General features: G+C 34.9%; 5 protein-coding genes, 2 non-coding genes and 2 pseudogenes across 9 annotated transcripts; 4 read left to right on the forward strand and 5 right to left on the reverse strand.

Moving 5' to 3' along the window:
* Positions 1–1,763: 1,763 nt before the first annotated feature.
* LOC107605348 (DEAD-box ATP-dependent RNA helicase 15) lies at positions 1,764–8,201 on the reverse strand. 3 transcript variants are annotated; one of them, XM_016307205.3, is made up of 13 exons: positions 8,115–8,201; positions 7,925–7,994; positions 7,683–7,798; positions 7,244–7,344; positions 6,504–6,676; positions 6,172–6,403; positions 5,955–6,073; positions 5,265–5,321; positions 5,003–5,187; positions 4,143–4,287; positions 3,964–4,047; positions 2,966–3,029; positions 1,764–2,144 (listed from the first exon to the last, which is right to left on the reverse strand). In XM_016307205.3, the coding sequence occupies exons 3-13, from the start codon at positions 7,793–7,795 to the stop codon at positions 2,134–2,136; spliced, it is 1,284 nt and encodes a 427-aa protein (XP_016162691.1). In that variant the 5' UTR covers positions 7,796–7,798; positions 7,925–7,994; positions 8,115–8,201; the 3' UTR covers positions 1,764–2,133. The 3 variants fall into 3 exon arrangements, with proteins under 3 accessions (XP_016162691.1, XP_016162693.1, XP_016162690.1); XM_016307207.3 differs by having other exon boundaries at positions 6,504–6,796; positions 7,925–8,147; XM_016307204.3 differs by having other exon boundaries at positions 7,925–8,146.
* Positions 8,202–19,267: 11,066 nt separating this feature from the next.
* Positions 19,268–21,718, forward strand: LOC107647630 (uncharacterized; annotated as a pseudogene).
* A 32,524-nt stretch (positions 21,719–54,242) lies between these two features.
* On the forward strand, positions 54,243–55,883 carry LOC148563062 (uncharacterized; annotated as a pseudogene).
* A 4,770-nt stretch (positions 55,884–60,653) lies between these two features.
* LOC107647631 (putative carboxylesterase 6) lies at positions 60,654–61,924 on the reverse strand. Its single transcript, XM_016351696.3, has 2 exons — positions 61,520–61,924; positions 60,654–61,187 (listed from the first exon to the last, which is right to left on the reverse strand). The coding sequence occupies exons 1-2, from the start codon at positions 61,922–61,924 to the stop codon at positions 60,654–60,656; spliced, it is 939 nt and encodes a 312-aa protein (XP_016207182.1).
* Positions 61,925–62,227: 303 nt separating this feature from the next.
* On the reverse strand, positions 62,228–62,300 carry TRNAR-CCU (transfer RNA arginine (anticodon CCU)). Its single transcript has one exon. It is a non-coding gene; the product is annotated as a tRNA-Arg (tRNA).
* Positions 62,301–63,097: 797 nt separating this feature from the next.
* Positions 63,098–63,403, forward strand: LOC148563063 (signal recognition particle RNA). The gene has a single exon (XR_015886277.1).
* A 1,758-nt stretch (positions 63,404–65,161) lies between these two features.
* Positions 65,162–68,811, reverse strand: LOC107605351 (SPX domain-containing protein 2). The gene is made up of 3 exons (XM_016307209.3): positions 68,128–68,811; positions 66,880–67,006; positions 65,162–66,064 (listed from the first exon to the last, which is right to left on the reverse strand). Exons 1-3 carry the CDS (start codon positions 68,425–68,427, stop codon positions 65,637–65,639), a joined length of 855 nt encoding a protein of 284 aa, XP_016162695.1. The 5' UTR covers positions 68,428–68,811; the 3' UTR covers positions 65,162–65,636.
* Positions 68,812–77,605: 8,794 nt separating this feature from the next.
* LOC148563064 (uncharacterized) lies at positions 77,606–79,506 on the forward strand. Its single transcript, XM_088491138.1, has 3 exons — positions 77,606–77,976; positions 78,352–78,999; positions 79,323–79,506. The coding sequence occupies exons 1-3, from the start codon at positions 77,606–77,608 to the stop codon at positions 79,504–79,506; spliced, it is 1,203 nt and encodes a 400-aa protein (XP_088347264.1).
* Positions 79,507–93,274: 13,768 nt separating this feature from the next.
* LOC107647632 (uncharacterized) lies at positions 93,275–93,880 on the reverse strand. The gene has a single exon (XM_016351697.1). The coding sequence runs from the start codon at positions 93,878–93,880 to the stop codon at positions 93,275–93,277; it is 606 nt and encodes a 201-aa protein (XP_016207183.1).
* Between the last annotated feature and the right edge of the window lie 22,155 nt (positions 93,881–116,035).

The raw sequence follows: 116,035 nt of genomic DNA on the forward strand, positions 1-116,035 counted from the left end.
GGTTTCTGTCTCAGAAACAGTATCTAAATATAGCCATAGAGATAGAGAAAATACAATAGTTTTCTCTCCTTGAAGTACCAAAATTTATATCTCTATTTCTGTCTCTATAGATAAACGAGTCTTTATGTTTAAATCTCTGTATTTTTATCTTAGAAATAATATCCAAATAAGTATTTGGGACACTAATTTTCTAAATTGGATGAATGAGCATGAGGTGTATGATTCTCTATTCTCTAATTTGATGTCTTTTGTAGCTTGAAACAAGAAGAATCAAACTAGCATCAAGCATTTATAATCAAATGCATCCAAAAAAGAGAAAAAGAAAATCAGAAATAAAACACTGCACAAAATACTTAACGAATTTTACGTAGTCATAATTTCCATTTATTCAATAATGTAAATTTTCATAGTCAATTTTAATACTTCACTTACAGAAGACGTTTTAAATGAAAAGTTAGCTGAATTTAAATATGAATTATGTTATAATTTATTATATATTGATAAATCGATTACAAATTGAAAGTGATTATAATCGTAACTAATTGAATAAAAAAACAATAAAACCTAATCCAAAGTTCCAAACTAAATAAAACAACTCAAATTTAAAATAATAACAAATTTATTATATACCTCTAACAAATTAATTAAATGTGCATGTATTGACTCAAACATGTTATAGGAGGAGAAACAATATTAGTGGATGTCCCTTGAGCATGATTGCTGTTGCATTAGCTGGACGGCTGGGATCACTTTAATCACAAACCATATATTACTATTAATAGTAATTGTTATACTTTGAAAATAAATAAAAAGTTGTTAAGGGAAGGTTGAAGTCTCAAATGTTCTTCATAGTATGGACTTCATACAGAACATCTTGCAATATGAAGGGGATTAGTGTTCCTTTGGGTATGTGAAATTAAGGAGGTTATTTGAGAAACAGATTGTACATAAAGGTTCTCACTAGAGAAATTGGTAAGTGCAGCTTCCTTTGATTCGAGAGACAACCAACAGTGCTGCTAATTGGATGACAACAAATGCAGCAAAGTAATAGAGATATTATATGGAATGGCTAGAATTAGGATACGAGATGCAACATATTTTGCATCAAGACATATTTAGCTAACTTTTTCCTGTTTTCTTTCTTTCTTTCTTTACCTTGTACACCCAATAAATGAATAAATAAATGCCTTCCCAATAAATAAAAAAAGTACAAAAAAAACTTGTAGTTTTTTAAATTCTGAAGGAATTCAATGTTAATCGGGTGAACCGTGAAATGGTAGTTTGGGGGAAAGAAGGAATTTTTTTAGTATAGCTCACTCGCTTGATGAACAATACATTGAGGAGCGGTGTTTCTTGTCCGTTTGGGGCCCATCTATCGCTGTTCCTGGTGCCTGTTCATTGTTGAATCTTATCCTCCATTGTATCATTTTGAGCAACGATTTGGTGATTGAAAATTGAAATGGGTGTGTATGACGGATGAGACGCCATTACTAGAACACCTACGTTCTCCTCGCATAAAATTAGGAGTAAATTTCGAAAAACAAAAGTACTACCACCAAGAAAATAAAACGGGGCATTTTAAAATCTTAATGTAAAACTAGCAGTTCCTATGAAAGAAAGAATGAGTAAAGGGTGATAGCGCCACCATTTGTCGAAAACTCGAAATAAATAAGATGCAAGAGAGATTGGGAGTATGACGCAAGAGGCGTGCCATATTTCTCAATTCTCATCTAGTTTATCACCAGTGTCCAAAACAAAATTGCAAATAAACAGCTCATTATGATAACACCAGCAAAATCTGTATAAACACAAGCAGCGACATAAACAAATAAAAGACCACTTCGTTCACTACAATAATAATTCAAAACAGAAGTTCTTGAAGGAACAGTCGAGGCCCTAAAGTGCAAACATCTACAGAATACAGAGTACAGAATTTGAATCCCACAAATTCATAGCCAGGATACCGCAAAATCCTAATAGCAACAAAAACCCCTAATAATAAAACGGTCATCATAGAACATAAAACTACACAAGGCTCAAAATGGGCTCAGTGGTTTAGGAGCCTTGGGCCGCTGAATGCCGAAAAGATAAATTCGTTGCATCCATGAGATAGACTCTTCACCAGCGTGGTATTCAAGATGGCACTGCAAAATATTGAGAGAGAAAAAAAGGGTCAAGGGAAGCAGCCAACAGCACAAACCCCAGAAAGCAAATGTGTCAGTTAAGAAAGGACAATTCTCAGTAGGAGATAGTGTAGGGAACTTGTTAATAGAACTAATAAAACCAACTTTTATTGTTACTGATGTATTTAACGCTTTGAAAGTGTATATTGAAAACAAAAAAATTGGTTTCTCAATATTCCACCAAAGAAGCCTCATCAACTCGGGGTACAAAAATGTACAAATATTTATAATGCTATAGTTAACATTTCAGCATTACTTTTGTTATGAGCCGAGCAGTAAGTACTAATACAATATATACAAAGGACAATCAAGAGCAATCCAATATCAACAAAATCATAAATTTGGGGTGTCGATGCAAGCAAAAGTATCTAGTAGCAAGCACATTTGAATTATCAACTAGAATGGTTAATAGAAAAATAATCCTTAATCATCACCTAACTAATGGAAGGACCAATATAATCCATTGTCGTATCTTCAAGGGACTAATTTAAAACATCCTCAATAGAGGTAGTTAAGGAGTTTAAATATTGACCATTAACCCTATAGTTTGGCAAAGGATAACAAAAGGTATAAATCCAATTCTAAAATTGCATCCTGTAAGGCTGTAAGAAACTGAGACACCAAAATATTTAAACAAGCTACCAATAGATGAAAGATAAGCAAATTAACAGCACTAGAAAGAAAATGATTGATTGATTCTGGCATGCTAAGTGGTGTATCTAACCAAAACATAGTGCTGGACAAATATAGAAAATTAAAGCATTGGACAAGAAAGAACATACTGTAGGTAGAGGTATCAATCTGCTCAGGAAGTTGCTTAATATCAACCTCAAACCTGGACTGAACCTGAAATAGAAAAGAAAGGAAATTAGTAACCTGGACTGTGATAAGGATGGCAGATCACAGCTTGGTAAAAATCCAAACGCCCACTAAAGTTATAGTGAAGATTGCATTTCTGCAAACAGCAGCACTCACAGAAATAAACTGTACTAAACACCAATGTATTCAAAAATAAATCTATCCAACTTGGACTCTTTAAAGAATCTAAATTTTATAATTCGAAATTTTTTCATAAAATTGAAAAAGCTGAATGAAAATTTTTTATTCAACAAGGTGATATTTTTGGTAAAGCCACACTAAAACCATGCAAGACAGAAACAACAGGGTAGGGGGAGAGGTGACTTAGCATAAATAAAATAACAGGCTGAAAAATGGACATGCAAGGACTTCAGGGACTTTGTTTGACTTTGGTTGTTATGTTACGGCTGGACATGAAATCCCCCAAAACAGAATTTCTGGGTGATCCATGGTGTGGGTATTCGGAGCAACATCTATGTTGATTCAGTCAGATTTTCCAGTTTGTGAAGATCTGCTATGGAGTATTGTCAGTTCATGGTTTGATGACATTGCTGATAGTTTAAGCAGGTCATTTACGATGAGCAATCAAGTCTGCAAACATGTGAAATCAGAAATTTCGAAACATAGGCCAGGGACAGAATGCCAGAAAAGAGGGAGACTACTGAGATACCATAAATGACAAGCTAAAGAATATGGAAGGAGGACTACATCAAACTCAACAAAATGAACATAAGTGTCTTTGAACAGAATCACAAACCAAGCACCCAACCAAACAAGAGAGAGAATCAAAAACCATGGCACCAATGTATCAACCCTCAATACCATTAACTCACGAGGATTCTGGACTATTTTCACAAGCCTTGCCACATTTTCATAAACAATGTCAATCATCAAAAAAGACAGCATAAGTCATCATACATACATTGTTAAGGACATCAACGTCATTAGCACATGAAACAAATGTAATTGCTAGGCCTTTCGTGCCAAACCTTCCAGCTCGACCTACCTGCTCAGAGTTTCAGCCAGAAAGAAATTAGACTGCAGATAAGATATAACTAAGTGAAAAATGAAACTTAGAAATAGAAGATTTTCTAGCCATACTCTGTGCAAGTAAGTGTCTGCAGAATCGGGCATGTCATAGTTTATAACTATATTCACGCGTTCGATGTCAATTCCCCTACCAACCAAATCTGTAGCCACAAGAATCCTAGTGTGGCCCTCCTTAAAACCTTTGTATCGCTTTAACCTACAAAACCATTAACCACAATCAGACAAGATTTAATAGTGCACACAACCAAGCCTTCCCTGTTTTAGAAAAACAAGAAACATACAAAATGGGAAATCCATTAAATGGCCCACTTAAATGACACAACCAAAAATCCAAGTGCAAGCAGACAACAGCAATGAGCAACACAAACAGGAAGAGTCAATATAATTGCCCGCAGAACCAACAATTCAAACAGTACAGCTCAATATACCTTCTAAAAATTCAAAACATTAGCACTAAGTAGCAGATGGCTCTCAGTCATATCAAAACAATGACATTTACACAGACTAGTGCATACATGACATGAACACAGTACTTAAATGTTCTCAGAACCCCACTTTCAGGTAAAACCATTATATCATACAACACAAGCCTACAGATCAATTCCAATTAAGAGAAATATCCAAGTTGCTCGTCAAGGGTACACTAAATTATTAAAAGAAAAAAATGAATGATAGAAATTGTGAAACTTCCAGTGCCACACATTGTACTGTGAAAATGCACTTCAAAATTTTAGACCAAGTGTTTAACTTAAGTATAATAAAATAATATACTGCTCCTGCGATTCTGATTTATTACATTTTCTTGCTACATATTCTCCATTAAAAAATGAAATCATAGCAAACTCTAACATCAGATTCACACACATATCAACCCATAATTTAATGGTCCATTAATATCACACAATACAAACCTTTCTTCCTGGGACATTCCAGAATGAATACATATTGATGGAAAGTTGCACTCCACAAGTAGTTTGTCAAGCTCAGCTGCTCTGCTAACACTTTTAACAAAGATCACAACTTGATTAAAGTCCAATGCATCAAGAAGGTCATTCAGCTTCCTGTTCTTTTCCTCCTCTTTCAATTTAATATAGTGCTGCAATTTCAATCCCCCAATGTAAGCCATTCAGCTAACATATTATCTATCAAAAAATTAATTTGCAAAAAACGCACCTGCACAAGTCCATGAAGGGTCAACTTGGCTTCGTCGTCAACATAAATTTCCATTGGCTGAAAGCAACAATGTCACAGTAAATCATATTAGGAGCCTTCCTCAAGCTAACAGAATCCAGAACGAAATGAATGATGGATGCAGATCCCTTGAATCACAGTTCTGGTCCATCAGTTTTGTCTCCTTGTAGATACATTTTTTTCAGTCACACCATGCAAAATTCCACTGACACTCTGACACACTAAGAACAATGTAGGCAAAACCCCAAAATGCACTAGGAACTTACCCCCACAACAACCAAAACTCAAGGATATCCTAAGTTGTGAAAAGTCACATCTGATAGACATACTATTAGAGACAAAAACTAACTTCCAAAGTGAAACATGGAGGAAAAGTACATAAGAAGGACTACAGCCACAAGAAGGACAACAGTCACAGATAGGAGTTCCTAAAACAACCCAGCTAAGGTCTTCTAGCCCAAGCTATGGTCACACAACCACTCTTCACCCCACCAGTTGTTTGTACCATGAAAGTGGATTTGAAAACAGAAGAAACTATCCCGACAGAAACTCCTATCAAGAGTAAAATTTTCAGGAAGCAGAGCGTTGTAAACATTTAATGATCTCTCAGGGAATGCGAGTATTATGCAAAAGAGACTTCAAATACAAGTAGAGCTGGCCATGGGACATTACATCTTGCATAAATTTCTTGCAGACAGGACGAATTTCCTTGCTAAGTGTTGCAGAAAACATCATCACTTGCTTATCATGGGGAGTCATCTTGAAAATGTCTTGCACGTCTTTTCTCATGTCTGCATAAAGCGTAATAGGAATATTTAAAACCATATCCAAATTAAAGAGCACTCAAATATAAGATTGAACACAATTACAGCACAGCAATTAGACATACCCAGTGATTCCAGCATCTTATCACATTCATCTAAAATGAAATGCCTAACATTCTTCAATGAAAGGTCCTTGTCCCTAGCCAGTGCTAGTATTCTTCCAGGTGTACCAACAACAATATGAGGGCATTCATTTTTCAGTAGATCCTTATGAACTTTAATGTTGACACCTCCATAGAAGACAGCAACCTTGAGATCAGGTAAGTAAGTGCTGAACCTCTGAAACTCATGGCAGATCTACATGGAAGAAACCGAAAAGATATCTAAAATAAGATTGAGAAGATACTAGAATAGTAAATTACATCACCATTCATATAATAAACTTCAAATAAAATACCTGGTATGCCAATTCCCTAGTGTGGCACAGAACAAGTGCAGAAACTTGTCCTGCAACAGGGTCAATCTGCTGCAAAGTTGAAAGAACAAACACTGCAGTTTTTCCCATTCCCGATTTAGCTTGACAAATCACATCCATTCCAAGGATTGCCTGAGGTATGCATTCGTGTTGCACTGGTGATGAACCAAAGACGGTCGAAGGAACCGGTGGTAAGTAAAACAAACCTTTCTGACCCTTTGCAGGGCTACCAAAGCATATTAGTTGCCCAAAATAAGATTATATAGAAGTATTACCTGCGAAAAGAAAATTTGACAAATAAGTACGGTCAGAGATACGTCAATTTTTCAGTCTCTCAATCAGCGTGTGCATCAAACAAATATTACTGGCAGAACGATAACTTGTCAGGGATGCCAATGTGTGCAATATTGCAACAAAAATTGACAAGCTGTCTGGTAACCTCAATCCCAAATCTTAGCATAAAATTGGCCGGAAGATAAGCATAAACACAAGTGTCAAAAACTACATTAGAAACTAAAGCTTATCAAAACAATTATTCAAACAAAAATTAGAAATCTCAATGACTTGGGTAAACAATCAACAAAGAATTTTATTTCATCCCAGAAAATCAACAAAGGTAAAGGCATCCAAAATCCAATTAGATCTTTGGAGCTTGTAAGTCATTAGGACAGGTGCAACCGAAATGAGCCAATCACTATAAATGAGGATGAGTGATAACTTGCCTTCGGAAGGATGCTCAAATCCAGAGTCCACAATAGCCCGGAGAAGCTCTGGCTTCAGAAGGAAGTCTCTGAATCCTGAACTGTGGATACCAACATAGCCCCTGCGGACAAAACAATAACAACAACATAAAACATCAGACAAAAAGCAAAACAAAAACAAACCAAAATAAATACCAAACACAGTATTCACAAAACACTATTTTACAGGGATTTATATAAGCTCAACATTTATACTCCAAAACTCAACAAAAGGAGAAACAATTACAAGCCCAAGTAAAGGGAGAATGCATACGATAAAAACAGATCAGATATAACGGAAACCAAATAAAAAATTGACATGTTTCAACCAGCAAATCCTATTCCAAACAATCATTTCTATTTCTAACATGCGGGTTTTCTATTCGAATCAGATAAAACCATAAGCAAGAGACAAACTCACTTCTTGGCAGCTTCACCGTTGACTTTGGTTCCAACGGAGTCAGGTGCCTTCTCGTCCTCCTCTTCGTAGTCAAGAAGCTCCTCCTCGTATCCTTCGTCCTTGGTTTCTCCCATATTCTGCGAACCATTAAGTGTTCAATTATTCAAAAAATTGAAATGAAAGGAAAATAAAAAAAAAATTAGGGTTTAAACATAAGAACTCAAGTGTTTGTAGTTCTAGGGTTTTGGAAAAGAGGATAATACCTGCGAGAAGAGGAAATCGAAGGAATATTAGAGAGAGTGAGGGGTGTGAGGGTTAGGGTTTGCGAAGAGGCTGCAAAGAAATTTTGTTAGCAGAAAAAACAATATTTTCGGGGAAGAGAAATTGCGAGGCGTTTAAACCTCGTAGATTGACGAAAGAGTAAGAGAGAGAAATCGAGATAACACACTCAACCTAGCTAGGTTAGAATGCAAATCAATGCATATGGAATCCTGGAGGAGCTATCTACTATTTATAGGCCACACGATGATCTTTTTCGTATTGCCAAACGTGTCCCACTTGTTTTTTTTTTTTTTTTTCTTTTTTGTCTATTTTTTTATATGTTTTTTTGGTGTCTATAATTTTTGAGAAAAAGACAAATAGGTCCCTTCCCTTAAACAATTTTATCCCTGACTATTTGAAAATACTTTTAAGTCTTTTATCTCCTTAAAAGTTTGACAGATTAGTCCCTCCATACAAACGTCTTTGTCAGACTCAACTTTTAAGGAATGACTAATCTATCCAATTTTTAAGGAGGTGAAAGACTTAAAAGTATTTTCAAATGGTTAAAAACGAAAATATTTGCAGGACAAAAAATTAAAGATCTATTTATCACTTTCTCATAATTTTTTGTAGTTTGGGTATGTTAAGAAAATAGAAGAGGACATATTTATTAAAAATTCAAATTTTTTATATTTTTAACACACTTTTTTTAAATTGTTACATTTAGAATCGTTAACGAGTAATCTAAAAGCACAATTTTGTTAAATTTTTTATTTATAAATTTAAGAATTTAATTTCATGTATTATCAGTATAAATTTTATATGGATAACTAATTGTCTTGGAAAAGTGATTAATTTTTAAATATATTAAAAATTATTTAAACACATAAATTCGATTCAATAAGTATGTAAAATGGTTTAAATTAATAGTGCATTAAAATTAAATATTTAGTTTAATAATTATTAAAAATTTAAATTGTGAGAGAAATTAGCCTCCAAATTTATCAAAAGAACAATTTTTTAATTCTTTTTTCAAACTACCAAAAACTTATACCGTTATACAACGGAAAATAATCAATGTATTTCGCAATTTAAAAGCTTAGAGATTAACTACCAATAATAAACCACAAAAAATGTACCAAAATATTTTGGTATTGGCAAAATATTTTTAAATTTGTTATTAACTGTTAGTCGAAAAATATTTTGATTGGAATGAATCAGATCGAAATATTTAAAAAGGCACGTGCAGGTATAGGTTGAGAGTTACTCGACACAAGCTCGATTTCGGATACATTATTAAAATCAAGTGGGCCTAGTCGAATAGATATTCGAAGGAGAAATTAAATAGGCGCTTAAAGTAAGTGGATCGAAGGGTTACATAAGTAGAGAAGTTGAGGGCTTTTACCACATGAAGAATTAATGAGTAAACGTTAATTAGCCAAAAAGCGGGAACGGTTACTAAGGAGTGCGTATGCAAAACTGCACTATGTAATTAATTATCCGTTACAGAAGTAGACTATAAATACTAGAAAGTCTTAAGGAATAAGGGTTGGAACTTCGTTTCAGAAATTACTCACGCACTCTCACATCCCAACGACTTTCTGAATTTGCCTCAAGTCAATTATCTGTACTCTGTAGAGTTCCTTCCATTTGTTTTTATTTTCCGTTTAAAATTTCAGTAAACTTTATCTTTTAAGCAAGTTTATTTTTCAAGTTAATTTATCTTTCAAGTATTCTTTAATTTCTATATCCAATTTACATTACAATACTTTTAAATTTCATGTCAAAATCCTTTGACCCAATCGAAGGCACTTTACTACTTTCTTTAAATTTCAACGCAACTTTTTCGATTTCAGTATTGTTTCTTTTCGAAAACTTTATTTTTTCAGTTCTTTTATTATTTTACAATTTTCAATTTATCTTTCATCTCGATACCCATCTAATCGAAGACACTTTGATGCATCTATAGAAAACTGGTACCTACAAAAAAAGAATAAGTTTCGCTCACAAACCATTAGAATCGAACAACCATCGATTTGTTAAAAATCGACAAAACATTAACAAAAGCGTCTTTAAATCATTTTAAAATGTGTTAAAAATATCTAATTGTAATCAGAGACTTATTTTGTTAATAAAAAAACATCACATAATTTATTTGTCAATATCAGAATCTCAATTACCACATAAAAAATTTTATTTGTCACATTATTATTTTTCATTAACATAAAATATTTTAGTTCATGAGTGTATATTTTAAAATAAAATAATTTAAAAGTATTTTTATTGACAATAAAATTTAAAAGTATTTTTATTAATAATTTAGATATATTTTTAGTCTCTAACTACTTAATAAACAAAAAATGGTCACTCACACAATAAGAGGAAGAGGAAGAGAGCAAATTTTATCGAGTTGGATATACATTGTGGAGGAGTAGTAACAGGAAGGAGAAGAGGAAAGTCATGGCAGTAAGAGGTAATAATAATAGTGTTAATGGTTGTGATGGTCACAAGGTTCTAAAGGAGTAAGAATAAAGATCGAAAGTCATGGAAGTGTTAATATAGAGTCTATCACGGTCAAATCAAATTAACATTTGATCAATTTTGTCGAAAGAATATTCTTTCGTCAGCATTCATCTAATACTAAACTATTAATAGAGGATTGTTAGATAGTGGAAATCCAACGTGTCATGTTAGAAAGAGTTTGAGAGTTAGACATTTTATAGTATTATCTAAACAGTTAATTCATGTGTAGTCTCTCATTCAATCATTTATTTTTTTTTTTTCAAGTAAATTTTGCTTCTTAAAACAACTTCTTCCTTCAATTAATTTTCCTTCATCTTCTACTTTAATATTTATTTTCTCTTCCCTTAACATGTATCAAAAACCTAAAATTTTAAATTTGAATGGCAAAAAAAGGGTAACCCAGCATTCATTGTTCAGTTTGTATAGTTGCTTCAATGTCTTTAATATTTTCTGACAACTCCTCTTATTCTCTTTCACTCTCAATAGCGTTATTCACTCTTTCATTTCAATTAATTTTCTCCTTTTTTTTACCTGTTTTTCTAATTTTTTAGTGAATTTCAAATTTTGAATTTAACTGCCATACATCATACGAATCACTCTTATTTATAACCCCTTAATTTTATTATTCACTGCAGTTTTGTGGTTGTTCCTGCATTTTCTTATTTTTCAATTCGTTATCGTGGTGGTGATGGAGGGCGTTGTAAACAGATAACATATTTGGAACATTTAGAAGATTCTCCAGTAAGCTTCTTGGTACATTTTTCTCTCTTAAATTCATGGTTTCTTTTCCGTTTTTGTAATTGGGTTTACATCAAATCTTGAACTTTTTTGTTTTTGTTTTATTTTTCTTTTTGCCTCCTATTATACTGCAGTGTGGTTGTAGTTGTTACGCTCGGTGAAGAGCATGGTGGTGGATACAGAAGAGGAGACAATGGTGGTGGTGCTTGCTACAACTGTGGTGGGATGGGTTACATGGCCACGGAGGAGAAGGCAGTTCATCTTTTTCTCTGCTGCTAACTGCTTTTTCCTCATAGAGACTAACATTTTGTCTTCCTCGTATGATATCCCATTACACCTTCTTTCCATCTAATTAAATTGTATTGAGATTAGATTTTGGAAAAGTGGTAGTTGAGTTTGTAGCAATTTCTGACCTAAAAGTTTTTATTTTCCAACTCTTCTATTTTTTCTCTGATTCCTAGTGCAGTGTTCAGAAAACTCACGGCCAAGTCTAAAAACAAGCTTTGATTACTTTCGATTCCATAAATTTTCAATTTTGAGGTTTTTCGTTTGAGGTTTTTCAATTTTTTGTTCCATATTCTGAAATTTTGTGATTTTAATTCGATCTTATTTTTTCGCTTTAGTTGCATTTCGACTGCAATGTGAGGAATCCAACATGGGCGTCGGTTATGTATAGGAATCCAACATGAGCATCGGTTATGTATAGGATCTTCATATGTATCGTTTGCTCCGCTGTTTGTAGCATCTTCGAAGTGCATATTAGCTTCCTCAGAAAAGTTTTTTTGCTAATTGTTTAAATCGTGATGATTTCATGATAAGTTTTTTCGTGGATGTTGGCATTAGAAATCTAGTAAGACAAGTTAAACAGCTTGCTCTTCTTACTTGACACACTGGTAAGTAAGTGGAATGCATTTCAACTGTCTTGAAGAGGAGGGAATGAGGGTTGTGTTCTTTAAGGTGTTATATATGCAATGTTTGTTCATCTGAGCTCTGCCTCTACTATTCAGTCATCATTTATTTATGGTATTATAAATTTTGCCCTTTGGCTTTAATGACTCTGACAATTCCTTCCTTTAATTTCTCTTTCAATACTAACTATTTCTTATTCATTCTCACCTACATTTATTTTCCACCTCTTCAAACAAGTAAAAAGAATATGAAATTTCAAATTTCAATTTTGAATTGAAAAAACAAGTATATTTATAATCTCCTCTTTTCATTGTTTACTGTATTCAGTCGTTCTTCTGGCGCTTGCTACAGCTGTGGTGGGAATGAGCCATATGGCCAGGGATTGCAACCAAGAAGGACGCAGATGTGGAGGCATGCACGACGATGGTGGTGGCAGCGGATCCGCTACAACTATGGGGATTCTGGGCATTTTACAAGGGACTTCTAAATAAGTTCTTTGAAAACAAGGTTTGATCACTTCTTATGTCCAAATTTTCAATTTTAAGATTTTGGTTTGATGTTTTTCAAGTTTTTTTTTTCTGATCTACTATATTTTTACTTTTTGTGATTTTAAATTCGTTTTTTATTTTTTCGCTTTAGATGTGTTTCGATTGCAATGTGAAGAATCCAACATGAGCGTCCGTTACGTATGGCTTCTTCATATGCATCGATTGCTCCGCTGTTCATCGCAGTCTAAGAGTGCATATCAGCTTTTGGGTACATTCCTCTCTCTTAAATTCACAGTTTTCTTTCCATTTTTTGTAACTGGTTTATTTCAAATCTGGACCTTTTTTGTTTTTGTCTTGTTTTACTTTTTGCCTCATGTTATATGAATTCATATTCATAATACTGAGAAAATTCGAGTTTTTAGCTTCTCAAATTTGTTGTTAAAGTGTTTTTCGGAAAGAAAATGAATGGGTGGATGAGAGTGTCATTCTGAAGCATAGCAACATGGAACATTTTTCTGGCTTTATCACTCTGCAGGCTTCCTTCTTCACGAACACCTTTTTAATTTATTTTATTTTTAAATAACTTTGGCTAAAATTGATCAGAGCAGTGAACTATTTGTGTTTGAACATTAGCTCCTGAGGCATTGATATGAACAGAAAGCTTTCAGCTTATTTTGTCTTGGTTAGGTATTTTTTTCAACTGCTGATGTGTGCATGTGCCTTTGAAGTATATGCATACTTCTAGAATTTTCATGTTTAAATCTTAGTAGAAATTATTGTCATAAAGGATGCATTTATTTGTGATTTTGGGGGTGCAGAAAGTACATTTCTTTTTTTCACAATTTTAGTATTGTTTAATATGTGATTGTGGTATAGATGTTGTGGATGCATACAACTTTGGATGTGAACATTTGAAAATGTTACTGTATCTTAAATACTATGCAATATGCATTCTTTGACTGAACCAGTGAAATTTAAATTTCATATGGACTTTTCTCTTATATGGTACAAATGGGGATGGATTTGCAATTAGTAAAGCAACAGATAAAATTGAAGGCATTCATGGTAAGTCGCTAAATGAAGGTGAAGTGGCAGCAGCTATTGAAGAGAAAGAAACTCATGCTTTTGAAATTAATCCTTCTCAGGTAACTTAGTTGTGAGCTTTACAAAGATATTATTTTGTTCTTTTACTGTTATACCAATTCTTTTTTTTTTTTAGTTTTTCATCATTATTATTATGATTTGTTGATACTGTAAAATAATTTTCATTACATGTAACAATTATTTGAATCATTTGTGCACTTTCAATCGTGGTTGAAGCTTGAGTTTACATCAGATGGTGAGAAAGACATCTTTGATAAATAAGGTATTCTTTAGTATTTGATTGTCTTCAAAATTATTTATCTTTGTTGATTCTTATTATATTTTTTTTTTGTGATTTGTTTTTGTATAGTTTAACGGTATACCAAGGAGCTACATATTCTTATATTTTCCTAATAAATATAATTTAGAAATGTGAATAATAAGTTTAGCAATTAGTATAAAGAAACTATTGGGGCAGATTTTTTATCAAAAGAGGTGCAATAAGAATATAGGATTTTCACCTTACAACTTTGTGATTGGTAATTAGTTGTACTCTTATTTCTTTTTCCCCTTTCTTGGTGCTTCTGTGTGTGTGTTTGAGCATATTTATATGCATCAGTTGGATAACTAGAAAATGTTATGAATTTTGGAAATTTAGTTGACCATTGATAGAAAAATATTATGTGTTGAATTATTATATGACCATTTGTATTTAGCTCCTCTTTATTAGGCTTTGTGCATTGTGCATCCAATTTTTTTAAAAAAATAACCATTTATGTTTTTAAAATGATTTAGGACTAAGAAATTCTTGAAAGACTTGCTCATGTGATTGATAAATTTAATATCATTCGGTACTTGAGCAATTAAGTGGAAAAGAAGATTCTATATATATACGTGTTCTTTTTTATTTGTTTTTGAAAGAGTTATGTGCTAATTTTGATTTGCCTATATATTATATTTTCATTTTTTTTATTTGAGAGATATAATTTTGGCTTTAAAGATTTTTTATTATCATATTAAATTAGTTTATAACAATCTATAGAAATCAAAATTGTACACCATCTGTTTTTCTGGATAACAGGTTTGGTTTCGTAGCACAACTTTTTTTTTTTTTTTTGCAGTTTTGGTTTAGTAGCACTTGCCTTTTTCAGACTTCGTTGGAGAAAATAAGTAATCTTCAATGCTTTTGAATGATTTGCTATACAAGTGATACAATTGGTATCTCGAAAGAGTACTTTGAAAGGCTTCTCAACTTCAATCCATTAAGAAGTAGTCTATATATACAAATTAAAATTTGTTGTATCATTCGTTTTCATTGTAAATCTAACGAGAGACCAATATTATTTCTAAAGTTTATAGAATATATAAGTACATTGTTGACATATAAATAATTATTGACACGAATATTGATGGTTTAGTTTGAATCTAATCACTAATAAAATGGAATACCATGCCTTGGCATTTATTTTTAGTATGGTCAGAGATATTTTACAATTTTTCTTGCGAGATTGAAATAAACGGAACAAGTTGAATACATATTTTAGTATTGTAATAATTATGGTTGCAATTTTTAACAAATTGTCTAAAACTTTAATAGAAATACAATATGATTTTTAATATTTTATAATTTATCTTTTTAGTATATAAAAAATTAATGCATGTTTAACATTTAATTCTTTTAACTATTATAAAGATAATTAAATTTATAATTTAATATGCATTATGTGTTTTATAATGCATATTTTCAATATTACATCGAAGTAATGTTTTTTTTATTAGAGGCTAATATTAGAGTATAATTAATAAATCATGGTTTTCATGAAATCCTAAATATTTCTATATAATTATTAGAGTACTAACGTTCTATGTTTTTTTATTATGTACTTCTAAATAAAATAATCTTTCATTCATTTTATGTTTAATTTCATTTGCTTTCTTATCAACTTTTGTTTGTCTTTTTTTTTCATGCTTTTTAGATCCTTTTGTTTCTTAATGCATTTATGGCCTTTGTGTATAAAGAGATTTTTCATAATCTATGACTCCGGGCATTATATTTTTTATATATAGAGAAATCTCTATTTGTATCATTCAGTATTATTGATTAGTAAATTGTGGATGATATTTTTAAGTTGAAGTCTTGATATTTTTTATTAGGTAGTTCAATGTTTAATAGGAGGTTATTAGGTAACTCTATCTAATGTTGAACCAGCAAATATATGAAATTGTGTTTTTGTTATGTAACATGACATGAAGAAACTTTTTTACATTAGTAACGAATATGTAAGAAATGATTTTCAGTTTCTCATTTATGCTGAAAAATTTGTATATGTTAATTTAATTCGATTAAGGGCAGACATTAGGATTTTTAAGTATAAATTTGTTTGATTATGATACACACTATATTATGCATAAATGATGTATTTTGTTAATTCCAATACTAAATATTTTTCGTGCATCACACAGCTCATTCACTAGTTTACACTATGTTTGGTTTGATGGAAAATAAATAAAAAAATAGATAAAAAATGATATTTTTTTTTGTTTGGTTATCAAAAAAATAAGAATGAAAAATTTTTTTTGTGTGAGTTTAAAAAATTTTTCTTTTCATCACAAACAAGAAAACAAAAAAAAAAGTGTTATAATTTTGTATTTTTAATACTACCCTTAATTATATTATTATTGACAAATATTAATATAAATTTAGTTTTAATATATTATTATAATAGAAATTTATATTTAAACATTATATGTATTAGATAAATAATTTAAATCAAATATATAAAATTATAATATTTTATAATATTTATAAAATATAATAAAACATGAATAAATAAAAATATTTATACTTTATTTTATGATAAGGGTATTAATGTAATTTTATACTATTATGATTTTTTTTCCTTCTCACTTTTCTTTCTATTCAAACAAAAAAAAATTTTCTCTTTATTTTCTTTCCATCTATTTTTTATTCATCCAAACAACATACAAATAACTCAACTTTTCTTTCTATTTTCTTTTTTTTTTCTTTTTTTTTCTTTTTTTTTCCAACATCCAAACAAAGTGTAAAAAAAATACACTATTTATTTTGTGGTTATTTATTTAAAGATGCCAAATTAGGCTACTTTATAATTTTTTTTTGGTGACTGAAATAAATTAAATAAAGAAAAACAAAAGAAACAAAACAAGGAACTGCTTAAATAGAGGGACAGTCCCGTTTAAGACTACTCTTAAACTCCTCCCAAGGTGAAAGAAGCTTCACATGCGAAAGTTGTAACTTCATCGCCATCTTTGCCATAGTATCTGCCACCGTGTTTGCATCTCTCATAATCAAACGAAAGTCAACACGCCAATTCCAATGCATGATATCTCTTATTTTGAGTACCAGTGGATCAATAAACCCAAAACCATCTTGAGTAACAAGATTAAATGCTTCCACACAATCTGTCTCACAAATAACATCTCGTTGACCCACATCCCAAGCTAAGAGATATCCTCTCCAAATAGCAAACAATTCTTCTTGAAGAATACTATTACTCTCAATCATTCCCAAACACCCCCTTTGCCAGCTCCCATTACAATCTCTAATAACACAAGCAAAACCAACACTATCACCCGAACCAAAATAACTAGCATCACAATTAATCTTAAAAGTACCAATGGATGGGGGATTCCAAAAACCATTTAGAGTAGAGGGAAGGGACATACGTTGTAATTCAAAAATATTTCTAAGCTCATTTTCTGAAGTTAATGCCAGACAAATGACTTTTTCCGGAGGCCAAGTTTCGTGGGGATTAAAGATGTCGTTATTCCTTGCTCGCCATATCCACCAAAGTCCCGAAAAGAACTTGAACGGGTGCTCTCTGCTATGATACAAGAACCAGTTCTTCAAATCCAAAGGATGACAAGGAATATCCAACCTTTGCCAGACAAGCTGAGCTTTTGGACAATCCCGAATACAATGTATAACCGATTCCTGGCTAGAAAGACATCTTGAACACCTATCCGATGACGACATCCCTCTTCTAAAGCGAAAACTATTATAATTTGAAAATATTATTAGTGTTTTTAATGGAAATAAGTGTATTTGGTGTATTTATATATTAGTGGACGTATTAGTTGCTGAGTGCTGACTTAGCACGTGTCACGTCGAGGGCGTGTTACCAATACGGGGAAGGTGTGCTAACTCAACATAGGGGGCGAGATGTTCTGATTTGTTAGTGATGCAACACGTGGTCTAAGTATTGAGAGTTCTCTTTTAATGTTGCAAGTGTGAGGAGTGCATAAAATTAGTCTCACATTAAAAAAAAAATGAGAAGTTTATAAAATGAGAGACTGATTAACTTGACACTTATATATTAATTTCATACATGTACTGTATATAATTTATATTTTTTTTTCTCCTTTTCTTTTTCTCTTTTTTATTTCTGTTAAACGCCTTTTAAGAAGTATTTTTTTTATTAGCCGTTCCGTTCAATTATAACCTTTTTTTGTTATTTTAAATAATTTAAAAGGAAGTATATGATTTGAAGTAAAATTAAACCTATAATAATATATATAACATAACAAACTTTATTTTTCACGGTTAACAACATTGTATGTTAAAAAATATCAACAAAATTCTTATTTGCCTGTGCAGCTCAATAAGGGCTTATTTGTTTCATTTTTGTGAACTTAGTTGTCCATTTGATTATATGATAAAATAAAGCTTTTCTGTTAAATAAAGAGGTTCATATGCGCTAATGAGTAATAACTCAAATGGCATAGACTTCTCATATTCAGTTAAGAGGTCGCGGGTTTAAGTCACATATCTTTTCAAACTTAGACATAGATTAACTTAATCTCAATTGTTAAGGTGATAATATATAGTACTTGATTTGATTGATTGACCTTTCTTAAGATAGTATATTTTTATTCTTAATATAGAACTAACAATAATGTGTTTTTGAATTGTGATTTAGTGTAATATTTTTTTTAAAATGTGAGATGATTTAATTTAAGAAGTACCCCCCAAATTTTTTATAAAAAAATTAGTAGTACTTCATCAAAAATGAAAAATAGTTCAATTGGTTTAAATGCTTTATTATAACTTGAAATATCCAAGTTCAATTCCCATCTCATACATTTATTGTATAATAATTTTTAGTGAGTGGGCCTTTGTTAACTTCACAACACATTAAAATTAAAAGATAAAATCAAATCAAATCAAAAAAATTATCTAACAAAAAAAAATAAGAATAACAAAAATCATCTAATAATCAAATCAAATAAAAAAAATCATCTAATAAAATAAAAGATATCTAATAATCAAATCAAATGAAAAAAGATAACTATAAAAACACAAGATTTCCTTTGCTTTGCTTCTCAAAAAATTAGGTATTTTTTATTTATTTAATTTAATATTATTTTATATTTTATTATTTATTTAATTTAATTTTTTATATAATAAAAATATTATAATATTTAATAAGTATTGATATTATTGTATTTTGATAAATTCATAAAAAAAAATTCAATAAATATTATAAATTTTAATATTTATCCTTCTAACTTTTTTTTTTTGCATATTTTACAGAATATATATTCAAATTTTTATACAAAATAATGATGAAAAATCAAAGAATTGATACATTTTTTAAGAGGAAGGCTAATATTCAAGAAGGGGAACATATAACTTCTACAATATCAACACTTGTAGATAGTTCTTCTACTATAATGAATCACGAAGAAAGTGAGATACAACCTCCAAAAGTTCAAAGAGTTGCATCTGATGAGTTTGATCTTAATTCTTTGGAACGAGACCCTGGAAAACGGCTTCAAATTTGGCAATATCACCCAAACCAGAGAGATGAGGTTAGACGAGCTTATCTTAAATGGGTCCATATCAAAAGCATCTTGACAATTATCCTTTATCTGGTACGAAGCATCCAAGACGATTTCAATATGCTTGGTTTGGTATTTTTCCTTCATGGTTAGAGTATTCACCTTCTGAAGATGCTGCATATTGTTTATTTTGTTATTTGGTTAGCAAAAAACCCAGTGGACGTAATGGGTCAGATATTTTTATTAGTAAAGGGTTTAGAAATTGGAAAAAAGTTAATGATGGAAAGAATTGTGCTTTTCTTAAACATATTGGAGATCCTTGCTCACCACACAATAATGCAGTTGGAGCATGTCTAGATTTATTGAATCAGGCAAGTCACATCCAAAATGTAATTGAGGATCATACTTCTGAGGAAATTCAAAAGAATCGATTTCGTCTAAAATCCTCCATTGATGCAACTCATTGGCTTACATTTCAAGCTTGTGCTTTCAGAGGCCATGATGAGACTCCAGAATCAAAAAATCGAGGTAATTTTCTTGAAATGATAAAACTCATAGCATCTTACAATGATGAAGTTGCAAGAACTGTGTTAGAAAATGCTCCATATAATGCTAAATATACTTCACATCAAATTCAAAAAGAAATCTTGCATATACTCTCAAACAAGGTGAGAAAGCATATTTGTGAAGAAATTGGAGATTCCAAGTTTTGCATTGTAGTAGATGTAGCTCGTGATGAATCTAAAAGAGAACAAATGGCACTTGTTTTGAGATTTGTTGATATACATGGCTTTATTCAAGAGCGTTTTCTTGATCTTGTACATGTCAAAGATACTACATCATTAACTCTAAAACAAGAATTGTGTGGCATTCTTTCTCGACATGGTCTTGATGTCTCTAATATTCGTGGTCAAGGATATGATGGCGCCAGCAACATGAGAGGAGAATGGAATGGGTTACAAGCATTATTCTTAAAAGATTGTCCTTATGCTTACTATATCCACTGTTTTACTCCCTGATTACAACTTGCATTAGTTGCTGCATCAAGAGAAGTTATTCCTGTGCATAAGTTTTTTTCAAAATTGACTTTCATCGTCAATATCATTTATTCTTCTAGTAAGCGACATGATGAGTTACATGCTGCCAAGACAGATGAAATTGTCCATTTATTAGAGATTGATGAACTTGAAACTGGTAAAGGGGCAAATCAAATTGGTACTTTGAAACGAGCAGGTGATACTCGATGGAGTTCTCATTTCTCTTCTGTTTGCAGTTTGATAAATATGTATGGTGCAACGTTGACTGTTTTACAAAAGATTATTGTTGATGGATCAACTTATTCTCAGCGTGGTGATGCAGATAGTGCTTACAATACCCTGACCTCATTTGAGTTTGTATTGATCTTGCATTTGATGAAAGATATGATGGGAATAACTGATATTCTTTGTCAAGTTTTACAAAAGCAGTCTCAAGACATAATTAATGCTGTGCAACTAGTTCATTCTACAAAAACACTTATCCAAAGCATGAGAGATGACAGATGGGAGGAATTATTAAAAAATGTGAAATCATTTTGTGAGCAACATGATATTCTAATTCCTGATTTAACTGCTTCTTATGTTGCAAGGCAAGGACGCTCGCGTCACCAAAAAGATCATATTACAGTTGAGCATTATTTTAGAGTGGAGATATTTTTAGTCACAATTGATAAGCAATTACAAGAGTTAAATAGCAGATTTAATGATCAAGCAATGGATCTACTAAGTCTGAGCTCTACTCTCATGCCTAAGGATGCTTACAAAAATTTTGACATTGCTAAGATTTCTACTCTTGTTGATATACTATCCCGAAGACTTTACTGAACAAGAGAAAATTAATTTGCCTTTTCAGCTTCAGCATTTTATTCTTGATGTTCGTCAGCATCCAGAAATGAAGAATTTGTCAACTATTCATGAACTGTGTAGATGTTTATCAGAAACAAAAAAGTCAAAAGTGTATTACTTGATTGATAGATTGATTCGTCTGATATTAACTCTTCCAGTTTCTACAGCTACTACAGAGCGATCATTTTCAACAATGAAAATAATAAAGACAAGGTTAAGAAACAAGATGGAGGACGACTTTCTTACGGATAGTTTGGTTATTTACATTAAGAAAGAAATTGCTGAAAAGTTTAGTTCTGACTCAATTATTGAAGATTTTAAGTCATTAAAAACTCGAAGAGTACCATTATAAACTATTTTATATTTTTTATCTGTAGAATTATTTATTTATTATCTTAGTAACAAACTTAAAGAATAATTATATTTATAAATTTTATTTTGATATAAATATTATTATTAAATTTTTATGTTAAGTTTCTGGCCCCCCAAAATTTTGGTTCAAGCTCCGCCACTGGCTGGAAGTGAGTCGAGCTGAGTCGAGCTAGACCAAGCTCAAGCTCGGCTCACGAAAATTGAGCTTGGCTCACGACTCGACTCATTAACAATCGAGCTTATTTCTTAAGCTCAAGCTTGGCTCACAAAAAACTCACGAGTTGGCTCGAGCTCACGAGCTAGCTCAAATAAGAGAAACATAAATACATAATCTATAATTCTATATCAATAAATTATAACTTATATATTTTAAAAAATATTTGAAAAGATCAATTTTATATATTGTTTATCTATCAATAAATTATAAATTTTTTATTTATGTCCTATATTAAAATTATATGTAAAAAATAAATATAAATATTAAATAATTAAGATTGTTATAATATATATATAATCGAGCCAGCTCACGAGCTAATGAGCCAAGCTTATCCAAACTCAAGCTCGACTCATTTAATTTATTAGCTCAATTTCAGGCTCAAGCTTGACTCACCAGCTTACGAATTTAGTTTATCGAGCTGTTAATGAGTCGAGCTCGAGCTGGCTCATGAGCTGGCTTGACTCACTTTCAGCCCTATTTTCATATATATAGAAATGTAAACGGATCTAGTAGCAACGATTTAAAAAAATTTTGGGTGTGACGAGTGACTAAGTAAAGTACGTTGATTATTCGTCAGAAAGTTAGCTTCCAACAATGCAACAATTGAATGTAATGTAGGATTCAGTGGAAGAATCTTTAATTATTAAGATATGATAATATCGAAAATAGTTAATAAAAAAACCAAAAATAGTCATTTTATTTAATATTTATTAATTATTATTTTCTATAAACTGAGTTTATTTTGTTTAATATTTATTAATTATTATCTCATGTATTCAACCAAACTGAAGATAATTAAACTAAGGTGAGCATAAGATAGAGTCCTAGCCATATCTAAAAAAAATAATTAACAAGGTTAAGTATGCTCTATTTTGTGATCATGAGATGATTATTGCATAAATTCGAAAACAAGGACGTAATATACATCTTGGACTAGAGAACTAACATTTTTTCGGTTAATCTTTTTAAAATTATTTTTATTTTAAATTTTAAATTTTAATTCTAAATCTTAAATTTTTTAAAAAATAAAAATTAAAAAATTTACAACAAAAAATAATAATTAATATTAACTAATTAAAAGTTAATTTTTTATACTTATTTATCAAATATATAATTCTCTAATCCAATTGAATACCAACAAATAAATTACTCCCTTTATTCCACCTTAAATCATTATTAAAAATATAAGTAATAAAAAAATTCTTATAAGTACTTTTTTTATATATTAATTTTTTGGTTTTTTTATTTAAATAAAATAATAGAAGATTAAATTTACATGAATTTCCTCGATAAAATTTTAAAACGTAAATCTCCTAAATTATATAATATATAAATCATCCCAGGTGATGTGAGTTAGATAATGCATGAAATATATGATTCTACGACGATTTATGCATGAAATTTATTGGACAAATGCACATAAATCGTCCCAGGTCAATGTTTTTTTCAAGTTGTATGTAAATTATCCCACCTTAGCATGAGTTACATTTTTTCACCTAAAACCCACAACTCCAGCACGATTTACATGTAAATACACAACCTCAGCATCCAAACACGATTTACGTACAAATCAGATATATGTAGACATAATTTTAATTTGTACTTAAATGTTTTTAGGTTGAATATTAATTTTTTAATAAATTTAGGAAGTGAAAATTTTAATTATTTAAAAAAATGAATATAAAAATGATTTTGTTACAACAAAGATTTATCTTCTAAAATAATTAAAAAAACTTCATTGAAAAGATTAATTATTGTGTATGAATAATTCTATTTTTATTTCAAAGACAATATCTAAAAAAATTAAAGAATTTAAATGTTTTAAAATAAAAAATTATTAAAATGATCAAATAAAATTTTTTAGAAAATATATATTTTATTATTTTATTTTTAAAAATTAATTTTTTATTTTATTATTTTATCAGTTTATTCAATTTAAAAGATTTTAATCTAGGATTAAATATTAGAATAATTCTAAAATCGAACAATGAATTCTTTATCTAAATGATAGAGAATTGGATAACATATTTTATGTAGAGAGAATAGTACTGATTTGGATAAATAGCAATCAATAATTGAATATTCAGAGGATACAAGTAACACTAGCATAAAAATGAAGTAAAAAAATCAAAATACATAGCAAATGTAGAATTTAAGAGAAAAAAAAAACAATTAAGTTGAGTACTTGACGTACTAAAATTAATTTTGTAAAACATTTATTGTGTGAATACTTGTAGATATAGATTAAATCCATTTCAATATCCTATTAAAACTAAAATTGAGTTTACCTCAATTTTAAAACCTAATTCAAGAAATAAAAATATTTTTATATTCATAAATTATTTAGACATATAACAAAAAAAATATAACTATCTGAATATAATATAAACAAATTTTGGACTTATAACAAATTTTGAATATAAGTATCTAATACTTGATTAAAATTTTTAAATCGAATAAATTGATAAAATAATAAAATAAAAATTTAATTTTTAAAAATAAAATAATAAAAAATATATTTTATAAAATTACAAATTTAATAATGTCAAATTTTATTTTATCATTTTAATTATTTTCTTATTTTAAAACATTTAAATTCTTTAATTTTTTAAATATTATCTTTGAAATAAAAATAGAGTTATTCATATACAATAATTTAGTCCTTTAAAGAAAGTTTTTTTTATTTATTTTAGAAGATAAATCTTTGTTGTAACAAAATCATCTTTTATATATATTTTTTAACTAATTAAAATGTTCACTTCCGAAATTTATTGAAAAATTAATATTTAACCTAGAAATATTTAAGTACAAATTAAAATTATGTTTAAATATATCTATTAGTTTTGGATTCGCACGTAAATCGTGCTTGGGTGCTGAGCTTGTGTATTTGCACGTAAATCGTGCTGGGTTGTGGGCTTCAAGTGAAAGAACATAACTCATACTAAGGTGGGATGAGTACAACTTGAAAAACACATTGACGTGGGACGATTTATGTGCATTTATCCAATAAATTTCATGTATAACTCATACTAAGGTGGGATGAGTACAACTTGAAAAACACATTGACGTGGGACGATTTATGTGCATTTATCCAATAAATTTCATGTATAAATCGTCCTAGGGTAACATGTTTCATGCATTATCTAACTGAGATTACACTGAAATGATTTATATATTATATAGTTTAGGAGATTCACGTTTTAAAATTTTATTTGGGGGATTCACGTAAATTTGATCTTTTATTATTTTATTTAAATAAAAAGTCTAATTTTTTAGTCTTCTATCTTTTTTGTATTTAATAATAATAAAAAACAAAATAATTAACAATTAATTGATGATTTCGTTCTTGAAATTAAAAGAAAATTTATTAGTATAAAATATAAAATTTAAAATTAATGAAAATTTATATATAATAAATATTTTTATATGAAATTAATAAATCAAAATTATTAAATAATTTAATAAAATTAACTAAATTATTATTTAACAATTATTTGCATATGAATTTTCAAGTTCAAAAATCAATTTCATGGCTTCTAGATTTGTTGTGTTCATCAGTTTTTTTCCTAGTAGAATATAGGAGTGGTAGGGACTAGCAACTTTTGTGATTTGTAGCCATCAAGTAACCATTAATGATATTTTTAATGGTGTGAGATTTCATACAATAGTATGGAATTACTCATTTTTGTTTTGCTGGTTACATGCTGGACAGAATTTAATAAAGTTGCTGGCTCCCTGGACTTTTCCAGTAGGATAAACGTTATTGTAATGTTAAGATGAAATTATACATCAATAAGAAAGAGGAATTGAAAACCCTAGAAAACTACTTTGCAGTGAACCCAAGCAGGAAGAAATTAAGAAGCAGAGGATTCTAGAATAGAGAAGATTTCTTGAGAAAAATAAAAACAATGAATTCTATTGAAAATGTAAAATCAAAAGCACACTAAAATCACAAATCTGTATTCCTTACACCTATTTATACTTCTTTAACTATCCACTAAACAGTTCTCTCAATACTCCCCCTCAAACTGAGGCACGATTTGTCTCGAAGTCGTAGTTTGAACCTGTATTTATGAAGCGAACTCAGGGACAATGGTTTAGTTAAAGAATCGGCTACCTGATCTTGAGAGCGTATATTAACAACATAGAGAGATTTTTGATTTACTAAATCCCTTAGAAAATGTAAATCCAGCTCAAGGTGTTTACATCTACTATGCAAAATCAGATTTGCAGCCAATAGACAGGCACTCTGATTGTCACAAAAGATGGTTGGTGACATAGGTTGTGGGATTCGAAGCTCTTCCAAAAGCTGCTGTATGGACATTAGCTCAGTTTGTGCAGCACACATTTTTCTATATTCTGCTTTAGTACTGCTCCTGCTCACCTTTGTCTGCTTGTTACTCTTCCATGAGATCAGATTGCATCCAAGATAAACACAAAATTCAGTGATTGATTTTCTATCATCTAGATCTCCACCCCAATCAGCATCTGAAAAAGCCAACAACCTAAAATCAGTAGATTTAGAAAATAATAATCCATGATCCACTGTACCTTTCACATATCTCAGAATTCTTTTTACACTCTTCCAATGCAGTAATGTTGGTTGATGCATAAACTGAGATACTCTGTTAACAGCAAAGGCAATATCTGATCTTGTCATTGTGAGATATTGAAGTGCACCAACTATTGATCTGTACAGTTTGGAATCATGAAAAGGTTCCGAGTAATGAGCTAAAAGCTTTGTGTTGGACATCATTGGGGTAGGCATCGAATTCCCAGTCTCCATTCCAGCTCTCTTAAGTAATTCAGATGCATATTTGGTTTGTGAAATGTGAACACTACCTGTAGACAAATATGAAGCTTCCAAACCTAAAAAATAACTAAACTTCCCCATATCCTTTAACGGAAAAATATTGTTCAATTGATAAATTAATTTATCTAATTTTGCAGTATTATTATCGGTAACAATTATATCATCTACATAAACTAACAAGTAAATCACATTAGAATAAAAAAATCTAACAACCAAAGACACATCAGATCTGATTTCTTTAAATCCAAACTGTTGAAGAGTAGTAGATAATGTTTTATACCAGGCCCTCGGTGCTTGTTTTAGACCATAAATGGCCTTGTTTAGCTTGCACACTAGTTGTTCACCCTTTGTAGAGTATCCCGGAGGTTGCATCATGTATACAGTCTCATTTAAGGTGCCATTGAAAAAGGCATTATCAAAATCAAACTGTCTCAATGGCCAATTTAATGAAACAACAATAGTTAAGGTGGAAGGCCTTCCCACTGGACTATAAATTTGATCATAGTCTATACCTTCCACTTGATGGAAACCCTGTCCAACAAGTCTTGCCTTATACCTCAGAATATCACCTTTAGCATTTTTCTTTATAGCAAACACCCACTTACTTCCAATAATTGTGGTATTAGCTGGTGGTTCTGTTAATTCCCATGTCTTGCACTTCTGAAGAGCAGCAAACTCTTTATCTATTGCCTCTCTCCAGTGAGAATATTGTAACGCTTCAGCCACAGTCCTTGGAGTATTGTGTAGTAGATCAGTTTGTTGAACAGTCAAGACTTTTGGTTTGAACACTCCAGATTTCGATCTTGTTGTCATCGAATGAGCATTTGTTGAAGAGATAGAAGGAAGGCTAGTTTCAATACGACTAATAGGAACCATGTCCGGAGAAGAATTGGTATGAGATGCTGAAGGTGGGTGACATTCTGAAATTCTGATCTCATTCTCATGACTAGAAGTAGTGTCATGAGTGTCCAAGCCTGAGTGAGAAGGAGATGCTGTATCGTGCAATGGTTCACTTGTAATTTGTAATACAGTATCTGAATGTATACTCAAAGACTTCGTAGCTTGATTCGATGAAGACATTGATGGTGGAGTTGAATCAATGATGGTAAATGCAGGGGCCTTAAGCTGGCTGCCACTCTCTGGATTATTCTTGGAAGAATCATCTCTGCCCAAGGTGTTAGAAAACAATTTTTGATATGGAAAAGTATGCTCATGAAACAACACATGTCGAGCCATATAACTTTTACCATTTTGTGCCATGCACTTATAGCCTTTAAAATTTGAATCATATCCTAAAAATAAACATGGTTCAGATTTGTAATTAAATTTAGTTTTACTATAAGGCCTTAAGAAAGGAAAACACATACATCCAAAAATTTTAAAGAAAGTATAATCTGGTTGATGCTTAAAAAGAACCTCAAAAGAACTTTTGTTATCAAGAACTGGGGTAGGAAGTCGATTAATGATATAAACAGAACTCAAAAAGGCATCTTCCCAAAATTGCATAGGCAAAGAAGCTGTAGCTAAGAGGGAGAGACCCACTTCTGTAATATGCCTATGCTTCCTTTCAACACTTCCTTGTTGATGATGAGTATAGGGGCATGATTTTCTATGATGTATACCTTCATTTGCAAGAAAATCAGTGAAAGCACGTGACATAAATTCCATTTCCAAATCTGTTTGTAAAGCCTTTATTTTCTGTCCAGTTTGATTTTCTATAAATGTTTTATAATTCTGAAAAGCTACTAAAGACTGAGATTTATTTGTGAGTAAGAAAATGCATGTGTATTTAGAATATGCATCAACAAAGAAAATATAATATCTAAATCCACTTCTTGATATTACAGGAGTAGCCCCAAATATCCACAAAAACAAGTTCTAAAGGTGTCATGTACATAGTATCATTTAAAGAAAAATGTAATCTATGCATCTTAGCTAAAGGATAGATTTCACATACATGATTGGCAGCAGAATGAAAACTAAAATGCAAAGAAATTTTATTCATAACATCCATTACAGTTTTAAGAGAACTATGGCCCAATCGTTTATGCCATAAATTCACAGTGTTATTCTGATTATATTTGGAAACAGGATATGCACTAGAATCTAAAGATTGATTAGCTAGCTATGTAGTAGTAGTATAAGCACTATAATACTGAGATCTAGAACTAGACAGGTTATCAGAGATCTGTACTGAGGTATTAGACAAAATTTTTGGTACTCGAAGGTTATCAAAAGAGTAAGTGCCATTTCTAGACATGCCTTGTAGGAGAAGTTCTCTGGTATCCTGATCATGAATAGCACAATAATCAGGCCAAAATTCAAAGTAGACATGGTTATCAGCTGCGAATTTAGAAACACTCAATAGATTTTGAGTAATTTGTGGTACAAGAAGTAAGTTCTTTAAACGAAAAGCAATATTTGAGGAGGAATAAAAAAGAACGGAAGAACCAGAATGAGTAATTGGAATACCTAACCCATTACCTACAAAGAGTTATCATCATCTGAAGGATTTGGTGATGCTGTGAGGAGATTTCCTGGATCTGAAGTGACATGATGACTCGCTCCTGTGTCCGACAGCCAAGAAGCTTCACTTACTGAAGAGGAATGGGTAAGATATGCCCTAGGTTGATGAAAATTGGAGGATGGAGGGGTGGTTGTGTATTACTATATGGAATTTGCATTAAGGTAGAATTGGTTGTGGAATTAGGTTGAAAAGCAGGATCAAAACAATGGAAACAGTTCCACACAACATGTTCTTGCCTTCCACATAATTGGCATTGAGGGCGATTTTGGGTGTATCCAAAATGTCCTCCACGATTACTGCGGCCACCACGGCCTCTTTGAAAGCCTCCACCTCTTTGATATTCAAATGATGAGGAGGATTGAGCATAATGAGCTACAAGCATATCTACATCAGGTTTCTTGAACCTGTCCAGCATATCGTCAAACGCAAGCAGATAAGATTCAACCTCTGCAACCTTTAAGGTTCCAAGGCTTGACATTACCGAACCAATGTATACAGTGTAATCTTCATTAAGACCATCGATTATTGCTTGTATGTGATCTGAGTCAGGTACCTCATAGCCAAGAGCAAAAAGGGCGTCGACCACATTTCGAATCTTGTTCAGAAAGTTAGAAACAGTTCCATTTTTCTTACATGATTTGAGTTGGGATTTCAAACTCTGAATTCGTGAAGCAGAAGCATCTTCAAAGTATTTTTCAATTCTTTCCCAAATTTCATAAAATTGTGAGAGATGAATTACCTTGTTCTTGATGCTGGTAGTCATCGTTCTACAAGCCAAGTAGTGAGAGTTAAATATTGTAATTTCCATGTCTTGTACTTCGCCGATTCAGAAATTGTTTTGGTCGCTTCATCACTCACGAACTGTGGTGGAATCTTGGAGCTGTATAGATGATCTTTCATCGAGAGGCTCTGAATTATTAACATTGCCGTGTGTCTCCATGTGCTATAATTGTCTTGAGTGAGTTTGTCTGAGATAGGTGAGAAGGTCTTCTTGGAAGAGTCAGAGAGGATAATCTTCATGACAAAGATGAGCAAGATTATAGGCTCTGGATACCATAAAAGAGGAATTGAAAACCCTAAAAAACTACTTTGCAGTGTATCCAAGCAGGAAGAAATTAAGAAGCAGATGATTCTAGAATAGAGAAGATTTCTTGAGAAAAATGAAAACAATGAATTCTATTGAAAATGTAAAATCAAAAGCACACTAAAATCACAAATCTGTATTCCTCATACCTATTTATAATTTTTTAACTATCCACTAAATAGTTCTCTCAATTAGGGTTGTTCATGGTTTGGTTAATCCAAAAACTAAACCAGTTTTTTGGTTAACTAAAAATATAGTCTTGGTTATTAACCAATTTGGTTTTACATTATAAAATTGGTTATTAACCAGTTAGTAAAATTTAAAACCGGTTATTAAAATAAAAATCGATTTTTTACTAAAAAACCCTAAACCGATTTTTCACTAAACCAAAAACTAGTTTTTATACCAAAAAATTGTTTTTTACAATTAAAAACCATTTTTTACACAAAAATTAATTTTTTTTACATACAAAAATCCAAATTTTTAATCTTTTTTTTAAATTGAATTTTTTTATTCTAAAAATTACTTTTTTTTTCTTTTTAAATGATATGAGTAACATTTGTAAATAATGAAATCCCTTTCATTGCTTCGTTCCTTTTTCTTTCTTATTTTTTTAGCATTTTCTATAAATAATTTTTTTCTAATGGAAATAATTTTCTTTCTAAATAATACGAGTAACTTTTTTTATCTCCTTCTCTCCATCTCTCCCTTTCTTCTCCTCTATTCCTTCTCTCTCTCTCTCCCCTTACACTCTTTCTCCCCCTCCTTTCTCTTTGTCTTCCTCTCTCTCCCATTTCTCTCTCTTCCCCCTCCTCTCTCTCTTATCCTCTCTTCCTTTTCTCTCTCTTTCTCTCTCTCTCTCTCTCTCCCATTTTTCTCTCTCCCCATCCTCTTTCTCCTCCCCTCTTCCTTTTCTCGCTCTCCCCCTCCTCTCTATCTATCTATCTCTCTCTCCCTTCCCTTTCTTTCTCTCTATCCTTCTCTCCATCTCTCTCCCCATGCTCTCTCTCTCTCTCCTCTCCCCTCTTCTCCCTCCCTCCTTCCCTCTCCTCTCCCCTCCTCTCTTTCTCTTTCTCTCTTTCTCTCTCTATGTATCTCTCTCCTCTCTCTTCCTCTCTCTCTCCTTGCCTTCTTTCCCCCCTTTTTTCTATATCATCTCTCTCTCTCTTTTACTTCTTCTCTCTTCTCATCTCTCTTCTTTTTCTCTCTCTCCTCCTTCTCCTCTCTTTCTATTCTCTCTCGTCTCTCTCGCTTTGGAGAGAAGAGAAAAAAAGAGAGAGGAGAGAGATAGAGTGAGAAAAGGCTGAGAGAGAAAGAGAAAAGAGAGAAGAGAGAGTAGGGGAAGAAAGAGGAGAAGGAGAGAGAAAGAAGAGAGGAAGAGGAGGAGAGAGAGGGAAGGAGAGAGAGAGAAAGAAGGAAAGGAAAGAGAGAGGATTGAGAGAGAGAGATAGAAAGAGAGGGGAGGGGAGAGAGAGAGAGAGAAAGAGAGAGAGAGAAGAAAGGAGAGAGAGGGAAGGAGAGGAGAGAGAGAGAGGAGGAGGAGGAGGAGGAGATAGAGGAGGGAAAAGAGGGAAAGGGAGAGATGAGTAGAGAGGAAGGGGATGAGAGAGAGAAAGAGAGAGAAGGGAGAGGGAGAAAGAGGGCAATGAGAGAGAGAGACAAAGGGGAGAGAAGGAGAGAGAGAGAGAGAAGGAGAGAAAGAGAGAGGGGAGAGAGCAAAGGAGAGAGAAAGAGGGAAACGGGAGAGAGAGAGCATGGGGAGAGAGAGGAAAAAAAGGATAGAGCAAAAAGGAGAGAGAAAGAAAGGGGAGGTGGAAAAAGAGGGGGGAGAGAGAGAGAGAGAGAGAGAAAAGGTGAGTAGAGAGAGAGGAAAGAGAGGGGAGTGAGAGAGAAAAAGAAGGAAAAGGGAAAAGAGACATATAAGGGAGAAAGGTGAGGAGAGAAAGAGGGGAAAGGAAGAGAGGAGAGAGAGAGAGAGGGGAAGCAAAGGAGAGAGAGAGGGAGAGGGGAGAGAAATAGAGAGAGGGAAAGGAGAGAGATAGAGAGGAAAGAGAGAGAGAGGGGAAGCAAGGGGGAGAGAGAGTGAGAGGGGAGAGAAAGAGGGGGAAAAGAAGAGAGAGAATGGGAGAGAGAGAAAGAGGGGGAAAAGAAGAGAGAGAATGGGAGAGAGAGAAAAGGAGAATTTAATTTAGTTTTGGTTTTGGTTAACCGGTTAAAAACTGTTTTTTTTTAATTTGGTTTTGGTTAACCAATTTTAAAAAATATGGATATAGTTTTTAAAATTGTTTTATTAAACTGGTTAACCAAAATGTAGTTATGATTTTTTAACCGGTTAACCACATTTTAGTTTTTTTATGAACACCCCTACTCTCCGTTCCAAGAAATACTATGGAACCTTTCTTGTAAAATGTGCCACTGTCAGTATTTTCATATTTTGCTCCTCTTGTATTCTGGAGTTTTGATATTTTGGAGAGTCGTGTAAAGTTGGTAATATTATAGGTATTGTTTGATGTAATTATTTTTTTAGATATTAAATATATTTTTTAATAATTTAAAAAGTTAATTTTTTAATATTTTTGTTGGATATTTATTAAAAAATAATTTAAAATTGATATTTGTATTCTAAATAATTTTAAAATTTTTTCGTTTTTGAGTTCTATTCTGTGTTTCCTTTAAATATTCCAACAAAATTTTTGAAAACTAATAAAAAGTAAGTAAAATTATTTAATTTTATGTTTTTAATTATTATTTTTCTTATTTTATATTCTGTAGTTACTGTTAGAATAAATAAATAATATTAAATATTACATTAAATAAAATTACTTTGTTATTGTCTTGCATTATCATATTTAAATATTATCCCAATATAACATTTTTTTGTTTGGTATCCTTTTATATAGCTTTTATGGATTTCATTTATTAAAATACAATTTTTATATATTTCATATTAGATAGAACTCTTTTATAGTTTATGAAAATCAAATATAATTGTGAATATATAGGAAAAACAAAAGTAATACGGTAAGTATACTTTTGAAAAAAATATATAAAAAACTTATAAAATTTAGATAAAAAATAAAAATAAGTTTATGAAATTTTTTTAAATAAACTATTAAATTTCTAAAGGAAAATTAAGCTTCTCGAAAATTGTAATGTTTATATTTTTATTTTTCTATTAGTCTATTCTCTTGGACAAATGCTCATATAAAAAATAGAAATTTGGATCCTCTCAATTTTGAATTTTAGAAAATAAAGTTGTGTGATTTTTTACAAGTTATTTCATAGGTAGAATCAAGAGAAAATATGATAGAAAAATTAGTCAAGAGTAAAAAAATCACACTTTACTCTCTAAAATAAAAGTTCAAAATTTAAAAAATTCAAATTCAAAAAGTAGAGTACAATACTCATTAAAACATGATCTACTAATAAAAATAATAAATAAAATACATTTTAATTTTTTTGTTATTTATACATAAAAAAAATAAAATTAACTAGTATGTAATTTGTATAAATAATTATATTATTTTGTATATTTTTAATTAAATAATCAAATTTCAGAATAATTAAATCTGCCATAACAAAATAATTAAATCTATAATAACTGAATAATAAAATTTATTTATAATAATTTTTTATAAAAGATCAACTACATATTTCAATATGCAATTTAATGATTGATTTTTGTGAATGTACAAATGTGAGAGATCACACTTATAAAATAAATGGGGAGAGATCACACTTTACTCTCTAAAGTGAAATTCAAACTTTAGAGAATCCAAATCCAAAAATATAAGTCTAACATTATAAGATTTTAAATACTTATTCGATTTCCAAAAACTTAAGTTGTAATTTTTTTATATTTTTAGAATCTATTAAAACAAAATTAAAGACCCTACAATGAAACATGTAAAAATGAAAAAAACTTGAATAACAAAACTGTTACAGTAACACTCTGATCCCTTTGTAACACAGCTCTCACTCGAATTCACGCGTCACTCTTATTACAATTGACAACACAGCTCTCACTGAAATTTACGCTTCACTCTTATTACAATTCACAATTCACAACTAAAATAAAAGGCTTGTTTCTCTTTTCTCTCTTCATTCTTTTTTTTTTTTGTCTTTCTGATTTCACCTTCTCCAACCACCATGTGTTTAATTTCACTGTTCAATTTCTCTGTTTTTCGCTTCAATGGCCGATGCAGATGCCAAACGAATAATCACCAAAAAGGGGCCGAGTCAAGATTAGAATATTCAAGAGCATAGTGACATCCTGCTCCGGCCGCCACAAGGAGCAGAAAGACGGTGGAAAAGGCAGCTATACTACTATACGATTTTTCTGCTCCTGATCGTCCTCTTAGCTCCACATCCACAACCCCGTCGTCTACCCTTCTGACAAGTAACACCGAAAATTGACGACAACCACGATGACAATAATGATTTTCAAGATGCTCTGTTCTTTTTTTTGTATAGAATAGTGTTGTTTGTATATTATTACCTTTTTCTATTTTAATTAATATTTGCATGTATGTATATACATTTATGGTCGTAGACTTGTAGCTGTTGATTATGTATATAAGATTTTACAGTTGATTTTACTCGTACAATTATTACTCATTCTTTGTGATTAAAATGTGTTGTTATCACCTTTAATATATTGTTATCACCTTTTTTAGTTATATTGTTATGAATTTTGAGAACTGACAGTGTTAGAAATCTTAAAATGATTGATTGTTCTTTTAGGGCTTAGACCCTATAGGCTACGGAATTGCCGAATTGGGTCATGCGATTATGCATTAGGCTTATATAGAATCATTTTTATTCATAAAAATTTAGTCTTAATAAATTTATTTACGCCAATGAGTAATAGCTCAAATGGCATAGACTTCCCATACTCAATTAAGAGGTTGTGGATTCGAGTCTCCTATCTTTCCAAATTTTAGCCAATGAGTTGCAAGTAAATATAAAATTCGAGTCATATCTTTAGTAAAAAAAAAAATTTATTCACCAATAAAAATATAAAATTAATGTTGAACTATTTTATCACATATAGACCAATTTTTTGCAAGTAAAAACGTTAATTTCATTTGTTGCATTTTTTTCTCCGTTCCACTTTTTTATATGTTGTCAGGCAGCCATATAAAAATTGGGTGAATCGCTTTCAGAAAAATTAGAGTTGGGTGAATCGCTTTCAGAAAAATTAGAGTTTAGCAAGTTATAACAATAAATATAATAGTTAGTTCCTACCGCAAAGGAATAATTCGATGTTTCAATAGTCAAAACTGATGTCTGATAGTTTTGTTAAGGATAATTAATAAAAAATTTAAAAAATACATAAAGAGTACACAAAAATAAAAAAATGTTTCGTTATGTATTTTTTTAATTTTTTTATTATGCTATCAAAGTTCTTCTTGAACTCTGCTGATATTTTTGGATAAACCAACCAATTTAGATCTTAAAATTTCTCTAACTTTCTTCAATTTTTTATTAATAATATTGTAGAAAATAAAACACCAAATTATTAATTTATCTTATAGAAAAGGCCAGAAAAAATGGGTCGTACGAATCAATCGCATGAAATATTTTATGATATTAGCATTCACATCCACTTTTAATTAGTAAGTATCTAATAACGTAGATATGTGTTATATAATATGAGTATGTGACAGAAAGAATTTGATGATTAAATTTACCATTAGAAGGTTGTTTAGTTAAATTGTTAAAATTGGCCTCTTTCTCTTTACAATGTGATGTACTTTAAAGGTTTTTTTCTTTTTTTTTTTTACCATTAAAAAACATTTTAATATATAGACATAAAAGATTAAATTTTCCTAAAGTTATATTGTCACTTCAGAAAAAAAGTATATCATTAATTATCTTTGGATAAAGATGGTGAAACTCACAAATAATAAATATTATAAATTTAAAAATAATTAAAGCATTACTTTATCATTTTATTAGTATTATCACTTTAGAAGATCTTTTCCAAAAATAAAAATACATGTATATATTTATATTTGTGTGAAATTAATAACTAAAAACTATTAAATAATAATTTATTTAAATATATTAAATTATTTAATAATTTTTAATTATCAATTTTATAAAATATGCAAATCTCCACCTTTAATAAAAATTGCAAGAAACATTTAAGGTAGCAGATTATTTATTAAAAAAATTTAGGTAAACGAAGCAACTCTCTAATCCCTTTGTAACACAGCTCTCACTCAAATTCACACTTCACTCTTATTACAATTCACAATTCACAATCCAAAACAAAAGGCTTGTTTCTCTTTTGGCTCTTCGTTCTTATTCTTGTTGTCTTTCTGAATTTCACTTTCTCCAATCACCATTTGTTTACTTTTTCTGTTCAATTCTTCTGTTTTTCACTTCAATGGCGGAAGCAGATGCCAAACGAATAACTACCACCGTCAAAGACATATAGATGTTGCCGCCGAGAAGGGGCCGAGTCAAGATTAGAATATTCAAGAGCATAGTGGCAGCGGAGAAGGCAGCTACTACTACTACTACGATTTTTCTGCTCCTGATCGTCCTCTTAGCTCCACATCCACAACCCCGCTGGTTTCGAGTGGCTACCCTTTCGACAAGTAACACCGGAAATTGACGACAACCGCGATGACAATGATGATTTTCAAGATGCTCTGTTCTTGTTTTTTTTTCTTTTTGGTATAGAATAGTGTTGTTTGTATATTATTACCTTTTTCTGTTTTAATTAGAGTAAAGTACCAACCCAGTCCCTGTCCATTTTTAAGAATGACAACGCGACCCCTCAAAATAAAATCGATCCAGTTCGGTCCCTGTCCCCGATTTCCGTCACACAAGGTGGTCTCCATGCGTTTTTCTTCGGCGAGACATGACGGAAAATGCTGAGCTGGCTCGTTCAGTGCGTGACCTGTCATAAGAGGTGGGTGACGTGTTCAGTCAGTGCTGAACTGGAGAAATTGAGATGGACAGGGGCTAATTTGTCCTACCTAGTCACCATATAAACGACGTCATTTCAGTGGGAAGCAATGTTTCAGTTGCTTTTGAAGAGGTTGGTCTCCATAAAATCCCTTCCCCCAGCCTTGACATTTACAAGAAAACCCTAACAGAGCCATGAGCAGCAGCAACGAACCACCGTCGAGTTCCATTGATGGGAGTGGAAGAGAAATTTTTAAAGATGAAGGCAGAAGTCCTCTAAGTGTATCTGCAGGAAGTGTTGCTGCGCCAAAGAAGAAGAAGTTCATTACTCCACGATGCCGGTGTGGGGCACATGCTATTTTGTTTCTCTCTTCAACAGAACTGAACCCTAACCAGTTATTTTTTGGATGTCCACAGTTCAAAGTAATCTAAAATTTAATTTAAGTTTCGTTGATTTTAACTCAGATGTGACATCTTTTGAGCTGTGGGTATATTCTACAGAGCACAAAACCGCATTGTAAATTTTTTGCATGGTTGGATGATTATGTTGCATCGTTTGAAGAGTTTCTCATAAATTCTCCTGATATAGAGGGTTGGATGCGAGATCAAAGTCAGATTCCTGATGCTGCTGGTGTTGATACTGAAAAACTGAGGGAACTAGATGCTAGAGTTAGTGGGTTAGAATTGGAAGCTAAAAATTGTAATGCCAATAGTGGCTCTAGCGGCATTAGTGTTAAAGCTTTGGTTATTGCTTTTGTATTTGGAATTGTAATCTCCAAATTTTTTTAAGGCATATGAGTAGCAGGAACTTTCTATGATACTAAGTTCAAAGTGTGTCTTATTTTTTACCAGTGTATGTTGTTTACATTGTAAGTTGTATTACTTTAGAAGTATGTTTGTTGTTTCAGATGAGATTATGATTTGATCCAAGAAAAAGGGTCTGTTACTACTTGGATGAATTCTGGCAGCATGTAGTCATACGGACTTACTGGAAAATGTTGGATAAACAAACCCAAAAGATGTCTTATATAAAACATGTACACAAAACAACCAATCATGTCCTTGTTCAGCATGAGAAAGGGACAACTTATAACCCTCTAACAACAAAAAGAAGGCCAACATGTAGCCTTGAACCAAAATATTTCCTAAATTTGTCAAGTTTCAAACTGACTTAAATGTCTTCCACATTAGTCTAGTAGAGTTTCAAAATGACTTAAACATGCATAGAAACACTTAAAAGCTTCCAAAATATTTCCTAGATTTGTAAACACTGACACTTAAACTAATAACAAAAGGAGTCATTCTTATCATCTATGTCAACAGCAACATATCAGATATCAAGTCTTCCTCAGAGATATAAACCCAGGAGTAGGAATGAACTTGAAAAGCCTTACTGCAGTCCCGGAACTTGCTGCAGTCATGGTCTCAGCAGAAGGAGCACTTTGTTGAAAGGGAACATTAGCACTTGTTGTCCTCGGGTTCATAGCCTGACCGGTTGGAACACATGGTCTAAGACCTGATGCTGCTTGAACTGATGGTGGAGTAGGTTGTCCAAATGAAGGTGGAGTCGAGATAGGAGCAGTTGGGGCCTAACAATAGGGTGCTTTCTTCTCTGGGCATAACTGATGTTGGGGGTGGAGCAAGGTTGTGGGGGTGGTTGATTCAGGTTCATAGCCTCTCTTGCAACCTGTAACAAAAATGGAATGAGAATAAAATAAACAAACAACTTAAAACAACATTGACCAATCACTATACCTCATCTGCCTGGGGTGCATTTTGTGAAAGGGGAATTTCTTCTCTCTGTTCCTGTCGGTCAGAATTACCCTTCTTATGCATTGTCTTTGGAAGCTTCTTCTTGTTCTTCTTTGCCTTTGTCTATCACAGGAGTATAACCATGTTAGTGCAAGGAGAGTGTAATATGTCATCTAACAACAATAGGTGTGCTCATCTATCAGAGTTTTCACCTGGAAACACCTACTAGCACTATTCCAGGATGTGAAAATCAGCCATGGACAATCCTCAGTAGCACATGCTGCCCTCAGCCTATGCTTTTCATTTTTAATATATAACACATCCTTTCCCTCAAATACAAAGTAGTCTTTTAAAGCCTTCTTGAACGTTTTCATTGTAGGGAACATCTGACCAACCTTAAATACTATCTCTCCATACTCAGTATCCTCACTAAAGGAATCATATGCTGTCCTTCCCTCATCCTCAGAAGAAATTGGGCTCTTAAAGGCCTCACTCTCATACTCATATGGTTTCTCATAATCACTATCCATCTCCACCTCAGTTGGGACTGAGCTTCGGTTACTAGGCCTATCACCCATACTTGGACCCTCACCTGATCCACCTACAGGCCCATCTCTCTGGTCTGTTTGTCCAGGCCCAACACTTGGTCCAGCTTCTCTACTTTGGCCCTCCATTCCCTTCTTGCCTAGTCCATCTCTTAAGATATGCCTCCTTCTAACACCAGAATATTTTTTAGATGTTCTCTTCTTAGCAGTTCTTGGTGATTGTCTTGGGGTATTACTACTTAAACCACCCTTCTTACCCTCATTCTTTTGAGGTGACACTATTTTTTTAGGCACACTATTCTTCTTCTTAGTTCTTTTTTCCTCATCTGTACTTTTATCCTCAGTTACATACCCAGCAGCCTCATTACTCGTCTTTTTCTTTGCTGAAACTCCCTTTTTTGGAACCTTTTTCTTCCTATTGTTTTTCTCTTCACTACCACTGTCATATGTCTCAAATCCAGGGGGAGGAGGCTTGTAAGGCTCATCCTCTGTTGTCTCATATCCATCATCAGTTGATGACGACGATGATGATGAATCCAACACAACAGTCTCCTCAGCCACATCTTCTTTAACTACATCAGGCATGTCACATCGTGTTCAAAATAGATGTATAGCTCATCAGTTTCCCTGTACCTCAACTTACCCTCCCTCATCTGATTAATTTCTATATTTCCTTTAATTACATGGAGTCTAGCTTCCATATTCGGTTCTCCCATATCAAACCAGAACATCTGCTTATACTCCCGGTAACCCAATTCTTTAAATAATTCAACCAAGTCAAAAAAATTTACGTAATCCAAGTCTAAGGGGGGGGGGATCTCTTCACTTTATCATCCAAGTAGTAGAGATCACCTTCAGAGTTTCTGATAAATCTCCCCCATGGTAAAACACAGAAATAACCATATATTCAGACATCTGCAATCAGTTTATTCAAGCTTTAATAAAATCTCCCTAACAATAAACATGTTTAAACAAGAATGACCACCACTATATTATTTAATTTTTTCCAAAATGCACATAGTTCAGGGTTATTTGAATTTTTTCATGATTAGGACCACAAAGGGTTGCAAATAACAATGGTTCCTTGTCAGAAGCAAAATCAATTTGGGGGGACCACACAACGCACAAGGGACAAATGCTTCATATAAAATCACTAACATGAACTGTCTGCAGCGTCCTGACACGATTCCGTCCAGCTCCGTCAACAGCACCACCAAACCGCCGTGAACTATGACGTCGTCAACACTGTAAGCAGCAACGTCAGCGCTTTCCTCTACCAACACAGCGTCCACAATGGTCTCGAGAAGTGAAGAAGCTTTTGACCTAGGGTTTTCTTGTAAATGTCAAGGCTGGGGGAAGGGGTTTTATGGAAACCCACCTCTTCAAAAGCAACTGAAACGACGTCGTTTATATGGTGACTGGGTAGGACAAATTAGCCCCTGTCCATCTCAATTTCTCCAGCTCAGCACTGACTGAACACGCTATCCACCTCTTATGACAGGTCACGCACCGAATGAGCCAGCTCAGCGTTTTTCGTCATGTCTTGCCGAAAAAAAACGCATGGAGACTGCCTTGTGTGACGGAAATCGGGGACAGGGACCGAACTTGATCGATTTTATTTTGAGGGGTCGCGTTGTCATTCTTGAAAATGGATAGGGGTTGGGTTGGTACATCACTCGTTTTAATTAATTAATGTATGTATGTATATACATATATGGTTGTAGACTTGTAGTTGTTGATTATGTATATAAGATTTCACAGTTGATTTTACTTGTACAATTATTACTCCTTCTTTTGTGATTAAAATGTGTTGTTATCACCTTTTTTAGTTACATTATTCTGAATTTCGAGAACGACAGTGTTAGAAATCTTAGAATGATTGGTTGTTCTTTTCGGGCTTGGACCCTATGGGCTACGGAGTCGCCGAATTGGGTCCTGCGATTATGCATTAGGCTTATATAGAATCATTTTTATTCATAAAAATTTAGTCTTAATAAATTTATTCACGAATAAAAGTATAAAATTAATGTTGAACTATTTTATTATATATAGACTATTTTTTTGCAAGTGAAAATGTTAATTCTATTTGTTGCATTTTTTTTTCTTTGTTCCACTTTTTTATATGTTGTCAGGCAGCCATAGAAAAATTAGGTGAATCGCTTTCAGAAAAATTAGAGTTGGGTGAATCGCTTTCAGAAAAATTAGAGTTTAGTAAGTTATAGTAATAAATATAATAATTAGTTCCTACCGCAAAGGAATAATTCGATGTTTCAATAGTCAGAACTGATGTCTGATGGTTTTGTTAAGGATAATTAATAAAAAATTTAAAGAATACGTAAAGAGTACACAAAAATTAAAAAATATTTTATGTATTTTTTTATTTTTTTATTATGGTATCAGAATTCTTCTTGAACTCTGCTAATATTTATGGATAAACCAACCGATTTAGATCTTAAAATTTTTTTAACTTTTTTCAATTTTTTATTAATAATATTGTAAAAAATAAAATACCAAATGATTAATTTACCTTATAGAAAATGCCAGGAAAAATGGGTCGTACGAATCAATCGCATAAAACATTTCATGATATATAATATGAGTATGTAACAGAAAGAATTTGATGATTAAATTTACCATTAGAAGGTTGTTTAGTTAAATTGTTAAAATCGGCCTCTTTCTCTTTACAATGTGATGTACTTTAAAGATTTTTTTTACCATTAAAAAACATTTTAATATATAGAAATAAAAGATTTAATTTTCTTAAAGTTGTATTGTTACTTTAGAAAAAAAGTATATCATTAATTATCTTTGGATTAAGATAGTGAAACTCACAAATAATAAATATTATAAATTCAAAAATAATTAAAGTATTACTTTACTATTTTACTAGTATTATCACTTTAGAAGATCTTTTTTCAAAAATAAAAACACATGTATATATTTATATTTGTGTAAAATTAATAACTAAAAACTATCAAATAATAATTTATTTAAATATATTAAATTATTTAATAATTTTTAATTATTAATTTTATAAAATATGCAAATTTTCACCTTTAATAAAAATTGCAAGAAACATTTAAGGCAGCAGATTATTTATTAAAAAAATTTAGGTAAACGAAGCATTAATATGGAAAAGGAAAATTAAGGTCGCAGAATCATAATTTGTGTCATTGTTTCAAGACTTCTATAATCCGAATCAATCAGTGACTATATATAGCGTGAATTTGAATTTTCTAAATTTTAGATTTTATTTTAGAAGGTAAAGTGTAATTTTTTATTATTTATTTTACAAATGAAACAAAAAAATATAAAAAATATTTAAAAATAAAAATTACACTTAACTTTTTTAAATAAAAAATTAAAATTGAGAATATCTAAATTTATATCGTGTTAATCTATTAATATATAATAAACAACTAGTTATTATGTGTTAGAGTATAATTAGAATCAATTAGATTAATTTGCATTATTTAACATATCTAAATATTTATTATAGGATATTACGTCTTTATTATTTCGATTCTCTTAGTACCTATAAATTTTATTTTATATTGTATCATTTTATACAATTTGAATACTCGCAAACTTTTTACTATTACTCCCTCTCTCTTTTCTAACATGGTATCAGAGCCATGGTATCCTCCTTTGAGGAGGATAAGTTAATTTTCTTCTCGTAAAATCACCATGCTCTTCATAATTTTTTTTCGTGTCATTTTTTTTCCTTCTCTTTTGTCAATGCTTTGATGCTTTTCTAACCTCATTGATTAGCTCATCCACTACTTATTCTCATGAAGAAACCATATGTTTTTTATCACCTTCCGATAGTTTGTCATCTTTTTGCACTTTGTCACTTTTCAACAGTTTTTCGGCAATTTGTCATCTTTTCAGTAGTTTTTCAGCAGTTGGCCACTATTGAGGCAGTTCCGTCTGCGTTCTCTTCCGGCAGTTCCGTTTGCGTTTCCTTGTGACAGTTCAATCTGCGTTTCCTTGTGGCAGTTCCATCTGCGCTTTTTTGTGGCAGTTCTGTCTGCACTTCCTTCCTGCAGTTTCGTCTGTGAGGCAGTTCCATCTGCACCCATTCTATCAGTTCATGCATTTTTTATTTAGTTGTTTCAAATAAGTTTCAAACTCAAGTTGTCACTTGAGTTTGAGGAGGGATGTTAGAGTATAATTAGGATCAATTAGATCAATTAGCATTATTTACCATATCTGAATATTTATTATAAGATATTACGTCTTTATTATTTCGATTCTCTTAGCACATATAAATTTCCTTTTATATTGTATCATTCTATATAATTTAAATACTCACAAACCTTTTTTCCTATTACTCCCTCTCTCCTTTCTAACATTATGTACAACCATTTCAAGTTTTCAACAGTCTTGTGTCTCACGTGGGAAGGATTTGAAGTAGAGATTATGTATGTAGTGTATGTTGACTATGTTCTAGAATCTAGATTACATTCATCGCAGATAATAAATACATATTATTATTTTCTTGTTTTAATCTTTAATGGTAACTTTTATGGTGACATTCTCCTTTGCTACGACTTCCACGAGAAGACAATCGAACGCCGCGCCAGAGGATGGAGGGCAACGCCATTGAAGAGTGTGGAGGTTATCTTAGAAACAACGAAAGTTACAAATTCAATATATTTATTAATTTAATCAACTTTATTATTTTACTAATTTTTTCATTCTAAAATATTTTTTCTAAGGAAATTGTTCCTGTCCGAAATTGCTATCCAAAGTATAGCTTAGTCAGTAAAGTCTTCAACTCCAATATCTTAGGTTGCATTTGTTTACAGAGACAGGACACTGAGACAGGGACACTGAGATACAAAATCGTGTTTGGCAGAGGAGACATGGACAGAGACAATGTGTCCAAAGATACTGAATTAGTGTATTTTGTGTCTATCTTGACAGGAAGGACACGTAGACACTAACAAGGGACACAACTTATTTTTTATTTTTTCTTTCATTATTCTTGTTAATTTTTCATAGTTATATTTTTTATTGTTATATTTTTCATCTCAAATTTTTTGAATGAAAAAAATGAGAATAAATTGAATTTTCATAATTTGTTCTAGTTTATCACCAAATAGAATACAAGAACACAAAATTTTGTGTCTCTGTCCATCAGTGTCTTGTCCTGTCCTGTTCTCAGTGTCTTGTCCTGTCCTGTTCTTAGAAACAAATGCAGCCTTAGTGTCAATTACAAGTTCTTCAAAGGTTTAACCCCTGCACCATACTTGTTGAAAAGACTTCAATGTTCAAGTCAATTATTAATATCAGAGAGTTATTCATAAAACTATCACTTAAAAGTAGTATAATTCGATGCCTTCTATAGCTACAACTGCCATTTATTTATCGTTGCATAGCGATAACCAACTTGTGTATACCATGACTAAAATGTGTTCAAGCAGCTTAATGGTAACCAACCTGCGTATGAAGTAGCCTAGATGTGCGTGAGTGCTATAAAGGTGCCAGAAACGGTTATTTGATTAGGTGAAGTTTTGAATATTTAAAAGTTAACTCTGAGGTATGACGTACGTCATGTATCCGAGTTATTCGGGTACGGATCACAACCCCCAAACTTGACTTGTTTTTGTATAAGCAAGTTGAACTTTGTCACGACGCTTATATCTCAGAATCTTGTAAGCTCGTCCTAATAGCCCCTAAGCTCAATACGCGATCGTTTTAATGCATGACAAGCTTGGTTTTTTTTAGGGAATGACAAAGGTTTGTGCTTTCTTTAATTCACTTAATGTAATAATTACAGCCGTTCGGTTATCCCAAGTGAATCAAGACCATTCATTTTTAACAGTAGATGAACAATTTTTTTGCATCCGACGGCTAATAGTGGTAAATGGTGCAGATCATGTGATGGTGGGTTTATTAATTTTTGTATTACCCTTTCTCTATTCACACATTGGTTATAGGTCCTGGGTAACTGGCTCGAAACTTTACCAAGTGAAGAAAACATGACTTCAAAAGGTTAGTGTTGTTGTCTTTGTGCTCCCTTGTCTATTCCTTCCTTCTTTCTTATCATGGCCAAAGACAAAATAGTAGAAGTAAAAGTTGACATTTATGTGTGGGTGCATGCATATGTTAAATGTCGTGCTTTCCTTTATCACAACATGAAAAATTTTTTGAACTTGCTACTTTTAACTATGTTAGGGTTGGTATGGTAGTGGGTGTAGAGTTCCTTCTCTGTGGTGGTGGGGAGAAAGTATGCAAAAAGAGGGGTGATTGAGCTTACTTTTACTTTTTTACTTTTATGTTTGCGTGTTGTCTGAGTTGAATGTTAAGTTTTCATTTACTGATTTTGAGTGTAAGGTGTTAACACAATTGAATTGTGCTCCCTCACAGCTACATCCCAATTCGTGAACTTTTCTTCAAGCTTATGAATGTCTGATGGAGTTCTTGGAGACTCATCCCTCTCTAAATGTCTTTTTCTCTTTGTTTCAATCAAAAGGGGGGTGCGTAGAGGTCTTTGGGTAAACCTTAGTAGTTACCAGGGACGATCCCTCTTTGTTTTATACAAATTATCTTTTAAGAGTTTCAAAAAAATGTTTGTAAAAGTACGGTCATTGGAAACTAAATATCCCTTTTACTTAGATGATGAATTACTGAAAAAGTTCTCCCTTTATTGGTGTCCTAAGCCGATGCAAATTTTAGATGCTCTGAGGATGGAGGAGGAGGAGAGTTTGATTCTGGAGTTTCTGATAGAATGCTTTTCATCAGAAAAATTATTGCCTATTTCTGATATGTTAAGGGTTAAAAATGATAAAGAGGCTTTGGAAACGCATATAGGTAATCTCTGGACATAGGGTGGGAGTTTTGTTTTGTGGGAGACCTATATCTCAGACTTACATTGTTTGTTTGTTGTAGGTGGAAAAGTTTCGAGCTTATCGTCGGCGCTGATGAGGTCTTTTTTGGACCAAGAAAAGAAAAATGACAAAGAAATTTTTGCTGTTGGTGTCAAGAAGGACATGGGGGTGGATGCTGCACAGTCTAATGCTCGTTTTTTGAAGAGGAAAACAGATTCAGAAAAGTCCCTTGAGGTCTTTTCTGCTACCGACTTGGACTTTGGGGAAGATAATGAATTAAGGAAGCAGTTGCGACTTCATGGTATTGCTAGAGGTGTGTATGCTCATTCTATTTGGAGTGGATGATTTCCATTCCTTGAGTTGTCCGAGAAGGTTGCACAACATTCGACATATGTGAGGATGCTAAAAGAGGTTGGCAAAGAGGTTATAGAACAATATATGCAGGTAAGAAGAATATTTGAATAGTTTGAGTTATTTAATGTTTTTTCCTAATTGGGATGTTTGATCATGTTTCAAGTGTTTGGCGCTAGGATGCTTTGTATGGGACAAACTACTGAGTTGCTTGGGGTGGAAGAGAAGAAAGAGACCAGCAAGGTGTTGGACCTAGAGAGGTCTCTGAAGGAGCGAGATGAAGTCGTCATTGATACGACGACCAAAATGAAAAATATGGAGGGAGAGATGTCAAAGTTACATGATCAGATCCCAGTTTTGTAGGGTCAGATCAAAGATGCTGATAATGAGAAAGGGAATCTGACTTCTCGGGTGCATGAACGTGAAAACAAGATGCTAGAGATGTTTGCGGCGGGCTTTGACCGAGCTGTTAGTTAGGTGACCGCATTTTCTCATGATTTTGACGTCGTGAGACTTGACGTTACCAAGATGGTGGTCAAAGGCAAGCTTGTGGACGATGAAGCTGGTGGTGAAGCAGAGGGTAATAATGTGGAATCTTTTCAGAAAGATGATTAACTTCTTAGTAGTTTTGGTTTTGTAATATTGACTGTTTATAGTTTTGATAAACTTTGATATTTTGTATATTTGGATGGTTGATATGGTGTTTGGACACTCATGTTTTGATAAATTCGTATGTTTGTTTGATGAATGCTATTTTGTTTTATCTACATATTTTGTATTTGCTAGTGTTGTTGGGTAGATAGAAATATGAAAAGGTAGTGAATATTGATTTGGATGTTTTGACAAAACCTTCCGATGCGGAAGGTGCAAAGTGATCGGCCTCATTAAAACCTCTCCGAGAAAAACCCTTGTTTTTTTTATGGGAAAAACCTCGGTGGTAGAAAAAAGAGTACCTTTCAGCTTCGGCTTTTACATAGAATAAAAATGTAATGAAGATATGTTCCATGTATTTGGAAGCTCGGTCCCTGACTCCCTGTTATCGTTTGTAGAGAATATGCTCCTTGTCCGTGTACTTTTGATATTTTGAATGGTCCTTCCCATGTGGCAGCAAGCTTTCCTTGCCCTGGAAGCTTCCAAACATCTTCTATCTTTTGTAGGACAAGGTCTCCTTGTTGTAGTGTCCTCGGTCACACTCTTTTGTTGTATTTTTGTCTTATGACAATCTGCATTACTTGTTGCCTTAGTCTGGCCGAGTTGTGTTCCCCGTCTAAGGTGTCTAGCTCGGCTCGCCTTGCTTGTTCGTTAGCCTCGCTACTTGAGAGCTCAGTTCTTACCGAACCTTGTGAAATTTCCATTGGGACTATTAAATCTGCTCTATAAACTAGTCAGAATGGTGTTTCCTTTGTTGTTGAATGTGGTATGGTGTTATAACTCCACAAGATTTCAGGGATGAGCTCGGCCTATTGTCCTTTGTCGTCTGTTAATTTCTTTCATAAGGCCTGCAAAATAATTTTGTTAGCAACCTCCGTGAGCCCATTAGTTTGTAGGTGTTATACAGCGGAGAAGTGATGTTTAATATTGAGATTCTGTAGAAAATACGCTATCTTCTTATTAGAAAATTGCTACCATTGTCAGTAATAATGTCATTTGGTAACCCATATCTACATATGATAAATTTCCATATGAAAGATTGTACATTATCTGAGGTGATTCTAGCTAGTGGTTGTGCCCCTATCTATTTTGTAAAGTAATCAATTACAACGAGTAAAAATTTTACCTGACTTTTAGATACTAGAAAAGGTCCGAAGATGTCAAGCCTCCACCTATGAAAAGGCCATCCTACCTTGGACACATGCAATAGTTTGGCGGGAGAGTGGATTGCTGGTGTGTATTTTTGGCAATTGTCGCAGTGTTGTACTTTTTTCATGCAGTTTTTTTTGAGTGAAGGCCAAAAGTAGCCCACTTGTAGAAGTTTTGCCACTATGCTACGTCCTTCAATGTGTGCTCCACAAATCCCTTTGTGTACTTCTGACATTGCGAGGTTGGACTCCTCAGCTCCAAGACATTTTAATAGTGGTTTGGAGAATCCTCTCTTGTATAGTTCATCCCCAATCAAGGTGAAATGGCTCGCCCTTTTCTTGAACAACTTTGGTTCCTTTCAGATGCAGGGATGTTTCTTGATTTCAAGTAGTCCACATAGGATGTTCTCCTATCTGTTGTTTGTGACAAGGCAAAAACATGGATACCACATATCCTTGGTTCCCAAAGTGTTAGTTATGATAAAGCTGGCGTGGTATCCAAAATTCAAGAGGTGGCTAATTTAGATAAAATATCTGTCCTATTATTATTTTCTCGGGGTATATGAGTGATCTCGAAATATTGGAAGTTTGAATCAATTTTTTTGCAATATTTAAATATTGCTCTAAAAGGGGGTCTCTTACCTGGAAGTTACCGCTTACCTGTTGAATGACTAACAATGAATCACAGTAGACTTTAAGGTGCTGAATGCTTGTTTCTCTGGCCAAGCATATACTGGCTAAAAGAGCTTCATACTCGGATTGGTTATTGCTTGTTTTAAATAGGAATGTGAAGGACTGCTCTATATATACTCCAGTCTTTCTCTAAGAATGATTCTAGCTCCGTATCTGTCTTCATTGGAGGCTTCGTCAATGTACAATTCCCATACCGGGAAGACACCGTCCGATGCAGCGAATTCAGTGACAAAGTTGGCCAAAATATGAGACTTAAGTGCCCTTTTTTATTGATACAAGATGTCATTTTCTGATAGTTCTATTGACCATTTGATTAGCTGGCCTATTAGGTCTGGTCGTGTTAGTATTTAGCGCAGCAGCTGGTTGGTTCGAACTATGATATCGTGACTCTGAAAGTAATGATGGAGTCGTCATGATGTGATGATTAGGGCGAATACTAGTTTCTTGATAGTTAGGTATCGAGTTTTCGTGTTCTGCAGTAGTTTGCTAACAAAATTGACTTGATGTTGCTCCCTGCCTATTTGTGACAAGGGCAGAGCTAATAGCATAAGTGGAAACTGAAAGATATAAATAAAATGGATTACCATGAATAGGCTTGTGTAATATGGGTGGGGAGGCGAGAATGCCTTTGAAATCGGTGAATGCCTATTTGCATGCATCCGTCCATGTGAAGCTCCTATTCTTTCGTAAGCTATTGAAAAAATGATATGACTTTGCTGCTGCCGTGGGTAAGTGATGCGTGAGCATCTTTCCTATTTTTTCCTAGTGAATTTGCATGTAATTTGTTGAGTTTAATTAAAAATTAATTATATTTTAGCCACTATAGATGCTATTTTGAGTTTTGTGCAATACTGTTTATTTTAGGTAGCATTCGGCTGGATTTGATGGAGTTTCTGCAGCACAAGAATCAAAGGAGATGGCAGCGAGGAGCGACGCGCACGCGTACTTAACGCGTGCGCGTGATTTGGAAGTATCCATGGCGACGCGTGCGCGTGACTGACGCGTACGCATAATTTGAAGATTTGCTCAGCGATGCGTGCGCGTGACTGACGCGTACGCGTGACTCGCGGAAAAAGACCATTGACGCGTGCTCGTGACCGACGCGTACGCCTGACATGCGCAACGTGCAGAAAACGAGAGAGAGAGAGAGAGTGAGAGAGAGAGCATATGACGCGCAAGTGTCGCTGATGCATACGCGTCAGTCAAGTGTGCGTGAAAAATAAAATTTGACAGAAAGTTGCGCGGGAATGGCGCTGGAACCAAGCCTTTAGCACAAGCAAGCCCACACATACGCGCACCCCACGCGTGCGTGTCGTTTGTGATTTTTGCCATCCACGCGTGCGCGTCACTGACGCGTACGCGTGACCTGCAAAATCGACGTAAAGGCGTCTTTGGCCAGAGAGTTATGCTGGTGTGGGGTTGGAACTATGCTGGGCGCACAAGCCCCACCACGCGTATGCATCCCTGACGCGTTCGCATAATTTTCCCATCCTGGTCGTCCACGCGTACGCGTCACTTGAAATTTATGCGATCCACGCTTACGCGTGCCTTACGCGTCTGCGTTGCATGCGACGCCCAATTAAACCACTTCAAGTGCCTGATTTCAAATCATCCACCCCCCAAATCCTAATTCTCTTTTGTTCTTTTATCCTTTTATTCTTCTTTCATCTTATTATTTATTTTTGTTTTCAGTTCTTCTTTGCTTGAGGACAAGCAAACCTTTAAGTTTGGTATTGACACTTCGCTTATGAGTTTTCTGTTTATTTTTATGGCACCAAAAGGGAGGCGAATCATCTTCACTGAGGAACACAACCTGAGAAATAAAATGACCGCTAGGATAACTAAGGTGGTTGAGTTTCTTTCATTTTTATTCCTCCCCTCTTTTTCTATATTATGTTCTGGTTTTCTGCTATTTTTTCTTTGTTTGTTGCATGATCCTTTATTAGTTAGAATCCTAGGTCTAGTTTAGTTTTCTCTTAATTGCTTTAAAAGATATCTCACGTATTACTCACTAAGCTTAAATTCAAATATAAAAAATACAGAAGTGATGTATTGCATGAGAAATTGAGTTAATTTTAAGAGTAGTCTTATTTACTTATATGTGGTCGCAATACCTTTCGTTTTCTGAATGAATGCTTGAACAGTGCATATTTTTTATAGTGAAGTTTATGAATGTTAAAATTGTTGGCTCTTGAAAGAATAATGAAAAAAGGAGAAATATTATTGATAATCTGAAAAATCATAAAATTGATTCTTGAAGCAAGAAAAAGCAGTGAAAAACACGAAGCTTGCGAAAAAAATATAAAATAAAGAAAAAAAGGCAAGCAGAAAAAGCCAATAATCCTTTAAACTAAAAGGCAAAGGGTAAAAAGGATCCAAGGCTTTGAGCATTAATGGATAGGAGGGCCCAAAGGAATAAAATCCTGGCCTAAGTGGCTAAACCAAGCTGTCCCTAATCATGTGCTTGTGGCGTGAAGGTGTCAAGTGAAAATCTTGAGACTGAGCGGTTAAAGTCGTGGTCCAAAGCAAAAAGAGTGTGCTTAAGAGCTCTGGGCACCTCTAACTGGGGACTCTAGCAAAGCTGAGTCACAATCTGAAAAGGTTCACCCAGTTAGGTGTCTGTGGCATTCATGTATCCAGTGGTAATACTGGAAAATAAAATGCTTAGGGTCACGGCCAAGACTCATAAAGTAGTTGTGTTCAAGAATCAACATACTGAACTAGGAGAATCAATAACACTATCTGAATTCTGAGTTCCTATGGATGCCAATCATTATGAACTTCAAAGGATAAAGTGAGATGCCAAAACTATTCAGGATTGCAGTTGTAAATCCCACTATAAGAAGAGACATGAGCTTAATCGAACTCTCATTCTCATGAAAATTCACATCCTAAGCTTATATTAGTTTTGGTTGCTTGAGGACAAGCAATAGTTCAAGTTTGGTGTTGTGATGCGTGAGCATCTTTCCTATTTTTTCCTAGTGAATTTGCATGTAATTTGTTGAGTTTAATTAAGAATTAATTATATTTTAGCCACTATGGATGCTATTTTGAGTTTTGTACAATACTGTTTATTTTAGGTAGCATTCGGCTGGATTTGATGGAATTTCTGCAGCACAAGAATCAAAGGAGATGGCAGTGAGGAGCGACGCGCACGCGTGCCTGACGGCGTGCGCGTAATTTGGAAGTATCCATGGCGACGCGTGCGCGTGACTGACGCGTACTCGTAATTTGAAGATTTGCTCAGCGACGCGTGCGTGTGACTGACGCGTACGCGTGACTCGCGGAAAAAGACCATTCACGCATGCGCGTGACCGACGCGTACGCGTGACATGCGCAACATGCAGAAAACGCAGAAAAACGCTGAGAGAGATTTCTGGGCTATTTTGACCTAGTTTCCAGCCCAGAAAACACATATTAGAAGCTGCAGAATGGACGAAACAAGTGGTCCCCATCCATCCATTGAAGACTTGATTATTTAAATTAATTTTGATTTAAATTCAAATTTGAATTCTAGGAAAAGATATTATTTTAATTTAAAAAAATTAAATTTTAAATTTATTAGGCTTAGTTAGAAAAGGGAGGAACTTTCCTTCCTTTTGAGAGGTCCTGGGGAGGATCCCATTCTATTCCAAAATTACATTCCGTATTCCATAACATTTTACTCTAAATCATGAGCAACTAATCCTCCATTGTTAAGGTTAGGAGTTCTGTCTATTTCTATGGATTAATTTAATTATTTTTTCTATTTTAATTTATGTATAGATTTATAATTTAAGAATTGTCTTTGCTCTTTATTTTATGAATTTGGGTGGAACGGAAGTATGACCCTCTTTCTATTTGAGTTACTGTAAAACTTGGAAAAGCTCTTTACTTGAACAACAGCTTGAAAACATATTCTCCTAAATTTTAATTATCTGAATTTAACGGGATACGTGACATATAATCCTTTTATTTTTGGGTAATTAGAGTTTTTGTGGCATATAAACTAGAATTTGATCATTTAGCTTCTAGTTGGAATTAATTGACCAAGGAATTGACAGTTAATGAATTTTAGAGGAGACTAGAAATGTCTAAGGAATTAGGGTCTAGTCACATATAGTTTGCCATAAATTAAATCCTACATAATTAAAATAGTTAGTAAGAAAAGTTAATCCGGAAAAATTGATAACTCTGATGCCTTAACTATTTCCCCATATATATTTCACAGCTCATTTACTGCTTGCTTTCTGAAATTCTTAATTACTTTTTAATGCTTTTGAACTTCCAAACGCTATTTTTTGTTTGTCTAACTAATCCTATCAAACACTATTGTTGCTTAATCCATCAATCCTCGTGGGATCGATCCTTACTCACGTAAGCAATGGCGGAGCTTCATTCAGACAAGGGGGGCCATGGCCCCCAAACTTTTTATAAAAAAATTAGTAGTACTTCATCAAAAATGAAAAATAGTTCAATTGGTTTAAATGCTTTATTATAACTTGAAGTATCCAAGTTCAATTCCCATCTCATACATTTATTGTATAATAATTTTTAGTGAGTGGGCTGTTAACTTCACAACACATTAAAATTAAAAGATAAAATCAAATCAAATAAAAAAAAAATATCTAACAAAAAAAATAAGAATAACAAAAATCATCTAATAATCAAATCAAATAAAAAAAGATCATCTAATAAAATAAAAGATATCTAATAATCAAATCAAATAAAAAAAGATTTGCTTCTCAAAAAATTAGGTATTTTTTATTTATTTAATTTAATATTATTTTATATTTTATTATTTATTTAATTTAATTTTTTATATGATAAAAATATTATAATATTTAATAAGTATTGATATTATTGTATTTTGATAAATTCATAAAAAAAAATTCAATAAATATTATAAATTTTAATATTTATCCTTCTAACTTTTTTTTTTACATATTTTACAGAATATATATTCAAATTTTTATACAAAATAATGATGAAAAATCAAAGAATTGATGCATTTTTTAAGAGGAAGGTTAATATTCAAGAAGGGGAACATATAACTTCTACAATATCAACACTTGTAGATAGTTCTTCTACTATAATGAATCACGAAGAAAGTGAGATACAACCTCCAAAAGTTCAAAGAGTTGCATCTGATGAGTTTGATCTTAATTCTTTGGAACGAGACCCTGGAAAACGGCTTCAAATTTGGCAATATCACCCAAACCAGAGAGATGAGGTTAGACGAGCTTATCTTAAATGGGGTCCATATCAAAAGCATCTTGACAATTATCCTCTATCTGGTACGAAGCATCCAAGACGATTTCAATATGCTTGGTTTGGTATTTTTCCTTCATGGTTAGAGTATTCACCTTCTGAAGATGCTGCATATTGTTTATTTTGTTATTTGGTTAGCAAAAAATCCAGTGGACGTAATGGGTCAGATATTTTTATTAGTAAAGGGTTTAGAAATTGGAAAAAAGTTAATGATGGAAAGAATTGTGCTTTTCTTAAACATATTGGAGATCCTTGCTCACCACACAATAATGCAGTTGGAGCATGTCTAGATTTATTGAATCAGGCAAGTCACATCCAAAATGTAATTGAGGATCATACTTCTGAGGAAATTCAAAAGAATTGATTGCGTCTAAAATCCTCCATTGATGCAACTCATTGGCTTACATTTCAAGCTTGTGCTTTCAGAGGCCATGATGAGACTCCAGAATCAAAAAATCGAGGTAATTTTCTTGAAATGATAAAACTCATAGCATCTTACAATGATGAAGTTGCAAGAACTGTGTTAGAAAATGCTCCATATAATGCTAAATATACTTCACATCAAATTCAAAAAGAAATCTTGCATATACTCTCAAACAAGGTGAGAAAGCATATTTGTGAAGAAATTGGAGATTCCAAGTTTTGCATTGTAGTAGATGAAGCTCGTGATGAATCCAAAAGAGAACAAATGACACTTGTTTTGAGATTTGTTGATATACATGGTTTTATTCAAGAGCGTTTTCTTGATCTTGTACATGTCAAAGATACTACATCATTAACTCTAAAACAAGAATTGTGCGGCATTCTTTCTCGACATGGTCTTGATGTCTCTAATATTCGTGGTCAAGGATATGATGGCGCTAGCAACATGAGAGGAGAATGGAATGGGTTACAAGCATTATTCTTAAAAGATTGTCCTTATGCTTACTATATCCACTGTTTTGCTCACCGATTACAACTTGCATTAGTTGCTGCATCAAGAGAAGTTATTCCTGTGCATCAGTTTTTTTCAAAATTGACTTTCATTGTCAATATCATTTGTTCTTCTAGTAAGCGACATGATGAGTTACATGCTGCCAAGACAGATGAAATTGTCCATTTATTAGAGATTGATGAACTTGAAACTGGTAAAGGGGCAAATCAAATTGGTACTTTGAAACGAGCAGGTGATACTCGATGGAGTTCTCATTTCTCTTCTTTTTGCAGTTTGATAAATATGTATGGTGCAACGTTGACTGTTTTACAAAAGATTATTGTTGATGGATCAACTTATTCTCAGCGTGGTGATGCAGATAGTGCTTACAATACCCTGACCTCATTTGAGTTTGTATTGATCTTGCATTTGAGTTTGTATTGATCTTACAATACCCTGACCTCATTTGAGTTTGACATTGCTAAGATTTCTACTCTTGTTGATAGCTACTATCCCGAAGACTTTACTGAACAAGAGAAGATTAATTTGCCTTTTCAGCTTCAGCATTTTATTCTTGATGTTCGTCAGCATCCAGAAATGAAGAATTTGTCAACTATTCATGAACTGTGTAGATGTTTAGCAGAAACAAAAAAGTCAAAAGTGTATTACTTGATTGATAGATTGATTCGTCTGATATTAACTCTTCTAGTTTCTACAGCTACTACAAAGCGATCATTTTCAACAATGAAAATAATAAAGACAAGGTTAAGAGACAAGATGGAGGACGACTTTCTTACGGATAGTTTGGTTATTTACATTGAGAAAGAAATTGCTGAAAAGTTTAGTTCTGACTCAATTATTGAAGATTTTAAGTCATTAAAAACTCGAAGAGTACCATTATAAACTATTTTATATTTTTTATCTGTAGAATTATTTATTTATTATCTTAGTAACAAACTTAAAGAATAATTATATTTATAAATTTTATTTTGATATAAATATTATTATTAAATTTTTATGTTAAGTTTCTGGCCTCCCCCAAAATTTTGGTTCAAGCTCCGCCACTGCACGTAAGATATTACTTGGTACGACCTGGTGCACTTGCCGGTTAGTTTGTGGTTAGAAAATTCGCACCAGTAAGAAACGTGATAGAGCTGCTAGGTGTCTAGTTAATTATTGTACTTCCTTGACATTGTTTGGCAACTTCATTTCTATCACTGCTCGGTACTTTTCTGGATTTGCCTCAATCGTCCTGTAGGTTAGCATGAATCCGAGGAATTTTCCCCGTTGAACTCCAAAGGTGCACTTCTCAGGGTTTAGTCGTATGTTGTATCGTCTTAGTTGGTTGAAAAATTCCTCAAGGTTGGAGTGATGGTTCTGTTCATTTTCTGATGTGACAACCATGTCATCGATGTATACCTCCATGTTTCTACCTATTTGATTTTGAAAAATCTTGTCCATTAGTCTCTGATATGTTGCGCCTACATTTTTTAGGCCAAAAGGTATCACCTTGTAGCAAAAATTTCCATGATCTGTTATAAATGTTGTTTTCTCCTGGTCCTCAAGGTGTATTATAATTTGATTGTAGCCTGAATAGGCATCCATAAAGCTTAGTACTTTGAAATCGGATGTGCTATCAACTAACTTATCGATTCTCGGCAATGGGTAGGGGTCCTTTGGACAAGCTATGTTCAAATTGGTAAAATTTACACACATGCGCCACTTCCCGAGTTCTTTTTCACCACGACTACATTTGCTAACCATGATGTGAATCGAATTTCTCTAACAAAGCTAGCATTTAACAGTTTGTGAGTTTCTTGTATTGCTGCTTCGTTTCTATCCCTTCCAAGGTTGCGTTTCTTCTGACGTATTAGTTGGGCATTTGGGTCTAGAGCAAGCCTATGACACATGCCATTTGGGTCTATCCTAGGCATATCCGTAGGGGTCCATGCAAATAGGTCGGCATTTGCTCACAGCAAGGTGATTAGTCTTTGCATTTCACTTGTAGACAGAGCATCGCCAATGATAGTATATTGTGACTCATTGTCATTAATTTTACCTGGCAAAGATCATCAGTTGGTGTTGGTCGGACCTCTCTATCGGATCATGGATTGAGCTCTGCTAACGTTGGTATATCATTAACGTTATATACCGAGTTGATTTGCTGGATTGGAGCTGAGGTTAACGGTTGGGCCTTTAATCCTGCAGTATAACACTATCTTGCCTCCTTGTGATCGAAGTGTATTGTTGCAATGATATTATCCTGCACATGAAACTTAATACATAGATGAATTGTAGAAACAATAGCACCGAAATAGTTTAAGGATGGGCGCCCTAATATAATGTTATAAAGGCTGACGCAATCAACCACTAGATATTGGATATCTAAGGTTTTCGAATGGGGATATTCCTCTAAAGTCATCCTTAACCATACATAACCTGTTATAGAGACCCTTTTGCCGGAGAAGCCGACTAATTCTCCAGATGAGGGCTGCATAGTATTCTTGTTTAGCTGCATCTTCTAAAAGGTTGACAAAAATATTACATCAGTGCTACTTCCTGGATCCATTAGCACTTTTCGAACTGTGGCTTCCCCTATAGTTACAGAGATTACCACGGGGTCATCCAGATTCTAACTTTTAGATTGAAAATCGGACTCGTTGAAGGTGATACTTGGCACGGAACGAGCTAGGTCATGTTGTTATGCTTCTTTCCCTATGAGAGTTAGCATGGTTCGGTGACTTCTTTTCCTGGTTGAACTTGTAATTTCTCAGCACGCAAATCCTTCTGAGATGTAGTTTATAACTTTTCTTGTCGGGGGAAGAGGATTCGGCGCAAACCATCTTACATTGTTTTTCATAGCCGTGGCTGAATTCGATTGATCTGCTGCTATGGGGAGGCTCACTGTGTCCCTCTGTATTCGACCATTAACATATTTATTCGGTAATCCCTGTCATGCTAGTCACTCCAAAAGGTCCTTTTCTACTACATACTCGTCAATCGTATGCCCGAACTTTTGATGAAATGCACAATGTTTATTCTTGTCAACATACTTTTGGTCCTGGCACGTTATAGCACTGCTAGGAGGCTTAATGATTTTGGCATGTAAGATTTCCTTTATTATATCCTCCTTTTTTGTGTTGAACTGCATGTAGGAGTCGAGTTTTGGTGTCAATTTGAACGGTTTCTTGCCATCTCGAGTGTTGCTTATTCTGCTTTGCTTATCATTGTCCCTGCGAGGTAGTGGTTTATCCATCCTCCTGGACTCCCTTAATTCTTCAATTTCAATTTGACCGGTTGCCTTATCTCTGAACTCGGTTAGTGTTTTCGGCTTTGCTATTGCTGTCACCTCTTGAAATTTTCTAGGACGGAGCCTGCTTTTCAAAGCATGCAAATGGACTTCTGGATTAAGATCTGGTATTTCCAGTGCTGCTGTTGCAAATCTTGTATATAGTCCTTCAAGCTTTCATGTTGTCCTTGCTTAATTGTGCTTAGGTAGTCTGACTCTTGCACGTAGATTTTGGACGCTGCAAAGTTGTTCACAAAGAGTCCGGCAAACACGTCGAAACTGGAGATTAATCCTGCATGCAAATTTGAAAACCAAAGTAAAGCAGCTCCATTTAAGAAAGTGGGAAAAGATCGACACAAGATAGGGTCAAAGGCACCGTTAAGAAATCATGGACTCAAACTTAGTGACGTGCATTGTGGGGTCTCTGATCCCCTTATAGGGCGTCAATGTTGTTGGAAGTGTAAATTTTTTTAGCATTTGAAAATTCATTATTTCTTCAGAAAAGGGACTCGTTCTTTGCCTTTCTGTCTTATGAGGTGTTTCTCCCAACTTCATGTTTGATTCGGGCTGGGGTTCTTCTTTAGGGTTGCCATTATTAACATTCTAGCGCTCATCATTCACCTTGTCATTATTTTGTTTGGCTGCTAGGAGCTCAGCCATTCTCTGGACCTCCGCCTGTAGGGAAGCATTCATGGCTAAAAGCTCGGCATTAGTTGGAGGTGGTGGTGGAGCTATGAAGTTGTCCATCATGGTTCAGTACTATGCAAAGAAAGAAGAACACAGGAAAAGGGGTAATAAAACACGGGGTTATTTTTGGGGTGGGCGCCAAATGCTCTCGTCTGGAACGGTTCTCTGAGGTATAGCTCAGTAACACCAGTAAAGTCTTCAACTTCAAGATCCTAGTGTCAATTACAAGCCCTTCAGTGGTTTGACCTGTGCGCCAGACCTACAAAAAGGACTTCGACGCTCAAATCAGTTCTTAATATCAGAGGTTATTCTTAAAACTATCACTTAAAAGTGGTATGATTCGATACCCTCTATAGCTGTGACTGCCATCTATTTATCGTTATATAGCGATAACTGACCTGATTATGCCATGGCTGAAATGTGCTCAAGCAACTTAATGGTAACTGACTTGCATATGAAGTGGCCGAGATGTGCGCGAATGTTATAGAGGTGCTAGAAACTGTTATTTGATTAGGTGAAATTTTGAAAATTTAAAAGTTAGTTTCGAGGTATGACGTCATGCATCTGAGTTATTTGGGTACGGGTGAAAAATGATTTATCTCATTAAAAATATAAAATATTTTTTTTTCTTCTAAGTTTTAATATAAAAAAATATTTCGGAAAAAAAAGATATGCAATTCCACATAAATTTGACGAGAATCTAATGATAATTATTGATGGTGATAAAAAAATATTTATTATAAATATAAAACAAAATTATTATATCAATTTTAAACCGAATTAATTCTTATTTTAAATAATTAAACACAATAATTCATTTATAATTTAATTAATTTCAAACCAATTTTAAGAGTATGTTGTTCGAACTCCTCGGATACTAAAAGTATCCTACTGCATGTAAACAACTTGATAACAATAACAAATATCCAATTTTAAGAGTATGTGTCATACACTCATACTGCTTTTATAAGTTGACTTTCACTTATCATCTGGCTATTATGAATAATTTTTTTTATTGATAACAATAACAAATATCCTACTACATGTAAACAACTTGATTTTAAAAATTATACCAAACATAAAACTAAACGAAAATAAGATAAATATCTGTGTGTATTATAAGCTCTACATAACAAGCTTAAAATACACCTCTCTCATTATTTTAGTGCAACTATTGTTATGGATTATTTCTCAGAATAAGCTTAAACATATTCCATTGATACTCATCATAGTTGATGCTAAAACCTCTTCATGAACTGGCTCATCTGTTTCTGAAGCAACCTTGCTGCATCAGATTTAGGATCAAGCACATGATAAATATGCTTCTCTCCCTTGGCCTCCACAAGCTTCACATCTTTCACCCCATTCTTCTTCACAAACTCTGCATACATCACACCCCTCTCCTTCAAGAAATCCAAACCAGCAACATGCACCTCAATTGCTGGGAACTTGGACCAAATTCTCTCAGGCAAGTTTGCTTTCTCGAAATTGCAGCCGAAGTAGTCGCGGTTCGAGCCTTCCGGTATGCTTAGCTTCCAGAACATGTCATTGCTCTTCACATCTTCTGAACCTCCATCCTCCATTTCCTTCTCAGTTCTCTTCTCACTACCAAAGTAAGGGTGTATTAGCATTGTTCCTTTGATTTTCACAGGGCACACCCACTTCTGAATTGTTTTCACAGCAACATGATGTGCAATGTTGGCTCCAGCACTGTCCCCAGAGAGGAAAACTCTTGATAACTCTGCTTGTTGGAGCCATGGTTCTGTGCTTGCCTATCATCAACAAATACTTTAAAGTATATATCTTCTAGAAATACCAGCTTTGCATTCATTTTTTTTCATATTTAATTTATAAACAAAGTTATATATTGTTATTTGTAGGATTTATAATTCAAGCCTCTTACTTTGAGTTTAAAGTATTCTCAACTATTAATTTCACACGAAGACAACTGTACGTGAGTTTTTACTCGTTATAATTAACCTTGTATTTGTTGTTATTCTATACATGTAAAAAGATTAAAACAATTATCATCTCTTTTGTTCTTTAAATACTAACTAAAGAACAAAATTTGGGAGTTTACTTGTACTACAAGATAGATGCTTACTTGATCACGAAGCCATTCAATTGCAGCGTAGCAGTCTTCATAAGCCGTGGGAAGGCGGTGCTCCGGAGCCAAACGGTAATCAACAGACAGAACAATGGACCTTGAAGTGGCAGAGAATTCACCAAGAAAAACATGGTAGCCAAGCCAAGTGGTGGAGCCAATGCAAAAGCCTCCACCATGGAAATAAACCAACACTGGAAGCTTCTCTGATGAGGAAACTGAAGGAGGAAGGAAGAGCCTTCCAGTGATGGGTTTTAATGGGTCAATGACCACATCCTTGGACCTGAATCCATTGGGATCATTGGATGGTTCCAAACATGGTGGAGCAGTTTCTGGTGCAAAGCGTTTCACAGTGCCATCAGAATAGACTTGAAGAAAATCTGGTGATTCTGCTATTAAGGACATCTTAAACTAGGAACAAAAAAACAAACAAGTCTTTAGATGCTTAAGGTTTGAGTTGAGGGGTACTATGATCTGATGAAGTGGGGGTTCTATTTATACATAGACAAAAGGAACATAAGGATTAGCGTGCATGATTTTTTTATATTAAGCTACATTCTTGGTGTTTATGGTTGGCCAATATATTTTAGTAGTAGATCTTGTAAAGGTTGGTCATGTAAATTGTGTTGTGGTATTTAAGGTTGAAAAATATGGAAGCATGGTTGGTTGGCACTGACAGAATAAAGAAAGGTAAATTTTCAAAAGGAACGCGCCAGGTAGGGGTCGAACCTACGACTTTCTGCTTAGGAAACAGACGCTCTATCCACTGAGCTACAGGCGCTTATATGAATATTTCTAGGTGTTAATAATTACGTTTTTTATAGCATGATGTATGAAAAATCTGGTTATTTCCAATTGTTCTTGAAGGAATCATCTTCATCTAGGCTCTATCAATGGTAATAATATTCCTAAATTGTCATATAATTGAAACATAATTTCATCATATATAGGTTTAAGATTAGAATTATTGTAAATTTGTGATGCATAAATGCTTTTCGTTCAAGTCTTACCTTGATGTTTTGTTTATAAAAGAGAGTAGTTTTGCATATAATTGTTGGTTAATAGAAAGTAAGAAAGAGTTCTCTAAACTACGTTGATCAATGGCTCTAGAATGTTTTTGCAGTCATTTCTATACAAGTTTGTATAAGCGCTTAGCAGATTAATCATTATCACTACCCATAAGGGGGAAATTCCTTTTCTCTATACTAATTTCCTTTTAGGATTGTAACCTTTACTCAACAATTGAGTTTGGGCTTAGTTACTACTGCGATCAAATTCCAAATATCAAAGCAGGAAAATCTTAATTGTGCATTGTAATGTTTAAGCTAAAATTCAATATTCTAATATGCTGAACAACAATACTATAAACGTGCATTGTAATGTTTAAGCTAAAATTCATACTTCAGAACTCAGTATTTACCTAAGTTACAATCACAAACTCGTTATAGTTTCTGTTGTCCCAAAATAAAATATTCTTTGTTCAACCTACAAAAAGATTTGAAATGCTCTAGAAGTATCACATTGGGAAAAAGTAGAATATCTCAGTGTTTATAATAACTTTTACAAGCTACACTGCTCGCCGAGTTGAGTAACGCCAACTTGTGACCCAAGTGGGGGCAATGAAAGTGATGGAACAAGTTCTATGGCTAACTGGGTTGGGTCTCAGGATTCTCTTTGCTGGCCTGCCCACTCCAAGTTGAGAGTTGGGCCAGGTGGTCTGGGCGAAGGCTCGGACTTCTTGGTTCCTAAAATGGAAGGCAAAGCGTGAGGCTGGTTTCACAGAGCAGCGAACACTTTCTACTCCCAACAGTGGAGGGATAACAGGCTGCAGTTCCTTGGGTCCAATATGGCCTAGTGGGCCTGGCTACTTGAACCATCATTTTTTTCCCATTTATTTTAAAATTTTGTGCTATCAATCATTATTATGGAGATATTGCCTATAACTCTGACTCTGCCTATGAGCATATCAATTATTACTATTAATTTTCTCACCATAGTTTTTCTTTGTTCGAATCTCGAAAAGTAAATTTAGATCAAGGTTTAATAAACACTTGCTAAAAATCATGTTTGTTGGTTACTCACAAATCCACTACTACCATGGCAAAATTCTAATATCTTGCCACAAAATTACACAATGAAGAAGGTGCCTAGTAATATCCAACTGTCTACGTTGAATGTGCCCACACCATGATCGAAATTAGAACTATGAGCTTAATAATATTACAAAGAAACTAAAGGAAAAGGCAGAAGACAAGTTCATGTAAGGAAAGAAAAGAATGGGAAAATAAGGGATGAGGACATGCTACACTTATCAAAGTTACAACTGAAAAATTACAATCTTTGTTATGTCCCCGAATAAATTGAAATACAACCATCCTTTGTATGTTTCTTCTAGAAAAATAAGAAAAAGATTTATAAGGGAAATTAAAGGTTTATTGAGCTCCATTTTTTTTTTAACCAAGTTGGATTGGTCTAATAGTTAGCTTACTAATCCGCTTAAACAAGTGTTAGGATTTGAATCCCGCATTGTGCATGCAGCAACTAAACTTATTGGCCAACTTCTCCAATCAAATATCACATATATTATGTAAAGCACAACTAAATTTTATGCATTTCTTTTGTCATACATGCAAATTTGGCTATAAACTTAGATAAAAGAAGAGCTTGAATTTGTATCCAAAAAATACCAGCAAGAGTATAAACTTCACTAAGAAAATTGCATTAACATCATAACATTATGACAGACACAATGAAAAAGGTTACAAGAAGATAATGAAGCAACAGATGTGTCTAACATCATAACAGAAGCATGAGATGGATGAATTATCCTTTATTTCATCCAAAAACAAAGAGGAAAAATGGATATATAATAATGGATGAATTATCCTTTATTTTATCCCTTTAGCTGGATTATTTGAAACATGATAAATTTTGCTTCAGTTGTTTTACACAAAAGGGTTGCTCATAGTGTAAACATTTTGAACAAGAAAGCATGCATTTATGTACTAAAAAAGGGAAAGAAAATTGATATTTTTATTTTATTTTTCTTTAAAAATTGATTTTATTCTGTTTTAAAAATATAGTGTAGAATACTATAAACTTCTCACAACAATATTCATATGTAAAATCAGTTTACTTTGAGAAAATAATAATTATAATAAATCCTTAAAAGGGGTATGTGACTATGTGAGCTGAAGAAATATAGGAAAAAAGAGACTATTTATTCATGGAGTTATTCCTTTCACCTATTAGATCTTAGATCCCAACTTTCATAGGTGATTATTAAGTATGTAACCATCTCTACATATAATTACAATTGAACAAAACAGGTCACCAAGTTTTCATTTGGTTGCCAATGAGCTATAACTCAAATGGCATAGTTTTCTCATCTTCGCCTAGAGGTTTTTCAGGTTCGAGTTACACTCCTAACTTTGGAAATTAAAAAAAGCTCTCATTTAGTTGCTTCTGAATGTTGTGCTAACTGGAGAAAAACCTAGCAGCTTATAATTGTTGCATTCAGATGCTGGGATCATCTATTACAGCAACAAATGAACATGAGCATTTTTCTTCTTTTTGCATCTAAAAACTCAGATTCACCCCAAGACCTTGCTTGTAAGGTAGCTACTGATGCACACCAAATAATTTCTCCACAAAACAATACCATATATTAGTATGCAGTACAAAATTATATTCATGTCTTTTCATCCATCTCTAGTATTCTCATGAATATCTACAATATGCTGACAAATTGTTAACACATTGATATTAGCTACAAGTGCTAAAAAGTTTAGTTAACCAGCTAAGCAGTCCATAAAACCTAAAAGCCTCAGAAAAATTTTGCATTAAGTGGGAAAAAGTAATCAGGCTGCATTATAATCCATCTACCATCAGATATTGCTCCACGAAAAAAGGCCAAGATTTCCATCCAATCACCCTTGATTCACAACACAAAATGGCATTGTTGAACAGGAAAGAAGAAAAGAGATGGAAAGTCAGCGGCTATCTAGTGTTATTGCCCTGATCTATGTTTGCCTGCATGGTTTAGAGCAGAAAGACAGCCTACTATCTTGCTTTTTATTCACAGAAACTACTAGGCTGCTCGCTCCTTGAGAGACAGTTATTTGCCTTCAATCTCCTCTTCCAGAGCCTTGCTACCGAGAGGCGGTAATGAGTATATACTTACAGTTGAGCTTCCACCCCTAATCTGCTCCAATGTTTGCAGTGCTGACGAAGTTAGTTTGATGTATGTGTTCTCCATGTTTTCAATCTCAGCAAGTTCTTTAGGGACCTGAGCTAGCGATGCTTTACTTTCATTGGTAGTTATGGAGGCGCACCCTTCTTCCGTATAATCATCGTTAATTGATAACGATGATCCTGGAGGCCTGTTTCTGGGGAAAAGGATGCTTAGCATCACTTCACACTCCTTTACAATCTTGTTAAGCACATCAACTTTGAAGAAAGGTTGGTTCAAGACGTCTTGGATGAAAGGTAAGCGAACTAGTGCACCAGTTCGTTTATCATATTTCTTTATTATCTTCACCAAACCTATACATACAAGGGGAAATCAGATTTGAAAGAAAAGAAATCAATCATTCTAAACATTTATCTTCAATATCCCTCCTAACCCTGAGAAATTCCCTTTATACATTGATCAAATTTCATAAAAGGTTCAAAGTTTTCATTTCCTCAAAGTATAACTACCCCTCTGCCAATTAGTCATACTGTGTTCTGTTATCTACATCTGATATTACTTATTCATTTTGGGTTTACTCACTCCCACTTAGGTGCCCATTAGTCACAAGTGTATGAAGTAGAAGACAAATTCAAATTGCATGAGTCTTTCATTCAGTCATTAAGAAAAAAGAAAAAAAAACTAAAAATTAGAAAAGAAAATGGATAGTAAATCAACAATGCAATATATTAATAGTTTTTAGTTCCTCATGGATTGAAACAATTGGTTTTCAACAGCTCCCCAATAGAAGTATCCAAGAATCAATAGTGCACAACCTATGATTTTCCTCCCTCTGATTCATATGCCTACATATAAAGTAAACTAGTGTTTTAATTCCTTAAAAGAAAACTCAATAGCAAGTAGTCCATGAATCAAATTTAATATTTGGTGATTAGTCCTTAAATCATTTAAGCTTATTTCTTGCGGGTCCTTCCATTATCTGGCAGAGACTGATTTGAATAACTTGAAGAGTAAATCATATAGGTAAATCTATTTCCAAGGACTTGCATGCCATTTTATGTCATCTATCACATGTTAATACTATAGTTCTCTAACAGTTCACCGGTTAACCGGTTCAAAGATGACAAACAGAATTCATCACCTAAACAGTTAAACTCATGAAAAATACCCGTGTAGTTAAGTGCGCTATAGTTCTCTAACAAAACCATCTCTCCATGAAAATCCACTATTTCCCTCCCTACAGACATCAATTCTACATTTGAATCCTTGGCCTTGGCAACCCTGTCTTGCAACTCCTGAATCACAAACACAAACAAAAGATCTTTAAAATATGTCTAATCCAGCTCATAACATTTTTCTGAACAGTTTCTGCCTATCTAATAACATGCCTTGTGTGCAAGGAATTTATGGTAAACAAAATGTAAATTTCATTACGGAAAATCAAACCTATAACCCACACCCTCCAAGAATCGCAAAAGCTAAACAACAAAAAGCATCCACAAACACCAAGATTAATTATTACCCATGTTAAATTTCACTGGTCTTGAAATTTAGTTATTAAAGCAATCCTGGGATGCAAATTGGAGTAAACTAGCAATAAGGTGGCTGAAAAATCAACCTTGCTCCCAATTTAGCACTTGATTCAGATCAAATAACAATTCAATCTTTGAAGTGTTGAAACTCCTTTCACATCACTAGACACTAGCTTTGCCAACTGTAACAAGAACTAGTGTGAAACAAGTTTGAATATTCAAGCACATCATAAACAATATTTCTCTCAAGAGAACTATCGTTGAACTATCAATGACTTAAATTATAAACTCCAAACTTTTATTCCATTAGACATATAAGCCCCCATCCCAAATTCTTCAGGCTAACTGCACATGCCTACGTGGATGGTTAGAGGTTAACTGTGCCTATGTGGCCGTTAAGTACAACGTGTTGCGAGACAGACAAATCAACCTCCATTCCCGTCAGTCAAATCAGTCCCCGTCATTTAAAGAGAAAAAGATAAGTAGGTCCCTAATTTTTTGTTTTAAAATTCTCGGATTAATCCCTCCAGAAATATGAACTGATTTGTACCCATTGTGACGTCGTGACACTTAACGGCTATATAGGCGAGCTAAGCCTCACGGTCTCTAATGGGGAGAATATGAAGTGGGGAACTGATATGTCTAATAAGATTTGGGACAAAAGTGTCCAACTAAAACATCCTAATAAGGACTTATTTAGTTATTACTCTTCAATCAATGATTTGATTTTATAATTGCAAGCGACAATACTAAAAAATTAAAAGTTAAAACAACATTGATTTTGCAATACCTAAGAAAAAAGAGCATACACTATTATATCCCAAATTTTAGAGATGGAAAATAAACACAATATGCAATTATGCATAGAGATCAAGAACGGATACCTTCCATTTGATGATATACTCTTCCTCCTTCTCAACGAAAAAAGCGTTGAACTTCTCAATCTCCAATTCCAACAGCTTCAAGAAGTCGTTGACCTCCTTCGCCACCTCCTCTTGTTCCCCATCTTCGGCGGCGCCGTCTCCGTCCAACCTGGGCCGCTTCGTGGGAGGGTTGTTATCGGCGTCCTTGGCGGGCGCGATGAGCTTCAACTGCTTCTTCAAATCCTTGTAGGAAAGAAACTTGTCGCGCCAATCAGGAAGCGTTTGCTCGATCTGGTTGTTGAGAATCTTCCAGAACTTCATGATATGATATTCCCCTTTTCAAAACGACACCGTTTTGTGTTGAATTAAGAGGATGAATGAAGGAGAACGCTGAGTGGTTGTTTCTGTTATGACGAGGGGGATTGAAAGAGAGTGGAACGGAATGGATTTGAGGAAACTAAAAAAAGGGACGCTGGGTTTGGGTTTGGGTTTGGGTTTGGGTTCCGGAATTAGATATTCGTTGAAGAGGAGAATTGTGGAATTTCGGAATATTCTTTGTATTTCTGATACTGCCAACTGCTAAGCCATCTTGTATGGGCTTCATTTCTCAATTGTATTCGTTGTAATCATCAGTGGGCTGGTGGTACGTATTGTACAGTATTCGAGGGGTGCATGCATCATTGCTCTTCGCTCACTTTCTTCTCTTTTAATGTGGGTAAACACTCCCCTCTAATTGCGTTGGCTCGAATTTATAATTGGAAAATCCTTAGATAATTTAACTGAATTAATTAAATTATTATTTAATAATTTTTAGTTATTAATTTTATATCTATATAATTTTTATATTTATTATTTTGTTTATTTTGTCAGTTGACAAATAAATATCATTACTAATAGATCGTAAATACTTTGCTCAGTTATTGTATATACAACGAATACATTTTAAATAAGATATTTATTTAATATTTATTTAATACATGTATTTTTTTTATGTTCAACCATTTCTTGACAAAAAAATAAAGAAATATTTTTCATATATATTTAAATATATTTAAATACCATTACGTAATTATGTATTTTTTAAATAAGTTTAGAAACAATATATATTATTATTTATTAAAATAAAAAACTATTTTAAATATTTTATATAATTAAAAATATTAAAAATAGTTAAAATATTCTTATAATTATTTAAAAAACATTTGTTGTTAAATTTGTAGACATTTTTCTCATAATTCATAAGTAAAATTTTTAAACTCTTGTATTTCTATGTTAAAATCGATTTGAGCAAGTACAACATGAGATAAAATTTACCATTCAATTAGAATAGGGATGTCAATGGGGCAGGGCGGGGGATGCCTCCCTGCTCCCCATCCCCGCCCTCAGATTTATTCCCCATCCCCGCCCCATTCCCCGCCGTGGGGAAAAATTACTCCACATCCCCATTCCCCACGGAGCTCCATTCCCTGCGGGGACCCCATTCCCCATCTACATAATAGTTCTAACTAATTATTAATTTTCATATGAATAGAGCTACAAGTATCTATCTTATACAAAAACTGCAAGATTTTATACAAAAAGTCTAAATAACACAATGGTGACTTCTTTCGAAATAACGCAATGGGGAGACGCAACGACGAGCCAAAGAAAAAAGCAATGGACGAGGTGGGAGACGCGACAACAGAGAGGAGAATGGACAAGACGGCAGAGTTACGAAAAGGAATGCCGCAAATAAAAATTACGACGCGGTAAGGGTGATGGCACGGTGAGGTGTGACGATGCAGTGAGAAGGGTGACGAGGGGTGGCTGCAGAGAGGTTGGATGGAGTATGGACAGCCTTAGGGATCTCTGAATTGAAGAGAGGTTATGCAAATAAAGATTAGGAGTTTTGGGTTTCTATATATATGTGTGTGTGAGAAATGACTAAAAAACATATATGAGAAATAAACTATTAAGGATAATTCAAGGAATTTATAAATTCGGGGAATAGCGGGGACGGGGCGGGGATCCCCGCTCGGGTTTCCGCGTCTGCTTCGGGGGAATTTTGTCCCCCATCCCCATCCCCGCGGGAAAAATTCCCCACAATCGGATCCCCATTCGGGGCAGTCCCTGTAGGGATCCCCGCGTCGCGGAGAATTTTGCCATCCCTAAATTAGAATCATATTCATTTTTTGAGTGAAACTAATATGACCAATGTCATTACTATTTATAGAAACTTACTAATAAATTTTGTTTATTTCTAAATTGAAGTAGTTGTACCTATACCTAAAAATAATTTTATATTTTTTTGTTAGTTTAAATACTTATCAAAATTGTTAAAAATAAAATAAATGTACAATATCTTATTGCAACAATGAAAAATTTATTGATTTAAAATAATTTACAATATTTTTTCTTATTTAAAAAATAATAAAAAATTTACTAAAAAAATATATGATACAATTTATACTTATTATTTATACATAAGTATCACTCATGATCCCTACTAAAAAGAAGGTAAGCAAAAAAGATGAAGAAAGAGATGCACAAGAGCTATCTTTGTTACTATTTTATCACTGCAAGAAAACAGCTCTATTGCCACGCTTTTAAAGCATGGCGAAAAGCTGAAAAAAGGTGGCGATAGTTTTTCGCCACGCTTTTTGAGCTACCACCACGCTTTTGAAAGGGTGGCGTCTGCAAGCGTGGCGATTGCTCTATCGTCATGCTTTTGGTGACCTATCGCCACGCTTTTTCTTTTGCCACGCTTTTTCTTTTGCCACCCTTTAAAGCGTGGCCGTATGTGGGAGATATGACTACGCTTTAAAAGCGTGACGATACAGAGAGATATGGCCACGCTTTAAAAGCGTAGCAATAGCCTTATAAAATTTTTAAAAAAAATCTTTTTTCTGATTTTTACCTTCATCAATACAAAATATAAATTTTTCAGTTCTTTTTTTATTACCAAACTTATAAATATATATGCAATTTTTATTACAAGACAAATCAAATAATAATTAGTGACATCTATAATTTTAGCTATAATTATTTTATACATTAAAAAACTAATACTCAAAATACAAAATAAATCTCGAGTTCAAATTCCAAAACTAAAAATTAAAGAAAAATACATAAACAATACAACTTAAATCCTAAGTCCTTTGATGTTCCTCTTTCCTCTAGCCCTCTTAAACTTCCTTCCCTTAGATCATATATAATTGTTTCGGAAACATTTGTGAAAATTTTTACCTGCAAAAGATGGCAAAAACAGATACAAAATTGATAAATTATTTTGAAACTTCACTTTCCATTCTAGGCAACACTAGCTTTATTTTCTTTTAGCCTATTACTCAAAGTCGCAAACCAAAACATGTGTTATCTTGTAAAAAAACTTTAAAAGAAGATTAAAGAATAAAAGAAAAGGCAACAAGCATTATTATCAGAAGGATACTCCTCTTTCGCCACCGCGGAGCCGTTTGCGGCTGTCGTCGAGGACGGCGCTTCCGGGCGGTCGTTTTGTGACATTCTTCAAATCGTTGATTGAGGGAGCAATTGAATACGCCACAGTTCGCACTTCACACCATCGAGATGCGAGAATCGGAGGGGTAAATTAGGGTTTTGTTGATTTGGATTCGGGGATTTAGGGTTTTATTATTAGTAGTATCTTGTTTTTCTTTCTAGGTGAAGTATTGAAGAAATGGCATAGATGAGAATGACGGTAAGAGTGGAGAGTGAGAGAGTCTCACGAAATTTTTGGCCAAATTTTAGGGTTATTAGGATGCAGGGGTCATTGGAATTGGGGTTACTATTATTTTTTTTTTAAACCTTTTGGCCACGCTTTTAAAGCGCGCCAAAAGAATACCAGGATATGGCCACGTTTTATAAACGCTACTGTAATAAAACTCTGTTGTCACGCTTTTAAAACATCCATGTTTCTCTTTATGGCCACGCTTTTGAAGTGTGGCAAAAAAAACGTGGTCGTATCTCTAATCAGTTGCCACCTTTACAAAAGCGTGGCCATTGACCCTTTTCGCCATGCTTTGAAGCGTGGCGAGAAAAAACATGGCTGAATCTCTATTCAATCGCCACCCTCACAAAAACGTAGCCATTGATCACTAAAAGCGTGGCAAAAAAAAACGTGGCCATAAACCTTTTTTCTTATAGTGTATATCATTCAATCCTTAAATTAAAAATAAAATTAAGTATGTAAGGAATATAATTTAAACATTTATAAAATCCAACATCTGAAGATTTATGATAAATTAACTTATTTGGGATAAAAATAATAAATTTATAATAAAAATAATTTAAACTTAAATAAATAGGAACGAAATAAAAGAGATGCAGTAAAATAACAAATAATAATAATATTTTACAGTTTAAAAAATCAAAGAATATAAATAATACATCATAAAAAAAGTATTATTGAATAAAAGAGTAATTAATGAAAAAATGAGATTCTCTGCTATTATATATATATGATTTTTTTACGGTAAATAAGTCATAAAACAGCAAAATGGGTAAAATAAAAAAAGGAAGGGATGGAACTGTATTGTTTTTTTAATAAATTAAAGAAACATCTATGACTATATAATTGATGGTAGTCACATAATTATTAGATAATAAATTATAAAAAAATATTAGATTTGATATTATAAAAATACAAAATATAAACAATAAATAAACATCTGAAATTTAAAATAAGAATATTTAAGATTAAAGATAGAAATGAAGAGGAATGTTTTATAAACAATGACTCAAATATTAATGTGACAATAAATTGAATCAAATAATATATATTTAAATTAATTAAATCAAATAAGTAATATAATAAATAAATTATAATTGTTTGGCTCAATAAAATAAGTTAAATAAATAAAAATATTTATAAATACGTCACATAAAAATTATAACACTTTTAAAAATTATTAATCAAAATACATAATACAAAAAAATTAATGCAACTTAAAACAAAATTAATTCATTTATTTTAGTCAAATCAAATGATTAATATAATTTATTAGTTTTAATTAATATGGTCAAATAAAATATTAAATAATTTAATATTTATTATAATCAAATCAAATAAATGATTAATTAATTAATTAATTAATTAAAATAAATCAAATAAAATCAATAAAAAATATCTTTAAAAATATGCCACTTCAGCTATGTTATTAACTAAAAAAAATATCATTTTAATAGTACATAATTAATTACGTTTTTCTTAATATATTGCATAACTATATATTATATTTTTTAATTAATATATATAATCTAAAATATTTAATTAAATATTATATTTATATTTATTTAATTTTTATTTTTATTTATATTCATTTTTCTTAAATTAATTATTTTTTAATTGTACAAGATTATTAAAATAAAATATTTATCCTTTTAATTTACAAATATCTAATAAAATTTAATGTTTTTTAATAATTTTGTATGATTAAAAAAGTAATTAATTTAAAAAGATTAACTACAAAATAAAAAATAATTAATCATCAATATTTACCTTTTTAAATTTATTGACATTTAATAAAGTTTAATATTTACTTTTTTAATGTACAGATGTTTAACAAAGTTTAATATTTATTTTATTAATTTTATAAATAAAAAATGGTTACTTTATAAAAAATGGATATAAAATAAAAATAAACTAATTTTAAAATATTTACTTTTTAATTTACAAAGTTTTAATAAAGTTTAATATTTATTTTAATAAATTTATATAATTAAAAAAGTTAATTTATAAAGAGTGAGTATAAAATAAAAATAAAAATTAAATAAATATAAAAATAATATTTGATTGAAGTTTTTAGATTATATATATTAATTAGAAAATATAATATATGGTTATATAATATATTAAAATATAAAGTGTAATAGATAATAAAATGTAGTCTAGTCTAGTGATAGTCAAGTTACCAATGTGGCAAAGAGCGACAATTGAGTATTATGTTTGGCAAATAAGTAAAAAACTCATTACATATATAATGAATTTTTTTTTAGTAATTTATATAAAGTATTTATAATTATTAAAATTATTTAATTTATACCTATTGCAATGTGTCTTACACTCAATTATGTGGATTTTATTATTTGTGATTAAACATACTTACTATTACTTTGGAAGTGTTGATGGATGTCATATAACTATCGAAATGGATGGATGAATATTATATATGAAAAAAATCAATCAAACAAAAAATGCATATCAAATATGTTTTATTTTTAAAAATTATTATCTCAATTGATATATACCAATGATCTTAGCAAGACCAAATGCTTAGATGGACATTTTATTACTCTTATTAGGTCACGTTTTTTTTTTTGTTAGAGTGACTATGAGGAATTAATATTTGACCAATAAATAAGGAAATGATATTAACGTGATTAAGACTTGACCAATAAATAAGGAAATGATATTTAACAAATTAAATAGCAGTTTGATTTAATTTTAGTTATATATATTTGAAAAGCAATAAAAAATCAGTTAAAATTATAGTTATCAGAACCGAACCGATAATTAATTCGGTCATATAATCGGGTCGCCGGATCATTGGTTTAATCGATAGATCACTGATTCACCCGATTAACCCGGTCATAATTAAAAAAATATAAAATTATATAAATAAAATTAAAATAATGTTTTAAAATTTAAAATACAAGTCTTTACAAATATTAATAATCTAATAACAATTCTTAGACATAATAAACTAATATATAATAAACTAATCTCTAGTACAAAATACTGTCTCAATTTAAATAAACAAGGATGAACAAAAGATTACACATTTTTAAAATACAAGTCTTTGCTGATGATGCTTCTTCCTGAGATAGTGGTATTTCTGATAGTGTTTGATAATCAACAACAAATTCAACTATTCAAGTATTCACCTCTATTATCCAGCAACAAAATTCAATCCAATAATGTTATCCAACAACAACAAAAATTGATCAGGTTCAGCAACAATTGTAAAAAGTCAAATACAGCAGCAACAACCACCAGATTCAACAAAAATTATAATTAAAATTTGCTCAGGTTTAACAACAATTTTAATTTATTCAAGTATTCAACTCTGTTATCCAACAACAAAATTCAATCCAATGATGTTATCCAGCAACAAAAAAATATGCTCAGATTCATCAATTGTAAAAGATCAAATACATAGCAAATAATCACCAGATTCAACGGCAATTCTAATTAAAATTTGCTTAGGTTCAACAACAATTCTAATTTATTCAAGTATTCAACTCTGATATCCAGCAACAAAATTCAATCCAATGATGTTATCTAGCAACAAAAGAATTGCTCAGGTTCAGCAACAATTGTGAAAAATCAAATACAACAACAACAACCACCAGATTCAATAATAATTTTAATTAAAATTTGCTCAAGTTCAACAACAATTCTAATTTATTCAAATTTGACACTAAACCAGTGAAAGAACAGGATCAAAAATTCGAATGGAGCTCACCTGGTTGACTGGTTCTGAGACCGCAACAAAACAAGAAGATGACGATGACCACCACCACCCAACGGAGCAGATGCTGCTTGACTGGTTCCGTCTGCTTCTACCGCCGACGAAGCGAATGCAGGAGCACGAGACCGCGACTACGAGCTTATAAGTGCGAGACCGAGAGAGTAACGAGGTGAGGCTGTAAGAGACTGAAAGTGACGACTGACGAGGTGAGGGGAGAGACGAGAGAGTGACGCAGTGAGGGTGAGGCCATGAGTGAGGCCGTGGAGTGTCGAGAGAGAAGAGAGATGAGGCTGGGGGTGGGGGGTTCCATTCAGATTAGGTTTTAACAGGGGGGAAGAGGCATCTGAACGAGGCCGTTTGCAAGTAAAATTAATTAAAAAAAACAACCCAGACCGGGTTGCAATAACCGGCCAGGTCGAATCGGTTTCTACCGGGTCTCATGTTTGTCCGGTTCAATAAGTGATTCGACTCGGTTAAATGACTGGATTTTCGATCGAACCATCTGGGTCGAGCCAAATTTGATAACTATGGTTAAAACAGTCAAAACTAAATGAATTCTAAATAAAATGACACTTACTCAAATGAAGATGCTAAAAACATCTTCTTACGAAGATTCTTGTGTTAAAAATGTATTTTGTTTGTTTAGTCACACTTTAAAAAAAATAACACTTTTGTAACACATCAAAATCAAACCATACGATACAATTCATGATCTAATGGTAAAAAAGAAGCATATTCATATGACGACAATTATAAAATCTTTATGATAGTATCTATCAAATAAAATGAGATATTTTAAGTTATTTTAGCTAATTTTTTTATTTTTCAAAAATTATTATATAAAATAGGATTAGAGATATATTATAAAAATAATCACATAATGTGTGCACAAAAAATTAATCACTAAATTAATTATTCATATAAAATATATATTAAAATATAAAATATATTTTAATATTTTGAACATATCTAAAATAATACACGTATTTATATATAAAGTTGTTACAGCCCTGGATTCCCGCGGGTCAACCCGACCCGAGCTCCACCCGGCCGGACTACGCGCCTCTCAACCGACCCGGACATGCGTCCCGTACGGCTCTCCCGCAGCTATGAGACAACGTCCTTGAGAATATGGGCCTGCCCTCCAGAGGGGCCCACTACTGACATGTATATAAGGGGAAGACTGGCTCTTCCCCCAAGGTACGTCACATCCCTACACCACCCTCATTCCGCCTGCACATATTCTGACAAGAGCGTCGGAGTGTCTTTGCAGGTGGCACCCCCCCTTTTTCTCACACGAAGTGCTCGGGATCTCGCACCCCCCGGACTGGAAGACCGTGACCAGACGAGCCCCTTCCTTCACCCCAGATCCTGACCCGAACCGTCCGGTAACCGACCTACCGAACATTGGCGCCGTCTGTGGGGAACGTCCATGGACTTCGTGCTAGTCCAAACTGGGACAGGCTGCGAGGCCGCGCCCCCTATGCCTGGAGGAGGCGCCGTTCCGACGGAAACTCGACAAGAACAGAGGTCGCCTCCAAGGGACACGATGCAAACTCACGAAAGACGCCCCCTTTGGAGGGACTGGCGACAACCACGCCAAGATAATGCAAGAGCTACGCCATAGGATGCAAGACTTGGAACGCAGGCTAGCGGAAAGAGAACACGACCAGCGCACCCCGGAGCAGAGCCCCACCCGCTCCTGTTCAAGGAGCCGCTCGAGGCGCACACCCAGCCCCCAATACGAGTCGGAGAGCATGGGAGGGCGGAGGCGGGCCAGAAGAAAAAGTCAGGACCCCATCATCTACACCCGACACGAGCGGCGTCATGCGTCGAACAGGGGCGAAGAGGACGCCCGTCGAGAGAGCGACGAACCGAGAAGAACTACCCGGGTACCCGTCATAATAGGAGTGACCCCCTTCCACCGTTCCGTACTCGAGGTCCGGCTGCCGAAACACTTTGACAAGCCAACGGACATGAAGTACGATGGAACATAAGATCCCCTGGAACACTTAACGGCTTTCGAGGCCAGGATGAACCTAGAAGGGGTGGGAGACGAGGTCAGATGTCGAGCCTTCCCGGTCACCTTGGCGGGCCCAGCGATACGGTGGTTCAACAACCTCCCGCAGGGCTCGGTAACCCAATTCTCCGACATCAGCCACGCCTTCTTGGCTCAATTCACGATCAGGATTGTCAAAGCCAAACATCCAATCAATTTGCTAGGAGTGACAGAAAGACCCGGGGAGCTGACCAAGAAGTACCTGGACCGTTTCAATGACGAGTGCTTGGAAATCAACGGTCTGACGGACTCGGTGGCAAGTCTGTGCTTGACGAACGGGCTCTCGAATGAGGACTTCAGGAAGCACCTCACCACAAAGCCCGTTTGGACAATGCAAGAGATCCAGTGCGTGGCCAAAGAGTACATCAATGACGAAGAAGTCAGCCGGGTCGTGGCTGCCAATAAACGGCAGCCCGCTTACAACCAAGGCCGGCACTATGAAGGCAGAGAAAGACCAAAGGAACACGCCAGGGACGGCGGTCCGAGTAAAGCACCCAAACCATTCCCCTAATTTGGGAAGTTCACCAACTATACCCCCCTCACGGCATCAATCACCGAAGTTTACCAACAGATAGCGGAAAAGGGGATACTGTCAAAGCCCCGACCTCTGAAGGACAGGACGGGAGGAAACAAGAACCTCTACTGCGAGTATCACAAGGGTTACGGGCACAAGACCCAAGACTACTTCGACCTAAAAGACGCCCTGGAACAAGCTATCAGGGATGGGAAACTTGCCGACTTCTCCCACCTTATAAGGGAGCCAAGGAGACGCAACCGGGACCACGATAGAGAAGACAGACCCCGGTCAACAAGGCGACGACAGGAACCAGAGGGTGACGACCACGGACTCACGGTGATAAACGTGGTAACGGCCAGGAACACCGCCCCAAGGTCAAGGTCGGCATGGAAAAAAGACGCCAAGGTCCTAGCAGTCTCCACCTCGTCTGTTAGGGGTTCCCGGGGCCTCCCACCCATCTCCTTCGGACCAGAGGACCAATGGTTTGACGAGGCGCCAGAAAGTCCACCCATGGTCATCACGGCCAGGGTCGGAACGGGCCTCGTCAAGCGAATCCTGGTAGATACGGGGGCAGACTCAAACATCATGTTTCGAAACGTTTTCGATGCCCTGGGACTAAGAGACGCCGACATGACGACCCACCAGCACGGTGTGGTAGGGTTGGGGGACCATTTCATCAAGCCGGATGGAATCATCTCACTCCCGACCTCCGTGGGACAGGGGCAGAAGCGACGAACAGTCATGGCGGACTTTGTAATATTACGAGATTCCACGGCTTATAACATCATCCTGGGAAGAAAGACCATCAACGACCTGGGGGCGGCTATTAGTACAAAGCTACTGGTGATGAAGTTTATCACCGATGACGGATCCGTAGGATCCATCAAAGGCGACTTAGAAACGACGGTCGCTTGCGACCACGCCAGCCTTTCTCTCAGGAAAAAGTCCAAAGAAGCATCTGGGGTCTTCCTTGCCGACCTGGACGCCAGGATAGACGACAAACCCAGACCAGAGCCAGAAGGAGACTTGGAGAAGTTCAGGGTCGGCGAGGAGGACGATAAATTCACATTCATAAACAGAAACCTCCCCCATGAGATGAAGGAACCTTTGATGGAAATGATCAGGGCTAATGCCGACCTCTTTGCCTGGACGCCTGCCGATATGCTCGGGATAGATCCCCAGCTCGTATCACATCATCTGGCCGTCAAGGCGGGAACCAAGCCAGTGGCCCAGAGGAGGAGAAAGATGTTGCAGGAAAGGGCAGAAGAGGTAGCCAGGCAGACGGCCAGCCTCCTCGAAGCAGGGTTCATCCGGGAACTGGACTACTCGACTTGGTTGTCAAACGTGGTCCTGGTTAAAAAACATAATGGGAGATGGAGAATGTGCGTAGACTACTCTGACCTCAACAAGGCATGCCCCAAGGACTGCTACCCCCTGCCTAACATTGACGCACTCGTCGACGCAGCGGCGGGGTACCGGTATCTGAGCTTCATGGATGCCTACTCAGGATACAATCAGATACCGATGCACCGACCCGACGAGGAGAAAACGGCGTTTATAACGCCAGGGGGAATCTATTGTTACAGGGTAATGCCTTTTGGTTTGAAAAACGCGGGGGCCACGTACCAAAGGCTGATGAATAAGATATTCAGTGAACTCATAAGCAAAACAGTAGAAGTCTACGTGGATGACATACTCGCGAAGACCGCGCGACCCGACGACCTCCTGAGCGACCTTGATGGTGTTTTTTCGTCACTAAGGCAGCACGGCATGAGGCTTAATCCGCTCAAGTGTGCGTTTGCCATGGAAGCCGGAAAGTTCCTGGGATTCATGATCACTCAAAGAGGAGTGGAAGCCAACCCGGAGAAGTGCCAAGCAGTTATCCAGATGAAGAGCCCGAGTTGTATTAAGGACGTCCAACGACTTGCCGGGAGGCTAACGGCTTTATCCCGATTCCTCGGAGCATCGGCAGCAAGAGCCCTACCTTTCTTCAATCTAATGAGAAAGGGAATGACGTTCGAATGGACCCCAGCGTGCGAAGAGGCATTCAACCACTTCAAGGAGATCTTAGCGGCACCACCAGTTCTCAGGAAATCCCGGACTGGAGAACCGCTCTATCTCTACCTATCAGTAACCGAGGAAGCGCTTGCCACAGTGCTCGTTAGAGAAGAGGGGAAGACCCAACAACCCGTTTACTTCGTGAGCAGGGTCCTCCAAGGACCAGAGCTGAGGTACAGCAAACTGGAAAAGCTGGCGCTGGCGCTCCTAATCTCCTCCCGAAGGTTAAGACAATACTTCCAGAGCCATCGTATAGTCGTGAGGACGAATCAGGCGGTTCGCCAAGTACTACAAAAGCCTGACTTGGCTGGTAGGATGATGACCTGGGCCATCGAGCTCTCCCAATATGACCTACAGTATGAACCCCGACACGCAATCAAAGCCCAGGCAATGGCAGACTTTCTGGTTGAGGTGACGGGAGACCCCCCAGAGGAAATGGGCACATGATGGAGGCTCCACGTCGACGGGGCCTCCGACCAAACGTCTGGGGGAGCAGGGGTAATCTTAGAAAGCCCAGCAGGGGTCATCTATGAGCAATCGACTAAGCTTGAGTTCCCAGTGTCGAACAACCAAGCAGAATATGAGGCTCTCTTGGGCGGACTAATACTAGCTCGGGAAGTCGGGGCGACAAAGGTCGAAGTATGCAGCGACTCACAAGTTGTCACCGCGCAGATAAACGGAAGCTACCAGGCCCGGGACCCCCTCCTACAAAAATACTTGAAAAATGTTAAAGAAATAACAAGTCAGTTCCAGGAAGTCATCGTCCAACACGTCCCAAGAGAAAGGAACACACGTGCGGACCTCCCGTCCAAGCTGGCGAGCACAAAACCAAGATCGGGTAACCGGTCCCTCATCCAAGGCATGGTGAAGGAACCAACGGTCGCCCTCCATTTGACGAAGTCAAGCCCCTCATGGCTAGACCCCATCACCAACTTCCTGGAACTCGGCAAGTTGCCTGAAGATGAGAAAGCGGCCAAAGCTCTAAGAAGGGAGGCGGCCAGATACGCAATCATACAGGGACACCTATTCAAAAAGGGACTCATCCAGCCCCTATTGAAGTGCTTGCACCCCGACCAAACGGACTACGTGCTTAGAGAAGTCCATGAGGGGTGTTGCGGGCACCACATCGGGGGCAAAGCCCTAGCAAGGAAGCCCATCCGAGCCGGGTACTATTGGCCAACAATGATGAAAGACTCAAGGGAATTTGTCAAAAAGTGCATAAAGTGTCAACAAAATGCCAACTTCCACAAGGCACCAGCCTCCGAGCTAAGCTCTCTGACGACTACTCGACCTTTCGCACAATGGGGAGTTGACCTCCTGGGGCCTTTCCCGATCGGCCCAGGACAAGTTAAATACCTCATTGTCGCCATTGACTACTACACCAAATGGGTGGGGGCTGAACCGCTGGCTACGATATCGTCCTCCAACTGCCGGAAGTTCATGTGGAGGCAGGTGATAACCCGTTTCGATATCCCGGAGGTCGTTATCTCAGATAATGGGACCCAATTCACAGACAAAAAGTTTATGGAGTTCCTCTCAGGCCTAGGGATAAAACAGAGGTTCTCCTCGGTAGAACATTCCCAAACAAACGGGCAGGTAGAAGCTGCAAACAAAGTCATCCTTCTTGGTCTAAAGAAGCGCCTAGACAATAAGAAAGGAACATGGGCTGACGAACTCGCCTCCGTCCTATGGTCCTACCGGACAACCGAGCAAAGCGCTACGGGAGAAACTCCTTTTTGCCTAACATACGGGGTCGATGCAGTGATACCCGTCGAAATCGGCGAACCGAGCCCCCAACTACTACTCGCGGGCATGAGCGAAGCGGTCGAAAAGGACCTGGTCGAGGAAACAAGGGAGATGGCTCACTTATCAGAAACGGCGTTGAAACAAAGAATAGCCCTGCGTTACAACGCTAAAGTACTCAAACGAGATTTCGAGGAAAGGGACCTCGTCCTGCGACGCAACGACGTCGGCGTACCGACCCCAGGGGAAGGCAAGCTGACGGTGAACTGGGAAGGTCCCTACAGGGTAAGGGAGGTACTCGGCAAAGGTGCTTACAAGCTCGAAAGACTCGACGGCAAGGAAATACTTAGAACATGGAATGCGGGTAGCCTAAGAAGGTTCTACTCATGACCAGACGACTCGCCGACCTGAGAACCCAAACAGATAGTAAATACTTGCTTTGTTCGCATGACAATCTACCTTTTTATTTTATCAAATACTTGCCATATTGATTAATTTGCTTAGCTAACGATTAACTCATACTTGTCAAAAATTTTCGTACTTGTCTACCACTTTCCTACGTGCGCCGCGCACGAGCGCGCCTTAAAACGGCAGACCGGGACTGATCACCCCGGGGGCCATCTTCCTTACGGCCAAAGCCAACCACGACGACAACACGACTGCGGCGATCCAAGCCATAACAAACATAAAACGGGAAAACGGGCGCGAGCCCACCCCCGAGAGAAATAAAGACAACAAATATAGTAAACAGCAACTCGGCCAAATGACTGAATAAGTATAACTTATAAAGAGTCAAAACAAAAAACGAGCAATAAGTTGTTCAGCAAATGCGTTACAAAACATCCCAAGTTACAAGATCTCACTTCCTCGGCATGTCAACAATCTTTCCGTCCTGGATAGTCTTGAAAACGCCAATTGACGACGTGTCAAAATCGGGAGCTGCGATCTTTAGCTGAGCCTTCAAGGCATCTTCGGTCATCGAGATGGCGTTCTTCCCGTGCTCCTTGGTCACTTTGAGCTTCTTCTTAAGCTCTGCGGCTTCGGCTTTAGCAGTTTTTGCCTCTGAGACGGCCTGCTCCCGCTCTTTCTCCAAGACGGCAACCCGACCCTGAGCGGCATTCAGCTGACCCTCCAAGGTCATCTCACGCTCGAGCAGCCAGGCCACGGTCTCATCGGACGCCTTCAACCTCTCCGCAACGGATGACGCTTTCTCCTCAGAAGCACTAAGCTTTCCCCCATCTCGGACAGCTGACCCTGGAGGAATTCAACTTGGGCCTTGAAGTCATTGTTCGCTTTAACAGAGGACTCAAGCTTCCTCCGGAGCGCCTCCATCCCCGATAACTCGAATTCAGCCTTCCGAGCTATCACGGCTCCACGAAGCAAGGTCCGGTACATCCACCTCGCCTGCCCGGACAGATCGGTCCCATGAAAATGCTCCTCCGTCCTGGGTATCAGCTGTGAGTCAATAAATTTGGTAGCATCAAAGTTCCTTTCCATTATAGTAAGGGCCCCTTCCGGGCTGGAAGACATCCTCTGCCTCTTGGGAGTATGGATGAGCTCCACGTCACTATCCGGCTGGGAGGTGAAGGACGCGTGCCCTTCAGCGGGCCCCTCCTCACGAACAGGGGAAGCCTGGACCCCTGCAGTCTGTTTTTCCGACACGCCGGTATCCTGGGGAGAAGGCACAGCCTCATTCTCCTTCTCCCCAGAAGGACCCCCCGACTTACCGGCATCCTTTTCTTCGGCATTCTCGTCGTCACTCGCTTCAAAAAAGGTCTTCATCAGATTCTCAAGACCAGTCACGGTGGTAGACATTTCCACTACAGCAAACAACAGGCGCATTAGTCGTTAGATCGAGAAAAGAAAACAACAATAAACAAGCGTAAGCAAACAAAGAAGACAACTCACGGATATAGCTCCTGGCGGCCTCCCGTTCACCCATAAGAAGATGAGGGTTCACGGGGTTCTTTTCAAAAATGAAAAAAAGTACGTCAGCTATTTGCTTATCTACAGGCGACAACCTCTTGTACGTCACCTTGATGAAGGGATTCGACCCCGTCCCAAAACTCCAATAAGTCTGGATAAGGCGCTCCCTCTCTAACGACAACCAGAAGGGGTGACGACCTTTGACGGGACAAACTTTGAAATACTTGTCTTTAAAACCATGGTAGGAGTCCTCAAAAAGGCCAAATATTCTCCTACCCTGGGCAGAACGGAAAGAAAGAAACCCTTTCCTCGCCTTCCCCTGTTTGGAAGGGTTGGTAAGGCTGAAGTAGAAGAGGAAGACGTCCACTGATACCGGCAGCTCTAGGTGCTCGCAAACCATTTCGAAGCAGCGGATCGAGGCCCAGCTGTTCGGATGAAGCTGAGAGGGGGAGACGGATATCCGGTTCAGCAGCGCCATTTGAAAATCAGAGAACGGTATCCGAACGCCAACTTGTGTGAACATGGACTTGTAAAACCAAATCCAATCGGGGACACGAGGAGAGTGGAAGTTGAGCTCATAAATACGCTCGTGGGGGGCGGGAACAACGGCCTCATAGTTGGCCTCCTCGTCCGTCCCCCCACATAAGTAGCCGGCTCGCCGGAACTCGGTCAACTCCTCCAAATCCATTTGGTTGGGCGAGCTCCTTATATCGTCAGTCACCCAGGCGTACGGGTCGTAGGCCGCGCCAGATCCAGAAGACCGGGAAATGATGCAAGGCATACCTACAGCGGGGTACCACTCCGTTAGACTATGAGGTCGGGAGTCCATAGAAACTCAGAAACTACACCTTTTCAAACTCAAATCAAGGCCAAATACGGTTAAAAGCTACGCCTATCACGCAAATCACCTAAAATCTACCCAGGAATGGTACCCCTCCCTTAATTCATCTATCCCACCATTGGAAAGTCATTCGGCAAAAGTAAACCAAGCATGCAACAATCACAAACAACAACTACGCAGCAGTAAAACATAGCGTAAACACAAGGGAATAGGGAGCAAAAATTACCTGAGTTGGTTGCAGGAACTTGAAAGAAAAAAGGAGGCACGAGAGGGCTCGAACAAGAAATTTTGGATATCAAGGAGAGAGGAAGGTGAAAATAGCAAGGGTAGGAGGAAAAGAGAAAGAAACTGTTTAAAAACCACCACAAGGAGCGCGGAAAGAGACAGGGGCAAAATGGTCTTTGCGCACGGGATTTTTTAAACTCATTATGAGCATTTAATGCTCAGCGCGAAGAACGAAGCGACGAACGAACGCCTCAGCAGACCAAGAGACACGCGCACAAGAGACGCGCCTCTCCCACGGTTAGCCGACTCGGCGACAACGCACGAACAAGGACATCACGCGCCACCAATCGCCTCACGACCATCACTGGTGCGTTGGGGGCACTGTTACAGCCCTGGATTCCCGCGGGTCAACCCGACCCGAGCTCCACCCGGCCCGACTACGCGCCTCTCAACCGACCCGGACACGCGTCCCGTACGGCTCTCCCGCAGCTATGAGACAGCGTCCTTGAGAATATGGACCTGCCCTCCAGAGGGGCCCACTACTGACATGTATATAAGGGGAAGACTGGCTCTTCCCCCAAGGTACGTCACATCCCTACACCACCCTCATTCCGCCTGCACATATTCTGACAAGAGCGTCGGAGTGTCTTTGCAGGTGGCACCCCCCTTTTTCTCACATGAAGTGCTCGGGACCTCGCACCCCCCGGACTGAAAGACCGTGACCAGACGAGCCTCTTCCTTCACCCCAAATCCTGACCCGAACCGTCCGGTAACTGACCTACCGAACAAAAGTATATGACTACTTATTTGATGACTGTTTTTTTGTTTTGATATAACTTATGTGTTTCACAAACTGTAACTGACTTCATATATCGATAAAAATAACCATAAAATACGAAAAAGACAAAAATATTGCATTGATATAGTATTTGTTTGATAAAAATAACAAACAATTATGATATGTGTATATAAAAAATAATAATTAAATAGTTATTTATATAAAATACACATTAAAATATAAAATATATATTAAAAAATATACACTTTATTTGAGAAAAAGAATCAACCAAATAAAAATATATATTAAATATTTTTTAAACCAATTATATAAATTATGTGTATTATTTATGAAAAATACATTGATAAGATTAATTAATAATTAATTACCTATATTTTATTTACTGAAAATATATTTTGATTAAATTAGTTAATAAATAATTATTTATAATTTATAATAAATTTTTTAATAATTTATAAAAAATATTTATAATTATTAATTTTTTAATTTATTATTGAATGTATTTTTTATTGTACTTATTATGTGTATTATTTATAATCAAACGTTATTGACTTACTACTACATTGAAAATGTTTATGGATATCACATAATTATTATAATAGATAGATAAATATTACATATAGAGAGAATCAATTAAATAAAAATACATATTAAAATTATTTATTTTTAACAAACTATATGAATTATATAATAATCAAACATAATTATTGTTGTTAAAATAGAGAATTAAATTATATAAAAATAGTATATACACACTAAAAATTAGTCATTATGTATTTATATATAAATATATATAATTTAATTTATTTTTAATATATATTTTATAATTAATTTTAATATACACTTTAACATAATTGATATATTTAAGCCTATAATATGTTGACAGGTTATAACCTTTAAAATTACGTAACTTTAAATTAAATTTTTTATATTCCTGCTTAGCCATTCTCATTGCAATTATATATTATCTTCTAACACTTAAGTTTAATATATACATTTAATGAAATATTATTTAGACTTTTATTTATATTCTTTATTTCTTTAAATTTTTTTTATAGATATGGTGTAGGAGTGTCAAGTACACATATTATAAGCTGAAGTAGTAGCTGTTATTTATAAAAAAAAAATTCGTATATTTTCTTTTAAACACCGAGATCGATATTTATTTATTATATATACTAGACTTTTTTAAAAATTTAAGTATTTTGTAAATATTTTATTTTATATTATTGTTCAGCAATGGTATAAATGACAAAAAATATAAATTTATTTTATATAATTAAATATGCTCATAAAAAAATCATTTTTAAAATATTTCAGACATAAATACAATTTTTTTTGTGCATTGCACTGATACACACTAGTATGTTTACAATTTTAGCTATTATTAAAATATTGCCTATAAAAAATAAATGATAATAAATAGCAATACAATAATTTATTTGAAAAACTAATTTAATTTAAATCTCAAGCTGCTAATTTTGAAGAATTTAAACTGTAAAATTCAGTTTTTTAAAATGAGTAAGCTACCATTTCTACCCATAAAAATTGAGAATACTGACAAATTTACCTACAGAAGAAAGAAATTACCTAATATAACCATTAATAATGATATCCGTGGAACGAAACTAACCAATCATTATTCTGGCATTGACTCCGTTAGTGATGCTGCCTACGTGGCACATCACGACGTTACGTGACCTGGGGGCTTCTTATATGGATAATGTAATTTATTTTGTTTTAAAATATAATTGGTGGTTACTTTTTTATTTAAAAAAAAAGAGAAATTATAAATAAAGAGTTAGCAAACGTATACCTGTTTGCGCGTTTCACAAAATAGAGGTGAGAGTCCTAGGAGAAGCAAATTGTTCTTCTTTTTCACTCAAAGAAAACGTCCAGTCCCATTTGTGTGTGGGTTAGTTGCCGACGATAATCTCTGTATTGAAGAGAGGGTGCTTGTTGGTGTAGAACGTCTCACCTGTTGAAAGTGCGTGGTGTCATCCATAGAAAAGTAGTAACCTTTGATCTCTTTGTTATCAATTTTTGGATTTTGGATGCATGGTTGTGGATATGAAATTTTGATTAGGATTTGTTTGTATTGGCTATGATGTGGTTGTGAATTGGTTTTGTTTTCTGTGTATGTCTGTTAACAGATGGCTACCATCCACATTACATTGGTTATTAGTCACAGAGGAAAGTTTGAAAAGAGTGATGATGGAAAACTGGCATACGTTGAGGGGTGAAAAAACGGAGATTGAACGAGTGAATGTGGATACCTTAAATGAGTTCTTCATAAATGACTTAGTAAAGGATATAGGGTACACTGATGTGAGCGAGTTTTACTGGCTGGAACCTGGGAAGGAGTTGGATGGTGGGTTGAAGTTACTTAGACTTGACATGGATGTGGTGACCATATACGAAGCAGCCATTGCTAATGGGAGGAGAGTGGAGGTGTTCACAGAGCATCCAGTTAACCTTCCTGAGTTCGCATAATAAAACAATGATCATGAACCAGATGTTGAGATTTTAACTGTTACTAGGACCCCAGTTAAGCACAGACCCAAACAGTGTGCTAGGATAACCCCAATCCTAAAGAAGAAGGGAAAGAGATTGTTGAAGTTGAGTGAAACAGAAGGAGGTAATTTGCACGACAAGGACCCTGGCATGCCTGGACCGGATGCCCAAACACAAGGTGATGTACTGGACAAAGATCTCCAACCTACCACAGAAAGCACACAAGAACCAGAAATAACTAGTGATCCCCCAAATGTACCCACACAATTACCAAGAGTAACCTTCCAAGAGTTACCAAGTACCATTCAGCCCCCAAATGCACCTACCCAACCCAATTTACCTACATGTCAATCCCTCTCTATACCGTCGCAACCTTTGGAGAAGACTCCTCCACACCCTCAACCATTACATGTACCTCGGGCAAGTGAAGAAACTGGACACCAAAATTTAGTTTCTGCAGAGTCAGTTGCTCCCACGCTTGATAAAGGCAATGCAGAATCTGTTGAGGTTTTTACACAATACATCCCACAGCCTTGCAATGAACCAGAATCTCAGAAGTATAGCATCCAAAATAAGGAGGAGACACCCTGTAAAGGGAGTCAACCCAGTAGTTCATAGCCCGAACCAGAAGTAAATCCAAAAGTTAGTTGTGGGAGTCAAAAAAAGAGGAAGAGACAGTCAACAGTGAGGTCTCCTCCATCAAGCCAAACCTTTATACCTAACCAAGATCCCAATAAGCATCCTTCAATTTTTATACCTGTGGAGGGTGAAGATATGTCGGAGGCAGGTGCAGGCATGCACTGTTATGAGTCGGAAGAGCTGGATTCTATTGCAAGTGATGATGAAGAGAGTCAGCAGGCAGTATTTCCTCAAGCTAATAGGTTGCCCTGCATATTTTGGCAACTGACTCGGTTGCCCTATAGGTAGGGGTGGCAAACGGGTCTAAATCCACTGGGCCGGCCTGCGTAACCCATCAAAAAGGCAGGCCGAGCTGGAAAATTGGTACCGCCAAATAGCAAAAGCCCACCTAAGTTGCACCGCTTAAACCGCGGGTTTTGGCGGGCTTTGGTGGGGCGGGGCGGGCTTCCTCACCGGGCTTAGTATTTTTTGGCAAGGGGTATTTTTACAATTTTTTTCCAAATCCAACTTCCCCCAATCCAACTTACAAGAGAATGAAGATGAAAATTGAGTGTTTTGGATTATGTTTATTTTACTTTGAGAACAATATTTATAATTATGTTTTGGATGAAAACTTGGTTTATAATTATTATGTTTATTAGATATTTATAATTACAAAGACTTTAATGTTTGTGAATATAAAAATTATAATTTGTTTATACTTTTAGAAATTATAATAGTTAAAAGTAAAAAATAGAAGAGATTTTTTTATGCCTTTATATATATATTATTTAATAGTTAAAATTAAAAAAAGGATATTTAGCGGGCTTAGCCCGCCGGCCCGCCAGCCCGCCGTTAGGCGGGGCAAGCTAGGATTTTGGGACCGCCTCACTAGGCGGGGCAGGGCAGACTTTCCCGCTTGCCACCCCTATCTACAGGCATGCATGTGCTGCCCTTGCATACCAGAATAGGAGACCAGAGGAACATGCATATAACTGGCTCTCTATGGGACATATAATAGCACATACCACCTTGTTATACAGCCTGTTCCAAGTCAATAATACTAGCAGCATGTTGAACTACCTCCCATACTGCCCCCAGTATACAAGAAGCAAATTGGGAGACCAAAGTTGAAAAGAGACAGAAAGAATGACGGACCAAAAGAACCCACCCCAGAACCTCATAGGACTCCCAGAAAATATGGCCATATCACATGCAAGTATTGCCTAAAGGTATATCATACTTCACACCCTTACATTATTTGTATGTTGAATGTCCAGGTTTAAATTCATGCCATCTGTATTGCAGACTAGACACAACAGTCGTAGTTGTTCCAAAAAGAAGGAGGCAATGGCTGGGAGTGCTGGAGGTCCTTCTTCAAGTCAACACTTTTCTGCTGGTGAAACTGTTGTGGATGATGAAGAAGAGGCAGCAAGATTAAAGAAGATATTTTGGGAATAAACTTTGGAAGCTGTTGAAGCAACTAAAGCAGCAGCATCTCAACCCCCCGACAGTGAGTCTAGGAGTTTCTTTTACAACTTCATTTTATAAGCTGGGGTTAATTATGACACTCATATGTACCAACTGTGGTATAAAACTCCTCCAGTTTTTCAATCTGTTCCTGATTCAGTAATGTCTCCTTCAGTTAGGCCACCAACTGTAAAAAGACTCCCTAAGAAGAGGAAGAATCTGAAAAGATCACCACCAACTACTCAGCAACCACCATGTGCTCAGACTATTGTCAGGCCACCAACATCAAATTCTCTATCATCAGTTAGTCCATCACCTCCAAATTCTCATGTGCCCCCCACTGTGACACCTCAAACCATGCAAGCTTCCTCTCAGGGCACTACTTCAAGGTTCATGGATTTTATGCCAACTCTCGCAATTAGAGGATCAAGCTCAACTAGGTGGCTGCAGCCAGTCTTCTATCCACTAACAAAAAAGGGGTCAACAACTGCACACTTGAAAGAAGGATCAAGCGGAAGCAGCAACTCTATTCCAAATCCGTGAAGCAAACGTGTTTATATTATGTTATTTTGTTGGATCTGTAGTTTATGTTAAAATTGTTGGATATGTCACATACTTTTACCCTATATTATTTATGTTTTGGTTTTTGGTATGGATTCATAATCGTAGTTGATACTCATACTTATAAGCTGAATGTTTCAGTAACTCCGTTACTACGTACATAGCAGGTTATGTGGCCTCTCTTTCATGTTATTTTGGAATACCATACAAACAAAACAAATATACTAATTAGTAAGGGATATTTTTTACAAATTATATATTTTGTAAGACTACATTTGACATTTCTTGGATTTGTAATGTGCACAAATGTCAAACTCTGAATTGAGCATGGTTATTTTTGTCATGATCATAGCCTAACAACTTCTCAGACTCAAAACCTACTAAAAATTAGATACACAAGGCACACAAGATTACACACCACTACCATTGACATAATCACAAGCCACAACCTAAGTCTGTTAACTCCAGCTTCAATCCTCCCTAAGTTCATGAGCATCTTCACTTCAGCCTCAGCCTCGAGAACATCTTTGTGCATCTTTCTTTTTGACAGTCCTCTCCTCAAACCCTCCCACTGACCTTCGATTTCGTCTACCCATACAAAGAAGCTGCAGTCCAAGGTCTATTAATGGCAAAAAAAAAAAAAAGATCAGACACACATTCATCACTGTCCATACAGAGTGTACAATGGGTTTACCTTCCAATTGAGACAACAGATAGACGAACCACCTCCCAGGATTTATCGCCGTCCCCGACTGCAACAGCGTCACCCCCAAACCACAGAAATATCTGCCATTGAACTTCCTATCATGCACTCGCTTTGAAATTGAGCTTCCAGATATACTACAACTCCCATTCGAAGGTGGAGTAAAGAATCTTCACCTCGATATTGGTATATTTTCCAAGAATTTTGTCAATCTAAGGCTAGGATTCGTGTTTGGGATGAGAGAAGTTTTGAATTTGAAAAATTTTGGGGTTTAGGGTTCATTATAACGATCAAACAACTCAGCAGGCCACGTAAGAAGCCCCCAGGCCACGTAATGCCGTGATGTGCCACGTAGAGAGCGTCACTAACGGAGTCAACGCCGGAATAATGATTGGTTAGTTTTGTCCCATGGATGTCATTATTGATAGGTACATTAAGTAATTTCTTTCTTCTGTGGGTAGATTAGTCAGCGTTCTCAACTTTTATGGGCAGAAATAATAGTTTACTCTTTTAAATAATAAAATTGATCATTTAAGACATCATTAAAGTAATATATCCTTGATATTCTTTTGTGAGACCGTTCAAGATTAGTTAGATATAGTCAACTTCTTGAAATGGATAACCGATTGCAAGGAGAAAATCTACAAGCTTTAGTATGGTGGAAAAGTATTCAGCTACGGTGGTTGTTTTCTTATAAACTTTGAATTGTGTCTTCAAGCGTTGTTGGATCCTAGTTCTTGAGAAAACTGTGAAGATATTACTGATTTTTTTCCAAATCTCAGAAAAGAAAGTGCAATGCACGACCTTATTCTTAAAAATGATGATCATATATAGAGACTACCACCATGTTATCAAATTAAAGATGATGCATCTCTAGTAGACAATATAATGGAAAAAAATTAATAATAGTATTTAAACTCTACATTTACCTATTTCTAGATCTAACTTTATTTATTTTTAATACTACTATTTAAGGGTTTTTTTTCTGAAATAAAAAAAAAACTATTTTCTCAAACCTCATTTTTCAACTTTAATTATTCAAATACGATTTTTTTAGAGCAAATTCGCCGCATCCCATGTTTAGAGCAATTTTAACAAAAAAAAAATCGTATTTGAAAAATTAAAGTTCAAAAATCGTGTTTAGGGAAATAATAATTTTTTTAATTTTATTTTAGTGAAAAAACCTAGTATTTAATTAATAATTTTTTAAGCAAAACACTACATAAAAAATATAGTGTTATTTGTATTTAAACTATTTATTGCTTGTAGAACTCAACACTATATCTATCTAGTTCTATTATATTTTAAATTGCGTAAAAAATGCGACATAATATGCATGGTACTTAACCTAAATTTAAATTCATCACATTTTTGTAACCTAATATTAAATGTCACGTTTTTAAAAGTCTGAATGATTTTTCTTATATTGAGAAAAATTTTCGAAATTCTTATCTTAAATATGATATATAATAGGTAAAGTCCATATTTGATATATATATATATATATATATATATATATATATATATATATATATATATATATATATATATATATATTATATATATATATATATGATCTTAGCAACACCAAGTGTTTACATAGAAAATTTATTATTCTTACATTTATTATGGTAGAAATACATAAAGCACTAATTTATTATTAGTCAACTAATAATTTTTGAACCAGTAATTAGATATGATCGTAATTATCTGAAGAACTTTGAATATATCATCAGTGAATTGCGGAAGCGGTGATGAATCCTTGAATTCTGTAGTGAAATGGTGAGAAGATGTTGATGATTGATCTTTTCCATGAGACATACATAAATCATCGTCCCATACAAGATTATTTATATGCAAACTCACATAATTATAATCTTTTGCCTTCAAACTTCGTTGCATGGGGTCAATTTCAGCAAGTGCACCATCGTCACCAGTGAATTGTTTTAAGCAAAAATTGTAGACTTCTTTTGCCTTAGGATCAGTGGTTTTTGCAATCAAAGTGTTGAGAAGGTTTACTGTGTTTTTAAGCTTTGAACGAATCACTTCAATTGTGTAGTGTGCTAAGGAATCAACGTCTGCTCTTGCTGCACCACCGGGTATTGAGTTTAGAAGATTTGAACAATATGCAAAAATTTTAGTTTGCTTGCAAATTTCTTCTACTTTCACAATTTTTTGTGCATTGGAAGTTGCATCAAATAAAAGGAAGGCAAAAACTAAGGTTAAAATCAAGGAATATGGTCTGACATTGTTACCATTGAAATGACAAGCCATGGTGTATATGTTAATTTCAACGTTTTATTTTTGTTGTAATTGTTGGGTTTGATATGAGTTCTTATATATAGTTGTATATGATGGATATTCCATATTTAGATTAGAGGAGTGTTAGAGCCACTAAAATTTGTGATTTGTAGTCATTAATTAGTTATCATTGGTATTTTTAATGATGTGAGATTACTCATTTTTTTTTGTTGATTAAGTACTGGCCAAATTTTAATATATAAAAATATTGGTCCCTAAACTTTCTGTTTAGATTATTCAACAAAAGGTTATTTTTTATCAAAAATATTTAATATAACAAATAAAATTAGTAAAAAATAATTAAAATTTGTCTTATTTTATATTTATTAATTGTTGTTAGAATTAATAAATACTAAATAAGACAAATTTAAACTATTTTTTATTTTCTTAACATTGCCTTTTTTTTTTACAATGTTTTTCACCTTTATTAGTTGATAGTTTGACGAAATTAATAGATTGCATCTTTCTATATATTCATGTAGAAAATATGGCTGAATTAATGCATGAAAAATTAATTATTTTATTAAAATTAAATTATATATTTAATGTATTTTTATCAATGACTTTGGTTTATTTAATACTAGTTTAGATTCTCGTACAATACCATAAAATTTCTATTTAACTTATACATTTTTAGAATTTTTTAAATTTATTCTCCATTAATATATTTAACCTGTATATATTTATTATTCGAACTATTATATTTTTGTAAAAATACTTTTCAATAATTACTAAAAAATTATAAATCTATTTTATAATATATAAATTAATAAAAATTAATACAATACACTATTATAATTATAAATAGAGTAACTAAAATATGAGTATTGTAAAATTATTAAATTTTTTGTCCAATCCTATCTATTATTCAAAATTTCAGTTTTCATGATTTAATTTCCATTAAATCGGGGACTGGAGACTGGACCCTTCCTTGCCTTGGACTGAGAATTCATGCTCCGAGGGACATCGAAGACTTGGAACTAACTCAATTAAATATCATAATTGATTCTTTCTACAAATAGAATTTCTAATTGGTTGCATTTTTATTTTGAGTAATTATCTAAATTGGTCCAATGAATTTTAAAGTGGATATTTTAGTCCAAAAAAATTTAATAAACAGATCAATTTTCAAGGTTTTACTCCAGATAAATCAGTCTCTGATTTATTTTTTGGTAAAGTTTTGGAAGTGAATATTTTAGTTCCTAAAGAAAATAAACATACAGATCAATCCCTAATTTTTTTTCTGTCAGACATAACAGTCTTTCATCCAAAAAAATTAAAATTATTATTATTATTATTATTATTATTATTACACAATAATATTGTACCATAATTTTTTTTTGTATTTTTGAATAAAAATAATAATAAATTTATTCATTGAATTCTTATATATATATATATACTACTCAATAATAATTATAATTATAATAATAATAATAATAATATTTAATAAAATTATTAGAGATTATTCTACAAGAAATTTAAGGTTGAAATTATTTGATATTTTGTATTTAATATAATCAAAAGATGTCTTATTTTAAAAAAATATATTTAATTTGTATTAAAAAATATTTTAATTTAGATTTCAAAGTATCATTATTTATCTTACTTTTTTTCTAACGAAAAGAGTTTATTAATATGTTAGTGTCGTCATATCCACATGCACAAAACTAAGTTAATAATAATAAAGGTCGATATATAGTAAAAGTAAAATGGACGGGAACTGTTATGTCTGACGTTAGAAATTGATCTGTGTATTAATTTTTTTGGGAACTAAAATATCTATTTTTAAAATTCTTGTGGACTGATATAAATAATTACTCTGTCAAAAAATGAACTAATCTGTCTAAAACCTTAAAAATTAATCTATATATTACTTTTTCTTGAGAACTAAAAAATTTGCTTTTAAAATTCTTAGAAACTAATTTAGATAATTACTCTCTTGTTTTTCAATTATATATATATCCTAACTAATTTTTCAGTTGAATGAATATAAATAATATGGAGCCAATTCAAATATATTCATATCAAATCACCCCATTAAAATTTTGACCAACACAATTTAATGATATCGTAACCAACACTATTTAATGATATCATAATGGTCGAGGAATTAAAGTTGCACAATAAATATAATTAATAATTTTAATCATTAATGATATTACATATAAAAATAATATATTTAGATTTTGAAAAAAAATTGATAACCAAAATTTTTTTTTATCATAATTAGCCAAAAGTTTTTAAAATTTATTTTATTTATATAATTTATATAATATTTTAATTTTTTTTCTCACTCTTTTATTAATCTATTTATTATATTCTTATTAGTTCCACTTATTAATGATATTAATTATAATATTATATCCGATTCTTAATTATTAGACATTCTTGTAATCACTACTTAATATTTTTTTATAATTTAAATTTTATATTTAAGAATATAATAAATACTAATAATAATAAATTAAAGAATTGTAATAATAATATTCATTAAATAATTTTAATTGTAATTGATTTTTAATTTTTTTATTTAATTTATTATCATTCGAAGAGTTAGCAAATGTAAAAGCCTTGTTTAATAGGTTTATCATTGTTAGAAGAATAATGAAGGTTGTATACTCTTTCAAAGGCCAAAAATCACAACTCTAGTTCAATTACAAGTACAGTTGGGATAGGCAAAAATTTTTTTTTTTGAAACAAAGGAGCTCAACACATTAAAGTGGAGCAAACAGAACTAGATAACAAAAAAAAATAGAAAATAAAAAATCGAAAAAACACAAGACAACTCCCAAGTCATCTCCGGCATCGCCATCAACAACAAAAGGAATCCACACCTTTCCATTCGTTATTGCTACGCAAGATCAAGTTGATATTTTCTTCTACACCCTTGCTTTGATTCTGAAAAATTCTTCTATTTCTTTCCAACAAAAGATTCCAAACTATTGCACAGAAGCACATCAACCACTGTTTATGATCCTCTTTTTCATACGGTTCTTCGGTCCAGCTAAGAAAATAGTCCTTTATTGAACCCGAAAAAGACCACTGTCGGCCAAACACAGCTATCCACGCACACCACACCTGCTAAGAAAACTCACAGCCAAAAAATAAGTGATGGACTCGTTCCACATCCTTATTACATAAAACGCATCCAATATCTTCCTGACTAATTATCCCGAACCGACTTAGTCTTTCCTTAGTATTTACCCTCTCTACCAAGACAAACTAAGTAAACAGCTCCACTCTTGGGAGGGGACTACGCCTTTTCAGATGGTCTTAGTGAAGTTGTAACTGAATATATCCTCCGGCAAGAATTCCACCTGCAAGACTTGCACAAATGAGTTAGTCGAAAAAATACCTTGCCTATCATATTTTCACACAACTCTATCCTCTCTGTTATTTACTAGCTTCACAGGTCGCAAAGCCTCAAGTAATTGACCCAGAAGGTCCAACTCCCACTGAAAAAGCTCTCTCCTCCATTGGAAGTTCCAAATCTACTCTAACCCATCCCAAAAGCCACCCTAATCCCCTATAACCAATCCACATTGGTTTGAAACAGAGAGCAGCCTGGGAAACCGATCCTTCAACGATCTACAATGTAACCATACATCCTCCCAAAACCGAGTCCGCCTCCCATCACCAACCTCCATGGACAAGCCTGTAATCATCTTATCTCTTATATGGTGCTCCTTGATTTGGATAATATGACATTTAACCCGATGAGATTGTTGTCAGTCAACCAATTTTCGAGAATATAGAAAACTACACTAACTTTGATGAGTTATGGTAATAAATGGATTTAATTTTTTTTATTTTTATGCGCATTTATAATTATACTGTACTAACTAAGTTCATACACATAATATTCATAAGTTCATATACATAACACTTATAATTACATACAACTAACATCTAAAAATTAAAGATTTAATTACTCTGTTGGTCCCTATAGTTTCGCGAAATTTTCAACTAGGTCCCTATACTTTTTTCCTTTCAATTGGGTCCCTATACGTTATTTTTTTTCAATTTAGTCCCTACCGTCATAAAACCGTTTGAAATAACAGAATATTCCATCAAAAAATCGAATATTCTCATAATTTGGTTAAAAAACCTAATTAAAAACATCTCTATTTTTTTGAAATACCAAAAATACCGTTTATATTTTGTCCCCCAAAATCAGAGAACTCTAACTACCCCTAAGTTATTCTCCTAAGTTCCCAATTAGATTTCTCCTCCGTCGCACTCTGCTGTCTTCCATGGCGTCGTCGTCGTCCGTCGCTGGGTGGTCGTCGTCCCTCTGCGTCGCCCACGGGTGCTCTGTTCTGCTCTGCTCGTCCGCCTTGCCTATTGCATCCCCTCATCCCACCTTGCCTCACCGTGCCTCGGGTGCCTTGTCTCGAATTGTCGCTCCTCGACTATGTTTTGCTGTCTAGACTGGTTCTGCAACAACAGTGATGATTGAATTTTATTTTAGTTTTTCAACTGTTGGATCAGAGGAGATGAAGGGACCAGGTGGCATGTGGGAAAGAAACCAGTCAGATGACTTTCATTTGTTTGAATTGCAAAGATCGGGAGTAGAATGAACATGTGGGTTTCTGTCAGCGTTGGGTAATAATTCTTCTCAATAATGTCTTCCTCCCACTACACTAAGAACGGGAGAAATGTTATGATTAAAACAACTAGTAGTCAAATGGCATCCTCTCCCGATTCTAATGCTTCAGGTACAATGTTGAGAAATCTTGATTGTTAAATTCCTCTAATTTTGCTTATGCTTATTTTTGGTTGCTGCTTGTATGTAATTTGACTTTATTTGATTAGGTAACCAGCATCCTGAATGATAAGGAGAACCAATTGATCTAGTTGTGAAGCTTAGTTTGCTAAAATTAGTTTTGATTGTGCCAAAAAATTTTGATTATGAGTTCTGATTATGTATTTTATCTGTAATTAATTAATTATGTTAGAAATAAGAAAAGAGGTGAGATTGGAGATAAGGTGTTTGATTAAATGCTTTTGAGAGAGTTGAATTGATTATGAGTTCTGATTATGTATTTTATCTATTATTAATTGATTATGAGTTTAATTGATCATTGTCATAGAGGCATACAGGACTCTCAGAGATTATGGTCCTTATCCTGCTACCAGGTTGTGAGAGATTTCCAAGGCAAATTTGCGGTTTATTCCATTTGACAGTGGTTCTAAAACTGCGTTTATTGCTGCAGTGAGTAATCCTTGGTCTATCTATTTCCAAGGCAAACTTGTGGCTGCAGTGGCTTCTTCCGATTGACTTGTTGCAGTTGAAGGGAATTTTGGATTCGGATTTAGTGCCATTGAAGTTGAGGTATATACTGCTGAACCCATGCTTAAGTTTATCTATTTAATTGCCCTTCTATTGTGTTATGTGGATTGATGTCCTTATCTTTAGTTATATTTTCATCATCATATAATAGAATGATTTTTATTTTAGTCTATACATTATTGTTAACTAACAACTAGAATTAAGATCTTATATGAGTGTCTTGCCATGCCGGAGTGTTCTTTCACTATGAGTGTCTTGCCAGGATCCATCCAAAGGAGGTGGAACTTGTGGATTTGATATATAGACAGAGAGTTTCATGTGCCTTTGTGAGAATGAAAATTCCACTACTCATTGCAAAGGTATCTTACAACCTCAATAATATAATTCTGCCCTTTTAGTAAAGTAATGATCATGAATTGGATTTTGTATGTTATTTTACAGATTATAATGTTGCACAGCACAATACGAGGGCACATGTAATTGCAGGTTGTTACTGCCAATTGAAGTGGTGTATTAATTATTGTTCATAGCAAACTTTTTCAAGTTGAAAATGAGGGTAATGTGTTGTGTCTGCAGGAACAATAACTGGCATTTTGATTTCTGGGGCATTTGGAATTGAAGCAGGTATCTGGTACTTGAAGAAAGTGAGAGCTAAAGCATCAGTAACATGTGAAGTCCAAAGCAATGAGAACATACTCTTCTATCTGATATATAATTCCTTCTTTAGAAAAAGTTACGTTAATAAATTCTTTATCTTGTTGTATTGTATAAAATTTGATTTGTTATATTTTTGGGGATAATTTTGACAATTTATTTTATATATATTTATTACTATTATTTCTGTTTCATTTTATCCGATCCCTTTTTTTAGTATGTTCTTAAGATAAGATATTTTGAAAGTTAAAAAAAAAGAGAAAGATATGCTTTGTTCTATCACCTTTGATGTATCCACATTTAAGTTGAGTAATGCATGCTATATTATCTTCAAACAGAACAGTTGGAGCTATCTTATGATCAATCAGTCCACATGATGACAGAATATATTGGATCATATTCCTGAGCAAAAAACACTCGCGACTAGCTTCATGTATCGCTAGTATTTCAGCTTGATTAAAGGATGTTGCCGCAATCGTCTGTTTTGTGGACCTCCATGATATAACTGTACTACCATATGTGAACAGGTATCCTGTTTAAGATCTCTCTTTGTGTGGATCAAACAAGTATCATGCATCTGCATAGCCAACTAGTTGTGACTTGGATCCATAGGGATAAAACAATCCCATATCAACCGTTCCATGAAAATATCGAAAAATTTGTTTGATTCCATTCAATGTCTTCTGGTTGGAGAGGAACTATACCTTACTAGTAAATTTACTGCAAATGATATGTCAGGTCGTGTATTATTAGCAGGATACATTAGCTCTCCAATAGCACTAAGATATGGTACTTCAGGACAAAGGATATCTTCATTTTCTTCTTTAGGACGGAATTGATCCTTTTCCACATGCGAAGATCTTACGGTCATTGGGGTACTTAATGGATGCGACTTATCCATATAAAATCTCTTCAAGATCTTTTTTGTGTATGTTGTTTGATGAATAAATATCCCATTTTTTGTATGCTCGATCTGCAGGCTGAGACAAAATTTAGTCTTTCCAAGATCTTTCATCTCGAAATCTTCTTTTAGAGTTTTTATAATTGTTGGAATCTCTTCAGGAGTTCCAATGATATTTAAATCATCAACATACACAACAATGATAATGAATTCAGATGCAGATTTCTTTATAAAAATACATTGGCAGATATCATCATTCTTGAATCCGTTTTTGGACAGATACTCAGTAAGATGATTATACCACATTCGTCCAAATTGCTTTAGACCATAAAGATCTTTGCAATTTGATGAGTATAACTCTTGTGAATATTCATTGGATGGTTTAGATATCTTTAGTCCTTCAGGGACTTTTATATAAATATCACGATCTAATGATCCATATAAGTAGGTTGTTACCACATCCATTAAATGTATATACAGTTTATGATATGTAGATAAACTGACCAAATAACGCAATGTTATCACATCCACAACAGGGAAATATGTTTCTTCATAATTTATACCGGGCCTTTGTGAGGAACTTTGTGCTACAAGTCGAGCTTTGTAGTGTACAACTTCATTTTTTCACTTCATTTTCTCACAAATACCCACCTGTATCCAACAGGTTTTACATCTTTTGGTGTATAGACTACAGGTCCAAAGACTTCACGTTTTGCAAGTGAGTCTAACTCAGCCTTCATAGCTTCTTTCCATTTTGGCCAATCATTCCTTTGTCGACATTCCTTGACTATTCTTGGCTCAAGATCCTTACTTTCAAGCATGATATTTAATAATGACACATTATATGCAAATATTTCATTGACAATTGTCTTATTTCAGTCCCATGTTTCTCCTGTAAAGACATAATTTATCGAGATCTCGTCATTTTCACAATTTTCAGGTACCTGAACGTCTTCTGGTGTCAAAATTATATCAAAATTTTAGACAACTGCATGCGTCTTTACTATGTCTTTTTTAACAGGAATAGTATTTACCTCTTTTCTTTTTCGAGAATTTTTGTCTTTGGAACCGACGGGTCTACCACGCTTCTGGTGTGAATTTATTTTAGTGGCCACTTATTCAACTGGGACATCAATTCGAATTGGGACATTTTCTGCTGGTATATAAGATTTGGTTATTCTCTTTGTATCAGAAAATATATCAGGCAATTCATTTTCTATTCTTTGCAAATGTATAATCTTTTGAACTTCTAGTTCACATTGTCCCGATCGAGGATCTAAATGTATCAAGGATGATGCATTCCGATTAAGTTTCTTTTCAAGAAGCTTATTCTCTCTCTCTAATGTTGAAAATTTTGATTCATCAAAATGACAATTTGCAAATCGAACTTTAAATACATCTCCATTTTGTACCTCAAGATACCTCACTATAGAGGGAGAATCATATCCAACATATATATCCAATTTTCTTTGAGATCCCATTTTTGTGCAAGAAGGTGGTGCAATGGGAACATATATCGCACACCCAAATATTCTTAAATGGGAAACATTTTACTGCTGACCAAAAGCTAATTGTATAGGAGAGAATTGATGGTAACTTATTGACCTTAAATGAATAAGTGCCGCGACATGTAAAATAGCATGCCCCAAGCCGATGTTGGGAGATTTGTTTTCATAAGTAAGGGTCTAGCAATTAATTGGAGGTGTTTAATAAGTGATTCTGCTAACCCAATTTGTGTGTAAACATGAGCTACTAGATGTTCAACGCTTATTCCGTTAGCCATAATATAAGCATTAAAGGCTTGGGAAGCCAATTCACCAACATTATCAAGATGAATTGCTTTGATTGGATTTTCTGGAAACTGTGCTTTTAATTGAATAATTTGAGCAAGTAATATCGCAAACGCCAGGTTGCAAGAAGACAATAAATACACATGTAACCATCTTAAAGATGCGTTTATTAAGACCATAAAATATCTAAAAGATCCACATGGTGGATGAATAGGTCCACATATATTGCCTTGAATCCTTTCTAGGAATTCACGAGACTCAAATCCAATCTTTACTGGTGATGACCTTAAAATGAACTTTTCTTAAGAACATGAAGCACAACAAAATTCACTAGATTTAAGAATCTTACTGGTTCTTTAGTAAATGTTCATAAGAATTTTCAATAATTCTCCGCATCATGGTTGTTCCTGGATGACCCAATCGATCATGCAAAGTTATGAATTTATTTGGGCTAGTAATCTTCTGGTTTACAATGTCATGTGATTCAATTGCACTAATTTTGGTATAATATAACCCAGATGAAAGTGAGGGTAACTTTTCTAATATAACCTTTTTATTTAAATCATAAGTTGTGATACATGAATACTCATGATTTCTCCCATTCATTGTTTCAATATGATATCTATTTCGGCGAATATCTTTGAAACTCAACAAGTTTCTTAGAGACTTGGCAGACAATAGTGCATTATTTATTATGAATTTTGTTCCTTTGGGAAACAAAATTATAGCTCTTCCGGAGCCTTCTATCACATTGTCTGAGACAATAATAGTATTAACATATTCTTCTTTTGGCATGAGATGAGTAAAATATATATTACTTTTGAGAATAGTATGCGAACTTGCACTATCCACAAGGCAAACATCTTCACTATATATCCTTGCCATTTTCTTCAAAGACAAATAATAATAATAATAATAATATGAGTAGAAGTATATGCGCATAAAATTATTTTGTTGACTATTTTTCTAAGAAATGCTGTACATAGTATTATATACTAAAAATTTTATTATTATTATTTTAGAATTTGGCACATTTAGTAATTTTGAAATTCATAAATATTTTATTATACATCATATTTAAAATTCAGATGCATAGAAAATAAAACTTAATAATAAATTTCTTACATTATTTATTTACATGAATACTTAACAATCCCACATATTAAACTATTCCATCGTTGATCAAATTACCAATATTTTCTTTAAGATCTTCAAAGAAATCAGATACATCATAATGAGTGGTAGAATTTTCAACATCATGTGTAACAAAATTCGTCTCCTTTCCTTTGTTGTTCTTTTTCAAAGATGCTTGATAAAAATTGACTAAGTGCCTTGGGATACGACAGGCGCACGACCAATGGCCCTTTCCACCACAATGGAAATATGTATCCTCTGTTGATTTATTTTGCGTAGTGTTTTTTTATTTATCCCACTTTTGATGAGATCCTTTCTTGTGAACATAACTCTTCTTCCTTCCATAATTTTTCTTGTTACTAAAATCTTGCCATTTACCTCTTCTGGAGTAATGATTTGCCGCATTTGCTTCAGAAAATGGGGCGGCGCCAGCTGTACGTGCTTCATAATTTTTTAAAAGCAACTCATTGTTGTGTTTAGCAACAAGAAGGAAAGAAATTAACTCAGACTATTTTTTAAATCCTTTTTCTCGATACTGCTGCTGCAAGAGCACATTCGAGGCATGGAAGGTTGAGAAAGTTTTCTCTAACATATCATTATCAGTTATCTTTTTCCCACATAATTTCATTCGTGAGGTGATCGAAACATTGTTAAATTATATTCATTTATGATTTAAAATTCTGTAGACGCAAGTACGTATATTCATATCGGGCTTGAGGAAGTATCACTATTTTTTTATGATTATACCTTTTTTAAGGTCTTTCCACAGATCTGTAGAATCTTTTAGTGCGAGATATTCATTTTTCAATCTTTCGTCAAGATGACGACGAAGGAAGATCATGGCTTTGGCTTTATCCTTCCGGGATGCATTATGTTCAGCCTTAATGGTATCTCCAAGATCCATTAAATCAAGATGAATTTTAGCATCTAGTATCCATGATAAATAGTTGTTTCCAGATATATCAAGAGCATTAAGAGCCCGTTTGGGAAGTAGCTTTTTTTACTTTTGAATTATGAAAAGTCACAATACGCTGTTTGACACCATTTTAAAAAAAAGCTTTTAACTTTCTGAAAAGTTAATTCACAGCTTTTTGAAGAAGTAGAAATATATGACTTCTCCTTCTAGATAAGTCATTCTATCACTTCCGTAAAAAAAATTGACTTCAAAACAAAAAAGATCTACTTTTATTCTTGGCTCTGTAAAAAATATTTTCTGCTTCTATTGAAAATACTGGCCCTCTACCACCATTTTTACGCAAGGTTCCATCTGCTAGAAGTACTGGCCTTCCACTATCATGTTCACGTAATGTAGCATCTCCTAGAAGTATTGGCCCTCCACCATCATTTTCACGTAATGATTCATCTTCAAAGTATTGACCCTCCATGTAAGACTCAGAACTTTTGAAAAGGATTATTATAAACTAATTTCAAATTCAATTATTTTTGTAGCTTTAATTTTAGAAATTTCTTTATTAAAGATAATTAAAGCAAGTTTTAATTAATTGAATTTGAAATAAATTAAGATTCTTATCCAATTTTATAATTATTGAATTATTTTCTATATTGAAATTATAAAATTGGTAGTTATGAAATAATAAGAATTTTATATGATTTAATTTAAATAATTGATATTTTTATAATTCAATACTTTAAGTTTTAGAAATAAAGGAAATTAATCTTATTATCTTATAATTTCAATTAAAGTATTCGATTTTAAATTAATTAGTATTTTGATCTTTCCTGGTGATACAAATCTTTATAAAATTCTCTAATAGCAATCTTGATCCGAGCTTGATTTCTTATCAACCTTCCGTTAATTTCTTATCCGTGAACTACACCTCACCAAGATTCCTCCATTCCTCCCTGACCATTCTTAGAAAACCTTCATGTGTAAACTAGGAATCTAAATTTCAAAATGGACGTGGACCACCTCTGAATATAGTATCCTCAACTATAATTGGACAGTGATCAGATAGGCCTCTTGGTCCCCCTTTTAACTGAATCTCCAAAAACTCCTCCGTCCATTCTACAGTCTCTAGAACTCTATCAATACGACTATAAGAGCGGCTTCTAAATCATGTAAATTTATGATCATTCAACGGTAAATCCACTAACTACATATCTTGAATCCAACTCTTAAATTCTTCCGCAGACGTTGTTAATATGTCATGACCTTTCCTCTCTTCAACCTGTATAACCTCATTAAAGTCACCCATGTAGCATATCGGGACTTGATATAAGCCAGTTATAAAGCTCAGTTCCTCCCACACAGCAAGTTTTTCCACTCTAGTATGAGCACCATATACTAAAAAGAAAGTACAATGAAATTTATTTTTCAATAGGGCTCCTTTAACACATAACCATCTCTCCCTTTATAACAGTTATTCATTCTAAGCAGCATGACTTCCCACATTAACAACAAGTCTCCGGATGTGCCTTCTGATCCTACATACTCCCACCCCACAGCCTCACTCCCCCAAATACGTACTACATCAAACTTATTCACAATTTGAATTTTAGAATCAACCATACCTAACATATTTAGTTTTTGTTTCTTTTTGAGTTCTTTTATCATACTAAATTTTCCAACTCCCCTAACCCCCTAATATTCCAAGAGCTAAAAATCATTTTAAAACTTTGTTACACATCTTTTTGAGTTTTTTCGGTCTGCATATTCGTGCCTTTTCTTTCTCTTTTGTAACACCCTACCACACAGAGCTTTACACCTAGGATGTAAGGGTGACCAGGCACTTATAAATTCCCGGGAATTGTACCCTCATTGAGCGATTTGATATATATATATATATATATATATGAGTAAAAACTATGCATAAACTCATGGGGATGCACGTCGGGGGACAGTCCAATGGTTTAGCAAACCGAACTTGTCGGGTTGGCTTGTAACTGACAGATGAGACTCATCAGCCATAGGACAGGCATGTATCATGTGCATACTACTTGGATTACTTGTTTGTGCATTAACTAGGTGTGCCTAAGTGTACTTGCCATGTTAAATGTATATTTGTTACCTGCAGTACTTGCAACCTTCTTGTGCTTGACTTTATCTGTTTATCTGTCTATGAAAGGCTAACGGAGATGGAGGTATAGAGGAGTGGAAGTGTGGGACTCAGATTTAATGTTAAGTTAAGTTAGGCCTAAATACTCTTAGAACACCACCTATTATGGTTTCTGTCTAATACTCTAAGATTTATAATCTGAGTGTCGGCGTTCTAGGTTTGCCTCTGGCAGTCCCAGAACCTTATATATTATATGCGTGACACCTTTATCATGTTGAGAACCTCCGGTTCTCACCCTATACTGTGTTGTTTTTTTCAGATGCAGGTCGAGAGGCACCTCGCTAGACGTTTGGATTTCCGAAGCGGAGTAGTCCCTGGGTTATTTTGATTATATATATATATATATATATATATATATATATATATATATATATATATATATACTTAGCTTTCTCTCCAAGAAACTTCATTATTTTGTTCCTCATAGAGGTTAAAGGAGAGTTAGGATCTTATTTCTGTATTTTGGGTATTTTGGGATACTTGTATATGTATGTAAATATTCTCCGGCCAACCTTGGCTTCGCAGGCTGAGTTAGGAGCTAGATATGCTATATTCTTGGCTCTCTACTCACTCTTTTGCTTATTCATATCTATGATCTGTACGTTTCTTCACATGCAAGTTATTCCGTTTCCGGAGCGTTGCGCTTTTTATTTCTCGATTTTGTTTTACCCATTTTTCAAGGCTCCTAGTTTATTATATTCTTTCTGCTATTATATGTATGTATTTTAATTTTAGAAGTCGTAGCGCCTCGCCACCTCTGTTTTACATCCTAGGTGTAAAGCTCTGTGTGGTAGGGTGTTATATTATGATATCAGAGTAGTTCATTCATGTAGAGCCCGAGGGACGGACTGACTATGCTTCTGTGCATACTCTGTGTGTGACTATGTGCTACCTAGGATATTCGACTGGTATGTGTAGCATACATGTTCGTGAGCATGCATTTCGGACCCTAAAGCACTAAACTTGAGATGTTGAGACTGATCACCTTAATATCAATTGTTTGGTGTGAACAGGGACCAAATGTCATCTCGCAGATCCGAGCGAGGTACCCAGAGGGAAAATCTTAGGACCGAACCGATGCAAGGACCTCGAGATGGAAGCTCGGGTGCTGTTACAAGCAATGTAGGTCAATACTAAAGGTCTTTGACCCTTACTGATTTTCTCAAGAATGGTCCACCTCAGTTTAATGGAAATGCCAATGCGTTGGAGGCTGATCGGTGATTTCGAAACGTGAAGAGGTTTTTGTACACTCAACACGTTCCTGAAGTACAGTAAGTGAAAATAGTGACCTACATGTTGGAGGGAGATGCCCAGAAATGGTGGCAGGAGTTATGTCATACCTTGTAGATGGAGTTAACAGATGTCCCTTGGAATAGATTCAAGACGGAATTTTACAAAAAATATTTCTTGCATGCATTTCGCACTGCAAAGAAGTGGGAGTTAACGCAGCTGAAGCAAAAGAATATGTCCGTTGCTGACTATACCCGTGAATTCAACAACCTGTGCCATTTCTCAAAAGTTTGTTAAGGAAATCCAGCCGAGTATGAGGAGTGGATGTGTGCTCAGTATGAGAAAGGACTTAGGAGAGACATCTTTAACTATGTGTATCCGCAAAGGTTAACGAATTTCACTGAATTGGTTAATAAGAGTCAATTCGCAGAAGATTACTCCATGAAGTGGGCAATGCTATAGGAAGGCTATGGAGAGATTGCTCCAGACGAGCCGCATAGGGCTGGGCTAGATGTATGTTACAAGTGCGGGAAGCTGAGGCATATGGCTCGAGACTGTCCACACAGGAAATGCCGGGATGCAGCCGAATCCGATTCTCAGACACGAGGTAACCATAAACTAGCAGTTGAATTTTAAACTTCCTGGCATATCATTAAAATGTGATATTCATTCGTAATGTATGACGCGCCTTGATAATCGTAAAGCCCAAGTCGATGATTGGTCGAATGCTATTAGTTGTTAAGACGGAGTAATATTTAGTTAACTTAGAAGGGTGAATCAGTTTGAAGTAATGTTAGATTTAAAATAGATAAGGGTTAGAGATGAAGATATTTCGAAAATTGCTTTCAGGATGCGTTATGGTCATTATAAGTATACGGCGATGTCTTTTGGGTTAACCAATGCTCCTGCAGTATTCATGGATTATATGAACAGGATTTTCCGGCCGTACCTGGACAAGTTTGCTATTGTCTTTATTGATGATATTCTCGTTTACTCTAACACTGAGGAGGAGCATGCTGATCACTCTAAATGTGAGTTCTGGAAGAATGAGATGAAGTTTCTCGATCAGACGGTCACGTAGTGAGCAAGCAGGGAATAGCTATGGATCCTGCTAAGGTAGAAGCAATGATAAAATGGGAGCGACCAACTTCAGTGACAGAGATCATGAGTTTTCTATGTTTTGTGGGGTATTATCAGAGATTCATTAAGGGATTTTCACAGCTCGCCTTACCTTTAACTAAGTTAACTAGGAAGGATATGCCTTTTGTCTGGACTTCGGAGTGCGAGGAGAGTTTTCAAGCATTAAAGCAAAGGTTGACTACTGCACCCGTGTTGGTATTGCCTGAGCCAAATGAACCGTTTGAAGTGTACTGTGATGCATCATTAAAGAGTTTGGGGTGCGTTTTGATGCAGCACCAAAATGTTATAGCATACACCTCACGGCAATTAAGGCCGCATGAGATGAACTATCCGACTCACGACTTAGAACTTGCTGCTGTTGTGTTTGCTTTGAAAATCTGGAAGCACTATCTCTATGGCGTTAAGTTTCATGTCTTCTCAGACCATAAGAGTTTGAAGTATCTATTTGAACAGAAAGAGTTGAATATGCGTCAGAGGAGGTGGATGGAGCTTCTGAAAGACTATAATTTTGAATTGAATTATCATCCAGGAAAAGCAAACGTTGTGGTGGACGCCTTGAGTCAGAAGTCTTTATATGGAGCTTGGATGATGCTGCAAAAAGAAGAGTTACTAAAGGACTTCAAGGTTTGAAACTGGGAGTTAGGGAAGAATCCGGAATTCTGTATTTGAGTCAGTTGCAAATTTCAAGTGAATTTAAATCAGAATTTTTGAAGACTCATCAAGATGGTGAAGCATTACGTAAAGTATTACCAGCAATTGAACAGGGAAGACAGAGGAGAGTGTCAGAAGGTAAGGATAGTTTGTGGAGGTTCAAGAATCGGATTATTGTGCCAGATGTCGAAGATTTGTGGCTAGGTATCTTGGCGGAAGCTCATAAGAGCGGGTTTTTAATCCATCTAGGAAGCACCAAAATGTATCAAGATATGAGAGCGATGTTCTGGTGGCCAAGAATGAAGAATGATGTGGCATTGCATGTATCTAAATGTTTAACATGTCAGAAAGTTAAAATTGAGCATCAGAGACCATCAGGAACCCTTCAGCCTTTAGAGATTCCACAATGGAAATGAAAAAGTATCGCAATGGATTTTGTGACAGGTTTGCCTAGGATTTGGACTGGTTATGACGACCAATTGACAAAATCATCTCACTTTCTCCTCATCCGAATAAGTTGCACAATGGAAGAATTGGCTCGAATGTATATCAAAGAGATGGTCAGATTGCACGGCGTGCCTTCTACCATTATATCCCACAGAGATCCTCGTTTTACATCAAGATTCTGGGGAGCCTTTCAGCGTGCATTTGGGACTCAGTTAAGTTTGAGTGCTGCATATCACCCTCAGACAGATGGTCAATCAGAGAGAACTATTCATACCTTGGAAAATAAGGGCATGTGTCTTGGACCAGCCGGCGAGTTGGGATCGGTATATGCCACTAGTGAAGTTTGCTTATAATAATAGCTACCATGCGAGCATCGAAATGGCTCCGTACGAGGCTCTGTATGGAAAAAAATGTTAATCCCCACTATGTTGGTATGAAATTGGAGAAAGAAATTTGTTAGGGCCTGAGATGATAGTTGAAACTACTAAGCAGATAAAGAAGATTCGTAGTCGAATGCTTATAGCCCAAAGCCGTCAGAAAAGTTATGCTGATCAAAGGCAAAAGCCTTTTGAATTTGAAGAAGGGGAGCATGTCTTTCTGAAGGTTACACCAACTACTGGAGTGGGAAGAGCTATTAAGATTAAGAAGCTAAATTCCCGTTATATTAGACCGTTTGAGATCCTTAAAAGAATTGGGCCTGTGGCTTATAGGATCGCTTTACTGCCATATTTTTCGAACATGCACGACGTGTTTCATGTGTCACAGCTTCGGAAGTATACTCCTGACGTAAGTCATGTTCTAGAACCAGAACCGATTCAAGTAGGAGAAGATCTAACACTTCCAACAATTCTGGTGAGAATTGATGACACTAGCGTTAAACGATTGCGCAGAAAAGAGGTATCACTGGTAAAAGTAGCTTGGAGTCGAGCTGGTATTGAGAAACATACTTGGGAACTCGAATCGGATATGCGGAAGGACTACCCACATCTCTTTTCAGGTAACCAAATTTGAATTTTGAGGGCAAAATTCTTTGTTAGGTGGGTAGGATGTAAACCCCGTTAAATTAATAAATAATTAGTTACTAAATTAGTTTTTAATAAAGAAGATGAGAAATATGAATATTATACCAAATTAGGATAGAGCTCATCGAAACGAAAATTTTGACACCAATTTCGAAGAATTCGGCCCAAGATTGGACTGAACGGGCCGAACCGGTTGAACCATGTCCAAACTAGGCCCGTGGGCCCAACCGGCCCAGCACATTTAAGTAAATCATGATTTCTTCCTCCCCATTTCAGCAATAACACGTTGAAACTCTTGCAGGTAAGGGTGGCAAACAGGGCTAAACCCGCTGGGCCGGCCTGCGTAACCCGCCAAAAAAGGCGGGCTGGGCTGGAAAATTAGGACCGCCAAATAGCAAAAGCCCGCCTAACCCGCACCACTTAAACCGCGGGCTTTAGCGGGGCGGGGTGGGCTTTCCCGCCGGGCTTAAATTTTTTTTTTGGCAAGGGGTATTTTTACAATTTTTTTTGCCAAAACCCAACTTCCCCCAACCCAACTTACAAGAGAATGAAGATGAAAATTGAGTGTTTTGGATTATGTTTATTTTGTTTTAGAGACAATATTTATAATTATATTTTGGATTATGTTTATTTTGGTTTGGGAACAATATTTATAATTACAAAGACTTTAATGTTTGTAAATATAAAAATTATAATTTGTTTATACTTTTAGAAATTATAATGGTTAAAAAATAAAAAACAGAAGAAATTTTTTTATACCTTTATATATATTATTTAATAATTAAAAGTAAAAAAAGGATATTTGGCGGGCTTAGCCCGCCGGCCCGCCAGCCCGCCATTAGGCGGGGCGGGCTGGAATTTTGGGACCGCCTCACTAGGTAGAGCAGGGCGGGCCAGCTCGCCAAAAGGCGGGCTTCTGGCGGGGCGGGCTTCCCCGCTTGCCACCCCTACTTGCAGGGGAGAGAAGAAAAGAAACCTTCTTTAACCTTACGCTACCTTCCTACTCACGTATCTTCTTCGTCCGAGCTCCGATCGCCGCACCGTTTGCGGCCACGCGACCACCGCATCGAGCTTTACGTTTCTACTAAAAAAATTCAATAGGTAAGTCATTAATCACTCTCAGCCACTCCTTTCCTCCAATTTTTGAAATATTGTAGGGGTGTTGAATTTCTTTACCTTTTGATATTTTATGATCCAATTAGCTTGAGAAAAATGTTTACTCTTGCTTATGTGAAGCTTGGGTAAGGTGAAGATACCATAATTCTATTTTAATTTTACTGAATTTGAGTTTTGGGTATTAAATTGGGTATATATGTGTTATGAATGTGTATTAGGTCGTGAATAAATAATTGAAGCTTGAAATTGTGGATATTGGAACTTGGAGGAAGCTAAACACTAGAGTTTTGTTGAGGTTTTGGGGCTGTGTTGATTTTAATAAATTGCCTTGATAATTATGAGAAAAACCGGCCAAGGTATGGTTTAGGTTTCGTGCATTTAATATGTAATGTTCTGTGAAAACTTAGGTTAGATGACCATAGGATAAACTGGAATGCAGGTGTATATTTAATGTTTAGTAACTTGATGATGAACATGTTTGGTTTGGTTTGGTGATTTGATTATGTGGTGGAGATTGTTACTATATTGTTGTTAGAAGTAAACATGGTTGAATTATTGATTATGTGATTACAAGTATGTTGAAGGAAAGCATGATGGAGTTGTTAAAATATGAAATTGTGTAATATTATTGAATGGTGGTTGATAAAATGATGTAGAGTTTTATTGAGTTCTTTTGTTGGCATGTTGTGTTGGTGTTGATAGGTTTGGTAATGAATGGATTGGAGATTTTGAATGAAAATAAGGTTTGAAGAGTTTGCAAAAGTTGGTTTTTGACCGAACTTCGGAAAGGCATAACCTGGATTTCGGACCCTCAATTTACTTCCAACTTGTTTTAAAGTGAAAATTAGATTCACGAAGTTTATGCCATTCGAAGAACGGGTGAAAAATATTTTAAATCGAAGAAGTTATGGGTGTTGGAAGATTATAACCAAAAACTGCTTTCTTTTAATTTTGCAGCTTTGCTACTGAATCTGATTTTTTTTTAAGAAACGTATGTCCACGCGTACGCATGGCCTATGCGTACGCGTGGCATGGAATTTTGGCGATGCCTACGCAACTGGTCCTATGCGTACGCGTGACGTGAAATTTTCACCTACGCGTACGCATGACAAAGGGACGCGTGCGCGAGCTACATTTTTACACTCCTACGCGTACGCGTGAGCCACGCGTACGCGTGGCCCCTGTTCCAGCAAACATAATTTTTGAGTTTTAAACCCTATTTTAAATTTCTAAACCTCTATTTTCATTCATTTAGTTACAAATAATAGTGTTAAACCTTATAATCAGATAAAGTTAGGAAAATGGGATAACTTGGAGGTGAAGTAAAGCTAAAAAGTGATGAATTGATTATGAAATTTTACGGATGATCATGTATGATACTTGGCTTGTTAATCAAATGAGTGGTCATGTATAATACTTGGCTTGAATGATTAAATGATCTGAGATACGAGATTCCCTGGATAAAGTACCGTGGCTTGCCACCACGTGTACCAGGTTGAAAACTCGAGACTCTGTTGACCCTACGATATAAGGGTGATCGGGCACTTATAAATTCCCGGGAACGGTACCCCCATTGAGCGATTTGATATATATATATGAGTAAAAGCTATGCATAGAATTATGGGGATGCACGTCGGGGGACAGTCCAATGGTTTAGCAAACTGGACTTGTCGGGTTGGCTTGATAACCGACAGATGAGACTCTCAGCCATAGAACAGGCATGCATCATGTGCATACTACTTGGATTACTTGTTTGTGCATTAACTAGGTGTGCCTAAGTGTACTTGCCATGTTAAATGTATATTTGTTACCTACAGTACTTGCAACCTTCTTGTGCTTGGCTTTATCTATTTATTTGTTTATGAAAGGCTGACGGAGATGGAGGTATGGAGGAATAGCAGTGTGGGACTTAGATTTAATGTTAAGTTAAGTTAGGCCCAGATACTCTTAGAACACCACCTATTATAGTTTCTGTCTAATACTCTAAGCTTTATAATCTGAGTGTCGGCGTTCTAGGATTGTCTCTGGCATTCCCAGGACCTTATATATTATATGCGTGGCACCTTTACCATGCTGAGAACCTATGGTTCTCACCCCATACTTTGTTGTTGTTTTCAGATGCAGGTCGAGAGGCACCTCGCTAGGCGTTTGGATTTCCGAAGCGGAGTAGTCCCTGGGTTATTTTGACTATCAGTTTGTATATATATACTTAGCTTTCTCTCCAAGAAACTTGATTATTTTGTTCCTCATAGAAGTTAAAGGAGAGTTAGGATCTTATTTCTGTATTTTAGATATTTTGGAATACTTGTATATGTATGTAAATATTCTCCAGCCAGCCTTGGTTTCGCAGGCTGAGTCAGGAGTTAGATATGCTGTATTCTTGGCTCTCTACTCACTCTTTCGCTTATTCATATCCATGATCTATAGGTTTCTTCACACACAAGTTATTCCGTTTCTGGAGCGTTGTGCTTTTTATTTCGCGATTTTGTTTTACCCATTTTTCAAAACTCCTAGTTTATTATATTCTTTCTGCTATTATATAAATGTATTTTAATTTTAGAAGTCGTAGCGCCTCACCACCTCTGTTTTACATCCTAGGTGTAAAACTCTATGTGGTAGGGTGTTACAGCTTTGCCAACCTCCTCTTTTGAGCTAGCGCTTTATTCTGTTCTTATAAAATCACCATTATATCGTCGTCTTCGTTGTACTGCACTGCTCCATATTCAACTGCTAGTTTCCATGCCCTTTTATTTTTGAGCATCTGCTCTTCTCTTTCCTAGCCGACCCCACTTAGTGGGACAAGACTTTGTTGTTGTTGTTGTTGTATCTGCTCTTCTCTTTCCAGGGCCTTTCCACCACTGATGATCCCCTGTTGTCCAGTGCCAATATCCACGCTAGCCCTAGTCTTGCCACTGCCCTCATCACCCTGTTGTCCAGTGCGAATATCCACGGCCGCCCTATTCTCACCACTGCTCTCATCAAGCCTTGCAACAACCAAAGTCATACCGTCCTCTAGTGCATCTTCATCGTTTTCAAGGATCCCATCCCAGAAGCCTACGACATCCTTACCCGGCATTGAACCAGTCTCTTTGGTATCTTCTTCAAATCCATCTTCCCTGGAGGGACCAAGTCCTGTCATCGCCGGCGATGAGTTCTCTGAAGACATAGGAAGGCGGCCTGTTGGCTCCATTTCGGCCGCGTGGTTCCTCACCACAAAACCTGCGGTGCCGCGATCAACCCAGGTTCTCCTCTTCGATATGGTCATTAGCAACTGTACACAACCCAGCAGCATTTGGAGTGCACCCAGCCGGATGGAACCCAACCCGACCCAGACGCATGAGCACGCCTTTATTTTTTTTTTGGTCGATGGATTAGACAACCCCCAATCCTAGGTTACACAACACACACCCACTCACACACCCATTAAAGGTTCTATCACTACCCAGCTATAGCTAGGATTCGAACCTGCGATGTGGCTTCTGTGAGGGCAACATATTGGCCATTGGTGCAATGCCTCGGCCACCATGAGCACGCCTTCTGTTTCCTCATCAGCGTGATATGGGCCTGAGTTTGATGAGAAGCAGCCCATTCTCCCTCCTTTAGCACATGTGCCAAACGCTTTCTTTTTGGGCCAACAATTAAGCCTGTTTTGGTTAGGTTTTTTCCTCCA

Source organism: Arachis ipaensis, chromosome B6 (genome assembly GCF_059453495.1).
Source record: "Arachis ipaensis isolate K30076 ecotype BB chromosome B6, ASM5945349v1, whole genome shotgun sequence".
NCBI lineage: Eukaryota > Viridiplantae > Streptophyta > Magnoliopsida > Fabales > Fabaceae > Arachis > Arachis ipaensis.

What these genes read in the sequence shown, in the direction of transcription:
- LOC107605348 (XM_016307205.3), bottom strand. Translation starts at nt 7,795, where the DNA reads ATGGGAGAAACCAAGGACGAAGGATACGAGGAGGAGCTTCTTGACTAC. An exon ending in ATTTGAGCATCCTTCCGAAG is followed by an intron (nt 6,677 to 7,243) that starts GCAAGTTATCAC and finishes GTTCATCACCAG; the next exon opens with TGCAACACGAATGCATACCT. An exon ending in CTAGGGAATTGGCATACCAG is followed by an intron (nt 6,404 to 6,503) that starts GTATTTTATTTG and finishes TCTTCCATGTAG; the next exon opens with ATCTGCCATGAGTTTCAGAG.
- LOC107647631 (XM_016351696.3), bottom strand. Translation starts at nt 61,924, where the DNA reads ATGTCCTTAATAGCAGAATCACCAGATTTTCTTCAAGTCTATTCTGAT. An exon ending in TTGAATGGCTTCGTGATCAA is followed by an intron (nt 61,188 to 61,519) that starts GTAAGCATCTAT and finishes TGTTGATGATAG; the next exon opens with GCAAGCACAGAACCATGGCT.
- LOC107605351 (XM_016307209.3), bottom strand. Translation starts at nt 68,427, where the DNA reads ATGAAGTTCTGGAAGATTCTCAACAACCAGATCGAGCAAACGCTTCCT. An exon ending in AGTATATCATCAAATGGAAG is followed by an intron (nt 67,007 to 68,127) that starts GTATCCGTTCTT and finishes TTTGTGATTCAG; the next exon opens with GAGTTGCAAGACAGGGTTGC. An exon ending in TAGCGCACTTAACTACACGG is followed by an intron (nt 66,065 to 66,879) that starts GTATTTTTCATG and finishes TTGTATGTATAG; the next exon opens with GTTTGGTGAAGATAATAAAG.
- LOC148563064 (XM_088491138.1), top strand. Translation starts at nt 77,606, where the DNA reads ATGAACCTAGAAGGGGTGGGAGACGAGGTCAGATGTCGAGCCTTCCCG. An exon ending in TGGACAATGCAAGAGATCCA is followed by an intron (nt 77,977 to 78,351) that starts GTGCGTGGCCAA and finishes ACAAGCTATCAG; the next exon opens with GGATGGGAAACTTGCCGACT. An exon ending in ACAAAGCTACTGGTGATGAA is followed by an intron (nt 79,000 to 79,322) that starts GTTTATCACCGA and finishes TGCTCGGGATAG; the next exon opens with ATCCCCAGCTCGTATCACAT.
- LOC107647632 (XM_016351697.1), bottom strand. Translation starts at nt 93,880, where the DNA reads ATGGCTTGTCATTTCAATGGTAACAATGTCAGACCATATTCCTTGATT.